At 36.5% G+C, this 144,179-nt stretch overlaps 1 protein-coding gene and 2 long non-coding RNA genes across 5 annotated transcripts; 1 reads left to right on the top strand and 2 right to left on the bottom strand.

Moving 5' to 3' along the window:
- Positions 1 to 36,510: 36,510 nt before the first annotated feature.
- LOC110352250 (uncharacterized) lies at positions 36,511 to 92,374 on the bottom strand. Its single transcript, XR_002400915.4, has 3 exons — positions 92,239 to 92,374; positions 39,544 to 39,755; positions 36,511 to 38,160 (listed from the first exon to the last, which is right to left on the bottom strand). It is a non-coding gene; the product is annotated as an uncharacterized lncRNA (long non-coding RNA).
- Positions 92,375 to 120,018: 27,644 nt separating this feature from the next.
- On the top strand, positions 120,019 to 129,567 carry LOC140002456 (uncharacterized). 2 transcript variants are annotated; one of them, XR_011809091.1, is made up of 3 exons: positions 120,019 to 120,146; positions 126,904 to 127,076; positions 129,430 to 129,567. It is a non-coding gene; the product is annotated as an uncharacterized lncRNA (long non-coding RNA). The 2 variants fall into 2 exon arrangements; XR_011809092.1 differs by lacking the exon at positions 120,019 to 120,146 and adding an exon at positions 122,618 to 122,744.
- Positions 129,568 to 129,597: 30 nt separating this feature from the next.
- PCDH18 (protocadherin 18) lies at positions 129,598 to 139,211 on the bottom strand. 2 transcript variants are annotated; one of them, XM_038178223.2, is made up of 4 exons: positions 136,376 to 139,211; positions 135,358 to 135,446; positions 135,069 to 135,232; positions 129,598 to 130,771 (listed from the first exon to the last, which is right to left on the bottom strand). In XM_038178223.2, the coding sequence occupies exons 1-4, from the start codon at positions 138,875 to 138,877 to the stop codon at positions 130,098 to 130,100; spliced, it is 3,429 nt and encodes a 1,142-aa protein (XP_038034151.1). In that variant the 5' UTR covers positions 138,878 to 139,211; the 3' UTR covers positions 129,598 to 130,097. The 2 variants fall into 2 exon arrangements, with proteins under 2 accessions (XP_038034151.1, XP_005009681.3); XM_005009624.6 differs by having other exon boundaries at positions 135,358 to 135,443; positions 136,376 to 139,209.
- Between the last annotated feature and the right edge of the window lie 4,968 nt (positions 139,212 to 144,179).

Raw genomic sequence — 144,179 nt, 5'->3', positions numbered from 1 at the left:
CCATTCCAATACAGCCTTGACAAAAAAAAAAAAAGTTAAATAAAAAACAAATCCACTAGAAATGCTAAACTCCCACAGACTTTCATATAACCTATTACAGCTTTATTTTTCAGTTATTAAAACATGATCTGAGACTATCGGAGACTGAATTGAAGTACAAAATCAGTACAATTCTGTCTTTTGTTGGTGGTGTTATATTTGGTTGGGGGGGGAGGCAGTTTGTTGGTTGTTTTTTTTTTGTTTGTTTGTGTTGTTTTGTTTGTTTGTTTGTTTTTTCTTCAGCTGTTGCACTGAAGTCTTGTTAATAGTCTGAGGTACTCCAAAGCTGGTAACTGAGTGCAAGTTAACTGTTAGTTCTCCATCTTCAAAATAGTTTCGAATAGGTCAATTATGATGGTAGTTTCGTGCAATAATCAGTTATCCAAAAGTCTCTTTCCAGTTCTTCAGCACAGCAAAGCTTGCGTTTTGCATCGTTTGACCTTAAGCCCACAGGAAAGTGTTCACTGAACTGCATAATCTATTGCAAACACTTTGGGTGTTCGACTGTTTTGTGTTGTAGATCTTCCTGCAGAGCAATGTTGAAGAAAATGGCTATAATTCATTGCAAGTATTGATTACAATTGACTCATTAAGAAGGAAATCAATTCCTCTGAAGTATATAAATTGAAAAGCTGGGAAAAAAACTGCAACTGGACATAAAGGGTGTTTTAGTATTCATGGAACACTTAATATCAGATTCTGAGGAATTAAACTAAAACTTTTTCTACTAGAAAAAAAAAAAAAAAAGAAAAGAAAAGAAAAAAGTTTTTTCCTAATGCTCATGATTCCTATACTGCTAGCATCTGACTCTTCACTATGGATTCTGCATTCTTTTTTAGTAAAAAGCATGATAGTACCTCGTACGCTGTAGTACTATTTCAACAAATTTAGAGTGTTTTAAATTCCCATCTCTTTTCAAAATCATCATCAGCTGGTAGAGTTTCTCACTCTGTCTTTTGCTCACAACATGAAATGCAACACTTCAGGAATGTTTGTGATGTTCAAGTTAATCCATCCAGTGATTTTGCACTCCACATTTAATATTTCGTTTACATGTATGAGGTAATGAAGTGAATATATTTTCAATACACTGAAGATAATTGTAAAACATTGTTAGGAATGATTGCTACGTAGAGAAACCTCTAACAAAAATGAGAACTTATTTTCAAGAGATGTTTTCTATAACATTTCTAAAACAATAAGTTTCACTGCTTTGAGAACTTTGACTGTATCTTTACGTTCCTATGCAGACATATCTTCTTTTTAGTTATATACACAGTAACAAATCAAAGCTCTTCAATGCTAAATAAAATATATAATTAAAATATAGCAAAATGTTTTGTTCTACCCTTAACTTTGATGAAAGTCTGTTTACAGAAAACAAAGAAAGAAAGAAACAAAAGAGCCTCTCACATTTTGACATTTTCAAATGAACTGTGGAATCTTTTTGCTCTGACTTTCTAAAGGAAAAAAATAAATAAATAAATCACCCTGCTCCTCACCATCCTATAACTGGTATGCTGAGCAGAGTTTTCTCTGGTCCAATTAATTAGCCTCTAGTTCAATTAATTAACTTGTTCTAGCAGAGCCAGCATAGGTTCTGCCAGAAGTCACTTGGTCTGTGGAGGGGTGCACAGGGGTTGTTCATTCAGTTCTATCTGGAATCTTAAGGCCTAGTCATCACTGCAAAGAAATGGAAAGAATTAATTCTGAGCAGTGACTAAATGCTCCTGGGTAACTATTGGAAAATTCTGAATAGATTGGACAGAAGCAGGGAGGCCACAAGCAGTAATGCAAAAACAGATTTGTTTTGAGTAGCCATAATTAGGGGGTTAACCTAGTCTTTAAAAGATTCAAATGTCACCAGAGCCACTCAGCAGATACCTGACAGAGATCTCTTTATCCATAGGAAGCCCTTTCCTAAGTTACACAGAAAACCAGTTGGAAGGAACTCAAAGAAAGTGGGAGTCTGGAAAAAGAACTAATGTTAGAGACCAAACTAGGCAATACATTTGGAATTTCAGCTTTACTATTTTTTTTTAATTTATTCCAATCAAATTAAGTTGGTCACTCTCATGACAGAATGAATGATACTTGTCTGTTATAAAAATGTAATCTGCATTTATAGTTTTTAACTTCATCCTACTTTTCTTATTCAATTCCTTTAGGCATTGGTTTTGTTATTTGACATTTTCATTCTCTTCTGTCAAGGCAAGGCCTTCCAGCTTTGTGTCATTAGTACATTTCATTCACACCATCCTTCTTGTGTGGCAAGATAACTAATTAAATAACAGAAGATTTATTCCAGTAGCATTCCTGCAGCCCTTTCAACACAACCAGTCGCTGCACCTGATTCATCCAGTTCCTTACATCCTTACAATTAACACGCCAATCAGTATTTTCTCCACTTCAGTTAATATCTCCCTTGTGACAATTAAATGCTTCTGGGTTACTCCTGCAGAACATTGAAGAACCATGCATGGAAGTGCAGAGCTTTAGCAGCAGCTGCTTTTTCCCCCATCATAAAATGAATGACTGAATAATTTGCATCAACTGTTTTTTTGTCATGAGGAATGGACTTTCAGTAAAACGCAGTACAAGTCCATAGCTACATAATATTATGTGGGCAAGTCCGTTGCACACAATTAAGTTTAATTTCTATTATTTGTTTTTCCAAACAGCAATAAATATCGAACTGCCATGGGAGTAGCAGATTTCCGTAGGCTGAAATTGTTCTTTTGCAACAAAATGAACCAGAATAACCCTTGGAGGATCACTCCATACTTTGTGACATTTATGTCAAAGAGAACCATATAAAAGATTAATCCAGAAAAAAAGGATCCATGCCAGCCTTTTTTTTTGAGAAGCTCTCTCTGGCAACTGTTGCCAGGGCACTTGGGCATTTCACACAGAGCATTTCACCTGGGCAAATCCACTGGAGTATTTCTGCATTGCCACCCATCTAATGTGTCCATTTACATCTTTTCAGATATTTAAAAACTATAGTTTTTCTGAAGACTGGCTTCTACATTCACTTTGCACTACAGTAAACAACACAGATCACCCCTGAAACAGACCTGCAAACAGGAGGAAGTCATACTTCCACCAGCCTTTACACTCTTGTCATACAAGTTTCTGCAAAAGAAACCTGATCATTCTGCAGAAGAAACCTGACCAGCTTTCCCTGTTGCGTGGCACCACAAGCTTTGACAGTCATCTCAGAGGAGGGCCACTGTGAGCATAAGCCTATAGAGAACACAGGAGCAGAAGTACATAGCAGCTGCTTCCAGCGGTTGCAGTATCTTGTACATGCTAAATGTGTGCAACATGAGGCACACAGCCCTGTGTCAGAGGAAAGTATATCAGCTGTGACTGCCCTGCCAATCCACTAGGCCTTGCAGCACTGTCTTGTTCTTGGTACCATTGTTTAATATATGGCAACTCTTTTTAGAGTTGGTTTCCTGTCAGCCCATCCAGCTGAATGGTCACTTTTTGTGTCCAGTGTAGACCAAAAAATTATGGGATGAAACAGAAGTGGAAGAAGAAACACAGACATTACATGGTACTGGGGCAAGCCAAGGTAGCTTGCATTCTGCATTTTAGTCTCTTCAAGTCTAGATTGGGGTTTGGTAGCCACTATAAAGTAGTTTATGTTAAAGAGTTCCAATCTTCTCATCAGTAAGTCTACAACCTATGTTTATAGCTGCTGACGGCTTGCCTCTATACATTTGCTGGTAGGTTAGGATGAATGGCTTAGGACAAATACAAGCACAACAAAGTAGTAGAGCTGAATTAAAAACTATGGTTCTTCTACTATCAGGGTAATTTTGTTTCCTTCAAGTACATTGCAATACAATCAACTTGTTTGCTTGAAAGTTTACTGCAAATATTTAACTTTTTCATTTCAAAATCTTAAGACCTTCTGAAATGAAAACCAACGAATCTGTATCTAAAATATGTTACAAGAGTAATAAAGCTTGTTCAAGTCAGAAATATTTCAACAAAGCATTTCTTGTTTAAAAAGATGGCTTTTTGCTACATACAACTTCATTTTTTAGGCAGTTTCTCAGTTTCAGAACTGTGTCTTATGGTTACTTGAGACATGTGAGATTTTTATTTTTCTCTTCCAAAGTTTTACAGAAATAACATTTATAGAAATAGATATACAGAAAAACAGTTCATAATCACCATCGTGATACTACTGTGATAATGTAAAAACAGAAATATTTTCCCTGAGTCTCCTAGATCTATGGTTAGTCTGCTTAATATGAATATATTCAGGACACAGAAGAACATATTCTATCCTAGCTCAGCAGTTATGTTCATCCCAGAGTTACCAAGAGACTGAAGAAGTGAAAATTTTATGGTCAGTACGTCATCATGTTTGTGAGAACCTACTAAAACCATTTGTTTGACCACTAGCATGGACTACCAAATAACCAATAATGGGAAATTCAATTCCCAAACAAATAAAAAATAAATAAATAAAAATATAATAGTAAACTAAAATTTCAAATTGTGAGGTTCTGGACTGAGAAAAGTAAAATTTCACATTGGTATATGCAGAAAATCTTTTATTTGACTAATGAAAATGTTTCAAAAATACAAACACAGCTAAATCAAATAAGATGCTTTTGTATGGCTTGATGCTTTTGTATGGCTTGACAACAGTTAGGCTTCTATGAATTTACAGAGAATTTTAAAACTTTTTTTTTTTTTTAATTTATTAAAATAAAGCATATCTCATTTAAGGTATGCTTTTGACATTGGACATAGATATTAGTAAGTTTGCATAAGTTGAATAAACTTGTGATTCTACTGACTTTACATTTAGCTATAAAGCCAGAACTAGGGTCATGATCCTCTCACTGCATTACTACAGTGATGTTACACTTTGGTTATATCACCATAATTCTAGTCAAACATACTCTATTTTGGATGCATCAGGAACTGTTTATTTTAATTCTGTTCCTTTATTAAACATACCAAGTTGAATGACCTTTGTTTTGATTTATTTTCAGCAGCTCTCAAAGAGAATTCCTGAAAACCAGCAGTGGTTATCCTTGGTTAATTAACTGAAACTCATCATTCTCAAATAACTGCACAGCCAGTATAGCCAGTCAGTCAATTTTGCTATGGTGAAGTTCCAAATGTGAATGGACTTCATGTATTTTAGGTATTAATCTATAAAACCTCAAACAGTATTTTCTCTTTATCTACAGCTTTTTTACTGAACAATTTCCTGCTGCATAGTGATAGTGTAAGTTTTTACATCCTTACTTCAATAAAATAAGACTTTTTAGTTGAATTCTAAATTAGGTTAAACATGCAGAATACATTGTAAGATACATAGCGAAGTTGACATGGTGGCAAACAAGAATGCTGTGGCTTCACTGGGGAGACACTGATGGTTGACCGTAATGATAGTAGAAATATTTGCCCTTACATAGAAGACTTTGGAATAAAAAAAAATAGTAATACAAGTGGTAGAAGGTTATGTAGAATAGTGATTAGGAACTATTCTAGCTGGAACTATCCAGCTTACAACCTGGATATTAGTCAAACAACCACACCAGATTGTAGATAAACAGCAAATTAAGATTGCCACTTAGTTCTTCCCAACCTACACAGGACTTCCTTGTTAGAAAATCAGAAGTGTAGTAGAGTCTCTTTGCAAAGTGCAGCCAGGACTTTCAATTTCAATACTGTAATTTCAAGAAGGAAGAAAAAGAAAAAAAAGATATCTTAATATACTTTAAAACAGTGACCTGAAAACCTGGAGAAAATAGGACAGGAGAGCTCTTTTACTTTTCTTTTTTCCTCCTTGTTATTGATAGTATTTTTTAATTTTATTTTTTAATCTATTTGGGACATTCATCTGCCAGATGAGATGTTCAGGGCACCAAGCAGGATATCTCCAATTGAATTAAAGTAAAGGGTTGATATAGAGAATAATTGCTCCTGAACTGTGATCTGTCAAAAATTCATTGGGTTCTTTCATTTTAATATTGTGTTTTGTTTTGTTTTTTCTTCAGAATGATGAGTATTCATATTTTTATGTAACATTATAACCACTTTTTGTTGTTGTTGTTGTTTTAACTTAAAAAGAAGACAAAAACCCACAAAAATCTCATCTGTTTTATTTTGACTTGTCATCTGTTATTGGCATTAACTAACTCTGAAGAATCCAATCAAACAAACCAAAAATATCCACAACTACAAATTCTTTGTTTTGAAAAAAGCCATTTAATAACCATACTATACAGTTATTAGATTATTTTTTTTTTTTATCCTTATGCCCTAGTCTTTCGTATTTCATAATAGTTCACTTCAGGATATAAAACTATATCAGTTCAGCACAGACTTTTAAAAATAGTCATTCAAGCCCCAGTGCATCTAATTAAAGTTCATTACAGGTAAAACTGTAGATGAACACAGGAACTGACATGAAGTGACACACCAACTATTAGATCAGTGTTCAGATTAAAACATGTGAGATAATGAGTGCATTTTTCAGTACCTGTAGTTGGAAGCTCAAAGCAAAGCTGAAGTCCTTACGATTAGTCCCTACAAACATGTATCAAATGTGCTAGTTTCTCTCCTGAAGGACGCTGTTTCTGTTCATGAAGGCTGGTAGCATGAAATGAATGTGCTCAGAGAAGTGACCCTGAAAGTCTGGGTGTCAGTACACACACAAATTCTCAAAATGCATTTTGAAAGCCTATGAAAATTACCTCTACCTTTGTAGTGCCTATACACACACATCTCAAGGCAGACGACCTCCAGTAAGTACTTCCAGCCTGCCCTCAGCAGGGCCTAAATCTTTTGGGAGAAAAAGGTCCTCTGAACTCTAACAAACTGTTTTAGACATGGTCCAGAAGATTAGTTTCCCTCCCACACATTGCATTTTATCTTCAGGGTTTATTTGGCAAGTTCATTCTCTAGATAAGTTTCCTTGAGAGAAGTTTCAGAACTGCTGTTCATAGGGGTAATTTGAGGACAGATTAATAAATAGCCCTGCTTCTTATTTCTTCCTTCTCTTTTTGTCTAGAAAAACAGTCTTTTTCACAGAGTGCTAAGTATCAAAAAGTGAAGTTCTGCCTTTGTTATTCATTTTTAAGAGCAAGACCCTTAATTAGCCAATCTCTCTTGGACATTCATTAGACATTCACATTGACTTCTTAAGTGAATGTAGAATCTTTGGCTTAAAAGCCCATGTACTAGCCCAAAAGACAAAATATCGCACAGAATAAACGTGTAAAATGTGTCTTTTTAGGTATAATGGAATCAAATATATTAATACTCAATCTTTAGACCTGAATGATAGCTTCAGTATATAGGGTGAAAATGGCAAAAAAAAGTACCTGTGGTACAAAAAACACTGCAGATCCCAAAAAGAAACTGATTTCCTGAGTTGGAATTGAAGCTTATGCTACTTTGCTTTGACACAGTCACCAGTTTTCCAGGCAATCAAATTTGCTTTGGACAACTATAGCTCCATGAAGTAACATTAGCATAACATGAGCTTATCAAGTATTTTAGACCTAAAAAGCCATGTTTCTGCTTGTTTTGAAGAGAAGTGTTGGTCTGGGTTAGTCAATTCTATTTATTGGCAAGGACTCTAAGAACTGAATGCAGCAACGTTTGGTGTTGAAATAATTAGGATCTCTGAATCTGTATGATGGCTCTTTAGGACAGGTGTGTGTTAACCAGAACTTTCTCTTTGCCCTTTCTCTGGGAAATTAGAGCTCTGAAATGCCCAATATTTGGTGTTAGTGATACATCTACAATCAAGGCCTAAGGGAGAAGCAAAAGAGAGAGAGAGAGAGAGAAAGAAAGGAAAAAAAGGCAATTGCATTGTCCCAATACTGTGAAAGATGAGCCCATGATCATTGCCAGTTATTCTCTAAGTCAAATTCTCTGTGCTTGAAGAGCCATAAGAAAAGCTACCCACTGAAGCAATGAATTCTGTTCAGCACATAGCTGAAATTTTGAGGGAATTGAATAGCACTACAGGATACAGAAGCAGAAACACAGGGGTTAAACTGTAACTATAGTTGCAAGCTTCAGTGTACTTCAAGGTGAGCACATTTTTCCATGGTCAAACATATCAAGAGCTGCTCACTAGGAAAATAAATGAGGTAACACCTTGGTCTGAATTATAAGCATGGCTAATGACAAGCCTGCAAAGGTCTCTTTCAGAGTTGTAATTAGCTCTGAACTCAACCGGAACCTTGTGGCTTCTCTCAGACAATGTTAAGAGATCCAGCCTCTAAACAGACTTCAGGCAAATGAAAAACAAATGCAGTCTTATATTTCAATGAGTCTGCAAATGAATTCCAAATTTCAGGAGCTTGCAGCAGAGTAACTGAAGTCACAGATATTTTAAAGATTCCGTAATTTAGTATCGTATAAAATAAGCATCTGTATTTAGGACGTTTTTCCCTTCCTTCTTATATCATAAAAGGAAAGTGTATTTTACCTTCATTAACTACCTTTGAAGAAAATAAGATAAACTCTATCACTCTCAAGAACATGACTTTTACCACACAGATTAAAACAGTCTGAATGTTACCTTGTTCTCTTTATAGTCTGCTTTACAGCTCCCCAAGTGATCTCATTACTACACACCACTGAACTATATCTGCATGTCATTAGGTGTAGTTTAGCTTTCCAGTCTCTAGAGGTCTCTGCATATCGCTTTTTAGTTCACTGATAACACTGCAGGAATTGCATCTTGAAGGTGAGGCTGAAGAACTGCATGAGAAAGGTCTGCTGGCACCACACCTGACTGACAGTTCTGTCATGCAAATTTAGCTCTCCTACTCATTTATAGAAGCCAAAGAGACGGAGAGAGACTTATTAGAGCATTAGCTAACACCAGTATTGCACAAATAGGAACATTTTATTTTATTTTTTTCCTTACACTTCATAAAATCATAGCCTTAAGAATCAGCTAGAAATAGCTGAATTTGGTGATGTGCAAGCATGGCTGCTAACCTCAGCTGCCAAAAATGCAATTTTATACTCTAACACTGGCCATACCACCTGGGTATTAATTGTTTTCCTTTCATGGCTTACGATTTTTGGGGGAGTTCCTCTTTATGATTTTGCTAACTATAAGGTGTTTCCTATAGTTTCCATGTAGATGCACATGGATATAGCACAAGTGCTATCCTCCACCTGTGCTCTTATAACTTGCCTAGGAGCCTGCATTCTGCATATTGAATATGTACTGATTAACTCTGTGCTGATGTTTGTATCCATAATACAGGATATTAATCAATAATAAAGTCCTCTCAATATCTCACACCAATTTTACATTCAAAAATTAATCAACTCTGTCTGCAGACAGATAAGACAGATAGAAAGACAGATGGAAAGAACACCTGCAACTACTCAAGGACATTTCTGATTGACTCTCAAGACCTTTTTCAGGCATCGTGGCCCTCAGTAACCACTCCACGTTACTGACACAAGTAACTTGGCAAAACAGGTAGTTGCTAAGGCAGCCAAATTCAAAGAATAACAGAGACCAGAGGGGAAAAAAAAAAAAAAAAAAAAAAAAAAAAAAAAAAAGTTGCAGATACAGCTTCTACAAATATAGGAAAGGAAGGTGGTATTTAATTTATTTTTCATGTAGGCTACCAAAAACATTACAAGGAGATCGAAAACTTAGATGAGCCCACTCTTATATTTAAGAAATTTTAATAGACTTATAGAATAATGTATTCTTGATAAAGTAACAGTAGTCCTCTGACTGTCTTGTCCACCCTAGATTGCTGCTTGGCCCCCAGTTCTGCTCAATGCTAACCAATGTGCAGGTGACTGAATTCTTGTGGTAAACTATGTGCCTGTTTTCTTTTGGTTTCTTTTTGCTACTTGGAGACAAAAGAAGGGTACTATAATAGTTTGCAGAGAAGAGAAAGACACATCTTTCAATAGCTGCAGTTTTCTGACATGTAGCAATTATTTACTGTGAGCATTAGTCACATGGTTCCCACTACTAGTTAACAGTAGGCAATAATAATAGGTGTTAAATGACAATTTTCACAGAAGAAACCCAGAGATGGCCTATCATTTTATTCTGAAACTTCCAAATAGAAAAACGGCTATAAGAATATACTAACAAAATCTTGCTTTTAATGCCTTCGTAAATACCTAAAACCTCAAAATATAGTATTAAATGTTGCTGAAAAGAGCTGATGTACCGCAGTTGTCACAGCAGATATCTCTGGCAAAGCATTTGGTCCTACTATGAATACACTTCAATAATGCTGACTACATTCAATAAAGCATATGTGTTTCAGCTGAAGAAATCCAATTCATCTGACAACCCTCCAACAGCTCACTTTCTCACAAACTCTCTCCCTCCCACCTCTTTTTTTTTTTTTTTCCAGAAGGCAATCACAGTTGATCTTGTTTCTACCCTAAGAACTACATTTCCTCCATAATGACCAAGTCTGCCAGTCCTCAATCTTTGAAACTGTCATTTCCCCACTTTCAAAAGAGAAAAAAAAAATAATAATTCATAAGACTCCAATGTCTTCTCAGCCTCTTTCTAATCTAAGACCATTATTCCTCATGAATTCTGCACAAAACTTAAGCCCTGATATTTGCTTCTCACAAGTCTGTTGGTTATTTTTTAGGCAAAAGTACAATAAGCCACAAAAGTATGTATAAATTTTACAAACATTTATTCTACTTGTCTTACTTGTGCATTGTATAAACGTTCCACAGGTTTTTTGTTCTTTAAAATATTAAGATAACCTATACACATTTCTTAAAACACCTTCTGTTTTCCTATCAAATTTAGTTTTCTGTAAGCATGCCTTTAAAAGGTAAAGAATACAAATTTTGAAGCTTTTCACTTTTCAAGCTCAAATTTCAGTAGAAAACACTCTATGTGTTTTATCTTTTAAAACATAATTTGGAGTACATTTTGATAGACTTGATTCTCAATGTCTTTAATGCATGATCACACTTCTCCAAGGAAGTTGGGAGAAGGGCAGAAATTAACCTGGATGTATCTCATCTTTCAATTGTATAGTGTAAGAAGCACAACACCTATTCAGAAAATCATTCTTATTTTCCAAGCTTACCAGGTGGCTCCACAATTTCAGTGATAGAGGAGAATGATTTTAGCAATTTCTATTAACAAGCAACCTCATGTTTGCAAAAGAGAAGATTCGTGCTATTAATACAGTGTGAATTAGTTCACAAATTTATGTCATTTATTGTTAGCAGGAAAACTCTGCCTCTAACATATACACCTCTTATAACAACTTACGGCTATAAGTAGGTTACCCAGTAGATAATCAATAAGAAATTTGCTCATACCACAATGAAAAATGAAGAAATTAAAAATTAAGAAACTGAGCCTATAAAAAAGGAAAGGCTTATGTTCATCTTGTATAAATTCATGAAACTGAAAATAACAAAACCAAGAGCTCTTAATTCTAGGTAGGGACTGATGTTTAATATTATGTGTAGCATTTGCAGCAGTGTCAAAAAGTCATCGACATCACTGCTTTTAGATTGTAGCAGGATTTTTCAGCCACATATGAGTGTTCACATTACACAATATTTATGCAATTTGATTCCCATTAAAGTGGCTGTTCTGGCAAAGATATTGTGAGAAGATCCCAAAAAGTGTTGTACAATAAAAATCATTAGTTGCTATACATGGGAAATCATTTCTTTTCACTGTGATATATTCTGTGAGTATATACAACTCTGTCAAAAATCCTTGCTCAAAGATTTCCAAGGCAAAGAGGCCAATAGCAGTATTGACCCTTAGCTGGCCTTCTGGGAGGAAGTCAGGTGGGATGTACTTATTTTTAATAATGGAGTCACAATAACTGTAAAGCATCTTGAATTACAATTTGACAGCAAAAGAAAGTAACCTTACTTATCACTTTCATGGAATCCCTAAAACAGAAGGCAGCTATGAGGTGCTGTATGAGACATTAGTCAAACTGGAAGCAGAGATGAAACAGAAATCCAGGAAACTACTCTATAAATGTAAGAGAAATGTAGACCCAACATTTTGACATCAACTATTTCAGATCCATTAAGAGCAAAAAGATAACTCATTACTTTTTTTTTTCTTCTTAAACTGATACATTTATTCTAGAATATATGGCATAAATTTTGATGATGTCATGAAGTTCTTTCAGGAAGACCTTGAGTATGAAGGCAATAATACCTAGTAGCTTGAAGAGAACGAGAAGATTGATAAGTTTAATCAGATGTTATCACAGTTCCTATCCTATTGAAGCATTAGATAGTTACAAAAAAAACTTGCACCAAGAAACTACTATCTAGTTGTTGAATGTTTAATATTAAATTATCCCAACTTGGTATACGTCTCTGGAAATTTGTTTGTTATTCTCAGTCTTTGACAACAGATGACATTTAGAGATGAGGAAAATCCTCAGTATTGTCTAGTGTGAAATACATTGAAAAATTGGTCTTAACAAAGAACACTTAAATTTGTTTACAAAACACACTTGGTTTTTGAAAAAGTGATCTAATAATTTGCTTTTCAAATTTTCCTTTACACAGATGTCAGGTAACTGTCCTATCTTAAGTGATAAAAGAAAACAAAAATCTTATCCCTGTGTCTATTCCACAGTAGATCAGTACTACAATTTTGACCTATCAACTAAATATTCTGTAAATTCTTCATCTCTGATAGACTTTTGACTTTTTCCCAATGTATTTCTCCACATACCCAAACAGATATAATTTACAATTAAAAAAAAAAAAAAAGTTCCCCATTCATGACATTTTTACTGGACAAATAATAAATCCCACCATGGTTTTTGTTTGATTTTTTAACAAAGTAAACAATGAAAAAGTAGTATATTTCAAAAGAAACTGATGATGCATTTCCCAGAATTATAACATTATTGTTATAATATTGTTATAAACAGCTGCTTCCATGTTTAACAGCTTTTTCCTTTAAAAAATCATGACCCCAGCAATAGTAACCTCCTACCATCGGAGGGAGCCAACAGCACTTGTTCTGAAATTCTCTTTTATAAGTCTGTGGTTTGAAGAGGTCCATATTTTCGGTTCTCACAGTACTTGAATTTTATACTAAAATGCCACACCACAGCCTGCTTTTCAGAATAAAGAAAAAATCTAAAAAAAATGTCCTGTTCCTTATGATATCGACTTACTACACATATTTTGAAGTATTAAAGGACATGCATTAAGATTAAAGCAAGCCATAATTGATGTTTATTTTATGATAAGCAACAAGTTTGCTTTGTAAAGTTACAACGCATGCCTTTTGTTTTTTGAATACATAAAAAGTGTTAAAAATAAAGTTTTTTGAGTTTTAAATTAAATCAAAATTCTGCCCCACCATCTTATTTAACTTTACAGTTCAAAAGATTAGTACCAAGAATAAAGGTTTTTTTACTGTATTTGGATTTTTTTTTTAATGGTGTTTATTTTTTCACCAAGATCATACATAAAATGGCATTTAATCTTTGGTTATCACAGAGATAGGGAACAAGATACAACAACATTGGCTGTACCTTCAAAAAAATTTACTGTGTTGTGAAATGACACAAATAAGAGCAATTGAGGACTCACATCCACCATTTGGATTTTTTTATTATTTTTTTAAGTCTTACGTTATTATTCCATTTCCTTCTAAATAGCACGCAATTAAAGATGGCCAGGAAAAAGAGAAAGTAAGTTAACATAAGAACACCAAGGCCTTCCTCTAAATATAATTCAATTGTCAGGTTGTGAGACTAATCAGAATCAGAACAGAATAATAAATTTCAGGTTATATTCGCATTTGTAAATATTTAACCTATATAACTTAAAATAACTTTCATAGCTTTGTTTGATTGTTTGTTTTAAATCTTTGAAGTGTTTTCCATTTCCAGAAGGCTATGTTATACCCTAGCCTGTGCTTGCAGAAACAAGGAAGAATAAAACTTCTGTAAGATTCCTGGGCACACTGAAATGGCACAAAAGTATGAGAAATTGGTATAAGCTACTTACCTTCCTTTACTACTGCTCACTGAGGTAACTCTAGATGATATGCCTGTGACAACAGTCATGCTATTGCTACTTTATAATTCCAGTGCAATCTGAAATATCTTAATTTAAAGCGTATTTCCCATGTCAGCAAGTTATAATTACAGCAACATTACAAAGTCTCAAATGACTCATATACTGGGGTTACCTCGGTTCTGGAAGGACCATTTTTTTTCCCTCTTTGCTGAATAAATCCACTGAATTTCTGTGTTGGTTGTACCAGGTTTCCCTAAGACAACAGCCAACTCAGAGCTTATACAATTCCTCACCAGCAAAGTGCATTATGCTCATTTCATTACTCTTGTACTTTTCCTTCTGTCTGAAGAAATCTAGTTATTCAAGTTATTAAATACACATAAAAGGAGTAAACAACTGAATTATGTCCAAAATTGTGGGGATGCCAGTATTCTTCAGGTATTCAGAGAGCTTCACTGCAGTCAAGTGAAAGCTATTGTTTCTAGCATTCCAATATTAATAATGTAAAATGTAAAATATTTTTTCCATTTATATTTTAAGTATATGATATATTCTCAACAGCTAAATTAGACAACTTGTAAAAATTGCCAGAAAAACATTATGTGTCTAGTTACCTAGAAGCCAGTAATAGACTGTTGCTGTCCTTGATGTGCTTTGAGATATGCAGTATACACACTACACATGCAGGAGTGTTTATAATATTGTCTCTGTTTTTCATCAGGCCTCAGTCTTCGAAATATGTCCTCATTTAAAGATGTAGCCTAAATAGGAGTATGAATCAAAGGAAATTTAGGACTGAGAATTTTCAGGTGTCATATTCTTAGCATTCAACCCATTTGACTTTCATTTAAACAAATTCTTAGTATCATAAGATAATTCAAGGTGCAAGGAACCTCAGAAGGGGTCTCTATTCCAACCAAAGGAAGGCTCACAGTAGGTCCTTGGAAGTATGATAAAAGGTAGAAAACATCAGATAATCCACTTATTTTGAAATCTTCTCTATTGTCCTAACAATGTTTCTCATATTTTAGAATTTCAGCAGTACCCCCTGTTAGTAACTAATAGTAGTAGTATCTGTAGTGCTGCATGATTTTTAAGTCTTCAGAATACAAAAACCAAGGCTTTACTGGGATGTGATTAAAAAAAAAAAAAAAGGCATTTGCTGTCATTGACTTCAGCTGTGAGGGAGACACTTTTGAAGGTACCCAGATCCTCTGGAGGCAATCAGTTGTGCATCTTGGAAGAAGAGGTTGCAAGGTCTTGTCAGGAAAAATATGAAGGATTAAGTGGTTAATTTACACCAATGCTGGTCACAAGTTCTTTAATGCTTGCCAGAGGCAAGTCTGTTGGCAGTACTTGCACTTCGTTCTGGCAACTTTCCTTCACAACATTTTCAATGCAATTGTGCAAAACGCTGTACATAGTTTACCACAGCTGCAATTTACCTTTTTGATAAATCTTGTCCTCTAATTCCTCATCCTTGAAACTGACACCAATCTGTGAAAAGCTTACTTTTTTTTTTCCTGATATTATTCCTGATTCCTTTCAGCACACACCTCTTCAGAGTTTCCTGTAGTTAACAACTAAGATAATCATATTAATCAGCTCAGCATGACTTCTAAAGGACTGGTAATCTGTAAAGATGATACAGGAAACAAGTATCACTAGGCTCTGAGTCTTAGCACTAGTGCGTAGTACATAAAGTATGACTGATTTTTAATGCGACCCTTCAGGTTGGTCAACTTGACTATGAACCATTCTGTTTTTATCCATTTTGAATTAGTTTTCCCTTGCCAAATAGGAGGAAAGGATTACATTGCATTAGAGTCTTCCAGAGAAGAGACTTTGCCTTCATAATAAGCATATTTTTTTCCTAATATTTTCTGTGAATGGCATAGACTCACAGAGGTAACAGTATCCTTCCTCAAAAAGCTACAAAACTGTATATACAGACTAGTTATCAACTAGTTATCATAAGAAAGGTTTTTTTTTACCCTATGACCGTATTTAACATTGGGAACAGTAAACACCACAGATGAGTCTGCACCCCACGTATCTGCTACTGAAAGAACTGTGCAGAGCAGAAAAAGCAGTTGGTTTTGAGCTCCCAATTGTGTGAACTCCAGAAAAACGTATCATGAAGATCTTACAGTTTAGGAAAAAGACCAACATTTTTTGTGGTTTCTACAACAGAACCCATGTTCTGATTTAAGCTTTTTATGGTAATACATACCAATATTTTCTTTGAACACAAAGAGTTTGCCAACCAAAGCTGTAAACACAAAGGGTAAAACATCGTTCTCCTGTGATCAGTGATTATTCTCAATGACTAATATGATACTACAGCATCTCTCTGTAGTACCTTGCTCATTGAGTATTTTTATTTATCTCTACATAAGCATTTAATCAAGATTGGAAAGGTTTTCAGTCAAGTAAAGTAGGCAGTGTATATTCATTTGTTTTTTTTGGTTGTATGCATACAGTCATCCTCCCCCCTGCCCCGAGTATCTTTTAGAGCTGTGTAGTGAAGACAAATGCTTGGAAGTCCAGTGTACCTGCTTTACTAACACTACGTGATATTTGAAGACATTTTTAAAAAACTTTAATTAAATCTTAATGTCTGCTATTCTTTTAAAAGCCAATACAACCGTCAATGAAGGCATAGTTAGCAAACCGAAGACCAATTGCTATAATCTATTATTTGAATATTACATGACAACACACTGTGGTTATATAAAGGCATACAAGCTTTGGGCAAATGGTTTATTTAATAATTTAAAGATTTTTCAAATTACTATATCTATGTGGTGCCTCTGAGTCTATAAATTTGAAAAGTAAGATAATGAAAACATGCTTAACTTATAATGGTATTTCTCAGACTGAATCTCTCTTTTGAACCAACCCATTTAAAGAAAAAACAACAAAAAAAAAAGGAAATATAATCAAGGGTGCTTTTTCATCAAATTATTACTTTCCCCCAAGACTTATTTAATTTTAATTAGGTAATAATGTGCTTAATAACAAGAATTGGGTTTTAATGAAAAAATTGTGAGGAAAAAAGGCTCTAAGGGGGATGTTCAAATTTGTTTTAATACTAAATATACATACAACATGTAATGCTGTTTTACTTTGCAGCCCATAGCAAAAAAAAAAAAAAAAGCTCTTACAAAAGTGCTTCTCATTTTCTTCACATAAAAGATTTTTGCATTTGAAACATTCACAGAGATGTATAAGAGAATTCTTACAAGCACAGAAAAAAAAAAAAAGCCATTGTCATATTATACATAATGGAAAAGTTCCAAATGCATTTCACTTGTTACTTCTCATTCTATCTGATACCCGCCCCCCAATACACACATTTGTATGTCACAGTTAATTTCTGTGGAGTGTAGGAATTTCTGTTGCTATATGAGCAAAAAAAAAAAAAAAAAAAGACTCCATTTGAAGGTATTATAGCATTAAGTGGCTTAGGTGTTTGGATTCCATGGCAATGGAGCAGGCTGAAAAACTGAATAGGACGTGGGAGAATACTTAATGATATTACATACAGGGAGAGATGCAAGGGAGAAGACCTGAGATTTACACCAGTTGCAATTTTGAATACTACACAGGAAGAATCTTTCCACACCACCACATTGCTGGAAAAATCAAGCAGCTGGTTCAAGGTTTGGTGGAACTCAAAGAGGCACAGAATGTGTCACTTTACATCATGCTCTGAAACTGGACATAAGAGGAGAGGAGGTGGGGGCCGTGACTTTGGCTGACAGGGAGTTAAGTGCCACGGCTTATGCAAATGCTCTCTCAACTTGCTAGATAAGCGCAACTGAATGATGATACTCTCTGCTACCTTACCAATTCTGTGTACTCAGCTTGGATTTACAATAACTGCCATGAAGACAAAGCACTCGTAACCGAGCAAAGAGACAACAGAGGAGTATTGAAAAACAATAGCAGTGAAGCTGAGAACAAGTCAATTTTCACGTGGCTTTAGGAAACTTGATCAGCGTTGACAGTTCTATCAGTGATGAGATAAAAAGGAGATAAGCCTCAGGCACAAACATGCACCCAAGGAGAAAAAAAATGAAGCAACGGACTGATAAAAACATTATGTTTAGTACTGCAGCACAACTTTAACAAACTAACTCACCATCAGGATTTTTCTTTGTGATGAAGCCTTTAACAAATTTAGTAAAAGCCAAATATATACCTGCTTTTCCCTTCTACCCCTTTCTGCTTTCTACATTCTGAATTCTGTAATATTTAAACAAAATAGAAAAATCTCAAAATCCAGGGGAATAAAAAAATTACTTATTTTTGGGAGCTGGTTCTGTTTTCTATTCCTTCTTCTCACAATGTTAAAATAAACAAACATACAAAAAAACAAACAAACAAAAAAAAAAACAACACGTGTAACCAGTGATATCTGCAGCACAGCTGAAGTACATAACATTTGCATATGGGTTGTTTTTCACATAGATATTTACCTGTAGGCATAGATGGATGATAACATTATAGCTGCCTTACAAATAATTATCTAACAGAGAGTATCTGCAGTGCATCTACACTTTTTTTTTTTTAATACATCCCCTAAAGCTGTAGGGCTAAGAAGTAATTTCAGTGAAAACAATCAGACTTCAATGTACCTATAAAGTAGACGCATTTATATGAATGAAATTACTGGCTCTGCCATTTCTTCTCTCTTCCAATTCTTTCAATTTTCCCTTTTTCAGATGTCCCTTTCATTCTGTCCTGATTCCCAGACTCATGTCACTTACAGCTTTTGCACAGACCTTGCTGGTTTCCCAGCCTGGACTCAATGACAGTTTTAATAATTAATAAAAAAGCTATTCAAACTCACTTTAAATGAATTAGACAAGAGAAATCATTTGCCTGAAAGGAGAACATGGTGCTTCCAAACTTATAACTCTGAAGGACAGACAGAATAGATTTTACTTTTGAGAATAAAGATACATATTATTCAATATTCTATGTTTCTGTTATTTGAGATATAAGCAAGTGACAGCATTGACTGTTTACTTGTCAATAACTTGCCTGTCATAAGCTGTGTTCCTCTCACCTGTGACAATATGACAAACAACTTTCAATAGTCAAATGCCTCAGAAAATATAGTATTCAATAGTACATACAATAAAATCTAGGTAGGTATCTGAAATACCTCAAGAAGTGTTGCTGTCAACCACAAATGCACTGAAATCGGCATGAATTCCTTTTTCTCAATCCCAATGATAATTCTAAGAAACTGGATATGTGAAGTCTGTTGTATCTCAAGTTGTATATGCCAACATATTTCACATATTTAACCTCATGGCTTATTTTGAAAACATGGTATTCGGAAAAAAAAGAAAAAACCACAAACAACATGTGGATGTTTAAAAATATGATGACGTGAAAAAATAGAGTATAGATGTTATTTACAGGAAAAAAACAAACAAACAAACAAAAAACACTGTACAAGTCTTGTGTTGAATTGTTCCATTATATCAGTGCAAGTTTTCTATAGATTTGTTCTGTTTGTCTTCATTCCTTAATGGAAAATCCTTGTCAGTAGATGCTTAAATGTCACACAGTATCTGATTTAAAATGTTATCAGTAAGCACAGTGCAGCTGATGTTGAATTATTGCATCTTTGCTATTCAGATACCAGATGATACTATCATTTACTGTGCACTCATTTTTTTCAGGCCAGTTGAGTATTGTATTTCCCATTTGCAATATACTTGTGACTGTACCACCATCCAGGACTTATTTTCTCTACCTCTGCATATCCTTATGCAGTACATTAAAATGTCACTTGTTGTGTATCCGTCTTCTATACCCTTCTCTGACATCCTGAAATGCCCTATCAAAATAAATCAGACTTCTCTACTGAATTAATAATTCACATATGCATTCTGCAGATTTGGTATCAAACCATAAGGATGAAGAGAATTGCATTCCTCCTTTGTCACAATACCTAAATGCACATTTTTATGCAAACCGTGTCAGATAAGGAGAAAATCTCAAAAATACTTCAGTGAAATACAATTTAAATTATATGCAACTTTCTGATTTTAAAGAACGGAGAGTTATATTCTTATGCAAGTCTGTAACAACTCCTGTAATCATTAACACTACATGCACCAACATAAACATAATTTGTGCTATGTTTAGCACTTACGAGAGCTTTTATCTAGCAATTTTCTGTGGTTTACACACTGACACTAGAAATTTTATTATGGAGTTCTTCAGAAATTTTTCAAATACATTTAGAAAGATTTGATTATAATAAGAGATAGAATTGTGAATACTTAAGGCATTCCAGAGTGGCAAAATCAAAAAATATTCAAACTTCTTAAAAATAAAAATTATAAGGTGAACATTTTTCACATCAAACTACGAATCAAGCTCTATAAAAAAAAAAATCAACCTCACCACAGCTAGTCTCCCCGCATGTGGTTTGGCATGACCATTCTGTCCCACTAGAGCATCCTGTCCTCTAGTCCACTATACACAATATTCAGTTCTACGTCATACTTTTTGGATAGCACTTTTCATAAAAATAGCTTTCTATGAGTTTACCTCAATACCAGTTACAATGCTGCACCCTTCATAGCTATGGCACTAGGCATTAAGAATGTAACAGTTGAGAGAAGGCCCATTCAGAGTGCTTATCACAAAACAGAGATTCATAGAAGGTGTCAAACCTAAAAATGCTGTGCATGAATCTATATATAATCATGTATCCCATATGAGAAATGAATTAATATATAGGTCTTAAAATATTACTTGAGAATATGGATTTATTGAGGAGTGGTAGAAACTTGAACAAGTAATGATGAAAAGACAAAGAATTGAAAACCAATTTCCACTGCATATCCTGTACACTCATAATGCCTCACATTTTCAGAGAGTTTGCAACTACTGCTAGATCATCACTCAGTAAAAGAAGAAAGCAATCAAAAGAAATACCCTACATTGATAAATTTCATTCCAAACTCAAGCACAGTAACAGAATATCACATATGATAACATCTAGTGACATAAGTGATGTCAATACATGACATGATTCTACATGTCATGTACTCCTAAAAAACTGAAGTGCTAATAAGGTGCTACTCAGAACAAAAGACTTGACATAGCATTATAATAATCCATCCCCATAGATCACAATAATTATGTACCAGGGATGACACATCCTACCAGTATAAATAACATCAAAGGTAATGCAAAATACATGAGTCCACTGGACCAGATGGTATGCACCTGAACATGTTGAGAGCTGGCCAATGTCATTGTGAGAATTTTCTCTATAGTTTTTAAAGATCCTTCAATATAATGAAAATGTAACTGTTTCCCCAGGGTAAACATACTCTCTTTCTTTTCTCACACAGTTATTTCCTATTCTGATCATTCCTAAAATTTTCTTAATATAGGGAAATTAATTTCTAAACACAGTTTTATAAAATGTTATCTGTATTCTGATGCTGTATTTTCTGAACATTTCTTAACACATAACACAACTGTTACACAAGAGGTTTCACTCAAGAAATACTTGAGTCTCAATTCATAAATTGTTTTCCTAAATACTTCACTATTGAAATATCAAAGTCTTCAGCTTAAATATACACCTGAATTAACAAGTTACGTAAAATAGCGCCAGTCAAATACTTCAGGATAGCCTCTTTATCAGTTAAATATGCAATGTTGTCAGCAGAGTGAAGTATCTGAAAATTCAGCTCAAGTATCCCATTATTATTTAAAAAACAAACAACAACAAAAACGGAGTCAAAAGCTTAAAAGATAAATCCTTCTGTAAGAATGAAAACCAAGCATTAAACAAATTGAACTAAATCAGTAAAACAGGCTGTAAAGATAAGCCTTATAGCTCTGGTTAGTTAACAGAGCACCCAATCTCACCAACAGGTCACTACACACAAACACTGATTTTGAAAAGTGGTATTGGTGAGCTCAATCAGCAATACGTTGCTCAATCAGCAAGCTGTGCAACTAAATCATAAAGCTATAAGAACAAAAACTGGTTAAATAGAAAGGTGTATGACAGAAATGGAAAAAACCTCCCTTCACTAAAAGCATGTGTACCTAATTCTCCTTTAAAATGACATTTGTTATTTATTTCGAGTTTCAAAATTCCACCAAAAGAAAAGAAAAAATTATGAACAATAGCGTTGATAATTAAAATATATATATATATATATATAAGAAAAGCAAGTGTGTGTTACAACCTTATGTTATGGAGCATGATTTTCTGATGTTCTTTCTTATGCTGTCCTAAATGAAATAGCTGGTTGGCCTTTCAAATGCAATACAAGTGAAAAGGGTGGCTGTAGGCTAAAGAAGCCTCTTTAAAGCTACTCAGCATTCTCAGGTCCCACTGATAGGCTGTAATCAAAGTGATCTGGAAAGACTGTGCATTTTCTTCTTGACCTTCAGAAATGGGATAGTTAAAAAAAAAAAAAAAAGGAAAAAAAAAAAAAAGAAAAAGCACACCTCAGCAACTGAGAGAATTTTAAAAGGTTAGCTTGTAGGAGAGCCAAATGCATACTCATTAAATGTAAAAACTGTAATTTGGCAGACAAACCATGCTCTAAAGTGGTCTAACGTTTCGTTTCTGCAAGTTTGTACTGACTAGCAAGTCAACATTTGCATAGCTGTGAACCAGTCATAGCATGTGCCCGCCCAAACAAATAAATAAGGAACATAAGAAGAGGAACGATGGGTAACTAGGGCCAAAATGATAACAGGATAAAAAATTGTCTTTGCTTTTATTAATCACAGAACTGATTTTCAATCAGTTCACAAGAAAATATTCACAAGACTTTATCACAGAAATGTTTATTTCTCCATATAAAGAAATAAGCATTCCTACTCTTCCCATGCTGTTTTATAGTTTCAAATTCATGAATAATTTACTAGCTATAAGTTGGGTTAATAACCTACAGTGATATTTTTACTGACTGTCAAAATTCTAAGCTTTTCCGGGGTGCTTGCTGTAAGACAAAAAATCCTGTGAAAAGTGTTATGTGATACGTAACAAGACAGTTATTCAATACTATGTAGTTTCCTGTTATTTCATGTATGCTCCATAAATAAAAGGTACACGTATTATTTACTAACACCACTGTTAAATTGCTTTAAGACAAAGGCATTTGGGTAATTGTTAAGATCCAGATATGAACAGGCATGAATGTTAATGACATATTTTTTATGTTTTGGGTAATAGTTGTGCTTTGATAGATAAAAATTAGAAATCCAATTTGATGTCTGACAAGACAGTTTTAATACAGGCTTCCAGTGATCTGAAATCATGTCCTCTTAACATCCATGGATATTCTGCAACAACTGCAATAGACTCCACTACATAATATCCCCAAATATATGGGGAGCCTAGGCTGTAGTAACCTGATGTAAGGTGCCTGCTACTTGCCATTATGAAAGATTACTCTGTTTCCAACAGTGAAGCCTTAAGAACTCCACTGTTGGTAGCAAGTAGCAGTGGCTGGGAATGCCCTCAGGCTACAGAAACTATTTCTAACCATATCCTGAGATTAAAACTTGCTGTACTCCTTTTTTTGTTCATGATCTTCAGCAAAAAAATGTACCTTCATGTCAAAACAATAAGTAAGGGAATCATAAGGCTGGTTACTGCTATAGCAGTTGGTGCTCAGACCTTCAGAAGTAAAACCAGCACCCATGTGGTAAAATGACAATATCAGAGACATGCTTATGATCTCCTAAAGTAAGCAAACTAAAGCATATGACCAGTGATAGAAGATTTAAAATTAATTCTGGCATCTCCTGACTTTCTAGGTTTTCATTTTACAATGCAATTAATCTTTTGACTTCTAGTGGTGATGGTGTCATGTGGGAATAGACAGTTGAAAGAATTCAAATGTCTATACAAACTGAGAGCTGGGACTGTTAGCCTGGAGAAGAGGAGCTCATCAATGAGTACAGATATCTGAAGGGAGGGTGTAGAGAAGACGAAGCCAGTCTGGTTTCAGTAGTACTCAGTGACAGGATATGTCTGAATAACAGGAAACATTTTTTTCCACTGTGCCAGTGACAGCACTGGCACAGGCTGCCCAGAGAGGTTGTGGAGTCTGGTCTCACTTCTCAGAGATCTTCAAGAGCTGTCTGGGCATGGTCCTTGTCACCTGGCTCTGCCTGAGCTGGAGGGTTGCACCAGATGACCTCCAGAGGTCCTTTACAACCTGTACTGTTCAGTTTAAATTACATAAATTATTTCTTCCCTATTCATCTCATAAAGGTGTGAGCTACTTTCATTCATTTTCAGCTAAAGGACTAGTCCTCTAGCAGAAGACTTTCATCTCTGTAAACTTGAACATAATGTTGCTTAAGCTGGAGCCCAATTCTTTCCTTTTGCAAAGGATCTGAAAACCCTTTAAAATACTCTAGAGAGTGAACACATTACAGTTACAAATTCCTGCCGGGTATGCTTAGCTAGAACACTCTTTTCCTTTCCAATTGTGTGCAACATGGACATGTTCATTCAAGCAACACTTATGGTGCAGATAGGCAGGCAAGATATCTTAGAAGGATAAAAAGCCATCTTCTGACTGAGAAGAGTTTCTCAAACCACAGTTGTGTTAGGCAACCCTGATTGTTTAATACCAGGAAAAGTATCTGCCAAAATGTATCCCCATAGATACAGACACTTACAAATAAGTATTTCTTCTCTTTGTTACAACCAGAAGAAAAATGATGTAGCAGAAATTACATGGCCACGTCACACTGCAGAAGTTATGCAGGAATTAGAAAAAGGTGGTAGAATTTCTCAATGAACAGAGAAATGGTGTTCCTTGCACTGTTCCATTCAACCTCGGTTCTGTCTCCCAGAATAACATAGAAATCTGAGGCAAGAGAAGAAGCCAACTAGTACATATTTCAGTTCTCTAACCCCAAGCACACCAAAATTACTAAATTACATTAGACTGAAAAGAAACAAAACCAAATCTTTAGCTCTCCTCTCTAGAGTTACGGCTTCAAAACTTTTGGGATTCAAGGCTTCAAGCTTTTCTCTTCATCTATATACATATGAATTTAAAAACATACAAATCATGTGAAAAAAAAAATTCCTGTAAGCATCTTTCTATAAAAAGTACAGAATTGGAAGAAATTAGAATAAAATAAAATAAAATAAAATAAAATAAAATAAAATAAAATAAAATAAAATAAAATAAAATATTCATTTTTAAAAAGTCCTTAAAATTTTATCTCCAACTAATGGAGAGTAACTTTGACTAACAACGATTTTTTTTTATTATTATTATTTTATTTGAAGTTTCAGGCTTTTTACCTTTTTCAGATTTCCAGTCCCACACTGAGTAGAGATTACACATATCTCTACATATTGTACTATACTTAGTTCACATAGAGAATATACAGTTCACATAACTGTGAATGTTACATATAATACGTCTGTAAGGAGTCTGTAATTTTACATTATTTATATTTTCTTTCAAAATAATAAATCCGTTTATCTATCTCTGCCTTATTATGCTTTTCAATGCTTCTTTGGAACAGCATTTAAGTTTCTTTAGCTGTGCATGTGCATATGTGTGTGCATAAAATAGCAGGAGTGAAAGAATATTTTAGCCCTTGCAATATCTAAGCAGTTTAAAATCAAGTCAAATTACACTTCAAAGTACATTCTGAGGACAATACTTACAGGCTAGAACTCTCAGTTTCTAAATAATAACATTTTACTGGAAAAAGTTATATAGATCTAACTACATAGAAAGAGGAACAATAGCATCATTTCTGACATAAGTAATTTTAGTTCTCCTGTGGTCAGGATTAACTTCAGGGTTCTTTGCCTCACTGTTCTGTATCCATTGGGAATACACTTCTGAAACCAAATACTGTTCAATTATTAGCTGAACAGCGCTAGTATAAATAAGAGTAGAAACCTTTAAGAAGATTTGTTTGCCATCAGCTATTTGGGTTTGAATTCATACACTTGCATGACTTTTAACTTTGCTTTATCTTTAAACCTCAAACTGAAATAATCTATGTCTAGGTTCTGAATATATTACTTTGTTAGATCATTTTTCTAGTAGCTGTTCCCAACTTTCAATGATTTTTACAATGAAAGTACAATTACAAACAGAACCAACTAAAAAAAAAAAAAAAAAAAAAAAAAAAAAGGACAAAAGGACATAAAAAGGAAATATAATGTTTCCTTAAGCGCTCTCTCCTTGTGATTCTTGCAAAGCTCCTTTTTCTTTTTCCTCAATTAATACACAACATTTTCCAGAATGACTCTTTCTTCCCTGTCAATCCTCCTCTTATCATTACATTTAGCTTTTCTGGGATACTATTACTGAGAGAGAGAAAAACAGACAAACCAAAACCAAAAACAAACAAACAAACAACAACAACAACAAAAAATGAACAAACACGTATTACGTTTAAAGTAAGCAGCATAGATAGGTTTAAAAAGTAAGATAGCGATTTTGAAGTTAAAATTAAGATCATACTAGCATGATGCTGACAGAAAAAAAAATCATCTTGTGGGGTTTTATCTAAAAGAATTGATTCTTTTAGGATTAATCAGCACAGTATGAAAACTAAACCTTTTGTGTGTCTTTTTATGTTCAAAAGTAAGAACTTTATTCTTCAGTTCTATTTACTGAAAATAGTATTTTGGCACCAGTAAGAATTCATTATCTTTGAAAATAGGTATCAAACCCTCTTTTACTGCAAAGTTTGTGGAAACCCAGATCTGCAGTACGAGGATCTTCATGAAGTTCTGTAGATAATACCATGTCTAGATATGACAGTACAGATGAAATGAGTTCTTACAACTTAGAGAATAAAGTCAGTCTCACCATCCTAAGTACAGAATGTCATGTGTTTAGAACAATAACCTGTGGAGAAAATTGTGAGTTCAGCAAGAGAAAAAAAAAAAAAAAAAAACGTATATTTTTAATTTGAAAAAAAAAAAAAAGTTAACTTGCAAAATCAATTTAGCTAACTAGGATCAGAATAATGGTTTTGGGTTTTTGGTTGGTTGGTTGGTTTTGTTTATTTGTTTGTTTTCTGATTTGCAATTGTAAAGTTTTGAATGGAAGAGTTAATTTTTTAATATTAAATTAAAAAGATATGTAATTTCACATTAAATTTGATTAAATGTTCTGAAACACCTAATTCCCATTTCAGTATTGCCATCTCTCTCCGCTTCTCATGTACACATGGTCTGTTCTGAAAGTAGTAGGACTGGCTTTTTCCTGGGCGAACGGGCAGACGAGAGGCGGTCTGGGCACACAGGATTGGTGGAGGGTGATATTGGGAACGTTGGGAAAAATCGGCAGCCAGCTGTTGGTTGTTGAAGAGAGCAGGTCGCTTGTACTGTGAACACCTGTCGAAACGCCTCGTCACAAAGAATCATGTAGCATTTACTGGAGCAGTGATACGCGATCAAATTTTGTGCAAAGCTTGGTAAAATGGGCAAAGAGACTCACAACATGATTAAGGAGGCCTACGGTGATGCTGCCATGGGTAGATCGGGTGTTTTTGAGTGGCATAAGCTGTTCTGAGAAGGTAGGGAAAGTGTGGAAGATGACAACCGCTCCAGATGCCCTTTGACCAGCAAGACCAATGAAAATGTGTTGCAAGTGAAAAATTTACTGAACCATGATCACAGGATGAGTATCAGAATGATTGCTGATGACTTGAGCATTCCTCAAACCCAAGTTTTTGAGATGGTGAAAGAAAACCTAGCCATGAGGAAAGTGTGCGCGAAGTTTGTGCCGTGAGTGTTGTCAGAGGAGCAAAAGGCCAACCGGAAAGTGATCTGCCAGGATCTTCATCATGTGAATGATGAGCCCGACTTTTTGGACAATGTAGTGACCAGTGACGAGACATGGGTGTTTGAATACAACCCGGAGAGTAAGCGGCAGAGCACAGAATGGCACACCCCTGCTTCTCCATGCCCCAAGAAAGCACGAATGAGAAATTCCAAGCATAAGTCCATGCTCATTTGCTTTTTTGATTGACATGGAGTCATCCACAAAGAGTTTGTACCACCTGGACAAACAGTTAATGCAGTTTTTTACGTACAAGTCCTCAAAAAAAAATGCATTGCTCGTGGCCACCCAGCCATCGTCAACAATTGGTGGCTGCACCATGACAACGCGCCAAGACACACAGTGTTCCGCGTAGTGGAGTGTCTTGCCCAGCACAAGGTGGCAACACTGCCTCAGCCCCCCTACAGCCCCGACTTGGCCCCGCCAGACTTTTTTCTATTCCCGAGAATAAAATCGACACTCAAGGGGAAGCATCACGCATTGGTAGAGGCGCTTCAAGAGGCCGTGACGAGGGAGCTAAACAGCATTCCGGTCCAGGCGTTCCTAGAGGCATATGAAAACTGGAAAACTCGTTGGCAGCAGTGTGTAGATGCGGAAGGGTGCTACTTTGAAAAATTCTAATCGTTTGTTCTATTCTCATGAATAATTTAAAAAAAAAAAAAAGAGTCCTGCTACTTTCAGAACAGACCAGATAAATACACCGACTCATCCTGTATTCTATGATAATATTTTACAGGTTTCTATAAAGTAGAATAGAATTTGTTATTTTTCATTTGTTGCATGATGTCCTGTGGAACCAACTAGCAAACTCTGTCTCACTGTTTTCCCAGTCCCTATGTAGATGATCTGTCAACAAGCTCAAAAGACAGAGAACTTGTATGGCATATCATTCACTCCAGGATGTGTTATGACAGCCACAACAAACAACTCAACTGCCTGGTCTGAAAATCTATATTACTAATCTATCAATGGCTGTTGCACAAACAATGATTTAGAATTAAATTAATTATTTAGTGTTCTAATTTCAAAATAAATTTAATGCAAACATGTTTTTAATAAGTTATTTAGACTAGGATCCATTTTGAAGACGGAAATATAGATAGCCCTGAAAGATGACAGAGGGTCTTGTAGTGAATTAAAATGTTGCCTGATACACTCCCCCCCCCCCCCCCGAAAAAAAAAAGTATATAATAATAATAATAATAATCGTTATGAGTGATACATTTTTTCCAGAACTTTTCATTTCCTGATCCTGCAATTCAAAATTCAGACAAGAAAAGACAACATGAAAACCTGGAGCTTTTGAAAGCTATAGGTCTGTACCTGTTATACATTCTTAACAATCTGAGGGAATACACATTCAACATTCACAGTGATGGTCATTAAAAGATTGAGAAAGTAAAAAATGGGATTTAGAAGACATTTTAAGAGATATTTCAAAGATAATACATTTTATTATACCACTAGAGCTTTTCTTAAAGCTTTGATGAATGTCCCCTAAAAAAAAAAAAAAACTTTGACAAAAAAAAAAGTATCTCTGTCCTAACAGTAAAAGGAAGAAAATAAAATGTACAACTGATTTAAACAGTTTTTATACTGTCATAGTTACACCCGAGGGAAGAAAATTATTTATATTAATTTAACTGTCAGTTTCTGTATGAGTGAATAACTCAGAATGAAAGCATATTAAGATAAAAATGTTAAAAAATAAGAAACTACTGAAACAATACCCAAAGGTTGAGACATTTTAATCACCATCTTCTATGGTTCTACTTATTATATGGAAACTTTTAGAATGTTATAAGGAAGTATATCATTAACTATTTAATTATTACATTTCACACCTTCCAGAAGCAGGGTAAATGTATTAGTCATAAGCAAATAAACATTCAGTGTTTGGATGTTAGAAAATCTAATTCAAAAAAATGTTCAGCACTTCTGTTTCAAAAACATGAATAGAAAGGTAATTCATGTTGTTATTTTTCCCACTTAGTTATATTTACCCTATTTAGTCTCTTAGCGACATCCAAGAAGGAAGAATTGTTTGTGGTTGAAGAAAAAAGTGTTTGTTTTCCAGCTATGGCATCTAGAGAGAAAGCGTTAGAATAAGAACCATGTGGGGGGACCTTGCGAATGTGAGAAAGAATAAGGAAAATAAAATATATGGAAAATAATTTACCAGGCTACCCTGCAAAACAAGGGTTTTCCTTCTACCTAAGGGAACTAAAATGGCTTATTGTAGCCCCCAAACAAGAACCTGTTGAATGTCAGCTTTTTGAAATGAGATCCAAAATAATTTTCTGCATAATAGAATGTGCACTCAGAATAAAATGTCAAGTATTGAATCCTGAAGATAAGCTGCAATCTTAACTCTACATTCTTTTGCATAGGTATTACAGTGAATGATCAGATATGGAGGTAGTAAGTGAAAAAAAATATAATTCTTGCTCAGTTCAATTTTTCTGAATCAGTTATTCTGCACAGTAGGTATAAGGTGAAGAGATATAATAGAAGCAATAATGATGCTTTGCAGAATGGAACATCTCCATTAAAGTAAAACTATAGAGCTGGTGTCAGCACTTTGCTGGTTGTCTTGCAGCTGAGCAAACCCTAGAAGATCATTTGCTCGATTTTTTAATGACAGAAGCACTCGCTGCTTTCCAAACACGGCACATACAGGATTTGCAGTACGTTACTGTGTATGTTACTTAGTATGTTCTGAAATGAATATGGTAAGCATTTGCAGCAGCAGCTACAAAGAGGCAGAAAGCATTCTTTATGGAAGCTATTTAACATACTCAAAGAATGAGTAAAAAGAAGTAAAAGTGTATTTAAAAATACAGGATTAGCAGGAGCTTTCTATCTCTCAATGAACAGTACCTTATCATCTCAGGCAATGCACCATGTAAACCTTTTCATAATGCATCAACTTTATCTCACAAATTGTAAGTGGAGTTTTTCCCCTAATGACTCCTTTGAAAAATTACATTAAACCTGTTTTTATTGATGGTTAGGAATATTATCATAGTATCTTCTAATTGCCAGACTAAATGTGCTTATAAAATATCCACAGACTTTTCAGAGAACAGCACTCTGTTGGTGTGAGCTCTATGGTGTATACATATGATGAGACAGTCTCTCTTTCAGTTATCATTTTGCTGAACCATGCAACTGGATGTTGGGTTGGTAAAAGTCATGAATATGTTTTCAGAACTAGAGTCAGTGCTAAGAATAATTATTTTTCTACTTCCACATCCTTTAAAATAAAATTTTCTGAGAGAAGAATTGCAACAACTTTTATTCACAAAACAAAACAAAAACTTAAGAGAACAAAAACCCTTCCAAATGATGAAACTTTTTTAGAATGCTTGTACATAAAGTTGAGATGGAGTGTTGAAAATGAGAATAAATCCAATAATAAACACTTTTTTTTTTTTTCATTTTTCATTCATTCCAATTTTCTCTGCTCACCACATTAAAAAATGCTTGAGACTGGAACTTACCTATAAACCAAGCAGACTTTTTCATGCTGAAACCTAAACTCTAAAATACACAAACCCCAATCTTTTTCTACTGAAATAAATTTGAGCCTGAATTTCAACGAGTTACTCCAGGGGAAAAAATATATATATATAATAATAAATATATATATATATATATATTCTTCAGCATCTCTGCTATAGTTTAGTTTACTACAGTGAACTGAGTGAACTGAGTGAGGGAAATTAAAAGAAATGAAACACCTGTGTTTTATAAGCACTCCCTTGAGTTTTGTGATTCCACATTGCAGTGGTTGGATCAAAGAATGGTTTGCTCATTCTTTTAACTAAGGTATCTCACAACTGGCTGAAGCTTTAAAATAAGCAGTTACATGTAGTTCGATCCTTGAAGAGACTTTAGGAATTCTCTACTAAAAGCAAACTGTCCAAAACATTAAACCATATCATCCAACCTATACTTAGAGATCAGCTAAGCTTCAACTTCGATTGAGCATTTTTGTATTTTCTTAAGAATTGTGATTTACAATTCTTGACATTACATGACTGTAAAATAAAAACTACCCAGAGACACAAGGCCAAACTCAGTTCCTGAATGAATGGAATATTCAACATATGATGTTAGGAACTTTCAGTAATTTGGAAGCAAGAGCAATTTTCACTGTCTCATATTCCTGAGATGATTCTAAATGATGAAATTGTCTCCTGTTTTTTTGTTTGTTTGTTGTTGTTGTTTGTTTGTTTTTGCTTGCCTTTTTTTTTTTTTAATGGTCTTTGCTGCAGTTCTCAGGCTCAACTCTTTCTACAGTTGAGTCTAATTGCTCTGTTGGATAATCTGAGACCATGAAATAAATATTTCTGAGAAGTACAGAATTGTCAGTTTCAAGGTAATAAATTCAGAAAATACAGTGAGAAATGACTCTTCCGCAGATGTCTGCTATCCATGAGCTGCCATCCATGAGTTGGCTAAGCTGCCAGCTGAGCAAAAGGCAAGGAAGGTTCAGACAGGCCTTCTTAGCTAATCTTTTAAAGGCTTGTCTTATATATTAATTTCTAACAAAACTTTCCAACACGACATGCGTTAGCATGGACCATTGATACCTCTACTAGTGCTGAGACAGAAAACAAATTCAGGACTGCAGTTTTCAAAAGTCAAGTCAGGAAGACAGGGACAAGGTCACCAAGGTACAAGACTGGGTACAGAAGAAGGTACAAAACAGCTCAGGAAAAGCAGAAGGAGAGTTTATGGTGTAAGCGGAGGGCACACTGTACCAATGAGCACTAGTGCAATCATATTGATGGGAAAATGAAAGATGATGACTCTGTCATATCTGAGCACTTTGGCCGGTGTTTTTGGTGTTGTTTTTTTTGTTTGTTTTGGATACTTATCTGTTCAAGAAATGAAGTTTAAATGTGCTTTTCATGTATTGCTATTACTATTTTTACCATGCAAAGCATTACAGATACGTGTACTTCATTCTACTTCTCTCAAAAGTGCTCCTCTTTGCAGGGAGGTGTCATTGGTTTACAAGTTTTGTAAATGAGGAAATTTGCTTACTTTACAGAATAGATTTTCAGCTCAGAATCACATCAAATATGATAATGCATGAAAACAGCAACATACCCTTGCAAAACATTTGAGGAAACAGACGTTGAAATTGTAAATGTGAAACAGTAAGTATAGAATTTGAGCTTTTACAGGAAAAATAACACATTGTAGCAAACACAACATTTCTGTACATAAATGATTGCAAATAGCATATCTTGTAAAATATTCTAAAATAAATTACTTATTGAATTACTTAAATTACTAAATTTTTGTAATACATTCATGATTTTTTACAATTTGACTTGCAATTTAAAAAGGGGTTGTAACAGAAAGATGATAATTTTTTGTGATGGGATAAAGTCTCATTGTGAGTCACAGTAAGCAACTTTGCATAGTGCTGTAAAATCCTGCAGTTTGTTTAACAATGGCTCTAGCAGGTGGCATATGGCTAATACCAAGTCTGTCACTATCTCCAGGGTGCCAGACATTCCTCAAATTTTCTGTGAGAGGAATTTTTTGGTAGATTTGGATTGTAAAGGCACGTGAGCATCTGCTGCCTTCTCAATCTCATTATCGTTGACAGAGTTAACTCCTACAGTTCTTAATGTGGTAGCCAGGGAAAGAAGCTCAACTTTTCTCTTTCACCATAGACAGTGATTTTGACAAGGTCTTGAACAAATGCTCCATTCAAATACAAAGAGAGATGTAATTGTAGAGTAAATGTAAGTTTTTGAAGGTCTATTAGAAACCATAAAACCAAAAACAAACAAACAAAAAAACACACTAACATGATTTCTTGATCAATGTTATTACTATTTTTAAGATGAATTCTTAGGTCAAGATTAAAAATTTTGCATTGTCTTTCCTTTACCGTTATTTCAAGAGAAAACCAAGACTTGAAGGAAAATATTGAATCCAAGTTTATCCAAAGTTAGAAACATCTGAAATATTTGCCCTTTATATTAGATATTATATTACTATCATTCACCATAATATTTAAATGATTTGCAAGTAAAATCAAGTGCAATAAAATCCATAATAAGCTCAAAAGAGTCTGGAACTTTCTCTCTTCTCTGTTTTAGACAAGCCTTTTGCTTTTATGGACTGTTACTCAGTTCTTTTTCTATTGCTCTTAAATTACTGACAGCTTTAAGAAACATGAAAGACATGGGAGAAATTAAGTTAAAGGAAGCAGTAGTGTCTACTTAGAGTGTCCACTTATTTTTGTGTACTATAATTGCTTTTCTTAGGGCTTGTTTAAACTCAGTATCTCCCCATAAATTTTACCACTGGTGAATTTGAGTGAAGAAAAATTTCCTAATGATGAGCCAGTGGAAAGAAAAAAAAAAAAGAAAAAAAGGTGAAGTTCTGTAGTATATTTCATTGTATAAATTAGGCTCTCAAAGTTGGAATTGGCTGGAATGTTATGCTTTAGGTCTAAGAGAACTCGATTTTTCACTGCTTACAGTTCCCCAGCACCAAAAAGTTTTGAAATGTAGAGCACTGGCAGACAAATGCATTTTCTGTTCAGCCAGTCCATGACCTACTGATGCCTGCCAAGTCACCACACTGAACTAAAAGGTAATCTTCTTGTCCTTTCTTTATTATCACTTTTAAAATTCCACTATTTACACCATAAAAATCACATCAGATTCACACCTTCAAAGAAATATTCTACTTGTGTCCTAAAAATGTACTTGCTTAAAGAGCAAAGACTCAGGAAATGTTCCATCTAAATAACTTTTGAAAAAAGAAAAGTGAAGCATGGTAAAACAGAAATGTTTACCTTATGATGCTAGTAAAACACTTCAATTTTAATGTGGTGTAAAAGCAACAAGGCACGCTTTAATATTTCTAATTCTATCAAAACACAAGGAGCAGAATGGAAATAGCCAACTGGAGAAGACTGTTTTCTCTGCAGCATTTTCTGTTTTGGAGGGTTGGAAATAAATCAGTCCATCTAGTCCATCCAGCCTAAATGTTGTTATCTGTGGGATCCTGTAAGTGAAGCTAGGACGTGTCATCTACAGGACAGCTGCAACTGCTGTCCAGAGATGGTGGCATATAAGCAGGAAAGATGTTGCCAATTTTGAAATAGCCAGAGGGAAAGAGAAATCTCTCTAGGAGCAAGTAATGATCCATTTATTTGTTTTTAATACAAATCAAACCAGTGCTAGTACCCTGCCTATAGGGGGACAAATGCATCTTTTCCATAAAAACATTTAGGGAATAAAAGCTTTCACAGAAAAATAATATATATATTTTTTTGCCTGTTTTATGAAAAAAGTTTTCATACACAATTCCCCTTGCTGGTTTTGACCTGTCACAAAGTACAAGCCAGATACACAGAACATAGTAAGTTGCCATATTTTTCTTTACCATGAAATGTTGATAATGAGAACTATTTTAAACCTTTAAAAAGGAATGCACACATCCTTAAAGGTCCCAATGCTTCGAGTACTATGTGCCCAGCATTAAGCTCAGATGTTGCATTGCCAATCTAATAACTAAAATCAGCACTTCTAATAAGCTTTTTTGTGGGAGGAGCAGTTGAAGGAAAGCAACCCAAATGCTGATTGGCCAGAAGCAGAAATAATAATGTATACTTGATAGCACCTCTCTTTCTATTTTAGAACGTCTCAAAAGATTTGACCGAGGAAAAAGATGGTGGCCCCTGACATGAATCACTGGCCACTCTTTGTGGAAGCCTGACATAGATTAGCATTACAACTCAAGAAAACAGGAAAATCATCACAACAGGAATCATGAAGTACAGAAGTTGTCAAAGGCAATGGTCTCAGAAGACACATAACTGAGTCAACGCCTTTGGAATATTTTGTACAACACGGCTGCCAGAAGCAGACTATTTCCCAGATTCTTTAGATGGCCAGAACAAGAAAAAGTGGCAGCATGTGGAATACAATCTTATCTTCAGGTTTGAATTAAGTAGACGTGCAGTTAGACGTATAGTACTAAGTATGTAAATATCTGCTTAAAACTTTCGTAAGTATTCTCTTTTTACTCCTACAATACATATGAATCATGCTTCTTTTCTGTTAATGAACAGTTCACAAATAAAGTGAGAGACCCTAAGAAGAAAAAAATATAAAGAAATGAAAGAAACGTATAAATTAAATACATTGGAAACAATGCTTATCTTAATAACTAAAGGTTAACTGATACGGAGTACTCCAGTTTTTGAGGTCTTCACTAGCACGTACAGTTCTTTAAATCTCATGTAGAGGAAAATATATTGGTTTTTGCATAATTCTTGCTTTTATTCCAAACAGGAAATAAGTCAGAGGATCGTTGAAGCTTTCAACCAATTGCTGTGGGACAAAACACATTCTTCATGATGTGAATCTGAAGATCAAGCCTGAGCTTGTGGTTTTTCCTAAAGTCATGGATCCTGAGGACCCTCAGGCTCCCTGAGTGTTTTCTGTGTACATCATGGTGTAAAGAAGAATGACACTGAAGGTGGTTTCTCCATAAAGATAGAAAGAATTAAGCAAGTGCCCAAAAAGACATTGAGGTGTGAAGCCAGAAACCTCTTTATTCACTAGCACATTGTGATGTAACCCTGCCTAGCTTTTGCCATTACTTCAATGGAATCACTGTCATAAAAACATCCAATTTTGATGACTGAGCAAAGTTCTAATGGATTTTTTCTAAATGTCTTTCAAAATGTTTAGTACCAGAGGGTGATTTTTCTAACATTGGTCAAGATATATGGTTCTTTGTTTTATATATTTTTTTAATAATCTCTGTGTGGAAGGCAAATAGTGTGCTATTAATCATACGTGTGATAGTTTTATATCTTTAACACCCATGTTAGAAATGAGAAAATGTTAGACAAGGAAATAAATCATAGAACAGATGCTCTGTATGCTTGTCTTACCTTCCTGTTCTACTTCTACCTTTGGTGTCAACATAGTACGTAGTACATCATATGTACAACATGCAGTTCATTGCAGGCACAGAAATCAGTTATTCATGTTTCCCATGCTTAATACTATTGATTAAAAAACATCTTGCAAAACGCATCACAAAAAAATATCGCTACAGATATCTGTTTGAATTGGCTTTTGACAGTTGCTTACACTATGCTACTAACAGTAAGGTTTAGAACTATTTTAGAATTATTTATTCTTGCCATGGAGTTGCAAAAAGGTTTATCTCACCTCATGATGTAGCACTTGCAAGAACTGGTACTAGAGGCAGGGGGCTGCCCTATCCTGGAGTACATAGGTAGGTCTGTAGCACACATCTGAATGACAGTGTATCCCAAACAACAGAATATACAATATACAGAATAAAAACCTCCAAGGATGACATCCTATCCCCCAAATACTTCAAAAGCTGAATATTAGACCCATTTTTTCATTTAAATTTCTTCCTATCCATTTATTTCTCATCTCAGCATTAGTGCTGTAGCTTATCTAAAACTAAAGGCAACTTGAGTCACCATTTGATGCTTTCCAGGATGGGTGGGTCACTATCAAATATGCACATGTGCAATCATATTTTGCAAGTACTGAATACATTATAAAATACTTAACACAGTTCAACTGTTTTCTTATTTCCTGTCTTTGCATCTCACTCATGTCATGCCCACATCAGGGCATGTGACTCAATGTTGTGTCCAGGCAGGTTTGGGATATAACATTACTTCTCCTGGAGGAGCAAGAAATATCATGGTTGGAACAGACTGGTAAGCAGCAGACTGAGAATTGCTTTGAAAGAATGATGTAATACTTGCTTTTAGCGCAAGGCACAGCGTGTTAATTAAAACCTTTTCTGAGTGCTCTAGAAAGGACATATAGTATCAAGCAAAACCACTTGCAGTCCTTGAAATAAAATTTTTCTCGTCTTTGAGGAGAGAAAACCACCAGTTAAGGCTTCAACCCATATTGTCCTGCTACATCAGCAATTATGTCAGTCATGAGAGTTTCAGCAAAAAAACAGTCCAACAATTGTTTTATCTGGAACAACACAGCTTTTACAGTGAAAACCACAAATAACCCAGTACAGTCTAACTTCTTAGAGCTTGTCCTAAACTGGTCACATTGCTGGTATGCCACTTACTTCTGTCCAAGAGAATAAAGATGTCTTCTAAATAAACTAGGTCACATTATGAAGTTGACAGATATTAATCTTCTCCCTTGATTTTGTTTTATAACACTCCCTGAAATTAGATAACAAAACTGAGACAAGGGAGTATGACTGAAACATCTTTGAAATTTGCCAGAACCCACGGTATTAAAGATTTCAGTCTTTGTCAAATACAAAGAGAAAGCCTGATCAAAAGCAGACATGTTATATACTGCTTGGCTCTAGAAATATTCTAGGCAGTGTTAGCATGGGTTCCTATGAGATATCTAACTTCTGAGCACAGTAGATTTTGTTGATTAAACAACTTGTTGTAAAATGTAAAGTTCCATTCTAAACATCATTTCCTTTGTAATTTCAGGAATAAACATAAGTTATTTTCATGTGACCATTAGACAGTATAACATATTGGGTAAAGGTTAAGCAGAAAGCAAAGCTAATTTGTACCTTTAAGGGCTAGAAATACTGGAGTTATCTCAGTCTCACACATGGACTGAGATATGGACATGAACCCACATGGATAATTAGGGAGATTCTTCTTGAAAATGCTGTATTATTTTCTTGAAAATGCTGTATTATTTTGCATGTTTTTATTTTATTATCATAGTAAAAGCTGTTTTTTTTTTTGTTTTGGTTTGGTTTGGTTTTTGAGAAATGTTTTATTTTTAAACTAGGGTGGTATTCTCCTTTTTCATGGAGAATGCTAAAAAGGAAGAATATTCTATATGTAAACATTGAAGTCCTACATTAACTATTTAATATGCAAGAGACCGCATACTTTTAGAGCAGGATACAGTAATAAAAAGTCATACAAATCACGACTATGTTCTTGAATGATTCTCAACTATATAAACATTCAGTAACCTCTCAGCTTATCACATGAACATAACTTTTCCTGGTACAAAAGAAAACCTTTTTCTCCAATTTCAAATCGGCCTTAGTGCATAGGATGCAGATGAACACAAAGAAATTTATGCTCCCCAAATATTGTAAAGTAAGATCTTTTCCTTAAGAAAAAAAAAAAAAAACACACATTCTTTTAGTGATTATTTTTTTTAATGATATTTTGATTTGCCTCCCTCCTCTTTCTTTGACGTTTTTGTAGACTTAAAAAAAAATCCCTTAATTATGCAATTTTACTTAAGGTCTTCTTTTCTTATGCTTTGATGCAACTTCCCTAGAAGTTTATCTTGAGTAATTTTACTTAACAATTCCATCACTGAAATGTCTAATTTTCAAATAATTTCTCAATCCCTGCCTCCAAAAAAGGTATTACTAGTTCCATTAATTTACTGAAAATGATGTACAATTCACAGTAAAAACTTCCAGTGAATATGGACTTATCTGAAATGTCTGCAACTATTAACAAGAAATTAAAGGTGAAAAGAAGACCTCAGACATTTAAAAAGTGCAGATAAATTATTTGCAACCGTATAGTAGAGATAAATAACATACTTACGGATTAATACTAGAATAGGCTGCAATGTGTCTTTTGTAGTCTTGATGCATTCATTATATCTGTCTCTGTTTTGTTATTAGAAATATTTAATTACTGCTTTGTATAGGCAGTAGATAGAAAGAGGTCTTATAATTGTTCATCAGTGAACATCATGTTCACTATTTCAACCCATTGCTGTTGAAGTCTGAAGGAGTTCAATGTCTCTTCATTTCCTAAAGAAAAAAAAAAAAAAGTGACTTTCATTACTTCAGGATGAAAAACTTGTAGCATATGTAATGATTAGAACAATTATAGTTTTATTTTGTGACTTTTCTGTGCTACACTACAAGCTTGATTAGGTCACTTTGCCAAGTTGTTTGATAAATATCTGTTTAGAGTTATGAATTAACACAAATCTCTTTCAGGCCAGACAAATATCTTTGTGGTAGCTTAGACAACGCCACAGGGATGGTGGAAAGACAACTCAGGGCCCTGTGGGCATCAGCAAGCTGTAAGGATGCCCAGCCTCAGCAGGACCTTCACCTCTACCTGGACTCCTTGGTAGAAACTTCCTGGCCCCAGTCCAGTCCCTCACCATGACATGGGCTGCCACAAACCGAGACCAGCCCCCATCTCTACCCACCCTGCCCGGAGGCTGTGGAACAGCCCAGCTTCCTGGCTGGTCCGGTCATGGTGGGGCTGCCAACCTCCAGCTCACTCCCCCTATTCAGCAGCCCTGCAACCCTGAGAGACACAGTAAAATGCTATTAAGGTATCTTTAGTAAAATATGCTGGTTTTACTGTATCTGTGCTATTTCTCCAGTAACCAAAGGTCTGAAGGACTGTGATTTGTAAAGTACAGCCTCCCATTACAGCTTTAAGAGATCTTCTATGGAACAGCCTGGCTTATGTTACATTCAGCATCCCAGAAAGAAAGATAAATCTATACCAAATATTGACAATTTATTATTAGTTGTAATTGCTAGCTTTAATATTTGTTTTTAAGGGAACTATATTGGAGCTAAGCCTATTTAACACCTTCATCAACAGGCCAGACAATGGGAGATAGTGCATCCTCACAACGTTTTCCAGTTACACTAACCTGACAGGACCAGGTGATGTGCAGGCTGGCAAGGCTGAGGTGCACAAGAAAGAAGAGAAGCAAAAAGTCCAAAAATACAAAGAAATATATTCATAAAGACTGGAACAATTTCTCCAGAATGCCTATACTCAGAGATTTTCAAAATATGAATGGGGAAGGACCTGATTAACCTCATTCAAATTTGAAGTTAGCCTTGCTCCGAGCAGGAATTGAGCAAAGAACCTGCAGAACCCCGTTCCTCTTCCATCCTCACGTTAAGATATCACGCTTCAATGACTGTTCCTCTGCATTACAAACCAAAGCACTTAATGCTCAGGTGAACTCTCCTACAGAGAGTATCACTTGTAAAATATTCTCCTATGCCAAATATCAGAACTTCTATTTAATTAGAGATTAATTTATGTCTCTAGGCATTTTGTACTTTTACAATTAACTGACAATTTCATTTATTCATGTCAGTCTTGTAGAAAAGTGGGACCTTTTTAAACTCTGCTGAGTTTTGGTCTTTAACTGGTATCTTGTGCCAACACATTATTCAGAATTTGTATTAAAAGCAATTATTTAATCAATTTTTATTTGCAAGCAAAAAGGACTATATGTTTGCATTAGAGTATAGATGGCAGGCTGAGAGCAACAATGGTGAGATATAAACAGTTATTAAGGCACAGTCCCTCTTAAATGAGAAATGACAGATATGGCATTATATACATTTCAGTGGTTTGCGAAAAGCGAACAAACTTCACGCTTAATGATTTTGATTGGCACAAATAAAATGAGGCAAATAAAATTAGATCCCTTATACAAAGTTTCTGTTAAAATGTGAGAAGAAGGACAAGTCAATAACCCACTTCCAAGCAAAAATAAAACTACACATTCAAGTTTTCCTGTGAGGTTGAAGTTTAGGAAGAATAAGGACCTACATGGACACAGTATTCAAAACAAACAGACAAACAAACAAAAACCACCACATGCAAACCAGCAGTTGGGGAAAGTCAGGAAAGAAAGGGACAAACGTCTCTTTTTCAAAATATAAAAAAATTACATTAAAAAAAAAAAAAAAAACCAAAACCCTGATTTGGCTCACCTCAAAAAATCACACTGATTTTTCAGAATCCTCTGTCTCTTAGAACACCAAGACATACTTGTTGCCAGTGTCCAGCATCTTCACTAATTGTACTAATTTTGTAGTAGAACAGGAGATCAATCAGGAGAATTGTAGGCATTATTTATGTTCATCTGCTATCTTTTAGATAACCATCTCTTGCCTACTGCAGTTTCCCCAAACCACAGAAATAGTAGTAAGAAAGTGGGTGCATCTGTTACAGGTAGTGGGGAGAATGAGGCACAGCAATGACTCTGAAGGTCTGAGAAAATGACATTCTTTCAAGTCTGAGAGTACTTTATACCCTAAAAAGTAGTTATCACATTTTTCCAAAAAGCAGTGTTGGCATTTCCAAGACAGTCACACAGACAACTACTCCGACTTAATATGCCGGTTCTCTGTGGAAGAGTATGGTCATCCCATGAGTTATCTTGGTCTTCATTCCATAAGCAAACCTTCACTGACATTAATGTCCTCCTGAGAAATGTCCATTTCAAACTGGTACTTTTTAGCAGGAGGAAAAAAAAAAGTATTCGGCAAACAATCTTACAGTGCTGCTCTCAAAAGTCAGAAGACAAACAGTCATGTTAAAGTCTTGTGGGTGAGAGTTATTTAATTAATGCTGTTGTGCCCTTTATAAACCAGCCTCTGAATAAAGGGCACAGGGAATGAATTAAGAACTGAGAAGTCAAGACAGACTTCTATTAAAACAGAGAGAGAGAGAGAGAAGAGAGATACTACTGTTACTTTCTGGTAAAGATCTTCAGAGACAGGTTAGTGTACTAATAGATTACTAGTTTTTATGCACTGAGAATAGAGTTCCTTGATTATATTAGTTGAATCCACTTGCATCCAGAATCTAACAATTTTAAGAAAAAAGAGCTATTAGAGTTTCTATCATATTCTTAATCCTGTGCAAAATATCACATTTCTGCTTTCTATTTCAGAAGGGAAAGCAGACAAACAATAAATGCAAACAATATACAAATGATTCGTATACCAGAACAGGTAATTTGCTGTTTCTGGTCTTACTACAGTGGCAAGGCAGAAAACAATGGTGGTATTTTGGTTCCATTACTCAATAAAAGTGGTTATCTTGTGGTAACCAAATATGTTGTTTTTCTATAACCACTACCAGGCAGGAACATAAATGCCATTTACATTTTTTGATCTTTTTTCCCCAAGATCTGAACAGGGTTGCACAAAGGGCTTGCAAAGTGTTTCAAGATTTTAGATGCGGAACATACTGATGTCAATAATGAAGTAAACTAGTTCTAACTTGTAGTACATCATACAAAAACAACAACTTCTCCTGGGAGACAAAAAAGTAAGGTTCTTTCAACTTCAATATAAACTTTTTGCTTAGAATAAAACTACTTAAAAGTTCCACTCTATCAGTTCTGTAACATGAGACTTTCTGCACAAATGAGTAGCAATGCAGGGAGGTATTCTTGATTTGTCCATGAGAATTTCTCTTATTTCAGAACAAAAAGTGATCATTGCTATTTAGAGAAAAAGGAGTATCAAGAAGACAATGTTTCTATAGCAACAAAACTTCCTCATTCCACGTTCCTATTCACACTAATTGTTTCATTCTTAGCCACTTCTGGCATTTTGCAACCAATAAAAAGGCTAACAAAAATTACTTCCTACATTTGTACAGTTAACTCCTCAAATGTGCCTAGCAGGCTGGAACTTGCATTAATGGCAGTTACTCTGTGATCATTAGTTGTATGGCAGAGTAGAAGTGGTGTTATCATAATTTTTGCACTTTTAAAACAGAAATCTTCAGTGTTGCTGGAAAACTGAATGCAGAATAAACTCAAATTCATATGCAGAACAAATTCCAGTGGACTAGATTTGGCAGTAAGAGACATTAGCAAAATGGAAAAAAAAATAAAAATAATAATAAAAAAAAAATATATATACACACACACACACATATCACTTCTCATTTAGATAGCTAATTTTTCAAATCTGTCTCATTATGAATTTCTGTTCATTAAATATCCTCTTTTCTCACTGGGAAAACCTGTTTTTATACCCATTCAAAATAAATGGGTGCTTTATTTTAGCCTTTCCCCGGCAAGTACTCCTAAATATTCACAAAGTTATCCCTTTTGTATTCCTTCTTGTTCTTCTGTGGTATAATGTCCACAATAAATAAATAAAGTTTCTACAGTACATGGTATAGAAGTCTTCACTGGTGCCTGATCTTTTTGCAGGATGAATAGCAACTCATTTTTATAGGCTATTACTTAGTGACATACATTTTGTGATACCAGCACAAAGCTATCCAGCTGTCAACATCAGTTCTGGTAGTATGATGAAGACTATAATTGAAGAACATTTTTAAAATGCTGCTGAGAGTTGCAAGAGAAATCCACAAAGAACTGATTCAGTATTTATGCCTTGCTCTAATGGAAAGAAACGTGTTGGTTTTTTTTTAATTAATTTCTGAATAAAAACATATTCTAGGATTTGTTGCCCAAGTCTGACAAACTCCTTTTTACGAGGGTTATTTGAAATTAGTCACCCAACCTTCCTACTTAATTGCCTTAAATAATGCTGAAAGCATTATTCTCATACTGTAGTGTAGTGAAAATGGGAAGATGGAAAAAGTTCAACTCACACTCCTTGAACTGCTTGACCCTGAACAGGATTTTCCCACATATGCAGCAGGAAGCATGTATCAACAATAAGAATTTTTTAATCGTGGAGAATTAGATTCCCATACTGAAAAGAATGATGTGGAGAATATTTTTTTAATTGGCAAATGGTGCATCTATGAATCTATGGTTTTCTGTATTTTTTAATAAAGCCTTTTAAGAGCCATGCAGTACTGATAAGAGATATATGAAGAGCTCTGGAACTTTGGACAAAGCTTTTTAGCTGCTCCAAAATGCAGCTAAGTCCCCAAAAGTGAATGGATTTATGAAATATCTCTATTCAGCTTAAAAATCCTTGCTTCTTTTAGAAAGTTACTGCATTTTAAATTGTATAAAAAGTCAATAGAAGCTGGTGCAGACCTGTGTACCTTTTAAAGTCTTTCCAGATATCTGTAATCAGCAAAACCTTGCCTGTACATTATGCATACATTACATATTTTAGAAACTCCTACCTTTAAAATGTTGAACAAAATTTAATAAGACAAGCTTTTTCTTGAAACTGTTTTATATATCCCCTGGAGTAATTTTGTCAAAGTTATCATATCTCCTAACATAAAAGGACAAACCCTTTATTGATAAATACACCCTTTACCACATGAAGAAAATTTCCTTCTTCCTTATTCCCTCCCTCACCCATCTCAAACCATTCATAACCACATTCCTTTAGTTCAAAGGTGGGAGAGGAGAAAACATTCATCTCCAATGTTGCAATTCTTCAAAAAAAAAAAAAAAAAAAAAAAAAGATGGTTTAAAATGAAGAACGAGTAAAGACAGGGAATTTGACACAGCTTCTATTATAATGAGCAATTTTATTATATTTGTAATGGTTTGGAATAGTAGTGCTATTTTCATGTTTGAAAAATGGCCTTTCCAGTGAATATATATAATTTGAAGGGAGAGAAATGCGGGGAGAGAAACAAAATTACTTCTAATGGTCCTGCCACCACTTGGAGATCTAAGATATAATTTTATGCTATTGTCATCTTTATTTGGGTTTCCAGTAGTCATGCCTCTTACGATGGGGTTTCCATAATAATTAATGTATACTTTCTTTTTTCTTCTTTCCCCCCCCCCCTCAAAAAGTCATTGGCACTTATTAGCACATCAAGGAAAAAATGAATGTGTGTTAATTAGCTAAGCACTAAATAGGTAAACGGAGAGTTTGCCTGTCACTTAGCTTAGATTTTTCTTTGCCTTATATTCAGGCAAAGTGTTTCAGTTAAGCAGTCATGTGTTTTAGTTAAGCATAAAGGGTTCATTACCAGTGGTAATTTACATTACGTATCAAAACATATTTATAAAGCAATATAGGAGAAAAACTTTATCATTAAAAAATATATAGCACAATGCATCTATTATGTTTATATAATTTCAATTTGGTGATTTTGATAAATCTGCAAAGTAGTTTCATAAATGAAGCTTCATGTACCTCAAACTTATTCTGAAGACTGTGTATAAAAAGAGAACACCTACAGTCTGTTTATACCCTTTTGCCACAGTCTAATTTAAATAATACTCAGTTAGGCTGATTTTTCTACACAGGAACTTTTTCACTAACGTAGTGTGAATGAGTCATAGTGGTGGTGAGAAATTAAAAAAAAAAAAAAAAAGCATTTAAAAGTATTTAAAAGCACTTCATCCACAGACGCTAAATAAACACTAAACCTTTTATCTGGATCTATTTTCCTGACACATCCTAGAAGTGCATAGAAGGCAGGTTTGTCTTTAATGCTCTTTAACTATGCACACCGCTACACAGATATCTCTGTAATGAACCACTTCGTATAATCAAGGAAGGCTAATGCACTTTCTTCAGGTTATATTCTCAAACACAGAACTTGTGTGAGCGCCATTCACAATTTGCAACACATAATTTATCCCAAAGTTATTTCTACTGATACTGCTGAGAAATAATGATACTAATTTTATATTTTATTTAATTTTAATATATCCCTAGATTTCTGTTTAATAGCTCTTGATTAGCATTTTTTTCCCATGAATTTTGCCCAGGCAATGTTTGAATTCATTCATATTTTTGGTGACTACACAGTTTTTTGCCAATGACAACTTAATTACTTCCTTTTTGTTTATATAGAATGTCTCCCCAGCAATTCACTTGCTGCATTCCCTTGTGCAGTCTGTGAGACACCTGCAAGAATTAAATGCTTTGGCCGATCTTTTTAGTTTCCTATTCATAAATATCCTTATTTGATGTAGCTTCTGTTTTTAGTTGGAATCTACTTACAAATGGATGAAGTCACCCCTTATAGAGTAATAATATAGCAACAATTTCCTATATTCTTTCATAGTTTCCAGTACTGTCACCTTCTTCCAAAATTAGTCAGAAAACCCCCAGTACTGTCACCTCCCCACTTCACCACTTTCACTAGGGCATGAAATTCCAATGTGAAGAGAAATTAAAATATGTAGCACTTCAGTGATATAGCAAATTTACTCCTCGGCTTTGAGTCCTTCTTTATTAAAATTATATAGCATCTTTCCTTCTCCAGAGTGATCTACACTGTCATTTTTCACACCTGGTGACTATAATCTCATTGATTTCCCCCCCCCCCCCCCCGAAATTTCATCAGCAATTTTAAATAGTATTTTTATTTGTCTACCTTATGTTCTTGTATTTATCAGTTAGATGTAGAAAGCAAAAGCATACTTATATTATGATTATAATGATATTTTCATAGATTTTGGGTTACCGCTCTAGAATGATTGGGAAGAGTGGGTATGCATTATACAATTTAAAAACAATAAAATCGTTAATGTTGTATAAATAGAAAATGACTCCAAAAAAAAGCTCAATACTTTTCTTAGAAGGCACCAATAGATCACAGAATCGTCTAGGTTGGAAGAGACCTCCAAGATCACCTAGTCCAACCTCTGACCTAACACTAATAAGCCCTCCACTAAACCATATCCCTAAGCTCTACATCTAAACGTCTTTTAAAGACCTCCAGGAATGGTGGCTCCACCACTTCCCTGGGCAGCCCATTCCAATGCCTAATAACCCTTTCAGTAAAGAAATTTTTCCTAATATCCAACCTAAAACACCCCTGGCACAACTTTAGCCCATTCCCCCTAATCCTGTCACCAGGCACGTGGGAGAATAGACCAACCCCCACCTTGCTAATGCCTCCTTTAAGGTACCTATAGAAAGCAATAAGGTCACCCCTGAGCCTCCTCTTCTCCAGGCTGAACAAGCCCAGCTCCCTCAGCTGCTCCTCGTAGGACTTGTTCTCCAGACCCTTCACCAGGGTCTATGCTTCATTGCCCTTCTCTGGACTCTCTCAAGCATCTCCATGTCCTTCTTGTAGCGAGGGACCCAAAACTGAACACAGTACTCAAGGTGCAGCCTCACCAGAGCTGAGTACAGGGGGACAATCACTTCCCTAGACCTGCTGGCCACACTGCTTCTTATACAAGCCAGGATACTGTTGGCTTCTTGGCCACCTGAGCACACTGCTGGCTCATATTCAGCCTACTATCAACCATCACTCCCAGGTCCTTCTCCGCCAGGCAGCTTTCCAACCGTTCCTCTCCCAGCCTGTAGCTCTGCTTGGGGTTGTTGCGGCCCAGGTGCAGGACCTGGCACCTGGCCTTGTTGAACTTCATACAGTTGACCTCAGCCTGTCACTCCAGCCTACCCAGATCCTCCTGCAGAGCCTTCCTACCCTTGAGCAGATCGACACACGCACCTAACTTGGAGTCATCTGCAAACTTACTGAGGGGGCACTTGATCCCCTCATCCTTAAAGGATCCAACAAAAGATCATTGATAAAGATATTAAAGAGGACTGGCCCCAGTACTGAGCTCTGGGGGACACCACTAGTGACCAGCCTCCAGCTGGATTTGACTCCATTCACCACAACTCTTTGGGCCCAGATATTCAGCCAGTTTTTAACCCAATGAAGCGTATGCCAGCCCAAGCCGTTATGATGTTAACATCAGTCTTCAAATTCAGTTACTCATTCTCTGCTGAATCTCTATCACCTGGGGACACATACTGGAAACTTTTTTCTATGATTTTGGACTTGAGCAAATGCTGAACAATTCCTTAATCTTTTTTTTTTTTTTTTTTTTTTTTTAATGGTTTCAGACTGAAGTTTGCTTTTACTTTGTCAAATTAGTCTATTTGAGTTTAAGTTGCCTACACCTTACCACAGCAAGGGAGTCAGGCAAATGATGTTGGGAAGACAACAAATAACATGAAAATTTAAGGGTCTAAGACTACTCTATTAATATTCTTAAGGGCCTGTCCTCCAAATACCCACTATAGATAATTATGTGGTGCAATTACCCTTCAAAAATAGGGAAATAAATAACTGTAATACTGTTGTGTAGATGGATTATGTATGTCTGTTTGGCTAGCAACTTCTTATCAGAACAACTTGATACCTAGAAAAAATAAATAAAGGAAATACACTGTCCATCTGTAACATCCCTCAGTGAAACAAGATAACAATAAAACACTGTTAAACTAACTACACAGCCAGCTGAATTAGAGAACAAAAAATCATTACTGAATGAATTAGATGTTATTAGATCAGGCTTATTAATGCCTGTAATATATCTAATATACCCATTACTTCTGCATAGATGGGCTTGAAATGCTTAGAGAATGGCTGGGTAGACATTGAATACACCTAAGATCACTTACCTCTGTACATTTTACTTATTAATGTAGAGCACTGTAGTGCATAAATAGGTGTTTCCAAACAATTCTGTAAATAATCTATAACAAACTGGAGGAAATGGAGGAAATGTAACCATCTGGAATTAGAGATAAAGTACAAGCTTTGTAGCTCGCTCCCCCCTCCTCAACTTTTGAATATTCTATTTTTTACATTGCATTTAATAAAACGTGTATGCAGCTCTACATTATTTTTATATTTAACACATTTTTCAATCTTCCAGTGATGTGGAATGCTTTAGTGGCTTCTGTTTGTTGTTTTTTTTTTTCCCCTTTCTTTCCTTAAAACCTTAATCTGAATACACGTCAAAATATAAGACCTTATGTACAGTTTTTGATAACTTGATAACCGTTTATCAGAGAATAATACATCACCATTTGTGCTATTTGTAATTATTGATAAATGTACTATCTTCCTCAGGATAACTTTCAACTAAGTATTTTATTTTATTTTTTTTGCTTCAACTGTTAGCATGGTCTTATGACTTTCTACATGCAACACTGCTTAAAACACACATACATGTATGTATACATTTGACCTCACTGTCTGCTGACCCCATTTCAGTTTAACTACCTCTTCCTCTATCATATCATTCAATTTTGTGATTGTATTATATCAAAATGCCAGCGGGTTTGTATCTTTCAAATAAAAATTGCAGACTTTCTCAGAACTCTAGCAACAACAACAACAAAGAATCAGTAATTCATCTTGGAGGAAAGGTGCAACTTGCACTCTAATTTGTGCTACACATCACTTTCCTTACTACACAGCTGTTGTAAATAAGCGATGGGACTGATTATGAACTCCTAATTTTGACTTTGCCATTTGCCTGTCAGTATATGTTCACTCAGCTGTGCATGGGAAGAATCGAGGTATATCCGGCTATGCAGCCAGTAGGTGTCTCCCTTACACCCGTACAGTAATCACATCGGCTTGTGCTGTATATACACATTTAACAAGGTCTATATGCATTTCAGCTTGTGCAGGGTGGGGGTATGGCAGAATGTGCTGTATTCCTGAAAGGGTAGAAATACAGGGAAAGATCAAATGTAATTTAATTTGAACAAAGTTTCCCAAGTCTTTTCAAAATGTTCCATACCACAGCAGAGTTTGAGGAAATCATGTATTTTTCAAGTGTTATTCTTATTCTCCATACATTATATTCATACAATTTTGCTGAGCACATATTGTAATGCTCTAAAATTAACAGCATCTAGAAAGATTGAGATAGCCCCATCCTGTCTTGCACAGCACTAATAACAAGCAGTTTGAACAACTAGATTGAGAAATACTTTAGAACATTTTCCATTAAAAGTTTTAGATTCCCATGAATCTTAGTTTTTTGATTTAAAGAATCTATTCTACTGAACATGTTAGGCAGCTGCAATAACTCATTAGAATTCCAAACTGACTACAGAAAACCCTGTGTTTTAATTAAAAGTAATTTATCATTAACAACTTGAAGGTTTATCTTGTTTCCGAATTATCACTAAAAAATAAAACCGAACACATCTGCAAATATCGTATGACAGAAAATTTAGTTTCACAAGCATCAAAACCTTAATAAACCAACTTCTGATTAATGTTTTCTGCATTACTGCCTTCAGAGTCCTGTCCTACATTTTGCATAAGTATCAAATGTGTCTGGACTTCTGAAAACCCAAGAGAGAAGAATATGAAGGTGCTTTCCAAGAGCCAGTAGCTTTTTTTTTTTTCTTTTTTTCTTTTTTTTTTCTGATAGCCAAGTGAAAAGGAGAATCTGTCAGGCTGCAAAGGCCACGGGAGGAAAGGCAATGAATATCCAAAAAGCAGTGCTCCCAAAAGACTGCAGGAGTAACAGCTACACGTAGCCAGGGAGAACTGGAGGAAGTTCTTTGCTGTAGCAAGCAAAGAACTGTAGCAGGTGTGGAAACCTAAGCTGAGAAAGGATGTGATCAGAGCAGGAAGAAGTATTGGACAAAAATACGGGAAGGAAGTGTTAAAGAGAGAGGAGAACTATAAGACCACACAAGCGGGCTGGGAGAGAAGGAAGTCTGAGAAATTTGTGGGGGAATACTGGAACAAGCTCCTTATTGGGTGTGATGGGGAAATGCCGATGGGATTCAACCTCTGAGATAGAGGGAGAGGGCTGGGATTTGGGACACTAGTGGTATGAGACTAAGACATGGATTTGCAGTTTTACTATTCCAGCACTATCCCTCTATCTCAGAGGTCGAATGCCATCAGCATTTCCCTTCTCTCTCTCTCCGTACTTTTTTTTTGTTGTTGTTTAAAATCAGAAATTTTAAGTGATCATTTTAGACATATGTAAAGCCTTTATACGAGGTGGTTCACATTCTGCAATAGGTTAATTGGAGATAGATTCCTAACAGCAAAACCCTGAGATGTTGGAACTGAAGAACTATAATTGAAATGTGAAATATGGTACACAACCTCCACTGTAAACCTAAAAGCCACGTTCACTGCCAGAATGATCTTGCAAAGACAGTTTATAAAAACACAATGAAAAACAAAAAAAAACCAAACAAACAAAAACTGATATATTTGCTTAGTTGCAGACTGATGATAATGGAAAAAAAAATCTCTTGGCATTTTGTGGTTTCTCTTAAAAGTGGAAAGAATGCTTCCTAACCACACCCAGCACAGCATGAGCAAGACAGCTAAAACCAACAGTAAGCAACAAATTTCTTGAAAAGTTCAGCTTCAGAAGAAACAAAATCCTTGCTGAATTAAGATCAAGTTGGAGAACCACTTCAATTCAAAAATACACATATGCAGAAACAAGAATATTTCCATATTGACAGCTTCAGTAGTTTTTCTTTCAGACTGTTCTTCTCAGTTTTTAATTATTTTATTTTCTTATAAATATGTTTGGTTTTTCCTGAAACCATCATTAAACTTTTCATGTTGAAGAAACCATTTTAGGACAAATACCTTCCCTCAATTCTTCATAAAGCCTGAAGATCTCTCCTTTTGGTTTGGCTGCTGAGCCAATGGCAGTATTAACAAACATAGATGAAGCAGGTGATAGCAAGGCCATCATGATTAGGATTAGTTTAACACACCTTCCCACCCAATGACCCCTAGCCTTCTCAGGCCTCCACAAAACAATACTACAATACTTTCCAAAGTTCTGAACTTATTTAGACCTGCTCCAAGGAAAAAAAAAAAAAAAGCTTGAATTGCTTGAAGGTTGCTGAAGTTACCTGTCAAGGCCTAGCAGGAACATGGCTGCTCTTAGGGAAGGAGGCAGCAGCAGGGTCCTACAGAGCCCAAACAGGACAAGCAGCAGTTGGGGGCTAGTAATGGGGCTCAGACACAACCCCTGACGTGCCAGGGGACAGAGCAAAGCCCTCCTAACTCAAGGAAGGGCTGACAGCCTGGGGCTGAGCTTAAATGGGACCCAGGGGTATGGGCCCAGGTGAGGCTGGTTGGGGCCAGGAAGGCCTATTAGTGCCCTCTGGGCCCTGGCATTATCATGCAAGAGAAGAGTTATTGAACAACAGCAGGCCAACATTTCTTACCACATATTTGGGGAATCCGTAGAGTATGGATTTCATAAGTCTAAAATCACATATTAAAAGGCCATAATATGTCATATTATATAATACGTTATAGGAGGAAATGGATTATTTGAAAATACCATAAGGATATATTAGAGGAGGGATTTTTTTATTATTATTATTATATTGCCATTTTAAAGGCCAGCTTGGCTGCTACATATGTGTGTAGAACAGGATTAATAAAGCTTTGTTTAAGTGTCTGCAAATGAAGATACACCACAAAACAAAAAGAAAAATTCCTAAGCAGTTAATATACTTCAGGATCCAGCTTTATAGATGGTTTTGAAACACTTACCCAGAAACCCCTCTGAATTTGTCAAGGGCTAAATATCATTAAATATTGGCTGTAAGTACAGAAGTTACTTTTGAAAAATAGACTCATTTTCTTTAGACGTTTATGTCCCCCCGTATTTTCACTTACACGCAGGATGATTTTCAAAGTATTGCCAATAAGCAAATATTTCACTACTGCAAACATTTAGAACCTTCCTTGAAATTTGTCAACAAACCCTCACAGAACTGGTGATTTTTTCTTCTATTTCACACTACTGCAGTTCCCAGTTTCAAATTAAACTCATAAAAAACAATCATATATTAGCTCTTGTCAGTGTTTCTGGTCCAAAGATACTTCTTTGTCTTTCTGTTTTATTTCACAGGAGGGTTTTGTTGTTGTTTTGCTTTTTTTTTTTTTTTTCTTTCTTTTTTCAACTCTGTCCTTTCTGTCAGCTTTTTCTTCCAGTTCAGGTCTCTTGACTGGGTTAAATACATGATCCAAATAACAGCTTATTTATCATGCTGTTTGGTGATGGATGCCTTGACGATTGCCTCCTATTCTTTTCTGACTGTAAAACTGAATTAGATTCTACACCGTGCAAATGTACACAATGCACATTGTAATGGCAGCTGGTGGAGTGCTGCTGTAGCCAATTCTGAGTCTTTTTCCAGTCACAACTTCTGTTTCTTGTCTTCTATGCACAGCTCTCCTCCACCTCCCCCCTCCCAACCAGTATCCTAAAGAAAATGTAAAAAGTACCAGGCAATGGCACCAGCTGGTCCTATTTTTTGTCAACAGATATTCATGGTCTCTGATTGGAGTCATGGTCCCTAAAAGCCACATTTACACAGGAGAAGAAAATAACACTGTACCTTTTCTCACACAAAAAAGTTAAACTTTTTAGAAAATCTGCTCATGTATCTCCTGTCCCAAAGATGGCCATCTAAATAATAAAATGACAACTCCTTCAAGACATGTATGCACATGTAAACATGTAAAAGTATAAGTATGTAGAAGTATGACTTCCATATCTTTCCCACTTAAATGAAAGGAATGAGCTGCTACCTGTTTAAAATTAAAAGAGATTTAAACTTAGAAAAAGCTCTTATCTTTTCACACCACATATGTTCTTAGTTGTTCTTAACCTTATAACATTTGCTGTACAATAAGGAATCATAAGATTAGCAGTCCCATGATATTTATGGGTGAAACATAAAGGGATGCAAAAAAATAATTTAAACCCATTCTGCTTTTTTGTTTTATTTAGATTTGCCTCAACTTTAGTAATTCAAAAATTCTGTTTGTTTAATTCAATATATCCATAAAGAAAGGCGTAGAGACACTCAGTTTTAGACCGTTGAATATTTATTTTTTCACATTATAAGGTAGTCAACCAAGCTGATAAAGGCAGTTTTATTGTTTTGATTCCCCAGTTTAATGTAAATGCATTTAAGCCCACTGTTGGTCAATATATGACAATGCTTATCTTGATGTGGCTATGTAAGCAATGAGCCAAAGGCATTTTGCAGATTGCTGCAAGCTGACTGCAACCATGATTGATTAATTTACTGTTCAATGGTGTAGCTGTTAAATAGATCCTCTCTTTTCATCTGCCAATTTCTTACAGTTATTGTGACAACAGCTGAACTACATCTCTTTCCTTTTCTTCCTTGTTAAAGTGAATTACCTCTATTTATACTGCAAGAATGGTGTATATTTCTGAAATTCTGTGATATGTCACGTCTACTTTACTACAGGTATAGGGTAAGTTTTTACTTCACTCCATGTATTTATCAAGGAAGTGCTTCGTGAAAATTTTTAATGGCTAGGAATATCAAACCTTAGTTCATTTGTGTTCTCCTGTTTCACAGATTATTACCTTCCTATGTACTCCTACAATATTTTCACTATATGATCTGCTTTCTCATGTACTTAAGAATACAAAAACTTTTACCTGAATACCCACCCTGATCAACCTGTCATGGAGGCCTTTTTAATTTTGTCTTATGTTTATGTCTTAGAGTTGTAATGAACTTTGTTTTAAAAGTACATTGATTTTAATTAAATATATATATATATATATATATGCACTTTTGGATGTAAACAGTCTCAGCTTGAAAGAAAACCCTCAAAATAGGCAAGAGATTGTTTTGGCTTCCTTAATACAAGAATAAGGAAAAGATAAGGAGTATGAATTTGATTTTGTAACTCGTAGTTTATAAACTCAAGTTTGTAACTTGATTGCTATCTACAGGACTGGATCTTCCATGGAGTACCATGTTCCTCGAGTTTTTTGTTTGCTTGCTTGCTTGGTTAGTTTTTTTGTTTGGTTGTGTGGGTTTTTTTTTGTTTGTTTGTTTTTGTTTTGTTTGTTTGTTTTTGTTTTTTCCCCCTTTTTTCCCTTTTCTGGTCTCTTCCCATCTCTGAGACTCAAGAGGTTCTTCTGTCACAAAAAGTAACAGAGTCACTTTCACTAGCTCTGTGATCATTTCCCTATCCACTGCGAATTTTCCAGTCCTACTGCCCAACTGCTTTGGTTCTATGTTATACCGAGTCTTGCACTAAATGAGTGTTAAACTAAGAATCCAGTCTATACATCTTATTTTCTGAAGTTTCCACCTAATTCCACTTTCTAATACAACATCCTTTAATTTTAGTAGCTCTGTCTGTAACTGTTGCAAGGAACTAAAGTATGTACTCAGTGCATTAAGCATCGTATTTTATCAGTATGTTTCACAAAGGAAAATGTTTAGTAAAAAGTGGTGCAAGATACAGACACAGATATGGATTCAGTCCTAATGATACCTAATGATCACACAGATTTTTGTGTTATCCCACCAGACCTATTTACATTGTCATATTGAGCTGTCCTTATTATCTAGCACTAACCAAGGTGTTAGTCCAATTAGTGTACCAATACTTTTAATTTCCTTCCCTCTCACACACTGATCTTTTCTCTGGTGGTTGCTGTTTGTCAGATTCATTGTTTGGTAACTTCAGTCAGTACTAAGTTTCATAATACCTTATATCACAGTTTCCTTGTAAGCTTCATAATGTCCAGACTTCCTGGCTTTTTGTGAAATAAATAGTGACTAGACCAAGAACAAATCATACTCTGAAAAAAAATAAAATTAAAAAAAAAATTACTGGTCTCGTTTGTCTGGAATACTTCTCTCCCTGATCTCTTTATGATCCTCACAAATATTTGCAAAGTTAAAGCATGAAGTCCAATGAAAGGGTTGGAGAGGATATAAAAAGAACAATTTTGTCAGTTTAAAGCCCCACATCCAACATTGTGTTGTAAGCTGTCTGCACCATGTTTAAAATTGAAAGCAAGGGAGCAAAACATTCAGGACATACAGATAATAAAGAACAAAATAGACTATAAATGGGAGACAGCTGGAGACAGCAGTTCTAAAGCTATAATCTTCCTTGAGTATATCTAAAACAGAGCAATCATTTCTCTTCCTTGACATTAGCAAAGAATAAGTCTGATTCACTGAAAGTTCAGAATTAGTTCTGATCTTCTGTATGTAGGATTTAGTTCTTAGTGACACTGTAACTACCCAGTGCATTAAGAATCAAATAGACATTTATTCTGCACACATTATCAGAGGGTACTGAGAATAAACAAAAGTATTTCTGACCTAGAAAAAAAAAATGAAGGAGAAATAATATCAGAATTACAACAGGAATAATTGGTTTGGAGATGTCATAAAACATCCAGTATTCTCCTGGAGAAGCTGGCAGCCTACGTCTTGGAGAGGTACACTCTTTGCTGAGTTAAAAACTGGCTGGATGGCTGGGCCTAGAGAGTGGTGGTGAATGGAGTTAAAACCAGATCATGACCAGTCATGACCAGTGTTCCCCAGGGGTCCGTGTTGGGGTCCAGCCTCTTTATCCATCCTAAAGAATAGTCAGGCATTGGAATGGGTTGCCCAGGGATGGGGTGGAGTCACTGCCCCTGGGAGTGTTTAAGGAAAGGTTGGACATGGTACTTAGGAGCATGGTTTAGTGGGTAGTATTTGTGGTAGGGGAATGGTTGGATCAGATTATCTTAGAGATCTTGTCCAACCGCAATGATTCTATGATTCCATGAAAAGTAGATCATCCTTGTCAGATACAGGGAAAAAAGCCTTCCAACTTGGCTTTGCCTCGTGTTTTCCTTAGAGAAAAATAAATTTAAAAAAAAAATACTGATCCCCATTCTGATCTTCTTTATATGAATATAAACTGCACTGAGCAGAGTTATCCTGGTGTATTCCAGCATAAAAACATTCAAATGGTTCTATGTGAACCTGAAAATCCTGTGAGAAATGAGCCGGAAAGAAGACAGTAAGAAGCCCCATTTTAGGGAGCACTGTGCTGGAATCCTCAGACTGCAAAACACATAGTGGTTCAGCATCATTGAAAAAGACATGGTAACTGGCCTAAGTTAACAGCAGCAACAGCAACAGCAGCAGGAGGCATATGGGCTGAATACTGAAGAGCAAATGTCTTTCCCATAGATATGAAAGTAGAAAGGAAACATGAAGCTCTGAGGTATGCAAAAGATATAGGCACTTTACTCAGTAACATGAGAGAATCCAATCTTTGGTATGTTAAAGAAATAACATTAAGAGGACTTTCTTTTTTGTTTGTCACCAACGTGTAAATTTCAAGATTATTATTTTATTTTATTTTTACTTTATTCTCCTTTATACCGCCCAGGGTTTATAGGACTTTAACCTAGGGGTCATATGAGGCATTTCATCTGTGTCTGCAGAACATCCTGGAGTACTGAAGACCAGGATGCTTGAGGGTCCTATGAGTGCTCTTGTAAGAAAAGCAATACTTCACAGTCCTCACTCCATAGGTTGAGAAGTTACATCAGTGAAAACAGTTTTCTGATGAAGAGAGCCTGATTCATTTGCCTAAACAGGGGATCCCCAGAATCATTTGAGGTACTTCAAGGTATCTAAGGTATGGTACTGCATGGAGCTGACAGAGATTATACAGTGTGAACAGGTGACTGGTGTCATTTTGGTTTCAAATTTCACCAGATCCCTCTATATGGGCAACTGAAGCCCTGGGCAGCACCCACAGAAGTCTACCTGTACTCAGCTCCCTCTAATCTTCCTCCAAGCATGACATGGCAGCCCTGGAATTTCTTCAGAATATTAAAGGACCCACAGCATTCAGATGTAGCCAAATGCAAAACTAAGTCTAGACCTCAGCATATATCTTGATGGAAGCACTTTATGAGGACAACATTTCTTAAAACACATTGGTTTTGTGCAGTGAGTAACTCTTTGCAGGATTCTGTATAATTTAAATAGACAGATTTGAAAACTTTGTCCCAAACAGATGTTTTCCACAGACATAATAAATAAAGTACACTTAGGGCTATGATTTCTTTCATTTCACTGATAAAATGTCAAATATTTATTTTATTGCAAATTAATTCAAATTTTAAGTACACCTTGGAATCTGACCACTTGGTCATACAGTAAAGTATCTCTGCATCTGAAGAAACTCCACTCATTTAAGGCACGTGCATGAATGTGTATACATAGGCATGTAAGCATACAAAACTACTCATACACACAAGCGTAATTTGATCTACTCAGCAGCTAGTGAACAGAATTATCTAGCAGGGCTTTCCCCTAAAGCTAATATTAATGACTTTTTTTCCCCCCTCCCAACTTACGTTAGAAAACAAAGCAGATGAGGAAAAGCCTAATAGAAATTGTATGATATTTTAATGATTTTACTTTTCAAACTGTTTGTTCTTTTCACTTGCGTAAATGTGTAAATTATACATCCTGCAATTATTGCACTGCCTAACTCCTCACAGGTTGATTTCTTTATCAAGAATTGTATATAAAAATTTATACCTGGGGAATATTATAAAGTCTCCACATCATGACTCTTGAACTGCAGGAAAGCCAGGTGAAGTAGAAGACAAGATTTGGAATCAGTTACATGTAGTATTAACTAACTAAACCTTTCAGAGAAATAAAAGAATCTCTGCCCCCTGATTTATGGACTATTTTCATGTAATTCTAGAAACTAATCTCTGATATGCACATACAAATAAATACATAAGCAGAATCAATGACACTGTTTTTGTGAAATGTTTTAAAGTTAGCACCTGAAAGTGCATTTCAGTACCCCAGATCTGATAGATCCTCACTTATCATAGCAAAACTATTCTTGAATTAAGAATGGGTTTGATTTTGATTTTCATAGCCCTGTATTTTTCTGTTCTATACAAGTACCCCCAAAAATACTTTGGAAAATTGGGTAGGTGTATGACTCATTACTGTTGCTTCTGTTTAATATAAAGATTAAAACCAACAAACTTAAAAAGAAAAATCCTAGTTTGTACAGGGTTAGATTCACTTGAAATGTCTGGAAAGGAACAACAAAAGATAAATCCTAATTTCAATCCAGTAAATTTTTTCGTTGTTTTAAATGAGCAATTATAACACAGATGTGCACATTTTTTTCTAATTAATTTAAAAAATGTTATTAATGAAGGTGGTGAGTAGAACTGTGCCTAAACACCAATACCTCTGCTTGCGTAAAAAGACAGAGTTAAGATGAAGCTTAACCTCCTTTGATACAAGTGTGGAAGAGATGGCAGATACTGGAGTAATCAGAGAATGCATGTGTGCACGTGTGCTACACAGTAGCCAGGAATATGACCAGAGATACAAAAAGTTCAAAGATGGGAGTAAAACAGAAAAGAGGATAACACAGGGAGAGAGAAAAAAACATAAGTTAGGCAAATCAAAAAGGTGTTCTAGATGCTATTGCAATTATACATAGAGTTTGCTTCTTCAACTAAGAGTTCCCCATTTTCCTACATTGGATGTTATCTTTTGAGGATTTGGTGGGTATTCAATATTTATGATGTAAGATTTTACCTAACTCTTCCTTATAATTAGGGCCTTTTCACATCTTTGTAATGCAATCAGGCAGTTTATCAAGAAATTTGTTTTTCCTCTTTTAGTTGTAGATGAGCAGATAAAAAATTATTACTGCTAGTAAGTTAGGTAATTTTATTTAATTACTATAAGGCATAGCTATCGTGTTTTGAAGAGATTTTGGAATTAAAAACAGTGATGAGGAAATAAAAACAATTAAGACTGAGGCAATGGAGAAAAAAATCTCTTTGCTCCTTAAAAGCAGAAACAATACAAGTTGTCTCTAAATAATTCACATGTGGTGCTGGGCAAGCTTCTCAGAAAGCAACATTTCCATTTTCATTTACAAGTTTCCCCAAATGTTTCATTAAAATTCAAAGGCTGTGCTGAAAAACAAACTAAAGTACTTTCAGGTATAGAGGGTTGGGGTTGCTTAGTTTTAAACAGGTTACTTTCTTTCCTTATCTTCTCCAGCAGCTGGCACTTATAAATGAAACAATTTTTTAAAACTGCTGAAATCCGAATTTCTGATCACTAAATAAAGAGTAGTGAGATGTGACATTGGTACTTTCTGTCCTCCCATGGCCTTTCCTCTACTGTTATGCCTCATCTCTGGCTCAGTCTGTGGCATTTCATTGCCGAGACTGATTTTTCTGGTGATGAAGAGATAATGGACCCTCTGAGAAATAAGACACCACATAATAATGGTCTGCTTTACAGAAGTAGTCCATTTTAATTTCATGGTTGTTGCATTATCCTACATGATTTCTCACAAGACATTACAGCAGGATCACAATAATGCCACCACTGGTGTGTACATAAAGCAAAGTTAACTTTAAAAGTGGCGTTCTTTTGAGTAGTTTCTTTCTCTAGGCTGTATAAAGCATTAATTCATAATGATTGAATCTTCCACTTTGTTCCCTTTTTCTGGTACTAAAGCACATTTATCCTATATGTATGCATGTTCAAAACTAAGGTTGAGGGGCTTTGTTTCAGCATAAGGAAGGGACCTGAGACCAAGTATAAAATATTCTGTGACAAAACACTTGGAAAGAAGCACATTGAAAAGAGAGGGATATTCATGTAAGAAAGAAAGAAAAGAAAAAAGTATTTGTTTTTTACCTGCTTCAGGAGCTCTGTAACTATAGATAGTCACTATAGCCTTTTGTTCAAATGATGCAGCTAAAATTGATTATCTGTTATAATATATACTTTTACATCTGTATGCACATCCTTATGCATATGATTATGATAATGGAATGTGCACAAAATGGTATATGCCTTAAAAACACACAGATGCCTACTTCTATTACAGGCTTATGAAAAAATGTCAGAAAACTTTTTTAAACATGTTTTGATATTTGAGGTATGTATGTATGAGGTATGTAGAGTTCTGGTGGCTGTATGTCCACCAGAACTCTAAAACCAAAGCCTCTTTCGACACTGAATGTAGACACCTTGCTGTGCGTGAAACATTTGTCTGTTTCAGTGGTAGGTAAATTCTGAAAGTGGCGATATATAAGCCACCACTTATGTTTATCACAGAATCACAGAATTTCTAGGTTGGAAGAGACCTCAAGATCATCGAGTCCAACCTCTAACCTAACACTAACAGTCCCCACTAAACCATATCCCTAAGCTCTACATCTAAACGTCTTTTGAAGACCTCCAGGGATGGTGACTCCACCACCTCCCTGGGCAGCCTGTTCCAGTGCCTAACAACCCTTTCAGTAAAGAAGTTCTTACTAACATCTAACCTAAAACTCCCCTGGCGCAACTTTAGCCCATTCCCCCTCGTCCTGTCACCAGGCACATGGGAGAACAGGCCAACCCCCACCTCTCTACAGCCTCCTTTAAGGTATCTGTAGAGAGCGATAAGGTCGCCCCTGAGCCTCCTCTTCTCCAGGCTGAACAAGCCCAGCTCCTTCAGCCGCTCCTCGTAGGACTTGTTCTCCAGGCCCCTCACCAGCTTCGTCGCCCTTCTTTGGACCCGCTCAAGCACCTCGATGTCCTTCTTGTAACGAGGGGCCCAAAACTGAACACAGTACTCGAGGTGCGGCCTCACCAGAGCCGAGTACAGGGGGACGATCACCTCCCTAGCCCTGCTGGTCACAGTGTTTCTGATACAAGCCAGGATGCCGTTGGCCTTCTTGGCCACCTGAGCACACTGCTGGCTCATATTCAGCCGACTGTCCACCATCACTCCCAGGTCCTTCTCTGCCTGGCAGCTCTCCAACCACTCATCTCCCAGCCTGTAGCTCTGCTTGGGGTTATTGCACCCCAGGTGCAGGACCCGGCACTTGGCCTTGTTAAACTTCATGCAGTTAAACACTCATGTTTAGTTCTTGAGCTGTATTACAAGTTATTAAAGTCTCAGAAAAAAAAAAATACATATATATATAATATATACATCACAAATACTTGATATTCAGCTGTAAATAAAACATCAAAAGTATCACTTACCCAAAACTTAATATGAATATGGACCTATTTGACTTAGTGCTATGTCTCTTGCAGTATCCAGTAGCAGATGCTTATTAAAATAGAAAAAGATGCTACCCTAAAAAACAATCCCTGTTTCCAGCAATCTAAAGGCTGTGGACTTCTTAAGTCTGATTTATAGTCAGCATTAACAGTTCTTGATAGACTTTCATAATTTTTCTAAATACTATTATCAAAGTTTTTTGAACTCCAAACATTTGAGCACCTACATGACTGAGCTATCAATTTACTCTTCTAATTTCATGAAATTACCAGCAATATTTTTAGTAATATCTCTTACACAGAAAATACAACAAACACGAATATGGTACGAGCTCAGACACATTCTATGAATAGAGGTTAAAAAAAAATATATATATACATATGCCAATAACTTCACATATGAAGGCAAGATATTTCATGGCTAAGGTTTACATATAAATGATGTAAGGATATTATTCTTACTGCAGTTTCCTTGTGCAACCACTAGTTCAGCCGGAATTTCTATTCCTAGCAACTGGCAGAGGGGAGAGAGGAAAAACATACCGAAGCCTACTACTGTCAGCAACAAAGTATGTTGACTTGAACGGTGGAGTCTTTCACCCAATTTTAAGGTTTGATTATTGGTTTATAGGGAGAAAAATTAATTGTGTGACTTTTTTTTTTTTTTTAAAGTATTGAAGCATCTTTACTTCCTGTTATTTTCAAAACCTTCCACTGTGAGGCACAGATCATAAATGGAGGAGTTCTTACATTTTGCCTACTTCTTTTTGATCTTATACCTCCCAGAGGTTTAGCTGGTACAAGATCTATTCCCATCCTCCATTCATTTAAATTTTCCAGGACCATTAAACTTCAGAATTCTCAAAAGACTAAACTTTTAAAGCAGGCTTCTGTTATGACCACAAATCCCCCTGTCAGTGAAGGAGAAAAAGGAGATAAAGTTGAGCCTAATTCAGAAATATGCCCCAAATGATCAGTCCGTTTCTGGCTAATCTTCTGATGTGACAGTTGCATGAGAAGTGAAGGTCAAATCACATTCCTGTTTGCTGATACTGATGGATAACCTGTCAGCAGGCCGGACATGCCACCTCCCCAGACACATCCCCTGTCAAATTCTCAGCCTGTAAGAGGAAAAGTTCAGGAAGTTTTTCTTTCTCTTTCAACCTAAGGAACTTAAGATATTCAAACTGCAAAATATACATTATAATGCACATCTGAATATATAAGCTTCTTCAGAACTAGTCTTTCATAGCACTCTTAGAAATCAATCTAGGGACTCTAGTTTTGCAACATAGAATTCCTATAACTACATCTAAAATGGTGGGCCTTTGCAATTTTTTGGCCATTTGCTTAAGCAACATCGAGACTGTTTTCTCGATGTACCTCTACAGGTACACAGCAATAGATTTCCTGCTAACACCTAGTGAAAATAGTGCAGTGGGTAAACACAAGCAACTACCTTCTAGTGAAAAATACTGCTGTGGCTCCACTAGATCTCCGCTTCCAAAGTGCTTTCTATCTTGACATCATATAAATAAATAAAAATACAAATGATAAAATATAAGAATAATTAATGTAAAGGACAAATAAGGAATGAAGATAAATTGGTCACCCTACATTCAAACTAGTGCAAGAACCATTTATAAACAAATAAATCAATCAAAGCAGTCACCTCTGCTCAGGACATTTCTGGTTCACATTCTCCATCCATGCAGGATCAGACTGAAAGTTTATTCATCTAACTGTGGTGTACTCTCCACATACACACACATACTTTTTTCCTATTACTGTGCACCAGACAGATTTACAATAAACCAGACACAATAATGCCTGGATCCATCTTTCTAAGTCCCAGCTACATGTATTAGGATTTCAAATTTATCCTTCACAGGCACGTTGTCTAACATTTATAAACAATGACTTTATAAGCTAGATCTTGGTTTGTTAGCTCCTTCTGAAACTACTTTGTTTTCCTTGAATGGAATAAGCCTATATACTTCCACATAACCTATACATTTTATCTATTCAGAGATTATCCATACTTTGAGGTCTAGTTTTATTAGAGTACATCTTGAAGTTCCACATCAACCCTTCAACTCACTAAAATTGGCATAAATTATGATGTTCTTAGAAAGGAAAAAGCACATGGATGGAATTGGAATGGTATCTCTCTTTATAGACAGTGGCATTAAATATTTATGCTTGTGTTTGTTTTAAAAACAGGACTTGTTCTCTTTAAAACATCACAGCTAGAAACTGTAGCGGTGGTGTTTTTACTGTTACAACATTTACATCCACTTTTGTTTTATTCATTTGTTAAAGCATTCCAGTGGGGTCAAGAGCTCCATATACGATAGTCTCTTCTCCATAGCAGAACTCAAACTCACACCTCCAAGGAACAGCTATAATTGCATTGAGGAAGCATGCCCAATTCCTCTTGCTGAGACTGTAACACTTTGCATAAAAGAAATAATTAACTGGCGTGTGAATGTCTAGGACACTCTTTTGAGAGCAGGTTTACATAGAGGAGGAAGGGGAAAGTAAGTTATGTGTTTCTGCTGCCGATTAATGCAAAAAACAAGCCAACCAAGCACGATAGTCTGATACCAAAAAAAAAAAAAAAACAAAAACAAAAAACTACACCTCTCCCCTCGTCTAGAATGCTTTAAACAAACAGCCATGATCATGTTATATTTTCTTGCCAGTCCAATGTGTTGATTGTATGTGCCCAATGGAATATTTTGGCTGCTCATCACTTTTGCTTAGTCTAAAATAAATCTGATTGCAGCATTTTTTTCTCCAGATGGGAAGTAAAAGCTTTAATTTACCCCTAAAAATGAATATTTGATTCCAGTCTACATGTGGTCTTTAGATAGGCAGAATATCTTACAATTCACCCTGAATTCCTGAGTTGTGCAAGTCCTCTCAGGAGTCTGAAGAATGAGAGAGCAATGGAACTTGAGGACATTTAACATCTAAAAACAAAGGACCGATAGTGGGAGGGGTTTAGGACTAGGGAACCACGTAAAAGCATTTTGGGAATTGGTTCTAAGGATTAACCACACAAGTAAGTCGTTCATCAGTATTCTACAAATTATTATTTCCATACTATGGATAGTCAGACACGATTCAGTCTGCTCTCTTCTTTCTCCAAAACAGTTGGTGGGACATGATTTCATTCTCTTTACATTCCATTATTGCTTTTATTGTGATATTAAACTGAAGGTTAAACTGAAGACATGAGCTTTACATTTCATTTTGAAAACAGTAAAATCTGTAACCGTATTTAATGGCCACTCATTTATAAGTGAATTCTGCAGTCTGGATGAAGATGCTCAGAAAATTGTCTCCTGGTCTCACGTGATTCACCCTCGAAGATGGCAGCTTTGTTATTCCTGAAGAAAGCTGACAAAATAAAATTTTAATAGAATCAAAACTGGTTGTTTAGTGTATGGTCTTCCCATAAAGAATATCATAAACCTATGCTCAACATTGATTGTGTTGTTTCCTCTTTAATTCCTAAAGGCATAAGAAACATTAAATACAATTTTGTCTGTACTTCTTGTCAATAGTTTTTTTTCTAGTCATTGTTTGTTAACGGTGCATAAAGAATTGTAAATGTTAGTAGTAGTAGCTTATTGTTATGATTAAAACTTGCCATAGCTTTTGTTCTTTTGTTGGGACTCTATTTTTATTTCAATTATTATTTTTATAATAAAAATTATTTTTTATTTCAATTGCTTTCAGATTGGTAACAGAACCTGATGAATACTTATCACAAATAGTTATCAAGGTATGGACTATTCCCTGCTAGTCACCGTATGGCCCTTCTTCAGTGAATGACTAGAGTATTATAAATAACATTATGAAGACTGTATACCTCCTTGAACAGAATCCTGACAGCAAACCTTACAAAACAGACAGATCTTCCTGTACACAATGCAAATCTTTAAAGCTACCTCTTCACTGAATGGCACATTAAAATTAAAGATAGAAAAAAATGAGGAAATAAATTCATTGAAGTTTCATGTTTTTAACCTTTTCCACACTACCATAACAAAGTGGAAGTCACTTAAACCCTGACAGAGCTTATTTATATCAGCAGGGAATGTAAACCTGGTGCGGTAAGAATATCTAGTTTAGCTAATATACAGCATATGCCACATAGCATTTCATCTGAAGAATTTATTTAGTGTTTCATAAAGCATGGACTCACATAAAAATAACCAAAGAATTGACATGGCAAGTTTCTTTTTCTCAAACACATTTTTTTGGTTTGTTTTTAAAGCAATTATATAAAGTGCTCTAATTGCTGCTTACTTTAGGAAAGGTTTAGCTCCACAAAAATGCAGACTACACCAAAGCTATTTTGAGAGATTTCAGAAAAATATACAGTGATGCCAAACAGTTGCACCTATGCAGCACTTGGGGTTTCATGGTTTTTACCTCTCACAGACAACAGGGAAAAATAGAAAAGCTGGCAGCCTTGGCAGTTGTTTCACTTTAGATGATGCATTCCATTTCATATAAATTTGTTACAGTAGTTGCACATAACAATGGTGCTTCTATTTTCAAACCATGTTATTTTTAACATATACCAGGGCTGTCATGCAGGCAGCCTGTTTGCCTGCTCTGCAAGAAGGTTTTATATTCCAAGAGGCTTCCACCCCCTACCCCCAATGGTAAAAATAAATCAATTTCATCTGGTGGTAGTTTCATTTCTCCTCTCCCTTCTTTTTTTCCACTTCCCTCTCCTTCCTTTGTGGGCCCCTTTCCACAATGCCATATGGCAGCTGAGGGAAGGGTAGAGCAATGATCTGCAATTTCAGCTCTTAACAAAAGATGCAAGAGTGTCAAAGAGGCTCATGAATGTAGGAGACACATACATGTATAGAGAAGTGCCTCCAGTCCTGTCATGAAGGACTAAAGAGAAGCCTGATAAACCTGACATCGCTTTAGAGCAAAGAAAGGCAGCAGTGCTTCTCTCAGTAGTTCATCGCACTCCCATCCATCTCCCCTCCCACCCCCTCTCCCCTAACACCCCTTTGGGTCCATGCCAAAATCCCATTAGCTCTATTAATGACATGTGGTTCAAAGAAAAAGCGTGTGGCAGAACAAGAAAGACACAAGATCAACCATCTTATCTATTCGTTTTTTATACGTGTATCACGAGATAGAAGTATTACAGCAGGGGCCGTGTCATCTTGGCTACGTGAACAGCAAAAAGAAAAAATGTAGCTAGACGCTGTAATCAGTTTCTCAGCTGTCCTAATTCATCTCCCTAAGTCTTAACATATGAATAGATGAAACTTAATTTTAAAATGCTGACAAAGTTTTCAGCATTCACGTTTGAAATGCAGCTTGGGCTTTGTCTGCCCCTCGCCCTCCCCAAGACTTTAAGCCATTTAAATACTCTCCTGATGGGCATTGTGTGGCAGAATGAATGCATAGTGTAGGATTGCAACTGCTTACTTGGGACTCCTTTAGTTAAACAAAAAGATGCAGCCACCTTGTTCCATCAAGGTCCAAAACTCTGAAATGCCCTGTTTGTAAGCTGCTCAATTTGCAGAAGGTGCTTCTCCTGGAGTATTTGTAAGGTCTGCCTACCATTAGTATATTACTTAATTTTTTTAGAGCTACAATGCTAGCAACATGATTTGACTATATGTTTCCAACAGCAGGCATTTTAAAAGGAAAAAAAAATACATTTTCAAACTAAAATAAAACCTAACTTTGGGAAATAACCAAAATTGTTTTGCATATTTACATGCAATACCTTATTTCATTACAACATAGTTGTAGAAAAGTAGAGTATTGATAAAGTATATAATGAGCACGCTGTTTTGTCCCTCAGCAGGATACTTCTGCTTTGTCCACTGAAAGTCAAGAAACAGTTAAATCTCTTTTGGAAAGTGAGATTTGCCACAGTCTTAAAGGCATTGCAAATAATAATTTTAATAAGAACATATTTCTAAAAGCACCTGAATCTATTCCAGAGGTATAAATTCAATCTTTCAACATCTGTGCATGCATTCCTGATTAGCCTCAAATAACTCAAAATAACTATCGACCATTAATTGTCTCTAGGGCGAAAGTGTAAAGTTGAGAGTTTCTATTGGATTTAGCTGCACTTAAAAGCCTGGCTGGATTTGCTGGCCATGGCAACCACTCTTTAAACCCATAACTGTCAGTTTGAGCAAAACTGTGACAAAAATAAGTCAGCTATTCAACACTTCCTTTTCTCTTCCAGAACATCTGTTTACATAGCTGATGTCCACTCATCAGGATGTGGACATTTTATCAGCAACACAGCAGTTGAGACTACTTACAGGCTCAGAAATATTTTCTTCTCTCCCCTCTTGAATATTTGTATTGCATATACATTTGGAATACATGTATGTTTAACTATTATACTTGCAGTTATTTTTTTCAAGCTCAGGATTTGGTGAACCTAAGCATGCCTGCTAACACAAGATATAGAAAAAAAAATCAGAACCGTTAATACCAAGGTGTTCAGTATTTCAGTAATGCCAATAATCCCTACAATTTTAAATGTTTAAGGGTTCTAGAATCATGAGGGCTTCTGTGAACACCAGCCACACATTATTGATTTCATCTTGAATTCTGCCATAATCTGAGTTTCTCCCTGAAAACTAGTAAAGTTTCCTTGATTCCTATAGCTTGGCTTTATTCAGGTAAAGATGGTTAATTTCCCTGGGATGTGAAATTACTTGTTCCTAGTGATATGACATGTAAGGTACAACACTAGATGAATCACAGGAGAGGGATAAGTAGACCCCTTCTGAGCACACATAGTGACAGTATTGGACAGACTGCTTACAAATTAAAAAATACAAGCACTCTGGGATACATGGTTATGGGCACATCTCCAACCCTAAACTGATTTCACATTGTTCCTCATCAGTGCTTCTATAGTCTTAACATGTTAGTCTTCGCTCATCTGTGCCAACACCTGGATTTTGTCCTAAGGCAGTACTTGGCACTGTGCAGGCCTCAGTCTGTACCCCTCAACTGTATCAGAAGGAAAGGTCCTGCCAAGTTTATTAATATCGCTTAGTCGATACTGCATCTGGTATGCACAGACTAGGATAGCACATACAGTCTGGCACAAGGACTTGAGACGATCCTCTTAGCTTTACATTTTCATGTCTTTGTGGGCACATCAGTCATAGTGACTCACAGGCTGCTGACTAGAAATTTCTATACTCATCACAGTGAACTCACCTGTGGTTTGGGATTTAGCCCACACCTTCCTTCATTGCCTGCTTTGTTCTATATAGAGCCAATAAACTGGCGCATTTGTGGAAACATCTTTTTGAGAGCACAGAGGATAACTTGTATTTCCCTTTTACCATACAGCATAATTGAGGCCCATTATTTGAAAACAAGTAGCATTGTGGTTTGAGGGATTATATGCAGAAAAAAATATTTAACAAGCACTAGTCTGAAACTGAAAACATTTTGATGGATAGACAATTTCTCGACCTTCTGTAGGCATACTAATAGATCCTGTCATCACAGCAAAGGTCTCTTTTAGGTCAGTGGCAAATTTTAACAAGCAAAATGCCACATCCACCAGTGCAAAACTTGAAGGTACTGTATATTCTGATATAAATTACTTTTTTCTTTGCTGATCAAAACAGAAAACAATCATATCTGTCTAACCAATACAGAATAACATTTGTTTTGGTAACAAAGTTTGGGACAACAGTCTTCTTTGATCCAAAGACAGCTAAAAGATACTAAGGTCAAGAATCAAGCAATTTCAATGTTTATATGATAATCTTGAGGGTGATGAACCCAAGCAATTATACTGCTGGAGCTTTATTTTATCTTTCACAGTGTCTCATTTTTCAGGCCTGGTCCCAGAAGGTAAAATGATTTCTGCAAAGCTGTAGCAGAGAAGCATGAAATATCTGACTTCTATCTCATTGCTTGGATTAGTTGAGGTAGAGTGAGGCCTGAACATGAAGTGACTTGAAAGAGAGGTTCATTGCCTGGTCTAATAACCACTTGATGGGAACTATCTGCAGAAGAGTAAGATGGGGTAAATCACAGGGAGTTTAAGTTTTGGATTAGAAGAACTTTCTTTCAATGTATTTTCCCTCTTCTTACTCATAATTTCATATACCATGCTTGAAATTGCAAGCATGGCACCTCAGGTCTATCTGACTGTAGCAATTTTTTCCCGGCTAGTAACAGATTCATTTCTGTTAAAATTCTATTACTCCCAGCTATTTCTCTCAAGGATTGTAACAATTCTTCTGAAAACAGATCAGCAGCTTTGGTATAATCTTACTCCATATAACTGGAACAAGGTCTGCTTCTAGTAAATCCTGCAACTAGATGTGACAAGAATAGAAAACTTCTTTTCATTTCCTCCTTGCCACCCAGACAGGTAGTAATGAAAGACATGTTGAAGTTTTCTGATTCCAGACACAACATTAATTGCCAGCCCCCAGTGAAAGAATGCAGCTAATGTTATAAACATTTTTCCCTACAGCTTTGACATTAAGCAGAAACAGCACAGGAGGGGTCATTTCTCATGTGTTAGGTTGACAAATAAAGGAAGTTCGTGTGGAATAAACATGTATATCCTAACACACTAATTAAAAAGGCATTTTCATTACCTTTGATGTTTGTGAAACTGAACTTTTGTTTAGGTAAATTAAAACCAGAACATATAGCATAAGTTATATCGGTAGACTTGAAACGTTATGCATATAAAATTGAAATAATTCACCTATGAACAAACTGGGACATTATGTGCAGAATTTAGTTTTCTGTGATGACATTCACACAAAGTAGCTGCCTAAGCATGCACTGTCCTGGATGTGATAGGTATTTTCAGATTCTTGCCAGTTTTTATTTTTTTTCCCCCCTGCTTGTGGCTCTGATAAACAGCTGTTGGAAACAATACTGCATTTCCAGTTACATTGCGGTAGGAACATTTTAGCTGATGAGTCTTAAAATTCTCCAGCTTGAGCAGATGAATGTCAACAAAACAGTTCCTGGACATTTAAATGTTCAGAAAATTAATACCAATAGAAGAAAATTAAAAACAAGTCAGCACCAAATTATTTTTCAAGTGTGCATGAATTTATTTTTGCTAAAACAGGTTGTATTCAGTAGGGACTAGCTTATAAATCTGGAAAACTTCCAAAACTCAATCTATACAGACCGAAGTCAGGTAACTCACTGGGTACTCTAGAAATATATCAAAGCTTTAACAGTAGCTATTTTCAATTAAACTTGCCTGTTGTTAGAATGCGTCAGGCAAGTGCAGGGCAAAGTAAGCTTTTCATTTAAAAAGGAAGGCGGAACAATTCTAGATAATGGGCAGCTGAAGAATTCTTAATGAATATACAACTCTCATCAGCCAGATTCATCCAAAAAGAGACAAGGATTTCTGAAGAGAAAAAATGCCACAGGACAATAGTTTTTGGGAACATTCAGGACCCTGAAACAAGAACCTTATAGGAGCAGACTTATCCAAGGTAGTAGAAATAAAGAACTTCATGGCAACATCTATACAGAAAGGCATGCTTTCTCTGCTCTCAACTAAGGCTCCCTGCTTCTTCCTCCAAACCAAGCCCAAGCATACACCTGAGACACACAGGGTGTGCATCTAGGTGCAAAGCAATGTCACCTCCCGGGGTGCTGCGGGATGTTTGGAAGGTGGAAGGACTCAGTGAAACTGTGTATTGTATCTTCAACACAACTCACTGACTGAGAGTCGTTCTCACTCAATCTAAGAGAAGTTTGTTACTCCAGACTGATATGACCAATGAATCTTCAAGTGTTCTATCTTGAAATAATACAGCCAGAAAAAAAAATAAAAAATCTCAGAAGGGCAATGTTACTACACAATTAACAGTAGAGCTGAAGGAATCCAGATTATTATCATTTATTATTTTTTTTAGCCCTGAGAATCTTCATTTTTATCCTTCTCTCAAATCAATTATCCATCCCTGCAACACTATCTAATTATTCACAAGTAGCTTACATTCAGTTAGTAATAAAACAGGAATTTTCTACCGTGTCAGATCTGTTTTCTCAGCAAGCATCTTGAATACAAGACTAACAAGTTTCGAATGATGCAGCATAGGAAGAAGTATCAGAAAGTGTATTTAAAATTTTATCCTGATGAACTGGAAAAACAAAAACAATCTGATGTGTTGAACATTGTTAGAATTGCTGCATAGGATAGATTATATATACATACACGGACATGTAAATAAAGATGCATATTCTTAGTAAAAGGTCATAACTACATTGAGGATAAGGAAATTTGGGGAGTTTATAGACAGAAGAATGACTGAAGTATAAAGCTGCTTTGCCAAAGCTATGTTTTGGGACAAGCACGCATTTTGGAAGAAAGCAGATAATCTCATATTTGTATATTTAGTGGAATTTACATAGAAAATGCACTGTGCAGTCTTGTTTGCATGATGTTCCTGAGATATGAAGCCATTTGCTGCAGAAGTATTAGTGCTGACAAATATCACTAATTAATCAGGAATAAACTCATGACATTTTTGAACCTAGTGCACTAATCATCTCCTTAGAAACCAAAATGCTGCTAGTATAATGACAAGACTTAATTTACTTTTTCTTCTCACAAAATAACACAACTCTACCTGAAAATTATGTGGGGATGCAAGTTTTTTCCTATCATCTAGGCTAATGAAATGTGTGGCAAATTTGTTACAATGGTTTTTGAAAATAGGTATGATATAGTGTATGATAAAGTATACTGTGTGCAAGCCTTTAACATCTTAGCAATCATTTCTGTAGATTCCTGTCACCTTTTTACAAGACCACCCAGACATGTAATAAAACATTTAATTTTAGCACATCATATACAGAGTCGCCAAGCTCTACAGTTCAGAGAAGATGCAAAGGAAGGGCCTCAGCAAAAAAAAAAAAAAAGGAGTAGGTGTAAGACCTGTCTGGGTGAAAAGCAAATCAGAAGATGGAGGGATTGGAATGGAGGTATATTATCACCCCACTACACACATAACAAATCCAAGAAATTGCTAGTAATCAGCTACAGACACCTTCACTATATGAGCTTCAAAAAACACCTCCTTTGTTACAGGATGGTAACAAAGTTAATAGAGCGACAAGTCCAAAACAGAGTTCCAAATACCAGTATTTCTGAGCTTTGGCAATACTTGGATTTGGATACAGTACCACATTTTAATCATTACTTTTCATTATTCCTAGATGAGAGTGTTGTGAAAATGAATTTGGAGGACATCAGAAAATTGCACGTGGGAGATGGAAATTCCAATTTGGGATTATTTTATGTCTCTGGATCTTACCAGACTTGTTTTCTAATTAAATGCCTTTTGGCAGAAAACCAAACTATGGTAAGAGATGAGGCTCCAAGGCGTTTAAGCCCATGAATGGGAAGAGCAGGCCAGTTATAGCATTATATTTTGACTTGGAAGAGAATTAAAATACCTGATTTGTCTTGGGTTGCTATTGTGATTTTGGAAACATTTCCTCAAGTTAAGATTGCAGGAGGACAAAGTCACTTATGTATTTCATAGCAGATTTAGAGACACTATGGCTGCAGACTTTGCTATGAAATTATATGCCTAAATGTAAAAAAGCGGCGCATTAAAAAAAAAAAAAACACATAAGAACCACTTATATCCTTAAACATAGGTGTTTAAGGTCAGTTGAAATGGCTCTAGTCATCTAGTGGGAAAAAATAATAAAGAATCAGGAGGAGACCCATGAACTCCTGGAACACTGACAGCCAGCTGACATAGCCTAAGACATTTAAACAAATGCTAGAAACCTTTATTAATGACCTTATGCATTTAAGATGCCAGTGTCAGGAGGTGCAACTCCTGGAAAGTTTTGCCTCCCCCCCCCTTCAGTGGTAAAGGCTGTTCTGTTTAAAAAGAAAAAAGAAAGAAAGAAACAAGCAACAACTTTCTGCACAATATACTTTATTTAAAACTTGTAGTTGGCTAGAACTTTTTATCCATTACTGCACTCATAGCAGAAACACCATCTCTGAATGACCTAGTCTAATTCACTTAATATCCTGATGCTTAAATCATCAGTTAGTACCTGTAACACAAGAAGGAAAAGTAGAAATTACTATAGTATGGTGTTGCATCTAAAATAAACCCTGTTCGGTGTATATAAACTATTTTGCTAACCCCTTGATTCAGTCTATTTGATTACTTCAGTGAGGTAAGTGAGGTTCTGTCTTTATACGTAACAGGCATGGGACACCAGAAGAGATCCAGAACAGATATATTGAAACAATTTCAGAAGTAATAAGAAAATGATAATAGGAAATTATGATCTTCCAAAAGCACCAACATTAATAATGTCAAGATACTGTTGCAAGCCATGGATTTCATGGAGTTCTGAAGGTAAAAAAATTAAACCATATTCATGGAATCTGTGATACGGTTTTGGTATTGTACCCTCCCATACTTCAGATAAGGGAAGTCACACACACTAGAGAATTATGAAAGGAATAATACTGAAAGACTTTCTGAGTAGAAAATGGTCAGAGGGCATAGCCAAATCACAAGCTGCATACTTTAGTGTATACTGAGTACATATATGGTAGATGCATCTTCCTAGTCCCTGAAATAACTTGTCTGATTTGAATGGAAAACTTAAGACTAGGCCTTGTATTTCAGATTTAGTTTTAAAAAGGGTTCAAGATTTTCTATGTTATTTCACAAGATCAATTGAAGCAACAATTGAGTTAGAATTGAAATAAAACACAGATCAAAAACTAAGGTTTAAGTCACTTTATGTTTATAATATAAACACAAAGAACAATTAGAAGGATGAAAAAATCAAATATAGAAAAATGAAGCATTTAATTCCAGAAGTGTTAACATGGTATAAAAAAATCTTAAGAATGCAAAGGTAATTTAATGAAAGCCAGCAAGTTCCAACAGTATTTCCAAGCAGATAAGGTATTTTCCCTTTAGGGTGATGAGTTTGTATTTTTAGGGAAGAGCAGAATTCCAAAATTATTACCAGTAATCAAAATGTATGAAAATATGCCCCAAATCTGTCTTGTCTGTTTGTCTTTCATCAGATGTTTGAACAAGTTTTGTGAGTTGTGAAGAAAAATTCATCTATTTTCTGTGCCACATTTTTCTTTACCTCCAGAAGTAAAGACATAGTTTTAACCTTGGTAGTGAGCAAGAATGTTTTATCTGCAAAAAATCTAAACAGAAAATACAAATCAAAACATCCCAGTCAGATCCGGCTGAAAAATAAAATTAAGGGTACCCATGTGCATGTATAGCTCCAGTTAGAATTCATGGATACCAAAGACAGAAATAAGCTGCCTATGTGCACAAGCCTATTTGCACTTCTCTCATCTTGAATCCCTTTGGGCAACTCGCATGGTACCAGCCATGTACTTTTAGGCCATTATGGTATGAACAAACATTTCTAAACAAAGTACAAAACTTGGAAAATAATCAAGCTTATCCTAAAGCAAATACATACTGTGAATTGAATCCTACCTCAATTATTTAAAGAACTTGGATTTTTCATTTAACTATCTGACTCAATATTTAATATGCCGAAGTCAAATCCAATCTTTATTAAGCCAATTCCTATTGACTTTTTAAAGTCATCTTACTTTTCGAAGTCATTAGGGAAATAAGTCTATCAGTTGCTCAACAGCCATACAGTGAAATAATTTCAGTTTCTCAGGTATCTTTTACTAGATAGTAAAGTCTTAATTTATCAAAGATTTGTCCTTATGTTTTTACATGTATTGCAATATTAAGGTTTCCCAGGTTGTTTTCAATTGCATGAGCAACTTTAGCTAGCAAGTTACAAATCATTACTTTGAAGTACTAAAACCCACTAACACGACTACGAAGTTATAACTCACTAACATAACTAGTTTTGATCCAGTTCTGTGTAATATATCCCAGTGTGCACTTATACACGTCAGCAACTTAAAATCAACAGCTACTGCTATGCAGTATTTGTTCTACGCTGTAAAAATCCCCATTATTGCAAATTATTACACATCTTTACAGTCTAAGTTGCTTTAATAGCATTTTTTCTAATAATAACATCCTTGCAGCCTAATTTGGTTTCTTCCCATGGAAATTGGCCGTGTAGGATTGAATTACAGTGATAACAACTGAATTTAAGCTGCTTATCTGGATAATCATGATTAGATCACCTTGTGTTCATGGGTATATTACATGAAATTTCATCAGTTTTTTCTTACAGTCAGCATTATTTAATATTTAAGCAAGAGCTAGTAAAACTGAAAAGAGGGCATTCTATATAAGATAACTTTTATGCTTATTGTAAATCCAAGGGAGAGTATTTGTGTCTTAGTAAAATATTTAGATTCTCTGAACAATTTTTGAGCTGTACTGTGGACAATATAACCCCCTTTGAAGTCAGTGGCAAGTCTCCCAATTAGAATTGCATTAAAAAAAAATGACTTTTCCATTGAGGTAGAACCCACATGTTCCAAATAATCCTCTGTTCCGTACTAAAAGGAAACAGTTGCTTTAAAAATTTGTCTTCCTTTCTTTGAAATGTTTGTTCCCAAGCAAAGAATGTTTTGAGCTCATAATCATGTTGTTTTAATTTATTGTTTATAAAATCTCTAAAGGCATTTTTCTGATATGACTTCTAAATAGGCTTTACTTTTACCCCAAATGAAATATAGCCTCACCAATAGCATTCATTGGTTGCAGTTCAGGTTTCTTTCTAGGGCCAGTTATTCTGATGCAAAACCATTTTTACCTATTTCACAATTTTTGTGCCTTTAACTTGTGTCAGTGTTTACACAAGAAGGGGGTCAACAGAGAATCAGTTCTTGCATTAGTTTAAGTGCCTTGATAAATCTCATTTACATGGATACTGTTATAAATCAGACATTTTCTATACTAATCTTTGGTGATAACATTATTATGATGGAAACAGTGGAAGGGAAAACGTACATTCTTATCCAGTGAGGTGCACTGAGAAAGCTGAAAAACAGATCTCATGAGCTTCCTATGTAATGAAAAGCAAAGTCATGAGCTTTCAGTTGCTGGCATGTCATCATGTTACTCACTTTCTGATAGACTTTACATTCAGCCAGTAATTGTTGCAGTCTTTATGGACAACATTTGAAAATAATTTCCTTCAAGAAGAGCTTTACCTCAGGTTAAAGAAAAGTCCACTGCCAATTCTGAGCACTTGCATACTGAATGTGGTTATTTCTGTAACTCAAGCAATTGCATTACAGCCCATAATTCCTTTTTAACCCTGCCAAATACCTGCTGCTATGGTAACATGAGGTATCTGACAATCAGTTCTCTTTGCATTTTCTGCTGTTTCTTTTAACAAGCTTTGCACACCTTTGCACACATCAAGCTTGCTATAAGAACTCAAAACCTACTTGAAAATATAGATTTAAATCACATCTAGATTTAAAACATTTAAAAAGCTCAAACATGACACGAGTTAGAACAAAACATTCCAAAAAGCAACATAACTTTCAGATAATGAGAATAGTTATTTCCACTGATAAGCAGAATAACTATTTCCTCTCAGCTGAGCAATAAAGGAAGTTGAAAAGAATTAGATATAAACTGCATATGTTTATATATATGGCATTTATTGACATGACTGGAAAATAACAACATTACCTTAAGTCTTATGAGAATTCTTGCTCATTTTTACTGCTAGCTAAGCACTGTTTATTATTATGGAGTTATATTTAAAGAATGTTCTTTCCTTATATTTCCTTTAGAGAAACAGATACTCTGTTTCTGATTAAATAATTTTCTTACTTGTTGCAACCCCTTCTCAGTTATTTTTGGAAAGTAATGTGCTCTATCAGTCAGTTGGCTGTTGAACTTTGTGTTTCTGATTTATAATTTGCATTTGATCATGTTTTCACATTGCAGAGCATTTTGCCTCTTACATTTCTAAAAGCCAAATTCAAGTTTAATTCCATTGATTTTTGTGCATTTCAACACAGGATCTACATATCTCAAAGCAATGAAAATATCATACTATTTAAATACTAAATATCATACTATTTAAACATTTCATCTGCAAAATCTCTTTGATTCAGGCTAATTTCAGTAATCTCACAGGCCAGGTCCCTAGCCAGTAAACCTGTTTAGGCCAGCTTTACCCACTTCATGATACAGAGAAACCCACCCCTTGTCCCAGACTTACTTCACAGAACACTGAGTACATAAAGACACATCCAGTTTTCAGTTCCCTTAAGACCTTTCATAATTTGCAACTATTTACAGAGACCCACTACAGTCACCCTCAAAGTAATTTTTTTTTTATTACAGCACAGCAGGAATGTGAATTAGCTGCTTTTTGTGCTACTGAGGCATTTTGAAAAAAAAAACTCTTCAAAATAATTTCTCTTCCTAAGTTGCATCATTCAACCCCTGCTCACCCACACCAGTCAGCTGGAATTCAGTCTTGCACCATAAATTATGGTGTTTTGGTTGCTTGGTAACCCCAACCTCTTGGTAATTTATTAAGGTCCTGGTGTTGATAGGGAAGAGGTGAATTTTCTAGTTTGTAACATATTTGGGACCATTTCTTTGCAGGTTTTTGCTGTGTGCTTATAGTATGTGTTTCTCACTTGTGCAAACATCAGTACTTCTTTATCCCATTGCGACAGTTGTTCATCTTCCTGTATGGCTTGCATGAGTGAACTCTTATCTATATTCCTAGTTAGATTTCTGTAGACCACATACAAGCATATGAAAATATATCATTTGATGTGAACATGTAAGGGTCAGTAGAGTATGGGTACTTCTTTCAGACCACGAGAGTTGCCAAAAAGTGATAATTTTTTCCCATTCCTAGCTGTAACTCATGTAAATAGAGAAACCTGTTTATCAAATGATGAACTTCCAACTTTTAGGCCTTCTGAGGTAAAGAAAATCTACTTGCTATGTGCTGCCAAAATATTTAATTTTCTCATGTAAATAAATCACAATAGCAGTCAACAATCACGGCAAGACTGTATGAACACTGTTCCAGAGATAAGATTAAACAGAAGCAAATGGCTAAACACAACACTAGCATTCCTGTCCAATTATTAAATAACTAATTCATTAAACCACAGAGCCAAATTAGAAAAGCTGGCCATTTGTGTATGTAGACACACTGTAGTTAGGATAATTGGGACCAGCTGTTGTACTGTTTTGCTTCTGGAAGGGATCCAATATTATTTGAAGGCAACACTACAACATGGAGGCAGACTGCTAAGTGATTATAGTGCTTCTGCTTCCACCCCTCAAGCCCTTTTTCCTCTAGCAGTTTTTCCAACAGCTATGACGACTCTAACACTGTCCAGCTCATCTAGCAATCTTAAAACAGATGGAGTGACCGGACTCAGAATTAGTTGGTGAAAAACAAATAATTGAAACCTCTCCCAGTAATCCATTAGGGATAGAGTTACAATCCTAAAACTTTTCCCCCATTTTCTTAAGCTATTACATCAAGACAAAAAAAAAAAAAGGCACCTAGAGTAAAAAGGCAAAATAAGATGAAAACAACTTTAGTCACATATGTTCCAATTTCTAGTCCCAAATTTTTTCCACAGGGAAGAACAAGCTCTTGCAAAATCTCATTTTTAAATTTGGCAATTTAGATATTATTGCAGAGCACGCTATGAGAGCTTACATAAATGCAAGCTACAAAGGGTACCATAAGAATGTCTGAAATACTGCACATTAAGTAATCTTTTAATCCATTACATATATTTGTATCAAAAAAGAAAACTTTAAAGAGTCTACAGTAATAGACATACTTTTATGAATTAAGTTCTCATTTCCAAACAAAGTGACAGTGAAAGCGTTATTTTAAGTTGCTTGTATGCTCAATGTTGATTTAAAAGATGTACAATTTTCTGTCTTTTAATAACAATGTTCCTGAGGGGGTGGAAGTCTAGTTTATTTAAAATGGCACAGATCTGCTGTATTGCTGAGATTCAAAGGCATAAAGAGCCTCAAGCATCTCAAGTCTTAGAATTCTTTGTTAATATGCTGTAGAAAGAGTGGACAGTAAGCACCTGGCTCACTGCCTCAAGCAACAAATTATGATAATATCGTTGACATTTCTCTACTTTTTAACTCTACTTTTTAAAAGACTCAAAGTGAATAAAAACAAAAAGCCAATTCTTTTGAGGGGAAAAAATGTCTTGAAACTAAGGTTATTCTTAAATTTTAGACAAAGAATTTCAATCAAAAATTACTTGTTCATTTCCCGCTCCCTCCCCCAACTGAGATTTTATTTTCCAGCTTAATTTTTTTTTTTTTTTTTTTTAAATCATCCCTGTCTGTTCTTTTGGTTGACTTTCATCTTGGATAAATGCTTGCAAGAGACTTGGAGGAGATGGATATACTAGCTCTAAACTAACATGCAGTAGTATCAGACTTTGCTCTGCAAAGGCTGATGCTCTATCCCTAAAACAAAATCATGGCACATTAATGCAGACCTGCATAGCACCTAAGCTGATTACTCCCATTTCAAGTCTGGAACTTAATTCAGGCTTTAAACAGCTTTCAAAAAAACTAGTAACTTGGCACAGTGCTGTGGCATCAGCTCAAGTTAATGTTAGCTTGGGGATCGCTGCTGGAAAGGTAGCAAGAGTATTCACATGTGCATACATAGGGAAAGCTCATTGCCACAGAACATAGCATTCTGATATACAAATATTTCATAGCTTATCTAGGGAAGTGCCATAAACTTTGCTGTAAGTTATATTCCTTTGGTCTTCTAAAGGTAATTCCTCAGGACAGCTAACAAATTTTTCCCTTGGTTAAGGAGCCCATACCCACCCATCTCTTATAACTTAAAACATTCTCCTCTGAATAGATTTTAAAAAGCCCAAAATAGGCAATATTAATACCACTACATCTTCAGAAACAGTCTATTGTCAGGAATATATTGAGTAATGTGTGAGGGTTATCACCCCAGGCATATAGATGCTTTAAAGAAAATGAATGTAAATGATCATAATTATATTTTCATCCATATAACTAAACACCTAGTCACTGTCAAAGACATTTTCCTCACCACAGGATGTCTCAGGATAATCTGAAGTATATACCAGGAATCAAGACAAATTCCAATGCTACAATAAAACATGCAACTCAGCAATTCAGAGCAGACACCTCACTAACATTTCAATTAATCTTCCAATTTCCTTACTTCCTATTTTCTGAGAAGTAGGAAAATAACATGGTTGAATACCTGTAGCTTTTAAATATTCCCATCAAAACAAGGCATCTTTTCTTGTAAATGTAAACAAGATACAGGAGCCAGACTGGAAAGGTAATATTAAAGAGTTTCAAGCCATATAAAATTAAAAGACAAAATACCAGCTAAGTAGATACATTTAATCCATTTTAGAAAGTAGAATTAAGCATGACAAAGGGATCAAATCATTGAAATTCTGTATCAATATCACCTTCCTAATTATGAAGAGCAGCACTGCTACGCTCTAAGAGCAAGACAAGAAACATTCCAATTCAGTGATCACAAAGTAAGACTGACACCTTCCCCCTTGGAAGAATGAAAGTACTAGTCATTTAATAAGTCCTGAATATGCTCATTCTGTTCTGACTCAGCTACAGCAGTCATACTTTTGGGAAAAAAAAAAAAAAAAAAAAAAGCAATTGTGTTCTCCACCCTGTTCTGCATATATTTCAGAGATAGGGAAGAATCATCCCACTTGTTGCATGTTGCCACAGCCACAGCCCAGGAGTCCAGCACAGAGAGCAATCATTTTCCACCACTGCTGCAAGCACTGCAGCTGGGGATTGTCTTTTCCACCACTGCATTCTTTATTCAAGTGTATAAAACAAACTTTCTGAACACTCTATTTCTCATAGAAAGAACTGACTCATATGTTAGGCATCTGAGTTTGAAGGGTTTTCAAACTCTTGGAGAGGTAGGCAATAATTAAAAAGTGTTTAAATCACTGTAGTTACGTACTACAGACATTTCATGCTACTTTTTCCAGTTATCTTAAAATGATGACACATTTGTATTCTCCCAGGGTGGAGAACTTGCATTTCATTTTAAGATTTTAAGTTAAGCAACATAATATATATCATTGGTCTAAACTGAAGAGCACACATCAGATTATTCTAAAAACAAATCTGGGTGAGAAAAAAAAAACAACTATTTAAATTAATATTTCTGACAAGCAAATAAATATATTTTGAAATTAATTGAAAATAAAGATTCTACTGAACCAGCATGCAAAAGGAAAAAAGCAATGTAGAATGAAACTAAGTTTTCACTAAGTTTTCTGTGAAATCTTTGAGCAAAGGAAAGAAAAGACTTGGAGATGCTAAAAAGATGATTGTACTAAGTTCTTCTACTGTTTGTTGTCCATAGCCAATGCAATTTTTCATACTAAATAAGTCAAAATGTTTTAGTGAGAACTGCCATGTAGGAAAAATACCTCAAAATTCAGAGGATCCTCTAGCCCAGGCTCTTGCTGCTGAAAATCTAGTGATTTAAGATAAAATTATGGAACTCCCTTCTACAAAGATCATGCAACTGGAAGCTGTACTTTGAAAATCTTGGATTATATACCTTTATACATTATATAAACCTAGCATTATTCTTATAAAACTATCTATAAACTTCAATAAATACTCTATCAATACTTTAGAGATTGGATGAAATATAGACATGTACACTGAGTCTGAAGATGTTTATCTTACCCCAATTGTTTGTCTTCTGGGAAGGAGAAGGTAAGTAGATACTAGATCCATTTTTTTTTCTGTACTGCTGACTTTCAAATATATGATGATCTGCAGAGGATCTTACATACATGTATTACAAAACTGGATCATTTTTCACATGTGAACAAAGATTGTGATCTCAAGTGAGAGCATTTACTTGAAGTTTCTCTACTTTCAGACACATAAATCCCTGTCTTTACTTTCAGGTTTTGATTAAATTAATTTTTATTTTTTAATTAATATTATTTATTTATTTTAGATCTAAACACAACTACTTTCATACTGAAAACTGGTTTGGCTAAACAGAAAAGATTCAACCTGCTTATCATCCTGGTTTTGGCCAGGATAGAGTTAATTTTCCTCCTAGTAGCTGGTATGGTGCTGTGTTTTGGATTTAGTATGAGAATAATGTCGATAACACACTGATGTTTTAATTATTGCAGAGCTGTGCTTACACTAAACCAAGGACTTCTCAGCTTCTCACTTTGTCCTGCCAGCAGGCAGGCTGGGGGTGCAGCAGGAGCTAGGAGGGGCAGAACCAGGACAACTGACCCAAATTGGCTGAAGTGGCTATCATATGGCTATTCTATGCCATATGATATCATGCTGATCAATTAATATAGGGTGGCTGGCCATGGTGGGGGGGACCACTTCTCAAGGCAGGCATTTGTCAGCAGGTAGTGAGCAAATGCATTGTGCATCACTTATTTTATACACATTAGTAGTAGCACTATTATCATTACAATTATTTTCCTTTCTTTGCTGTCTTAATAAACTATATCTCAGCTCACAAACTTCCCCCCCTCAATTTTTTCCCCCATCCTACTGGGCAGGGAGGGTGAGTTGTGTTGTGCTTAGCTGCCAGCCAGGTTAAACCACAGGAGTTATATTTAATAGAGGAAAAGGAAATGCTTTTCTAAATTTCTCATCGTGCTGAATAAAGCTTTTTTCCTATGAACTGCAAAGTTACTCAGACTGAAAACCTGATTTACATAGCTTGTACACAAATGTATTGAGTTGATGTAAGTAGGAATCTTTTATAAGATTTCAGAGCCTGTTTTTGTGTTTGCCATGTTGCAGAAAAATAATTTAAATAATCTTTGGTAATGACCATTTATTTCTTATTTCATTTCAGAAGCTTTTTTAAATTCATGTTACCTGCTTACAGCATGGATTTATTCTTTATTAGTTTAAAATTGCAAGGTTTTCATATCTCAATTTGTTAAGAACAAGTATGCAATCACTGATGATTGAATCAGCCCATCACATTACATGTTTACCTGATACTAAATTGCCAGACACAGAAAACTTACTCCAAAGTATACAGTGCTAATTCAGTTAAGTAGGCATGTTGTTACAGTGAAAGCAAACAGTAAGAAGCAGTGTACACAACTTCACTAGGTAACCCCCAGAACTTGCATTTGTCATTTGAAAACTTTAGCAAAGGCCATGACCAACAGGGTGCCTAGAAAAGAGAATGTCAGGGTTGTGACATTTTCTGATGCTTAAAGGGAAGAAAGCTCCCAGAAGGTCTCCTGTAGCAGGAAGAGACTAGAAGTTCCCTTTAACCCTGTAAATGAGGCAGCTGATTTGGGCATGTGTTTGAGATTAGAGTAGCCTGTAGTAAATTCCTACCTCAGCAAGAAAGAGTGAATACAACTGCTTTCCCCTGTTTCTGGAAGAGGATTTCTGAATGATCTCTCTCTACAACAATCTTTGTGTTTTTCAAGATTTAGGAGCTGCCAATTTAAGATTTCCACATGCAAATCTCAAAACAAGTGTAAACAGCTTGTAAATACTTTCCCCTCCCCTCTTAACCATCCTTTGCATTAGTTCTGTAACCTGAGCTCAGGTTTGTCTAATGTTATTCAAGTATATGGTGAGATGTCTCAAAGCAGCTAGTTGGTTTCCCTAGTTTTGTGAGGGATTTTTCTTTGCATAAGAGTAACTTAGGAGCTTCTGTATCTTCGGAGACAAGACTGCAGCCTAGAACATCAATGCTTTTTCCATTCAGCAATACTACTGTCAGAACAAACAGCAATTTATCCCTCAATCTTGAGAAACAGGAAGAAAATGATTGAAAGAAGGTGTAGAAGAAGTAGGTATACGTATTTAGAGTGACTCCCCAAGTTGTACAGCAGGTCATCTAGTAAACTGGATATACATGTACAAGCTCAGATTTGACACCTAAACTAGTTCTCTATTCACCAAATAGGCACAACTTTCCTGTATCTAATGTATTCTTTCCAAATGACCACCTAATGGAGCTTAAGAACATAGTGTGAAGTTTATACAGCAGCCTTTTACACTTTCAGATACAAGAAATGAAATGTGGTAATCACTGGAGCTTCTGAATGCACTAGCTTCATAGACGTAAGGCTGCTGCTGTTCCAGTCAGTAACGAGGCTGAGCATGTGTTCCCAGTAAGTACATACACAAACATGTTTACAACACACGCATATACACACAGCCAACTGCACATATCAACAAAAAGTCAGCACTCACACAAGCACAAACAGCACCAATGGCCTCATCCTGTTCCCCTCTCTGAGGCATTCAGGTTGAAGGTCACACATGTGGTTCCCTACAGCAGCTGGGTTTAGTCTACTTCATCCATCCAGTAGCTGTCTCTGAATCCCCCAGTCTCTCAGCTAATGGCCATCAGGACTAGGAAAGTGATTGTCCCCTTGTATGTGGCACCGGTGAGACCACACCTCAAATACAGTGTTCAGTTTTGGGCCCCTCACTATGAGAAGGATAGTGAGGTGCTCAGGTATGCACATAGAAAGCAGTAAAGCTGGTGAAGAGACATTATTATGAGCAATTAAGGCAACTGGGTTTGTTTAGTCTGGAAAAGAGGAGGCTGATAGGAAATCTCATTTCTCAGCAACTATCTGAAGGGAGGTTGTCAGCCTTTTCTCAGGTAAAAAATGATAGGACACAAGGAAATGGTCTCAAGTTGTGCCAGGGGAGATTTATAGAGTGGACATTAGGAAGAACTTCACAGAGGAGTTGGTCAAACATTGGAATGGGCTGTCCAGGGAAGTAGCAGAGCCCCCATCCCTGGAGGTATTTGAAACATGTAGATATGTCACTTAGGGACATGGTTTAATGAAGAGACTCAGTAGGCCTGTTCTATTGCTTAGTCAGCCACAGAGTAAAAAGGCTCATCAGACACCTGTGACTCATGATCTCACCCCAATATTTTCCTCTTGAATTTCATGATGAGTCCCATACCCCCTTCAGGCAGCATCCCCTCATCCTGAAAGTAGCTTTAGAAAGCCTTTCCTTCAATGATGGACACCACACTCAGATCATGTAGCTGATAACACTCCTAGGACAGCTGCAGGAGGAGGCAAGCCAGGGTGCCTCTGTCTGCCATGGTTATTGGGGTTCCCCCACCTACCTTTGTTTTTCTGCACTCCTTTATGCATAGAAGCTGGCCTTTAGTCACATGATCCAACAGTAATTGCTTGTGAAGGAAACAATTTGCAAGAGAAATCCAATTACCAAGCTATGATTAGAGTTTTAAGATGGGCTCATTAGTGGACTGAGAGACCATAAAGTTACTCCACATGGAAGTCAAATAATGCATCAGTAAAGCCATCCGTACCACAGATTCACTTCAAGCTAATCCTGAGCATACCAAAATAAAGTGAGTTTGTGACACTGAATACTCTCTGAACCATGGAAGTAATCACATTGCAAAGCATTTGTAATCATTTTTGGACACTTAAATTTTGTAGAAAGCAAATTAGTTACAGTTGTAGAGAAAAATTGAAATGTCAACAATGCAAGCTTTTTGTTGATTGCAAAAGACATTTTCCATCTGGTCATAACCATGAAAATATCCTGAAGTGACCTGTGTACACCAGGGCTCAGCTGAAATGAATGATAATGTAATCCTGCAAAAAGTCTCCGAAGAGGAAGAACGGCCTTTCCATTTAGTAAATAACAAAACTTCCAATGACTCATTTGGCAGGACTGGTCTAAGTGATCCAGCATAACCACTTTTGATAGGTAAACAAAGACATGCACACAAAAACTATAGACTTGGGGTGCAATTAAGTGGCATTGATTGGCATTCTATCCATAAATATTTAAAATTTATAGACTACAGCTAAGATAAAACAGTGCACTAAAACAGTTAATGAAAAGGATATTCCCCAACTGCAAGGAGAATGAAGAAGAGAATCAGAGTGCAGTTGTTGCAATATTACCAATATGCATTTTTCTCCTCATTATCACTCAAATTACATGAAATCACAACACATTGCCTCCTACAACATACACGCAGTAAAAGCCAATTACAATAAGTCTTTATAAAAATGCTCATAAACACACTTGCAACTCTCTAAATGGATCTTGTAATGTATACCAAAAAATGGGTATGAAAATCATGCTATCAGCTATTGCACAAATGGACTGTAATATGGGCTAAATTAACCATAATATAACAGGTATTTAGATATTAAAATGAGGAAAAGGATTATTAATTACTGTAAATAATAAGGCTGTAAATCTCACTAATAACAATGTAGTCAGCTACACTCTTTTTTTTATTCATCTCATGCAACAGCTTGAATAAGATTTTACATTATTCAGATCCAGATTGTTCATTCCCTTGCCCATACCTAATTCGTCCAATTTGCTAAGTTATTTTCTAAGAAGTGCTTTGTAGTTGTGTATAATGAACACAGCATATGGTTTAGGAGAACACACTGCTTCAGAACAGGAAGAAACAGTAGATTTCTTTGCACCATCAGCAATGCATGGTTACTTTCCAAGTATAAAATATACAGATGTGTTTCTGATGTTCACTTGAATCCAGTATTTTCTCTCAAGTTATTTTCCACTAAATTTGAAGTATTGAGTTACATGCTTTTAAATGTAGTTCTTTTCCACAGTTACTTTAGAAAATGCATGTTCAGAGGCTTAAAATACCCATAATTTCATGGGCTAACTCCACAGTGTTGAAGGCTAAATCATACCAGAGACATTAGCTCATGCACATTGCTTGTTTACATACACTTAACTGAAGAAACAGGAGTCAAGAAAAAAAATCTGTCCCTCCAGTGAGATAGATTGTGTCATCCAGGAAAAGGGGAAAAAAATTTACTATCAAAATTTTTATATCAACTATTATAGCATTATTTTAATGAATTGCTAATTACTAAGTAATAGATCAGCCCTCCAGGCCTAGTCTTTGTGTGTAGGACATGTGCACTGAATCTTAGAGAAAAAGGAAAGAGCATGCAGTGGCCAAGTCAGTCAAGCAATGTATCTCTGGGGACTCCCCTGTTTCAGAAGGATCAGAAGAAACATAGCAACACTTTCTGCAGTAGTGCTTTTTGGAATCCAATATATTTCCATCTACATGAGCTGATGTACAAAGGTGAAATATTTCCTGCTTTTTCTCCTGCCTTTTCTTTAGAAGAATCCAAGAATTTGACATTACCAATACTCATGTCAGGTCCCAGAGCTTAAGGTCTGGATAATTCTGCTATGGCTGCATGGAGGGAGATTTTCTCCTCCCTTTTTTCCCTTCAGAGTCACAGTAAAGTTCTAAATTCATAACTAGAACATAATTCACCCAGCAATTTACATGCAACAAGAGATTATGTGGCCTCACTCTGGAATGCTGTACTACAAAGGAAGCTTCTATAGTTATTTAAAGCAAGCAAGCCTTTCCCCAGCTATTAAAGAAATTTAATCTTCTTATCCCTATATGGAAGCAGTCTTTGTTTATATAGAAATCCCCTTGCTGTGTTCTATCCCCCCACCCTTTAAGTTTTTGTTCTTTTTGCTTTGGCAAAGAAATTGTGAAGGAATGTGAAAAACTTATTAGGTGTTTATTATCAATTACCAGATAATGAAAACCAGTGAAGTTAATGCTAAAAGCTTTCCCTAGATTTTAGGTTAGATTTTCATTTTCCCATGGGAAACCCAGTAAGAGTAGGACAAAGAGGAAGCAATCTGCAGTATTTCTCAGATTTTTGCAGTAATGCTGACAGGGAGTGAGTTATTTTTCACTCCCCACCCTCACAGGACAATCAGGGAACATGACCTCTGCATCCTGCAACCTGTACCACCATCACAGAGAATCAGGTGTTCTCTTCAGGCCAAGTTCAAGCTTATAGGGCTTCCTCCACTAGCTGGTACCAAATATTCATATACGCCACAGTCACTACTAGTCCAAAGTGCTTGTGAACAGCCATATAGATACAGACATATTATGAAGTTAAATTTAAAAGGCTGACACAAAATATCTCTTGCATTTGAAAATTTCACCTTTGGCCTATTTTTTTTTTTTAATATTAAATAGTTATAATCCATGAATCCCATTTAAGATATGAGCCTGTTTTGGAGTTTTATGTCATTATTTATGTAGAAAGAGCAGCAGAGAAACCAAGTTCAAGCTTGACTCACATGGACACCTTAGTATCAGATTTCCACTTCAGTGTATATTAACTATTAGGCATGCCGAGTGGTAGATTGGCAACATTAAACTGTTATTACATTGTGTGGACATTTTATTTCACAAGCCAAGGTTTTTTGAACACAGCTGAGTTTCCTGATGGGAAAGTGTCTGGAAGGCATATTTTTACTTTCTAGAAGTTTTAGTGTTTGCAACAATAAACATTTTAGCTTGCTATCCAAACAGTATGTTAGTTGTAGAAGTAGTAATAAGTCAAAATGTGTTCCTTCTGTAGCCCCAACTAGGACAAGATGATTTCAACAAGGAAGAAACAGCGGAACAGAAATTTAATTTCAGTTTAGTTCTACGATGCTCACTAATGTCCTGTAGCCATATCTTTTACATTCAGTGAGACTAAAAGAAAACTACTTGAGATCCAGACCTTGCGATGCAAAACAGACTTTATGGAGATCTAGCTTAGGAGGGATATGTTGCCAGCTCAATTTCAGAGCATTCCCATTCAGCTTGGAAGAACAAGGGAACAGAGAGAATTTGGATACCCTGAAAAGATCAGAGCGGCTTATGAATCTGAAGTTTAACAATTTTGTCTGCAAGTCTGCTTAGACAGAAAAAGCAGTCAAGATCATAAGTTGAAAAGAACAGGTGAATAGCAAAATCCGACCACACACTAACAGACACCTCTGCAACAGCTCAGAGTGAATGCATTTACTTCAAAGTCAGAGCACTGAAACAAGAGTTGCCATAATAATTATTTCAACACAAGCTCATCCATCTGTTAACTTGTCTTTTTACTTTGGCCACAAATCTGAGAGGGAAGAAAGCAAATTTTGTTCAGCCCGTGGATCGGCCTTGGTCCCTACTACTTCAGACACAGTTTCTGCATCAGAGATTTTTCTTTTCTCTAGAGTATATGAACCAGAAGAAGAAATATCCCATTTATCACTATCTCTTCCACCTCTATTCCCTTTCATAACTAAGGATAGCAAGAACAAGGTGAATCTTCCACAGTGGTTCCTGGACTTTAACTGTAAAAGAAATAAGACAACACTTATAAATGGTCAAAAAAAAAAAAGAAATGGCCAACAAAAAGGTGGGTAACAAGATATTTCAGGAAACACTTTTAATAGATTCAACCCACAAGTGAGCAGGGACTGAGAGGAGACAGTGACATAGTTGTAATCAAATTCAGTGAAAGTATGCAATTGTATGAATAGAACTAACCATTAGTCCATATCCACATCCAGTATTATTGCCTTGGAGGTAAAACGTCACAAGCCATCATTAAAAATAAAAAGCTACCCCAAATTTTCCAGGTCTGCAAGTCATTAAGTGATCTTTCATCATGTTTCCTCAGTGTGTTGACATTACCTACACTTTTTTTTGGCCCCTTATTCCAGTTTCTGCAATTCAGAAAACACCTCTGCTCTGCTTCATAGCCTGATCAACCATTAATCAAGGTAATTAATATCAGAAATAAATCAGGAAACCATCTGTGTGCTAGACTTCTTAAGAAATGCATGATTTCAATTTGATAAAGAAGGGAAAAAGTCTGACTGATCTCCTTGGTCTAAACATTCCTCCTCCCATCCCTCATAACAAGGGTATCCCTTAGCCTGTCTTCGTCAGCTGTGATTGACTACCTTTTCATCGCCCACTTGGATTGGAAGAAAGATTGCTTAATTACCGTCTAAACAGAGCTGAATGATAACAAGAAAGAAAAGAAAAGCAGATATCTAGGGGAAAGCTTAAGGCAATTAAGTGACTGTAGGTGGGGGCTTTCTGCAAGTTTGGTTAACTTAAAAGACTACAATATCAGACTTCTGAGGAAGTGGGAGAAATCACATCCCTTGTGGGCAGCACAGGGAAACTGGAAATATTAGGAACCAGAGCTGCAGTAGGAGGCCAACACGTGGGTTGGTGTGATCAAAGGCACTGGGTTCCCACTGCAAGCACCCTGACAGGAAGCAGCTGGGGCTGGGAACACTGCTAGAGGAAGGCTGCTCGCAATAAGGAGACCAAGGGACTTGTTTCATAGACTCTGGGGAGCCTTCTGTGCTTACTAGGGAAGAGGAAGCATAACAGACACTCCACCACTATCAGTGGTTCGTTACATTTGTTATCAGTGGCTTTATTTCCAGTTCTAATTGTGTGGTTTTCTGCAAGACAGCTAATTTAAACTTTGACCTTCTTTTTTTCCCCCCTCAATTTTTGCACAAGGCAAAGTCATCCATCACTAAATTTCTTAAGGAGATATTTGTTCATTCACCTGTAAAATCTCCTTAGTTCTTACACATTAAGCTTTATGCTTTACAAGTGACAATACTGTCTCTCTTCCTTCTTTGACTCAAGTTTTATAGTCACTAATAACAACATTTTTGATGCATTTGGTACCTGTAGACACTGGCACAGGGACAAGTGGAGGGTAGCAAGTTTGACCACTTCCAGTGCTTTAAGGCACCTACTTTTTTTTTTTTTTAATCTATTTCTTTTTTTTTTTTTCTTCTCTTTTTTAAGACCACAGCCTCAATGCTCCACTTCTGAAGCCTGTTCTTACTCTCCAAGGAAATTCCACAGTTTCTGAGCATCTTTCCCACCTTCCAAGAGACAAGACATTTTATGTAGGTAGACAGTAGCAACCAAGTCCCTGCAATTCCCACATGTGTGATGAAAGATCAGGGGAAAAACCTACCTGCTTTCAGGGGTTCACAAGCACAGGGCTTTTCCCCAGGTGCAGCTAGGGCATCTCAGCATCTGTGGCAAGTCCCAAAAAACTTCCGGCAAGTATCAAGTAAAGGAAAAGGCTGGATATCAACACAGCACCAGCACAACCCAGGAAAAGAGTAAATGCCCAGGAGTTGAGTTTAAATAGGTCCCAAGGCCTGTGGGCAGGGGTGTGGGTGGGGGCTCAGGTGAGAAATATTAGTGTGTTTGGGGCCCTAGTACTGTAAATTTAAAAGGAAATTTGGTGTTGGAATTCATAGTTCATGCTGTGTCTGGAAAAATGTACTCTGAGTAAACTAGCAGCATTGGTGTGAACTTTTAACCAGAAACAAACACTGGGAAAGTGACCTGTAAATCTTCTGAGAAACTGCAGGTTCAATACCCAAAGTGAAGAAGCACCAAGTCAGAAGATTAGATTAAAATGAAAATGAAACAACAAAAAAAAACTACCAGATCATATCATGCCTTACATATCATCCACGATTTGACTCTTCCCAAACACACAATCAATGCTATTTTCTTAATAGCTTGTATACGTGTAAAGTCCTAAGATAGACATGAGGTAGATGAAGTCCCACATTTTTATTAGGATTTTTTTTTCCCCAGATTTTATACACAGTGATCATATGAATGTTGAAGATTTTGAGGTGATGTAATCAAATATGGACTATTGTAAATTCTGAAATTACTTGCATTCCTGACTGTGTTCTTAATGAACGGCTTTGGTTTTGGTTCTTAAATCACGAGGGAATTCAAAAAATGCAATGAGACATTGAAATGTCAGATATGGATAACCCCATTGGGTTCAGTTTGGGTGAATCAGTCTTTAAAATTTTATTTCCATATACTTGAAAATGTTTGCACTACAACTCAGAATAAACTACGTCATTTGGGGATTTAAAACAAATTCCTTTTTCCATGTGTGTCTGTAAAGGCAATGGTTCAGCTAGATAATATGGTATACCTTTTTTGGATTAACAAGGTACTCTACTGATTTTTGTCCATGCAGTGTCACAGTGTTCCAACAGCATTTCAGGCATTTCAAATACAACTTCTTGCTCCAAAATACTAGTACACCTCTATATTCTAGATTTTTTATTAAAAGTAGTATTCATAAAGAGTGACAAGGTATAAAATATGAGCCTCCTCAGTTTTGGAAAACTTAAAAAGATTACATAGTTTTATTTTTATTTAAAAACAATAAAAAATATTCATCTAAGTCTTGATTTAATTTTAATTTATTTCAAACCTGAGGTAAAATAAGGATTTAATTTCAAAGGAATGCTTTTTATATAAACTTTTGTAGTTGTCAGACACATTTAATTAATTAAAAACAATTATATGAAAGAAATTAAGTTCTCTAGCAGCTTTGGGGGCTAGTTTAGATCTCAAGATGAGCAAATAATAGCTGAAAATCGAAAGGAATGTTGACTCTCTTTTTCCATCCTTCATTGTCAAATTAACAGGAGTACTGATTTTTGCATAGTTTAGGGATCTTTATTAACAAAAGAGTGTTATTGTAAACACCTGTATTAAAATTTAGAGTTGCAATTACAAATATGAACTAAATTAAAACTGTGCATCCTGTAGCCTGAAGTTACTGATGAATTCTGCCTAGGTGCAACTTTAACTCTTCATGTCAGCTACACCTAGAAGACATAATTCTTATCTGAAGTCATCCAGGATATACATCACCAAAAAGATCTTTCCAAACAGAAGAGTTCCTTCCGAAATCCTGATCTCCCTAGAGGAGCATGCCTATAGCTGCAGGCAAGCTGCATGCGTGTTGCTGTTGTAAACCCTTTTATTTGACACGATCTCTTCATGTGTTTGTCAAACCTATATTTATTGTCTTAAATGCTTGGGAACTACAACACCATGACAATTTCAAGGCAGCTATAACAATCCTTTATCTAGGGAGAAAAAAAAAAAAAAAAAAAAATATATATATATATATATATATATATATATATACTATGAGACAAATTCACAGAGCATAAAAATATGTGGCATAATGTAAAATGAGCATGTTTCCCAGAATTGTAGTGCAGCATGTGTTTATGTTTTTGGATGCCTGTCCAGTTTTATGCCTCACACTATTTATTGCTTTTATTTCTTTTATTTTTCCCAGTTAGACAAGGAAAAAAAAAAAAAGAGAGAGAGAGAGATGGTATCATGTAACCGACTGGTTCCTTGTGGACTGTAAGCAAACATCCCACAGATGGTTTACAGACCACTACATTTTATATTCTTTCCACTCCACAAATGAGAGTCACAGTGTGCCTCTGCACATATAGGAGGTAGAAAGTTCCCAGAGAGCTTTGGAGAGTGCTGTTCTCACATTGCATGCTTATCATGCCATGAACATGAACTTGAACAGGACATGTTCACTGTGTCACTAGCTGCTCCGTTCCCTCACAAGAGATGCAAAATGACACATGCCAGCAAAGTACCAATCTGGATTCAAGGCCAGGAACCAAGCACTGTGGATCATTGACACACGACTTGCAGTTTTCTGACAGACCAGGGCCTTGTTGATGTGCCATATACACAATCTCCTACACATATACAGTCTCCTATGACTCCTCTATACATATTATATTAAACTTAGTCCTATGGTTCCATTTTATTTTAGTTACAGGGTCATCAATATAGAAATAGTATGTTTTCTTTGAGGATATATTGCTAAGAAAAAGCACCATGCTAATTTTTCATCTCTCAGCAGCCTTGTGCCCCTTGCACTACATGAAGCACTACCAGGAGGTGTTAGCACTTACGTCCATTTCTTCACTTTCCAGCAATTTATAGTGAGAGGACAAAAGAGGCAACGTCAGACAAGGCATCTTTTTACCAAATCAAACATAAATCTATTAACGGTGGGAAAAATCCTGTGGCATCAATCAAAACATGCAAATGAGCAAGGAAGAAGAATTTCTGGCCAATTCTGAAGAGGCCTTCAGGCTTCAGTGTAGCAGGCTTTCCATAGAGCCCTTCAAAAAGAGATGGCAGAAAAAGAGGCTCAAAGATGTGCTAGCACTGTCATTGGAGCAGTCTCCTGTTCTAGCAGATTCCAATGTACTCAGGGTAGAAGCCAGCACTTCAGAACCATCAAGTTTTCTCATTGATTGATTTTGCTAAGGTGTGAAGTTGTCTTAAGAAAAAATAAATGTCAGTTAATTTCCACATATGACTTGTGTTTTGTTTTTGTTTTTTAAATATCGTTGACCTACCTTTCCCTATTATAAATAAAAATAACCTGAAAAATATCTGCAGCCTCACTGCAAGAGATGTTGTTTTAACTCTCAGATGTCTAATCAGTATTCCTAAAAGTGCCGACACATTGTGCATAGACTTATTATAAAATGAACCAACCTTTCAAGGGAAAGATGTCAGGGTTTGACATGTATAAACATGGGAATTTTCAAAGTTGTGTGCTGTTGGAGGGTTTGGGTTTTTTTCTTTTGGTTTAAGCTGGTTTCTGTCAGCAATTCATCCCACATGTGGTTCTTGGGTAAGCCACCTTTTTGTTTTTGTTTTAGTTCCTCAGAAAGAAAATCTATGTACCTATCAATCTATGTGTGGCATCCATTTAATCTATGGCAGTAATTCAACTTTTTTGCACACAGCTTTCAGTTATTCACTGCTTGCTGTCAAGACTAATGCATGCCTATCAGTTTCTATCAATGCATAGTGGATGAATATGACATTGCATTTTTTCCCAATGTCACTAGGTTCAGTATGTAAGAAAAGCTCTGAGTTTAAGCTAGATCATAGCTCCTTGTGCCCAAATTCACATGAAGCTGCTTGGAAGGGAGATTCAGTGGCTCCTTGATCATGCTGCCAGGCAGACAGCAGCATGGTGCACGTACTTTATTTCTTAGCCACAAAGAAAAGTTTTGGTATGTTTATTGGGGGTACATAGGACCCAGGTAGTGTCTTGGTAAAAGGGGTGAGAAACCTGAATTCTCTCTCTCAAAACAGTCCAGGGCAGAGGACCAAGTGCCATGTGCTTTGTTCTAGCTCTGCCACAGAGGCAACATTTTGCTTAAACTTGCCTTGTTCTGATGACTAAGACACTTCTTATAGGTTACTTGACAGCATTTTGCCTCTCTACTGTGTACTCATTATACTGAGTTCCAGTAAGCAATGCCCTTTTTGTTAGTTGCAGAGATCACAATTAAATTAATGGGGAAAATTCTTCATCATAACTATTTTAGGAAGTTCTTCCAGTGTTATAAAGGGCCAGGGTACCCCGAGTATACTTATGCTGCAGAGTTTATCACTGATGACTATGTTGATAATTTCATTAATGAAAGATGTAAGTTCAGTAATGTCAGTGCAAAAGGAAGTTATTCCTATATTATTATGATAAGCAAGAATTATATCTCAGCTTGACCTTATTTATTCATTTATTTATCTGTTGTTTTTGTGTCTTTATTTTTTTTCCACAAAAAGCAGTAGTCATTTAATTAATTAGGGAGAACCATTTGGGGAAATACTGCAGATAGCAAATTTAATTACATATAATTAAAATAAAGAGTGTATAACTCATTTAGTTGTAGCTCGTGTAGCATTTAAACTATAGCAAGCATAAGGAGGAACACTTCCTTTTACTGTACTTCTAACCAATCTCCATGGGACTCAGTGTTCAGCAAATAATGCAGGTCAGATAGAAGCAAGAAGGAAAAATAGTAAGAACTATGGCCACCCATAATTTGAAAATGGCATGTATGAACTTGATGCGGTACAGAAAGGGCCTTCTAACACTGAATCTCAACTTACAACTCATACCACTTTTGTTCTAACCAAGGAGGATGTTGGAAATTATTTAAAATGGCTTAATATATAATATAGGGAAAAGCTGATGGCAGGTTTTCCTGCTTCTGGGCATCCTTGGTTAGTCGGTAGTAAGCCTTGTGGCTAGTTTGCATTGGCAGAGGTGTGCAATGAGCTTTGTAGCAAAGGCAAACAGTTCTGGAGCATACAGTAGTTATTGCTATATTATTTGGTAATGGAGAAATTAAATGAGTAGGAATTCATCCATTGTCATGAATGTCATACTTTGAAAACATTCCTGAAGCCAAAAATATTTTGTGATGTAAATAAAGATACTTGTATAATGTAGCATGATGTGGCATGGATTCATTCAAGACTTGACACAAAGCTTAGTCTTCATGAATACAAACACTGTGAATGTACTGTGGTTTATAATAAGGGGGCCCTGTATGCTATAGATTTGAAAGTGTGCTTTGAAATATACAGTGAATTTGAATTATACAGTCTGAGACAGATAATGATTAAAGCAATAATGAGAACAAGAGCAAAAATGAGAAAATGGGATCTTGTAGGATTCAGAAGCAATTAGTTTGTCTTCTCAGCCAACAGTTTATCAAGATCCTGTTTTTAAGACCAACCTTCCCTAATCTGCATTCTTGAGTATTATTTTATTTTATTTCTCTTACACAGCTTGTTTTTTTTTCTCTACAGACTGTTTTTCAATGGGGATCTCTTTCACAGTATGAACTTTCCTTGTCAATGTTCCATAACTCATTTTTGGAATTCTATGCCTATCTCACACGCATCCCATAAAGGAGATGTTCCCAGGATACTTAAACAATATACAGGATTCAAAGTTGCCTTGAGACTGAATCTAATCTAATGCAAATTTCATGGAAAAATTACTACTACTGTTCACAGACTATGAAGCTATAATGACTATTAGGGTCTCAAAATCAGAATATAAGCAGAAATTCCTCATCTCCAGTGTCAAAAAGAGAAACAAAAGAAGCTATGAAAACAAAGATAAAGATAAATAAATGAAAAAGCATGCATATTTTAATATGTTTCTAGCTTAAGAAATGAAAGAAAAAAATATGTGGAGTATGTATCATAAAAATTTTTCCTTTATTTCAGCAAACTTATTTTTATTTGTCAAAGTGACTCACCCTTGGAAAATGGAAAAATAGTTTTAACTGACAAGGAAGAATAACAGTCAACATTTATAATATTGGGTGTACAGACCAGAATTAGTCTGAGACTTACAAAACTGAGAGTTTCCAATCTTTTTGATGTGCTCTTAACAATTACAACTTCGATACAACCAAGCATTCAAGTACAAACGTTACTGTGCCTATTAGAAGTTGGATCAAATGTTTGTGTGTTTTAAATGCCTGAAGTTAGAACACAGTTGATCCTCATTCTTAATTAAAAGTCAAGCTACTTTAATGAAATTTCTGTGCTATTTTCTCATAACAGGCTTAATTTAGTATCTATTTTTTTTTCTAACATGAAAGCATAAATTTTGTAATTAAGTTTCCACTACATAATTATCGTTTTCATGAAATTGTCTGTGAAATTAGTAGGCATAAAATAATGTTTTCTACAGTGTGTGAGGGGCTCTGAAGAGTAAGTCTCATTTCCAGAAGAGACTGAAATGCTCAGATCACACTGACTTTCTGTAGGATAGAGGCTTTGCAGCCCCTCAGGCATTTTTGTCGATAGCAGTTGATTTAGTGTAGAAAACATCATGAAATCCAGAAAGCTCCCTGTTCTACAGCTTTGTGTGTTGAAGAAGTTACTTTATATCATTGAGCTTTAAATTAGGCTCATTCACATATTGAAACAACACACCTGTAAGTGATTTGATCTTTTTTCTATTTAACAGCTGAAAACAAGCACTGCTCTTTTAACAATAAATGTTAATCAGTGACATGCATTACTATTATAAAATTACATTACTTGCTGTTTAAATGTATGCATATATTTAAAAAAGCTCAAGAAAAGGTGTAAAATCAACCACTTTATGAATATATGTAAGTAATACTATATTGCAGTAACAAGGTAGTAACTACAGCAATGTGACTGAGTAACCAAGAGATTAATTCATATCAGAGGAACATCACCATAATTGCCTCTTTTGGCCACTTCCGAGCTGATCGTGACCCAGATTTATCTGGCTGCTAACATCCCCTAATGCAGTTATTATAGTTGTGACTTTATCATTGTATCCTAGCAAGGCAGATAAAGATCATGAAACTTAAAGGTAGAACTGGAGCTCATATTACTCTTCTGCAGTGAATGCCTTGTGCCTTCAATGATTTAAATTGGACTGAACCTATTTGTGTTCAGATTAGGTTGCTTTTAGTTCCATTTTAACTTAATTCACACAAACTGCTTTTGTGTATCGATGTTTGCATTTTGCCATTCTTTGCCATTGCCCCATTTACTCTCAGACTAAGAGAACAAGTAAATACTTGTAAAAATCAAGTTGTAAAACTTTACAATGGTTATAACGAAAGAATATATGAATTGGAAATATAATTGGCGATAGACTGCATTTTTGTTTACAGTGATATTACTTGTGTTGAGAGAAAAGCTGATTTTTCTATATTAGGAGTGATGATACTCAACTTGAAATAATTGTAGGTTAGTTCTTAAAATTTAATCAACAACTGAAATCAAATAAGTCTTTAATTATTCAACTCTTTGGCATGTTGCTAAAGTAAAAACATTCAAATGATTGATATAAAGACTTTAAATGTGATTATATTATTTTCTAAATAGTATTTTCATAAAATGGCTATTGACTTGTGTGAAGTAAATATTAATACATACTAATAAAGATGATGGATGAATCAAAACTTCAGAGTTAATTAATTTTTTCCACGGTGCAGAGTTGACTGGCAAATGTTCATTAGATCTTGCTAAGAAATATATTTTCATGTACAGCTGTGTGGAATTAGAGAGTTCATATCAGAACTCTAAACATCTCAATGAAGTGGGTCATTTATAAATCTAATAGTGTAATTATTCTATCTAGATCCTTTTTTTTTTTTTCCATAAAAAAATAGGTTTTGATTAAACATCTTTCACAGAATATATTTGCTTTTCTTATCAACTTGAAGTTTCTCATTGAAAAATTGGATTCATCTACACAGGTACAATCACTCACCTGCACAAGATTATTCGTTTTGTCAGAAAAATATTTCTTATACTTTGGCTCAAAGTATAGACATTATATAAATCTAAGTTATTTTTCATGGTAGATGCCTCCATACTGCATTCTTGTAATTGTGATGCAGCCCTCCCTGTAGATATGTATTAGTGGTGGAAATGCTGGCACTTCATTAATGATAATGTCCCCTCTCCTCCCATTCTCAAGATCATAAAAATGCATTTCTTTCTTACTCCCATGTAGGGAGCTCATCAAACCTCAGGAGACTTGAGTTGGAGAAATTCACTAAACGGATTCCAGGCTTGTTTTTTTAAAGCCCCATATCAAGGTTCCTGAATAGTTTGAGTATGGTCTTGAATAATTCATTTCCAAACCTTTGTTGTTTCATCAGATAGTAGATTGCCAAAGAAGCCTGTCTCTGTTCCTCAGCTGGCTAACATTATGTCTTGTACATTCTCATCCCAGAAGTATGTTTCTAATTAAGCCACATAATAAGAGTTTCCTGTGCAGAGGAAGAGATGGGGAGAACAAATAGCCTTGAAAGTGGAAATTTTATTCCATTTAGGCCTGTTAAACTCAAGTCTTATTCTGTTTAAAATAATGAATACTGGAAAATATATACATATATATATATATAATTATAAACTTATATTTGTCCTGCAGCATGATTTATACACTCATTTGTGGCCAAAAATATTCCTTCCTGCAGTAGAGGACATTCTACCAGTGAAATTTATTTTTCACCTCTGGTGGATAGGAAAAAGACCAAAAATGTTTCACAAAGGGAGCTTCCTAGCCTGCAAGCTATGTAAGTTTATACTTGAGCTTAAAGTTAGAGAATAGATTTCAGATTCATTATTCCATGCTTACAGCATCCCTTAGGGGCAGAAGCAGACTGAGTCTGCTGAGTATGAATTCCCACCCCCTGAGAATTTTGAAAAGATCTTGGCTCTAAAACAGCTTTTTACTATCTTTCTGGTTTTGCCACCTTCTAGTCACCTACTAACTGTTAAGATATTCTTTATTTTCCTCATGTTTTGAAATGTACTTCTTAAGAAAAACAACAGATCCCAGCCCTATTGAAAGAGAGAAAGCAAGAGGAAGAAGAAAGATATCCTGGTGCCTCAGGATTCCTCTCACCCACCCTCCCCCCAAAAACAAAACAAAACAAAACAAAAAAAACCAGCATTATCACTTCTACCATTTCACCTTCTTTTTGATTTCCTCAATAACAGTGTTTGTTAACTAAAAATATTTAAACCACGTCAGGTTGGTTTGGGATTTACCAGACACAGAAAGTTCATTCAAATCTGTGGTTAGTCAGCCAGTGTTTGGAATAGGAAGTTAAAGGAGAACATAAGTTGTTGCAGTTGTTTTCTCAATCAAAAGCAATACTAACAGAATTTGCTCAGTGCTCATGTGTTCATGAATAACTTATTCAGAACACTGTGTTACTGGAAAAATATCCTCTGGGCTGACAAATATCCACACGTCACTGTTGAGCCAGAAGCTGACAATGTCAAAATGAAAATACCACTCTTTTGCTTTATTTTTAAAGGAGGAATATTTTTATTTTCATAAGTGGTGTACAATTCTAATAAAAATGGCACAAAAATATTCCCTGCCCGTCACCCCCTCCCTCCCCCCCACCCCCCGTCATCCACTCCCCGCCATCCCCCCTCCCCCTTTTTTTATTTGTATCCCTGTTCCTTGGATCCAGTATTTCAGGTACATATTTCATAGTGTCACAAGTTGATTCAAAATGTTTGCACAGGATAACTCAGAGCCCTGCCAAATTCATGTCACTTATTTCATATTCCAGGTAAATTGTAGACTGTCTTTCATGAACTGTTCATCAAAATATTCTGACATGCAAGAAGTTGTGCCAGTGAACTCTGTGCCTTGCCATTAAATGATTTCATTGAGTTATGATGAATACATTAACTGTTGCTAGATATAGCCAAGTACAAAGAGAAATTTAATGTTAAAGCCCAGAAATTTGGATGGAAGTTCCAATAAATATTATCATTAGAAATTATGACAACAAGGAGAGTGGATTTCTTGCTGGTGTGATGAAACCTTACTATTATGCAGTAGATAACATCACTTATTAGGCTAAATAACAAATTTAAAAGAAAAAAAATAAAAATAAAACAGGCTCTCAAGCAAGCTAACTTCTTTTCAGGTCAGAAATAGTAACAGCATTATTTAGGGAGTTCTGCCTTTGATATGGGCAGCATAAAAACCTTTCCACAGGTTTTACTTTAGGTCAGTTATTGCCTGAGATATGCTCTCACTTTCCATTTTTTTCAAAGTTCCTACTTTAAATTTGAGGTGCTTTGCAAATATATAACAATATGAAAGAATTCTGAAGGGCAGGAAAATAATTTTTAAAATATTGTATACTCAGAGGTAGTTTTACCTATGTTAAGGTTACCATTCTGAGCATGAAAGAACAGAAAAAGGCTTTGAACTATATTCTGTAATGAATCCTGTCCCTTGCCTTCCTTCATAGAAACTAATTAATCTTGCACCTATTTCTCTACCAGGCAGAAATTATTTTTTTTTTTTTCTTTTGATAAAACAGCTTTTGAACAAATCCAAAGAAACTGTTAAGTATTCCAATAATTTGTTATGTTATGCCAAAGCTTCTATTTTGTCTCTATAGTATTATAAGCTTTATGTGGTCTCTGATCATTATCTTTTTACTTACACAACTAGTGTGACTGCAAGCCAAATGTGTAGACAAAAATACTGATCTAAGCAGTGGGGCTCTTTCAGAAAGCTGAAATATATTCCCAGATATCCCCACAAACCATCTTTCTTTCTTATTACTATAGTGCTATTAGATTGATCTTGGGTAAAAATTAGTTTGACAACCTTTGGAGGGAACAGGACACTCAATTTGCAAATGCAGCTATAACACACAATTCTATGTACACCATTTTGATTGTAAGGGCATATCAACAGTCAATGCATAGTACATACAGCTGTCATATTTTTGCAGTAGCTCAGTTTTCATTACAGCACTCCTCCAACAACCTGTATTTTCCTCATTTTGGAAGGAACTAGGTTTTCCTTCTCTTTTAAGCCAGTCTTCACAAGGGGCAGACAATTGACTCATATCTAATCAATGATGCAATTATAAGCAGTCCTCAGGCGTTCTTCATCTCAATGAACAAGCCTGATTGTGTTTATGAGTCTGGACTGGTGTTCAGTAAAGAAAAACTCACTGCAGACAATGAGATGAGACGAGATAGATGCACTAGCCTGAAGTATTAATAGGTAGATTATATGGATTATATCTGGATTTCAAAAGCAGATGTATGTAAGAAAGGAGATAAAAAGCAGATTTAGATACCTGCTTAAAAGTAGCCAAAGGTCTGGTTTCCTTGCAATATGCTTTCAAACATCATTTGACTCATCAAAATTCATTCAAACTACATTTCTAGCCTAGTTAGCAGAAGATCAGCTATTTTCAGGCAGTGAGAATGTGGAGTATCTGTTTCCTAGAAATATGTAACTTAGGATATGTGCATACAAAGTCAGATTTTGGTGGCAAGTATCCCAAGATCATGAACAGACCATCAAAGAAATTGATGAGACCTGTGCTGAACCCATAGTCATGTTCTGAACCAACAGAGAAAGCAAACAAGACTGCAGCAACTACTGTTCTTTTCTGACAATTTGTTGTTATGGAAAACATTAAGGACACACTTCTGTTTAAGATAAAATTCATCTAGCTATAATCATCAGTGTTTCATTAGAGAACATGTATTATTGAATATGTGCTGCTGTTCTCTTCAGGCTTTAAAACTAGAGCCTTGGCCCCCCAAAAAAAAAAAAAAAGGTGTTGCTCTGCATCATTTTCTAATGTTCTTTTTCTCCATCTGGCTTCAACCTTTTCAGGAGTAAATTCAAGTAAACAAACTAAAAGCAAAAATATTAGAAGTGAATCTCCTTGTACATGTACAGGGAAGATGTTTTAAACAAACCAAAGATAAACAGTAAACCCTTATCAAATCAGGCTCTTCCAGTCAGTGTAATTTTCACCAGTTCCTCTCCTCATGACTACAGTGTCTGTCTGATCCCAGAAACTCTTTGTTGGTTTTAGTCCTTGTGCTCACTTGTAGCTACCATGAGGTAGCTTCCGTACATATGTTTTTTCTCTCTGCTGATGTCTATCCTAGGAAAGATCTTGTCAAGAGAGGACTTACTGAGCCCAGTCAGGCACTGCCTGAAGTGACTTTGACTTGCATCTATCCGAGTCCCTGGGAGGTAAGTAGCCTACTCTGGCTGTACATGAGAAACTTTTTATAAACTCTCGGATATAGTTGCACACATTATGTGGTATAGTTGTTAGAAGAGTATTTCAAATAAGAAGAGAGAAAATAAGTATTGTCAGGCCTTTCGTTTTTCTGATTTTGTTTATAAAACAATCCTCTTTGGCTATTTTAGGTACTCCTTCCTTAGTAGAATTTGTCATATGAAGTGAAGTCATATGAATATGTTACTGGTCTCTCTGTTTTTTCCCTGTTTTTTGACCACTGCATATTTAATAAACTCAGTTTTCTCTGGATATGCTGTACTCCCAAGGCTGCCTTCCAAATGGGTATAGTATTCCAAAAGGCTTATATTTACCCACCAGTTTTGAATCTATCCCAGTAAAGATTAGTTCTCATGAGTGCGTTACAAGAAATCCCATTGTAGTCATGACTCCACTAGACCCCATTGCAGATCTGGAGTTTTATCAGCTGTACAAGTAAGAAGACACCAGGTAGGCACGAAAGCCCTGTACCCCTGAAGTCAGCAGCAAAACTTCAGAGCCAGGGTGGTATCCAGAGTCAGTTTTAGAATATTTATGACCTATATGAGATTTTTATGTAAAGTTCTTTAGTTTGTTGCAGTTTTAACAGATGGAAAATGCTACATTCATGTGAGGTCAAGTTTATATTTTTTAATGACAGAAAGCTGCTCTTGTCCTTTTTTATATAAGTCTATGTTGCATATAGTAGTAAATAGAAGCATTCAGTAATAAGACTAAAATTAAATTTTTACAGTATGAAAAATACATGATATAGAAAACAGTGAAATTATATAAAATAAAATGAGCAGGCTCTCAGTGAACAAACAGATTGCATCTGAACTAAACTACCCTTGGCAAAATCAATTACAAGAGAGTATCTGGAAAGAAATACTCACTCTATTAATTTTGCATTTTGATGAACATGCTTAGAATGTTTTTAGACTAAGTAACATTTTAAAGACCAGAAAGAGAAGCAAATATTTTATTCAAACCAGTTGTGTCGAACATCCAAAGTTTATTATATGTGTTATGGGTGAGTGATTTAAAATTCATAAAGTTGCTCTGGTATGTATAAGAAAGCAATTTTGCTTCATATAGAAAAACTTACTTTAAAAAATAAAACTAAGCGTTCTGTCATAAAAAGACCTTAAAACTAATATATCATCTGTAATAACAGGTATGGGTTTCTCTTCTATTTTCTTTTGCATTTTTTTCAATCACAGTTAAGCTTTGGATATTTGCCAGAATATCACTGAGAGCTTTCTTCTGTACTTACCTCAAGCTAAGGAGATTTGGCTACACATCTGCTTCAGGGTTGCCAAGCCTTTTCTGGGACATTTACATCTGAAGCTTTTTTCTGTATTTTGTTTTAAAAAGTTTACCAAGTCCTATATGTATTTTTGTTATATAGTTAGTAACAATGATTAATATTTTTTCACAAAGAGCACCATTGTGTGAGACTGCAAGATATATGTATGAGTAAAAAAACAACTTTGAAGTACTCTGAATATAGTCTTGATAAAACATACTAAAGAAGTAATAAGGAATCATTGGTCCTGTACCTACACATCACCCACTGTGCTCCCTTCTACTCAACACAATGAAATTCAAATGTTTTTGTTTTTTTCATAATTTTGCAATATCTCTTACAAGGTAGCTTGGAATCTATTATGTTACACAGTATTTAGAGTATTGTACAGTCAGATTCTGATTGTTCCCTTCTTTTAGGTACAGCAGGTAGCAAGCAATGCTCAAATCCTCACTGGAGAAACTGGATAGAAAGATTAGGATTGTTATGAGGCTGGTCCCTTTGATAAATGGTAATTTGCCAAAGTGGAAAGATAAATCTAGACCTGAAACATGTATGAGGGGTACAGGGGATGTTCTTTGGGGTTAGCAGTAGATTTTGACCAGAAAGAGGACATGTCAACAAAAACATGAACAGAGTAACATGCCAATGCCTTAGAAGCCATTCATGCCCCTTCTTTTTAGAATTTCTCCTTGACTTCTCTATTTGCCTGCCCCTCAACTCTCGATCAGGACATGCCATTATATGTCAGTACTATTGCAGAAGCAACATAAGGCTGGTGGGCATAGGTTTTAACCTATATAAATTATCTTAATTCCCATGCACAACACTAATGGGATTCAATGCTATTTTCTAGTGTGCACCACAAGTTGATATATATGAGGAACAAAGGAGGAGCGCATGTTCTCACAGACTTGTTTTAGCAACAATTTAAGTATCTGTGAAATCCTTAAAGTGACTTGTTCATAAATGATTTTGAATTTTACAATATTTTTAAGATGTTTTCAAGGTATCTGGGAAACTGGCAGAAAGTTGGTAAGGTTTTATTCATATTTCAATAAATTAAACTTCAGGGAAGTATATGGTTGAATGAAGATAAGAGTAAGCTGGAACAATGCAGATAATAAAGAAACAGGGATGAAAAGGGTTGGAGAAAGAAGGTAGGTGAAGATGGAAGTTTAGGAGGGAAAGAGCACTCAATTCTCATTTACAGTTTCATGGACAGTTAAGAAAAATGTAGCTTGTAGGAAATATAAGCAAAGAAATAGCAATGAGAAGGATCCTTCAAGGTGAAGAAATCTATGGATGAGGGAAAGAGACCTGAAAAAAAATTAAATGCTCTGTATAAGTGAAAAAGAATGGTGGCATTTGTAATAGGTGAGCGAAAATGTAATGAGCTTAAATCTGCAGTAGCTAGTCATAGCTGACTGCAAGTTTTCCCTCCCTGCAAACAACAACTTGACAAATAGACAAACCAATCCCTTCTTAGAACCCATGCTCCACCAACACCAGACTTTTTACTGTTACATACAGCCTCAGTTAATATAACTATACAAGTGTACCTGACTGATGGATTTAGTCTTCTGTGCTCCATTCAGCAGTGTAAAAATTCAAGTTCACAAACAGTATTCAGATTAGTTCACAAAACTTTGCCCTGCTTCTTATTGGAACCAACAAACTGAACACATGAACACTTACTAAGTCCCCTGGGGGTTTGGGGCTACCTCTACATCATGAAGCAGGTGCCTATTGTAGGAGCTGGGAAACTGTACCTTTAAACATCCGGTGAGGCTGGTTGGGTCCTGTGCACTGACTTGCTGTGCACTGACTTCCTTCTTGTACAAAAATCTCACCCACATAAGGAGATGCACCGTGAAGGGAGGAAGCAGCCAGGTGTTCTCCAATTCTGCCATTTCACCATAACCTACATGGTCTATCAAAGACTGTTGCACCATGTCAAGTTCTGCTGAACTTTATCATTTGGAAAGCCCAGACTGGAAACAAGTTTAGAAAGCCCTGACTGAAGATCACCTCGAAATTTAAACTAGGTTTTTACTTCACACTCTGCACAATGTTCACTCTGTAGACTTACTGCAAAAGTAAATTTTGCATACAGTCTTTTTCTGTGATTTAAAGAACTCATAGTAAAGCTATTTTTAAATCACACTTTAAGTCCCAGTTCCCAAAAATGCAACAATTTCTCCAATAAATAAACAACATTTTTAATAGGAAATTGTTACTATGGATTTTGCTGAATTTCAAAGAACTTTTTCTATCCCTCAAGATTTTTTTTTTTAATGTTGCACCTGGCCAAATGAAAGATTGCTTTTATCAAAATGAAACAGCATGTTATATTTTTGCTGTTTGATCGTGCATTAATTCCTATTTATTTCCATTTTATTTATAAATAATAATACACAGACATTGTTCTTAGATTGTTTTAGTCTCAGTGAAAAGATGTTTTCCAATTAAAAGTCTCACTTCTGGAAATTCTTGAACATTGATCCACAAGGAATGACTTGCTCAGCCTTCTTTTACACCATGTTATGGTTCTATAACAGCTTAGCGGTTTAATGGATCGATGATAGTGCATAGGTCAAATGTACTCACAAGACAATTTTGCCAGAATATCCTGAAGTCTTTAGGGACTATACATGCAGCATACAGGCTGGGTTTACTTAAAAACAAAACATGTTCACTGACTTCATACACCCAGAAACCACTAATATATTTTTTTTTCCTAATGTTGAAAAGCAGAGCCAGTTCAACCTTCCAGCACATTTAAAAATACCTAGTTTTGCAGTTACAGCAATAAAGCTTTGAAGCTTCTACACACACACAAGTGATTACAAGGAGGCTTGCTCCCACTTGCTATGCTGCTTTTGAGCCTCGAGAGGCTGTGCATGGTGGGTAGCCAAGTCAGGGCAACCCCTGCAACGAAGGTTTCAGCATAGCACGAAACTTCACCATAAAAAAAAGGAAGAAAGGGTTCCCACATGACATAAGCCTTACATGTCGAGTGTCAATGTTTCAGCGATGGGAAAACGCTGGGGGGAAGCAATAATATTCTTTTCCATCTGGTACAGCAGCTCCCCAGAGGCCACAATGGGAGCAGAGAGGGCTCCTCAGAAACGCGCGGCCGTGTGCTGGGGAGCCTCCCAAATTAGCTTGGTAATTTACTGTCACTTAATAACAGGAGCCGAGAAACTCAAACTGATATTGATGAAAAAGCCCGACCTCCAGCTGGGGTGGGTGTTCTCAGAGTTGGCCGAACTTTCCAGCAGGTACAAAAGAGGCCCACAGCTGAACCTCGGGGACACAGAAAGGAGACCTTCAGCCTCCCATGAATTACACACCAGCGCGAGGCCCCCACAACAGCAGATCAGCTCTCCCTTGGAAGGATAAATCAAAGCTTTAATCGGGCCTGTCAGCAAAGCAGGTGTTTTGACTGCCTTTATGGTTCATTTTTATGCAAAAGGGTTGTGGGGATACAGAAATCACGGGGGATTGAAAATAAATGGCACTGACAGCACTGATCCCACCAGGCGAGGGGGCCAAACTCAGTCTGTCTTTTCATATTATGAAATATACCTAATGGCCGGCTCTTTAAACCCCGGTTACACAATGCACTGTCTGTGCGCCCAGGACTTTTTTTTCCTCCCTCTCCCCCCATGCCTTTTTTTTTTTTCCCTTCTTCTTCCATGTGATATGCCAGGGGCTCTTTTCTATTCTTTGGTGATGAACTGCCCCAGCAGCCATAGCAGGTTCAGAATGTTAAAGAGCCGCCGCTCGCCCGAGCTGACAAAAGGATCCTGTTTTAGAGGGCTTAAAGGACACCATAGGCACTATCCACAGCCCCACTTTAGGATAATGTCTTTTTCTTGGTCTTCATCTTTCAACAACAGCCACAAATAAAACATCATAAAAATGTGTCAATGCAAATTTTCTCACGTGTCTTGGATGGGGGGAGCATCACTAGGAAAAATGTTCACAATACTGTGCTATGGGGTCTGTGCTGCTCAGGCTCTTCAGTGCTTTGTGGGCTGCTAGGTGGCACCCACAGCAACCCAGATTTATACTTTAACACTGAGATTTAGCCTCATTTAATTTCTAAGTCTAAATGTTAATAGCAGGCATAATTTTTTTTAAAGTTATTTAAATAAAATGTTTGAACACACTGAAGTTGAATCATTGTAGCATCCTGTAATTTTTAAATTGTCATTGATGAATGTTCTAATATAACACGCTTTACCAGAAAGAAAAAAATGAGTGCCTTTTTCTTTGATTCTACTATAACTCAATACTTTTTAGAGTATATTCTGTAACATAATTTGAAATATTACTGCAGAGCATTGCTAGTAACTTTCATTTATCATTTACAAGCCATAAAGCAGGCAATAAAAAAAAAAAAAGGCAAGTGCTTCCCCTCTTGTAGTTTCACACAGAGTTATTCATGTCTAGTGCCTCACTGTTCACAAATGACAGTTTTTCACCAGCTTTACTAAGGAATTTATTTTTTTCTGTTTCCATATAAACTAAAAAGTATATTTAAGAAAACAAAAATACTGGCACTTCCTTAGGACAGATTAGCTGAGGATAATTTTAAAATAAAAATTTACAGATTAGACATACAAAAAATAAAATAAATTCATAGAATCATTCAGGTTGGAAAAGACTAATCATCTAGTTCAACTTTCAACCTAATACTAAAATCCACCACTAAACCATGTTACTAAATTCTAAATCTACACATTTCTTGAAGACCTCCAGGAATAGTGACTCAACCACTTCCCTGGGCAGCCTGTTCCAACATGAATTAATTAATTACACTAATGAACAAATTCATTACACTTGATTCTGGTCATTCATACTGCTGTATCTATACAGTAATCATCGCATCTTAGGAAAAAAATAAATGTTACATTTAATGACTAATTTAATGACTAATAATTTAGTTGCTTAGGAAATGAGAAAATGAGACCAGGATCCACTTTTTCAAGGTATGGAGATGCCTTCACTCTTCATAAATGCTTATGCAACTTTATCATTAGACCCACTAAACTACTGCGTGAACTCCAATGGAAATTTAACTAATATATAAAGTCACCACAATTTCACACATGCACAAAAAAAAAAAAAAAAAAAAAAAAAGGGGGGTTCTATGCTAGTAATTTAAACCCTGATCTCCAAACACAATATTTTTTTTTTTTTTAATCTTTACCTATACAATCATTCCATTTAAAATAGGAAAATTATTTACACTTATATAAGTATTTTCTAATCGAGGGCCTAGTTGTGCATTACCACTGGCCACCTATGTTGACTTTCTACCAAACTTAATTTCAGTATAATTTCTCACGCCAATGAAGCTATTCCATGCCAATAAAAATTCCATACATTTGCAGTATTGAGCCTTGAAACCCCAATTTTTTCAAATATTTCGGGGTCACAGTCTGCATAAGCTTTGAAAATGAACTTCTTCGAATAATTTGCTTGAAGAAAGATGATACAAGTCATTAATCATGGCAAATATAGCTAGGTAATGCATACATTAGCTGAAAATTTGTTTACTTTTCCTCTCTGAAAGTTGCTATCCTCAATAATATTATGGATGTTTAGATCATAAGATAGTTCTAACATTTTGAGGTCTAACCATCTCTTCAGAAAACTCAACAAAATTTAACATGTATTTAACAAATTAAAAATTTAAATGTGACAATCCCCTGTTCTTGAGCACGTGTTTATCACTCTTGTTGCAAGACCACTAGTTGTTAGTCTAAGCATAATACAATAAATAATAATAAATAATACAATATTTGTGTAATATTCATCTTCCGCAGAGATGCAATAATTTTTCAAATGAAGTGCATTACTAAGATCTGGTTTACAGGAAAACATACAAGCAGCTGCACTATACCAGGTAGAGGGTTTTTTTTTTTCTGCTCATGTGAGCAGAATCAAACCACCACCACCAAAAAACAAACAAAAAACGGCTCATCCAAAACCAGATCAAATCACAAAAGTAAATACTGTCAGATGGAGAGAGGTTGAAAAAAATTTACTTACTGAATAAAAAGGATTGATTTGGGTGATTGGATGGATGATTGGCTAAGGAGCCAGTAGACATCTAAGTTGTGTTTAAGGCTTTTTTTTTTTTTTTTAAATATATATGAGGCCATCCCTGTTACTTCAAGCTTGTTAAATATCTAGATATAAGACCAGCTTTTCCTTTTAAATCTAAAATTAGAAGGAAGTTTAGCAACAATAGTTTAAAATGGACCTGGTGAAGGCAGATTAATTATAGTTTATGTTCATCTAGTGTCATTCACTTGATCCTTTCACATGTTGATGAATATGCAAAGGTTACCATATTCAGGAGACATAACTGTTTTTGGTAACTCAAGAACTTTAAACTAGCACTATTAAGATTACACGAGATAAAAGAACAATCGTATTCAGTAATTAAATTAGTAATGATTAATTATTTTCACATTAAGTTTATTTTATTTATATCCACACTTTCCTAAAGAATGTTGGCTTTTAATTTAAACAATATTGAAACAGAATGTAGATCAAGTATTTGCATAGTCTTTCATAAAATATGCCTCTCAAAACTGATAACAATTATTCCTCTTAATATATAATTATGCAGAACTTACTGCCATAAAATATAATTATGTCTGAAAGCTTAAATATTTTTTAATATGAAAAGTATGTAGATAAGATAGTCAACACAGTAAGTATACTTGAAAAAAAAAATATGGAAGTATAATTTAGATTATTGTGTAATAAAGCATTATATGATCTATTTAATTATGAAATGAAAGCATATTTTATTTGCCAGAAAAATGAAGTATTTCAGGGATACATATTAAGTATCAGTAAAATAAATAAATAAATAAATAAACCCTTTAGTTATATCACTTGAATTTCTTTATTTGTTTAGAAAGATGACAATAATATATGTGTGTAAATTTATAGTCTTTAAACCAAAACAAACAAACAAAAAAAAGTCAAAATGTAAAGCTAAACTTCTTATTTGCTACATGTAAAAGAAAATAGAGGAAAGTTCCAAGGATTTTTGTAAATCAAAGAAGTTTTGAAATTTTTTAATTGGAAAAAAAAATATTTTGCATGTCACTGAATTTTATTACATGTTTTTTTGTTTCTGAACACACATACTAATTGACAAAAATGTACATGCAGGTCACAATAATTCTCTCTTACCTTTTATTCTCAGCTCTGTCAGAACATATTCTCAGTAAGAGAGACTGATCCGGAGTGTCAATATCTATGAAAATATATATAAAAATTACACGATTCATATTTTATATAGTGTTTTCCAGTTTCTACTAATACTTCTTTTACTTAAAATTTTATACAATTTATATTACTGTAATATAAATATAAATAATATAAATATTATTTATATTTATAAACACTAAATATCAGTGTTTCTAGCAGTACAACACCGTTATTGCCCGATTCATTTCCATACCTTTCTCAACCACATAGTACATCTTAACTGCTTGGTGTGTTTGTTTGTTTGTTTTTGTTTTTGTTTTTTTTTTTTGTTTGTTTGTTTTTTGTTTGTTTTTGTTTGTTTGCTTGCTTGTTTGTTTTGTTAATCTATTTCTATGTAATAAACAAGTTGGCAAGCCTTTGGGGAGAAAAATCAACAGGTATTTAAACCTTTCATGATTTGGCAGTACATAATTAAATCAGTATTCAATGACTCACAATTGAATGCTTGTGAAGCATTTAACTAGAATGAAACCACAATACCTATTTGGTTGAGTTTCTAAGTTAACAGTTTACATGAATTTCAATTCATGATTTACAGGCTAAAGAAATGTCTCCTTATTTACCATTTTAAGTGAAAATATAAACTAGGAACAACATCTAGAAAAACTGGTAGCTGATAAATGCTAATTTTTAATGGCCTTTCACATGTGATCATTAGTCCCATCCCCTATTTTCCCAAGACATTGTCTCTCCTCATTATGAGGGTCCTAAAGCAGCCCCAAGTGGAACTGGAGTAAAAACAAGAAAGAATAACACACAACACTAATTTTATTTTTCACAGCATTCTGATCTGAGTATTAAAATATCTATTTCCATTCGGCAGTTCATACGACTTTTAACAATAATTGTATTCTATGGATATCTAGTTTTGCTAGCTTGTTTTTCACCCCCAGGAGGTAGTACAATCTTATTTATCTGATTTAGCAGGAGTCTTGTGTGTCTGAGCTTGCTCAGGAAGCAGCCCTTAATTTTTTGGGAGCCACTGGAAGCCTCATAGCCCTGCACAGCTCGCAGACACCAGATGGATTTATTCTTTCCCCTCTGCTGGTCACTGCTCAAGGGAAAGGCTAATAGTAGTTACCCTCCTCCCATGGTTAAGAAGGTGACCAGGAACTTTCCTGGACTCCTCCAAAAGGTGTTTTGTCACTGTTGTTTTTGAAACAAATTACTTATCACTGGTCTTCCCCTTCTGCTGAAAGAGCAACAAGGTAATTGGGGATCTTCTGCAGGTCCATACACTAAAGCACTGACAGAGTATAAAACTTTTGGTAATGTACTGTCCACTAGGCTCTCCTTTCATTCAAAAAGTACCTGAGATCAAAGGCAAGTCTTCCCAAAACCAGAGTAATAATCAGTTAATCAGTTTGGCCAGACACTGTAGCTGCTATAAATCTGCTTAGCCATAACTTCAAAGGACACATCCGTTCTGACACCACAAAGATCAGACCCACTATACCTCATAAACTGATTACTCCCAGATCTGGCCAATATTGTATGGTAACAATTGCAAAAACATTTGCTGTCCAGAGTCTCAGAAAAGGGTAGAAAATCTTTGCAATAAAATTAGATCCCACTAGATTTTGGTATACCCCACCATGTCACCATTCAAGATGCAAGAACAGTTATTTCACCAAAACAAACAAACAAACAAAACTTTCATTAATCATTAAAACTCATAACTTGGACACTTTGGACCTTTCACATGCTAAGATAAGTAATTTGTTTATATATATATATATAAAATAGATAAAACTCCAGACATAAAACACCATTTTAAAATGGGGAGTCCATGTTAAAAAGGCAAACAGCCTCAGCAATCAGTAGGAAGGGATTGTAACTAAAAATGTGCTGAAAAGTTCTAAAAACCTTAACAAAGCGAAGACCTTGTCAGGTGCCTTCAGAATAATCTGCCATCATATTTAAAATATACAAAAATTAAAAAAAAAAAAATCGAACCCAGACAAAATAATTGAATAAAATTCCACTGAAAAGCAAAACAAAACAAAACAAAGATCACACTTAGATTCTTTTTTGGCAGCTGTAGTTATGCCTGTGGCTGGGTGATTGAAAAAGGCTCACAAAATTACTCAGTCTTGAATTGCTGCCTCACGTGATCTGGCTTTGGTAGTAGTGGTTACAGGAATTTAACTTCAAAAACAGAATAAAAAAGCACCCAGAGCTGAACAGGAAACAAAGAGACAGACAGACCGACCTCATTCAGTTAAAATTCAGTTATTTTTAGCCAGAAGCAGTTTAAGGCCAACCAAATAGATTTTTATTTTATTTTATTTTTTTTTACAGTGAAACTTTGATATTACTTTTAGAACTTTCTGTCTTCTGGGTCAAAAGAGAGCTTGAATGCCATTATTCTTCTTATTTGCAAAATTTCCAAGTTGCTGTCAAGTATCCTCTTTGGCACATCACCTCCTGCCCACCAAAAACGAACTTCTACCATGGAAGCCCGAGAGAAGGCAGGCAGAGGGAAGGCACTTGGTGTATGGACACAGAGAGAACAGATCTGACAGCTAACCAGATTACCCTTGCAGAGTCTGTTCACTTCCAATGCCAATAAATTGAACACACCCAGGTCACAAAGGAAAGGGTTTTCCCTCCTCCATGAGCAGCCCCTGAATTTTCCCTCTTCATCACCATTTCATGTCCACTAAGCTCCCCCTGGCCAGAAGTGCCAGGGTGTGGCTCCCACCAGAGAGTATTCCTGTCATTTCTGAGTACAGCCAGAGGGGACACGTGGGTGACATGAGATGTACTTTCCACTTCTTCCCTCCTCTGCCAGCACTGGGAAATGGCCTGCATAACCTAATAAGTACTTTATGTCTCTAATTTCCATGCCATAACGCTTTGCTGAATGAAATGCTTACACAGAGCTTCTTCCAGCCTCTGAACTAGATTACACATTCTGCTCCTTCACTTGGGTCTCCAAGTCTTGTTTTTTTTTTGGTTTGGTTTGTTTGGTTTTGTTGCTTTTTTCCTCATTTTCAATCACCATATTATTCATTTTTACTAGCTTTTGCAGTCCTGCAATTTCTATAAGTTTTTTCTTACGTTGTTTCTTAATTCCTATAAGTTGTTTTATTTCTTAAAAGTCCTAAAAATATAAAACAAACTGGAAACCTACATTTAAATTTAAACATTTTATTGGCAAACACCTCTGTTGTTCATCACTGTAGTACCCAATAGCCTCCAGCTAAATAAACACACTCAGTGCTACGAGTACACCAAATTACCATAACACAGAACAGCACAGGAGATCCCACAGGGACAGATGGTAGTGAGAAAAGAAGAAAAACTGTCTCCAGAACTTTGTCACTTATACAAGATGCACAGCTGCAAATGTTAGGGTCTTGCAACTCCTCTTCTTAAGAGCATGGGAAGCAAACCACATAGGGTTGGGATGTGTGGAATGCCCTGGTAGAAAGACTGTTCCAGGCGCCTCCAGCCCGGCCTAGTGTCTCCACTTCTCTGCTACAAGCAGATGCTAATACTCCAGTCTTTTCTCTTGATCATGTTCTGTGTTAAGGAGTCACTTTAAAAACAAACTCAGATGTAGGAGGAGGATGAAGACATCCATTTTCCATTTGTAAAGTTTTGGAGATCAGCTTTCATGTTCAGTAAACCAGGTGCCATTTCCTTTGCTAATGTCCTCTTTGAATAAGTTCCAGGACACCTCACCCTCATTGTGTCTCAACTTTTGCTTTTACTGTTACAGATGGGAAATGGGTCTTTTAACATGTCAGTTTTCTCAGTTAGGGAACCAAATAACTTCTTTATAAACTGCATCTCAAAAGAGAACAGAGAAAAGGAGGGAAATAAGGCCTATGTATATTCAGAGTTATATTAAGATCATTTCCAATGATTAAGCATTTTCACTATCCAGCAGAAAACTTAACTCCTCTATCAACACATCAGTTAAGATCCAGCCTCCCAGCATTAAACTCCAGTAGATATAGAAGTGTGGTTTTCTTTTAATTTTAGTGGGATCTGTCTTGTTTCAGAAGACTTTTTTTTTTTTTTTTTAAAGAGATATTTGTCCACCCTGGATTTCTAACTTCTAATATATACTGCACCTGCTAGAAAGCAGCATATTTTTATATGCCAGTTTGAAAATTTTAAATTGCTTTATTTATATGAATAAGTTTGAGCAAAAAAGTAATTGTGATTTTCCAGAATGCAGTAAGAGAACATTTGCTGCAGCTTTCATTATCAGCAATGCAGTTTAACTTGGCTTCAACTGCCTTTCTGCAAATTTTGTTGTGCCTTGGTACAGCAAAAGTTTGCATCAATATAGCAGTACTGGTTAATTTGTCTGAAACAACTCTATTGAAAATGCTTCACCTTCTGTTTTGAGTTTTGCAGCATAAGGCCGCCTGTTCATACATTAATTCCTGCTTACGGTTTTCAGTTGGTCTTTGATCTTGCCTATGTCTGTATCACTTTTCTCATCTGTAAAAACTGGAATAATTCTTACTAACTTTCTAGCAAGCTGTGAATCTTATTCATTGTTTGTGCAATGAATACTACAGATACAGTTGTTATATCTTTTCCGCTTGGTCTGTTATTTTTCCACCTGTCACTTGAAGAGTCTGTTTTTCACTTGGGCTATGGTTCAAGTCACTGAACTACTTATACTTGCCCCTTCAATCAGGCTTAGAAGAAAAGTGTTTATTTTATAATATAGGATCATTGTGACCAAAGAACCTATTGCACTTGTTTGATGTACTTAGCTATGGCTGATTACAAAGGCCTTCTACAAAAAGCTTTTGTCAGTGGTCTAATTATGTTGGTGTTTTGTTTTAAGCTGGAGCAGCACTATTCTCTATGCACTCATAATTAAACAACCATGGCCTAATTGAACACCTTTCAAAATAAGTGCATTTGGAAAAAAAAAAAAATCTATTCTTTTGTAAAGTTAAGAACATCCATACTAACTCAGAGTATTGATGTTCAGTTTATGAAAAGCTCTTTAAGTACTTTATGTGTTCAGTCATATTTTTTTTGTCCTCAGGCCAATTCAATTCACTTGGGATGTAAGTCTTTCTGCTTTCATTTTTAATATATAATGTGCTCTGAACTGATGTGCTCAAAATGCAATGAAAACAAACAAAACAAAAAACAATCCCATACCAAGACAACACATCCAAAATATTTTAGCAAATAGTGCTCTTGGTCAAACAGATTGGATCAATGTATTTTGCTGATTTGCACATTGTGTTATAAAATACATTTGGGTCCAAGTGATACATATTCTATGTTATTATTTGCCCAGTATATTAAACAACCATAAATATTCAGTGATTCAATTGAGCAACCAGTGCTGGCTGAAGTGAACAGCATGTTAACAGATACTGGAGCTCTAGGAGACACCAGAAAATTGTGCCTAAGTAAGCTTACTAAATTAAGCTTACTAAATGCTACTTTTCTAAATAGTTTATTAGAGTACTAAATTACTTATTTTCCTAAGGGCTCATCTGAGAGTTTTCCAATATGATTAAAATCTCATGTGACACAGAATAGCTCACTAAAGCTATGGAGAAGACCAGCAGGGGCAAGAAGCCTTTCTGGGGAGCCAGAGCTAGGCAGACATCCCCAGGTAGGTTGGGATAAAACAGCAAACTCAATTCCTATAGTACTGCAACTGGAATTTCTCTCTCATTGATAATCTCTTCTGAAATAAGTATTCTAAGTTATGAGGTAAGTAAGAAAGGACAATTATGTTGTCTCCACTACTCCGCAAAACTGATGTTTTTAAGAACTTTGAAACACACTTCAGCATACTCTCCCTTATTTCTGCTTTCAGATATTTCTTCTAAGAATGTTTTGTGGGAAGATAACATTTAACTGAGTAATGCTACTAAACATATAACATTGCTGCTAATGTTCTTTAGAAGAAATCTATCATATCTTATTTAATTTCAATGGTCTCATACAGTGTGTCCCAGGCTCAATATTTAACTAAGTTGCCCGAAGACACTCTTCCAACCCTCTGCAGTGTACAGTAAGTAACTCTTCTTTAAATTGCCTGGGAACATACTGCAGAACTCTCAAGAGAAAAATTAAGGCTGAAATGTTTTCTCATGCACCTTCCATCCGGGTGACGTTCCTCTCTCATTCTGGATTTGCCCCCAGAGTGACCGAACGGACACTACCCTTTTGCACCCACATTTGTTTGTGTTTGCTTGCTGTTGATATTTATGAGCATTGCATCCGATATTCTTGTAGCAGCATCTTAATTTTGGCACAAGTTTCTGTGTGTTCAGGTTCCAAGGGGGATGGAGAGAACACAAGCTGTCTCCAAATTGAAGGAATCAATTTTCATTTCTGAAGTCAGACAGGCTTTCATTTATTGCCTATTGACTCCATGGAGAGATAATAATAATGTTGCTGCTTTCAGTGAAAAAGACCATTACTGACGACAATACACTCAATAAAGAAAGATGCCAGATCTCCTCTTCCCTAGAACACTCTTCACTCCCTGTGTTACAAGCTGGGCTCTCTCCAGAAGCTCCCTTTGCTACCTGGCCAGCTCAGTCAGACCTCCGGGGTGTAAACAAATCTTTTTGGCCATGGATCCCACAAGCAAGGTGAGAAAGAGCCTTCTGCAGATGCCACTGTGGCAGTTGGCAGATGGGCTGGCAGAATAAGCCTCCCTGGTCCTGCCAGCCAGAGGATCCTTGCCCACCATGCACTCACCTTGTGCTTGGCTGCCACCCATGCAACCAGCAGCCCAGGTAACAACACACTGAATTCACGCAGACTCCTTGCACTAAAACATATGGATTTCCAGCACTTTCGGTCCCTAGCCAAGCTTTGAGCAGACACAGTGTTGGAGCTGCCAGGCTTGATGAATCAGCTCTTGCATTGGCAACACCCCCCTTCCAGTCCTCACCGGCCTCAGCTGAATTGCAAACAGCAAGGCAGCAGACACCTCATGAGATCTACCAGTCCCAAATTACAAGATCCAACTCAGAAGACTTATCCAGAAAGGCAAGTTTAGCTAAAAGCCTCCAAACAAGCTCTGTACCTTCTCTGAGGTATTTAAGTCCTGGAACTCAATTACAGCACAGTACTATCATTCTCTAAGCCCTTCCTCTGCCCACCCTTTTCCTTCAAAGTTTGGGAAAAGAAGCAGGATAGGAATTCAAAGAGAATGCATATTTTCTACTTGCTTTTTTTAAATCAAGTTCTCATAACAGCAGTGTCTTTTGGGAGGGTTCCTTTGAGTTTAAGGGAAATAGTATCTATTCTTACTCTTTCACACATTATTTAAAGTTGGTACTGATGATACATGGTTTCCCATTCTATTTCAGATGCATTTTCAATGAAATAATACCATAAATTATTTTTAGTAAGACTAAACCCACACTGGGTTGTGCCCAACCCAGAAAGAATAGTATCACCAATACTTCTGCATTTTCTCTTTCAGTATCTGTTTATACTTTAATCTAAAGTAAAAGAAAAAAAAAATTCAAAACAGTAACATTTTCCAAATATAGAATCTCATATCACTTTATATTTAAATATATGTATTTCTCAGAAATTGCATCAAGAATACTGCTTATTGCAACACCATAGTGTGTGCAGTCACTTACAAGAAGATGATCTAAATGATAAGCTTTATTTCTTTTTTTTTTTTTATTTTGCAGTTGGCTGTTAGTCAAGTCTAAATGAATACAAGTAACTAAGCTTTATATATATATATATATATTTTAAAGATTCATTCTAGTTTAATTGCCAAATAATCATGGTGGCTTTTTTCATACACATTTTTAATATATGACTTTTTTGCCTAAATCGTGTATGTTAACATTGTGGTTAATAACCTGTATGCACCTTTTCTATATAGCAGTCTTTTCTTCCAGTATGAGGGAGTGAAGTAATTTACTCTAATACATACAAAAATGCAAAATTACATAGGCTGACAAGTCTTCACTGTTGCTCTGCACAGTTCACCTGAACTGATGTTTATTATCTATGACTGTTTTGTTGAAGACTGTTGTAAATGATGTTGAAGAAATACGTGCTGAATAATGCAGAGCATCAGAATGTTCTGTTCACCCCTGTTGGCGGAAAGCCATTCAGTTTTTAGCTATTTACAAATCAGTTTTCAATGATAAATTTCTTTTGCTTTTTTTTTTTTTCCATATAAAGTTACAGATTCAAACATCTACGGCACATACTTTGCTGTCCTATGCACTACAGTGAGACAAAAATCAATGAAGAGACCTGAATTTTGGTTGCCCTTCAACATACATCTTTACAGTTGTTTTTGTTTAACGGGTTTTAAAGGTCAGAAGGCATGATTGTGACAGTATAGCTTGGTTTCTTAAAACAGTACAAATGCCATTCAACTATTTCACCACTGAGACTATAATGCCTGAATTACATTAGCTTTCTGATTTCTAGCAAAAGTTTAAGTTATAGCACTTACCAGGTCAGATTTAAACTTCCACAAGAACAACAAAATCCAAACCTGAGGATGAAGAAGGATTTTAATATTAATATTAATATTACCCACTGATATTTTGAAAAAATGACAAACAGATTTTGCCACTAGCATTTTTCTAGACTGGATACAAATCAGCATGGTCTTTTTTATGAGGTGACCTAATTATTCTAAGAATTTAAGAAAGCCAGATGGGTCAAAATAAGTTCAGGTGGTTTCAAGTCTGCCAATTTACCAAGCTTATGTTTCCATTTTATTTGAATAAAAAGTACCCATCATTCTTTGTCAGAGATGCACTAAGCTGCTGTGGTTGTTTGTCATCATTTGTAAGAAAGCCAGGCAGGTTACCTGCCAGTTTGCAAATATTAGGGATAATAAGCATTACTTGTTGTAGCATAGGCCTGATTAACATGGGAAGAAAAAAAAAAAAAAAAAAGAAAAGATTTTTTTTAACCTATTCCTTTCCTATTCTTGTACAATTTGGAAGTGGATTTTTGCACATACTCTCACACAAAGGCAGTACTTTCAGCTAATTAAGAGTATAAAATTCTTACAATTAGCTTTTTCCAGGACATCAGCAATTAGCCTTTCTTACGAACCCCATCCAGGATAAAATTGAGTCTGACCATGATCACATAAAAATAAAAAAAACATCACAAAAACATAAAAATTGAGTCCCAGGCTCACATGTGCCCCCCATCCCATTTCAGCCATGATTATGGCAATGCACTTTTAAACATGTAACACATCTGTTTATGTGCAGAGAGAGCAACCATTTTATTTCAAAACCAGCTGGAGCCTGTGGAAAGGCAACACAAACGCAATCCTCTCTTATATGGACTTTGCTTATTTTCCTTGTCATAGCTATTTTTTCTGTACATAATAATTGGATAGCTGAATACTCTGAGATCTAAATATAATCACTGCTGAATTCTTATCTTTTTAAAAGATAAAGAAACTAAGTTATGCCAAGTTATTATAGCCAGCCGCCACAGCGCCATATGTGAGAGGCTGTTTTATTTTCTGTACACAGCAGAAGAACGCTTCCTTTTAAGGAATAATTCATGGTTTCCACTTAACATTGCCATGGGGACCCCGGGACACTGGCTTACCAGCTGGAAACAAGTCTTGCCAAGCGGGTAAATATTGCAATTTAAAAATACCATTTTGCACTGAATAATTCAACGGAAAAAAAAATGCAAAATTGTCACTTCCACAATTTGTTGTAAAAACTGTGCAAATTGCACAGAGCTCTAGACCACCAAGGAGAGCACTGGCTTCTCAGTCCCCCTTTACTTCCTGCTACTAGTCCAAAAAAAAAAAAAAAAAAAAAAGGGGGGGGGGGGTGGGCATGTGTTTTTTCTTCATATGTATATTTCCTACCCAAAACTCATTCAGGGTTTCAGTGAGATGAAGGGTATTAGTCCCCACAACAAGAAGGGACAAAAGAAGAAGGAATTATTTGAATGAAACAAAGGAGTTAGGACTCACCTCTTCCTAATCTTTACAGCAATTTTAGGCCAAATGCACAAGAAAATGCCTGTACCTCTTAACACAGTGGGATCTACAGTGTTTACACGCTTTCTGTGCAATATAATGGGGCACTCCCCTTGACAGGGAACATTACACCTGAACCAGTCAGTAAGCAAACCAGATGATAGCAGCATGGATTAAGCCTCCACTGTACAAGGAAAGATCACCCTCCACGGACACATGAACCATTTTCAGCTGTGTGTTACTAGCAGAGCAGCCCTAAAGTGCTGGATTAGGAGTCTGTCACCCAAACACTTAGCATTTAAAAGAGATTTTGCAGCCTGCCCTGTACTCCATGCTCCCATAGCTACCTTCTTAGCAATACTCAAACTAGAATAGCTGCATGTTCAGCAGGGATCGAGAGCATAATTCTGTAGCAGCCAATGCCAACCAAAGCCCAGGCTGCTGTATACTCCCAACACATTGCTGCAGTAGCACTTGTGAAATCATGAACAAGCCACTGGCTTTCAGCCAGATCAGCTCCTTCAACTGGATCACCATATCCTTGTTTGAGCAACACTGGCAGCAAAGAGTACAGGCAGGAATGCTCAGGGACCACAGAGGGAGAAGATGGGATTGCAGCACATATGGGACTTGGGTTAATGCTCAAAGTTCAACAAATAAAAGCTAAAAGTTAAAAATAAAAGATAAGAAAAATCCACTATGATCAATCCTAACTTCAGAGCAAGAGCATATGACAATTTTTTCCTCACAAAATATAAGCAATTTTAATGGGGGCTTTTAATGTTACTGGAGCTATAAGAAATTTCAGCTTCAAACCATTTTCTCTACTCAGGAATCTTAAACTTTTTGTACAAACTACTAGCCTACCATATGATTTCAATTCTTACCACTGACGCTGCTGTCTCTGTTAAATGTTTAAAACACATACTATCCAGCCACAGAGAGAAAACATGCCCATGAGGAGAATTCAGGGGTGGCCACCTGGAAGGGAAGACAACTGACTTCCAGTGCCTATTTCATTGTGCAGTCCTCTTTTCCCTGTTCCTGTAATTTTCTCCAGAGCCCAGTTTTGTGTGAGTGTGCTCAGACAGCAAACCTCCAATATACCAAGCCTGTAAAAAGAGTTAGGCAAAGGATCACTTGCCCTACTGTGCTCAGTCAGTGACAAACCTTGGTGTGGCCAGCCACAGATACGTTAACATCTAGAGAACTTGATGTTGTATTTACATGGGAACGTATGTAGTTAGTGACCTCTATTCTCAGGGTGATTGGCATTTGTCTAAGTAATAGAAATAGACTCAACCAACAAGATGACATCCGTATTTTGAGATTCTATATATTGGATTTACATGATAAAAACTGTTAGGTAAACTTAGGGTTACTCAAGAGATTTTCTAGCTCTGTCCTTTAGGACACTTGCTTAAAAACATTTTTCTTCATAAATGGGTGAAGATAAATCTAAATTGGGTAAGATTTTCTTCTGTGACTTTGTAAACTTCTGAAGGTTACTTGGCATTCATTGTGTGTGGTCATTACAATGATAAAAGTCCTTCGAGGAGCATCTAGGTAGTGCTTTCTTCTCTGGAATCAGTACTAAACAAAAGCCATATTAAGAAACTGGAGACATGGAGATGCTAGTTTTAGGATAACGTGTACTTTGGTCAAATGTCAGCTTTGGTTATTAGACATTTCTGATGAGCGTCCCTTGAGTTTTAATTAACAAGGTATTATTTACCAACTCTGTTGTAAATAGGTTTTACAGTATAGATTAAACTGTTCCTGAGTGCCTCTTCAGAGAGGCCCCTTTTTTCAATGATAGGTTAAATGATCCCAGAATACTTTTTTTTTTCTCTTTTCATTTTCTTTTTGTCATTTCTTTTTATTTTTTAAACACTTAGTCATTTATGGTTCTACAGCTCCAAGGTTGTAAAGTGCAACGGAATTGTTAATTACAATGATTTATTGATTCAAGTTAAAGTATTATTACTTCCTTACTTATGTAAACTATGTTACAGAATATGCTGCAGGGTAAGTTTTATATAAGGACAGAGTCTGATCCAGGGATACCATTTAAGGCACAATTTCTCTCCTTCCTGTAACCACCTGCATTGCTGGGGAAAAAAAAAAAAAAAAAAAAAAAAAAGCATATTATGCAATAGTCTCCTAGGGATCTCAGTTTAGATAACGTTAGCCTTCTAATGCTCATTAAACAAGAGACAGTTCAGTGTTTGTTCTTTAAAACAACTTGAACTAATCTTCAAGTGTGTGTCCTTCCTGACAAAGTTTAAATATAAGATTTTCTTCATAAATCCAGCCTTTTCACAGCTTGCAGACAACCTTTTCCCAGTCTAGCTGCTGCAGTTGGGAAGGTTTCTTTCATATATGCATCTGACAACTGAGGTTTTCAATTCTTCTAATCTTTGGAAACATCTGACATTCTCCACAGGTTGCAGAGAAGAGGAGGAAATTAAGTTTCCTGGCATTTTCTATGAATGTCTTTTTTTTTTTTTTTTTTTTAAATAAAATAATATAGGAAATGGTGAAGGTTAAATATTTTGTGGTAGCTCTTGTTTGCTTTCAATTGCTGTTCTAAAACCAAGTAACTATAAACATGATCAGGGTGCATAATGCAACAAAGACATTATTTGCAGCCACATCCTCCACATCCTCTCAATGTGTTTATGCTAATGGACCTCGAATAGTCAAGTGTGATGCAGTGGTCAGAGAATTACTTCAAATACAAATTAAGTAAGTGGTGAAACAACCTACTCTCTCTAGTCATTATTTCAGTATATTTTTGAGTGTATCAAACTCAGAGAAAACTGAAAAAGAAAGCATGCTGGGAGTCTGGAGAAAAAGAATGGTCAATTATGTATTAATTAAGCTTTTTATTTCTTCAGAAGTCTTATGAATTTCACCTATGGCACCAATAACAGAGCCACCAGCACACGGTACTTACCATTATTTTGGTAATTAATGTTTGATGACTTTCAAGACCATTTTATCATTATGATACCAAGGCGGAAAACTTTTTGGCTTCAAGAATAAAATTACAGCTGTTTATAGCAGTTTTAGCAACCCAGTGTTCTGGACAGTATAATCATGCTCAGATTTGGTGCTTAAAATACATCATCAATCCATAATCCTCTATTACTTGTTAACATGTAGCAAATCAAGATTTTATATATTTTATGTTTTTTGATCTGTGGAATATCAGTTTGAACTATTTCTGTCATAGAAGATATTTGGCACTAGGATTCACCTATACATGTGTATATATATGTGTGCATGTGTCTTCACACTAACACATATATAAAGTATTTTTCCATGTTTATTGGGGAAGCCTGAAAAAAAAGAGGAAAACTAAACTGAGAGTAGAATTAAGACAGATTTTTCTCCGAGTATCACAACCTCCAGAACTTTTAGCAAGCTTCCTATTGATAATAAGCACAGCTCAGACTGCTGTATTAATCTAAATAACATAACATACATATAATCTAAATAACTATTTTTGTTGCTGGAGTCTGCACTGGTCTTATAGGTGGTCCCTTTACATGATAATATTCTTGCAGCAATGCACATACCAAATACTATTACTGTGTGATGTTATAGAAATCCCCTCTAGGAAAACCTTAGGTATTTTATGATACTTGGATGCCTAGCAATACTAGAGAAATTAATTTGTCATATTTTTGCTGGAAAGCTCTCTCCACAAACAATGGCTCTTTAAATCATTGAGTCTATCCATGTGACATGGGCCAGTGGGTATAAACTGATTTAAGGATTTTAAATTTAAAACAGGTTGATAATCCCTGGTGGATGGTGGGACTGTGAAAATGGAGCTTATCAGGCTGCCCTGCAAGTCATCAGACAGCGCAAACCAGTCTGCGCCCGAAGGTCTAATATTTTCTCCTCTGGAAACAGGAAGTAATATCTGCATTTATTTATGAAGGAGGGATCTGCACTACTTGAAGGCAAGTTTTGTTTTCTGCTGTTGATTTCATGACAGACAGCAACATTTTATCCATGTCAATAGAAAACTTAAAATAACTTCCACATTTATTAGCTATTGCCAAACTCCCTTGGCGTACATTTTTAACATAACTTCCAGTCCCTGGTGCTACCTCACACTTCATGTGTTTCCAGGCTAGAATCAAATAACCATTGATTTCCTGAGCAGGCATGAATTTTGTCTCAGGAGCTGTTGCTCTGCCTGAGCCTCCCTTTCTTGTTCTACATCTGTGCAAAGACAACATCAAGTAGGTGTGGTGGGAACATTACCTCCTGCTACCCTGTCCAGTGGCCCATTAAAAGGTGTGGGGGAACTTGGGAATCCAGCAGAGTTTACAGCTATATATGAAAAGTTAGGGCAAGAAAGGATTTGAGGAATGTATGTTAACTAGATCCAGCTGAAGAAGTAGAAACTAGGAATTTCAGTCGTGGCTGATGTTAGCAGTACCCATGAAGTACTTCATAAGCACAGGAATACAGCCACAAGCCATACAGGATTAGCACGCAGGCAAGATGAGTCAGTGAAGATCAGTCAGAGATGCAGTGAAAGGAGACTGAAGTAGGGGTGAAGGAACTTGGCGGGCAGGACCAAAACTATACTAATAGAAAGATGAGGGAAACTGAAAGAGGGAACCGAGTTAGTAAGACAGAAACCACCTCTCTAAGAAAAAATGCTACACCCTTGTGATCTTCAGGGTTAGTGGGACTACTACAGCACCTAGACTGGTCTCAGAGTCAACTTGACCTTGCTTGTAAGTAGACAGGGCTCTGGACAAACACAAGACATGAGAGAACTGTCAGGGAGTGCCAGGAACGGGGCTGTCCCACGGGGGTACAGGCCAACTCCAGCACAGGCAGTACCCTCATTGCCATGGGATCATCCTACAGTACCTGAATGCTGATGGTTGAGCCAGGTGCTGGTAACAAGGTCCATCAGCTGCCCCCAGTGTAGCGAGGGGAAAGCACAAAGCCTTCTTTGAGGGCTCCAGTCAGCAGTAACTGGAGATGGGTTTGGAGACATCGCTCTAAAGTAAATCCCAGCTCCATTCAGGAATTATAGCTAGAAAGAACCAACATACAACCAACTGGAGGCCCTGGGCTGAGCTTAAATGAAATCTGGAGGCTTTGGGCAGACAGAGGGTGTGGGGGAGGCCCAGCTGAGGCTGGTTGTGGCCTGTAAGGCCTATTAGAGCCCTCAAGGCCCAGGCAAGCACAAAGAATAAAAGTAGCCTGTGTGTCAGGCATTGGGAAGGAGATGGATGGAAACAATTAGAAGCTGGATTGGGAGTGAGAAAAGTGTGATCCAAGAGAATTTGCTGGCTCTGGCTGGGCACTGGCAACAGGCCTGGGAAAGGACTTTTTTGGTTACTGGATGTAGTTGAATGAGACTGAAGTCTTGTTGGCATATCAAAGGTGCTATAAGAACTTTCCAAGATGGAAATGGCCTCCACTGTTAATCTTTAAGCAATGATGATAAGCCAGTTCTCTTAAATGTGTAAATAATATTGACAAAATCACATGCTGGTGATATCATCCTCATTACGATTTTTGCTAATAGGGATACTTGGTTAGAAGTCTGAGATCCTGGTATTTCTAACTGGCATAGCTATACTCGTAAACTCTTGAGGGGTGGAGGTGTGAATTTCTCCATTAGGTGCCAACAAATACCTGTACATCTACAGATGTCACAGCTACAGCACTATGAAACCAATAAGAGATTAACATTATCTTATGCACAGATCAAACAAACAAACTTATGCAGACAAATCAAATTTTGGCAAGTGTTCAGATTAATATTAAAAAGAATTTTCTGTTTCTATAATTAAAAAGTATTCTATAGTGTACTTGTGAGGTTTACAAGTGCAGGTCTCCAGAATAAAGTGTAAAGTCATATAAAGTCATGCCAGACTTTACACACACTTCTGGTATAAAATATATCCTATAAATATGCATCTGCAACCTGGAATGAAAGGCCAAACTACTAGTTTTCTGTCTGGCTCTTTATAAAGTAAAACTCTCCCAAAACAAGATTCAGGAATCCAGAACCCACTCATGTTTCTCAAATGAGAAAAAAAATAGCTGCTATGTAAAATAATATAGTTTTCCTGAGAGATGCAACATCCATTTTATTTTGGTGTCATTTACAAGCATAAAGCAGTCACCTGCAATTTGTTATTTACATAGGGTGAGAATTCAGCCTGAGGTCTGAAATTCTGCTTTTATTGCTGTTTTTCAGGTATACAACACTCACTTCAGCTGGCTTTGCGCAGTAACAATGGCTGAACAAATTTACCTTTTTTCTTTTTTTTTTTTAAGGCAAAGATAGTGTTAGAAGCTCCATCACTGAATTCCATGATTTGTCCACTTGAGAAAACATTTACTTGTAAAACAGAGGAAGACCCAAGACTACAATAACCCATTAATTAAATGGAAGAATGACTCTATTGACCAAACATCAAAATAAAAAGGACATTTTAGGCTTCATGGGAGTTGACAACTCTTTATTACAAGAATGAAACATTGCAACAAGGTGTGGATCAGTTATTGAAACTAATGTTTGGATAATGTTTCAGTGGTTTGGATTTGTATTCATAACATTTGTGACTTAAAAGAAACAATGGAAAGCAGTATTATTTTTTTTTAAACTACATGCCTGTGTGGCAAGAATGACGGGTGTTTGACAGGGATGGTACCATCTATATACATTTAGGAAAACATGCTTGCTGTGGGTGTACAAAAATAAAATTTATTTGTTAAATTACACATAAATATAAGGTACAAATGTATTTTTAAAATACAGATAAAGATAATCACACTTGCATTGTGTACATATGAAAATACAGTATTTTAATATTCAACATACACAGACACATTTATGATAAATGCAACTAATTGGCAATGCCAGTTCTCGTCAGTCTGGTTTTTGTTCTTTTTTTTTTCCTTCCAGTTTTCCATAAATATGGAAAAATAGGCTTTTGAAACACTTAGTTCTGCCGGACATCTTGCAGCAGCTTGTTAATTTCTGCCACCAGCTCACTGGCATCCATGAGTTCGTGTTTGCCATCACTGAGGTGGTTGAGCACATTGTCAAAATCATCTTCTTCGTAATTCTCTGGGATTTCCTCCATGGCTGGCAGCCATTTAGAGGAAGGCTGCGCACTTGAGTGAGTCCCTAGAGTGGGCCCATTGTTGGCAGGATTTTGGAAATGTGTGCTGGCTGCCCAGGCAGCCACCCCCTGTGGGTAATTTAGAGTTTTGGCTGGCAAATGTCCCTTCCTGCGCTCCAACGAATTTGAGCGATCCATCTCACTGCACTCTGTGTAGGCATCTAGTGAGGGAGGCAGCAGGCGCTGGAAGACACTACTCATTTCAGAGAGGAGAGAGGAGGTGCAGGTGTCCCCCGATTCCTCCTCACCCTGACAGTCTTTGCCAAATGTTGAAAAGCTCTTCTTCTTTTCACTTGTGTCAGCAGGCTGCGGATCTTCCTCAAGGCTCTGCTGCTGCTGCTGCTGCTGTAGTTGCTGCTGCGGTGACTGAAACTCCTCCCCAGGGATGAACATGTTACTTCTGTAATCAGTCGAGGGAGAGGGCAGTGGTGGCATCCAGCACTGGTCTGAGTGGCCCAGAACCCTGCATTCCTCTGTGCACAGTCGCATTGCTGCAAGAGAGAGGAGATAAGAGTGAACATCCCGCTTTGTTTGCAGGTATCATACTAACAGCATCTAACACCCAAGGCAGACAAGAGCTGAACTTCTCTAAAGATCAGAGCCATTCAAACCTGGTGTTTGGATTCATTTTCTGTGTGCACGACAGTAGTAAATGCAAATGTTCTGGATCCTAATGTACTTTTATTTTTAAATATTCTCAAAAAATGAGAAAGCAAAATGCAGAACATGTAGGAAAGTGATGTCATACCTTAACCATGGAGAAAATTAGCACTCATGACTTAAAGCCACTCAATCCCTTTCTGCAGTACTGTTTCATAAACAAATAAAATGAAGGTGTTTCTACCTTCCAGCTTACAATTGTTTTAGTGAAGTCTTCTGCATGCAAGTGCAGAAACATAGGAGAGTAAAAAATAAGAATAAACGGACAGAGGAAAGACAGAAGAAAGAACAAAAATGTGCAGAGGGATCTCCATTAACTTATCTCCTTTTGATCTGACAATGAGTTGTGTGTTGAAATACCAGGGTGATCCACTAACATCTGACCCTATTAACCAAATCATTTAAATTTTAATCCAGTAACAGAATACTTAATTTATATCCAGTGTGACCCCAGGGTTTATAGGGGAGTCACCCTGAACTGCATCTGCAGCTCTGCAGTTCAGGTTAACTGGGCTGTGCTGGCTCAGGTGTAGGCACAAGGGGAGCACCAATCCAGCAAGAAAGGGCCTCCAAAGGCATCCAAGCCAGCAAGAAGGGCCAAAGGGTGGAAAATTCCCTCTTTCACTGCTTAGTTTTCCTGCTGTGTCTCAGGCCAAAGCCATACAATGAGGCCAGTGACTGACCTGCCCACTAAGGGGCACTGCAAGAGTAGCCCACAAACACCTCTCCCATTGCAGAGGTCTGGGAAAGACCCTTTGAAGCAGAGACAGGCAAAGACCTATTTGACAGATGGACAGACCTGCAAAGAGGCATGTCTCTCTTGCATTTTTCCTCTTTTTCTTGCAATTTTCCTCTCCAACAAGAAGTGCCTCTTAGGACATGAAGCCTTGGACATGAGGCTGGGCACTGCATAGGTACCTGGCAGACCTGCTGGAAAGGATCGAGGCATTGCAGGGGGCACTAACTTGAATATGAGCCACATACTTCCAAAGAAAGTTTTCAGCAATGCCAAGCTTTGCGTTATACGTATTTTAACCATAGGAAAATTTTCTCCTAATCCCCATCAACTAATAGTTAGCTTATCCCATGCAAAACAGAATTTCTTTTTTTTTAATCCTTTATGTATTAAATACCAAAGAAATATCACTTCTGAAACTAAATGTTTGCAGTCATGCCCTGTAGATTTTCCTTATTTTCTCATCACATTTCCCATCCGGCTCTGGATCCACTCAGTTTATCAAAAGTTTTTGGATTTTTTTTTGCAGTGGTGTAAGTAGAACTGAATAGTGTATTTCAGCTTCAAAGGTACCCATGATTGATAAAGTGCTACCCTAAAACTGTCAGTGTTATTTATCTCTATGCTTTACACAATCTATCATAGTGTTTGCTTTTCTAATGCCTTTTTCATTCTTCCGAGTATAAACTTCCTCCGTTTCTTATACAAGTAGGAATTTCTTCAAGAACATAGGTTCAGGCTGCAGACTGTACAAGGTATTGCAAATGGCCTACTGATTAAAACACACACACACAAAACCAAACCAAACCAAACCAAAACAAAAAAAACACACACTTAGAAAATATCAGTGGCTGATACTTTGGTATGACTGAGTGGAATGCCTTAGAGTGATTTATTCCCATGCCTGAAAAGCACACATGTGCTATTCTACAGGAAATGCCTAAGAGTTAGAAAGGAAAAAAGATATCTCAGTGATCCTTTGTGCCTGGACCAGCTCTCAACTTATCCCAGAAGGTAAGGATTACTCTTTAAATTAAGAAGACTCGTGTAAATTAACGGGAGACTTTCAGTGGTCTAGCATTTCATTAGCAGCGAGGATTGCCTCATTGTGAGCTTTGCTACTGATGTTATCAGGATTAGTTTAGGTATAAAATAATAAATACTGGCATTCTCGAGCGTAAGATCAAGAGATACTCTAAGGAAATTGAACGGTGTCACAGTCTGCCCTTGAATCAGCAATAGAATAAAAAAGAGAAATGCACAACTGTTTCCCCCGGAACTTAAAACTTATTGGTGAAGATTTAAAAAGTGAGAGAAAGAAACAAGTCTTTCATGGGCAGTTATCAAACTTTCTAATCATGCCATTTTTGAAAGTTTCAAAGACTTTATTCCTCTCCAGTTCCACCTTAAAGGGACAGATTGCAAGGGCTTTCTCACAGCATTTAGGCTGTGTCCAGACTAACAATGCAGAAACCTTTCAAAATGGAGAACAGGAAACCTTCAGGAAGATTTTTTTTTTCTTTTGGATTGTACTGGGGATTTGGAACAGCTCATGTCTCATCTGAATGAGCTCAGCATACTTGTCTGATGGACTAATACCACACATTGTGGCAAATGGGCATCTGGGTGAGATTAAATGCACTTCTTTATAGCTAAACTGAGTTGCATCTGTACTCAGCAGGAGTTTTCCTTACTCTGAATTCAATTAGCATTAGGCGGAGGCCAGGCACTTTTGGAAACCCTACCCTTAGGCTTCCTGTTTAGAGAGCGAATTGCAAGAGCTGAAAATGAGTAACAGGCATTTCAGTTAGCCCAGCGCGTAACCACTCCTGCCTGCTGGCAGCCCCCAGCCGCCCAGCGGGAAGGGGACAGCTATTCCTTGGCAGCGGCAGGGCCGGACGCCAGTGCAAACGCCATTGCACTTGAAGTTCCCCTGGCAACTGAGATCTGCAGCAGATCCCTCCCTGCTTTGCTAACCACAGGAGAGAAAGAGGCATGCCTCGTGCTAGATGGCAGAAGAATAAGCAATAGGAACTGAGGGAAATGAGGATGGAAAAAGAAAAAAAGTATTAGGACTCCAGATTTCAGTTAAAGATTATGGAAAAAAAAATATAAAAATAAAACAGTAAATTTTCAAGGCCTCTGGTTCAAGACTAGGTTGAGGAGACAGCTGAACATCTGGATACGTGACACAAGACCTGGTCTGGAGCACAAAATGCAAAGGGATTTTTATTGTCTAAATTTAAAACGGTTAAGAAGAATAAATTTCACTTTTTTTTTTCTTTTTTTTTCTTTTCCTGCTTAGCATGTTTCTTCGTGTAAAATGTTCCAATGTCAGGTACAATTACCCCACTGATGTTTAATGTGGCAGCAGAGGGAAGGAGCAACTCTGCAGCTCTGGGTGACTTGAGGGGGCCACTGCAGGAAGGAACATATGCTGCACCACACTATAAAGCAGCATTCCCCTGTAGAGAGTTACTTTATTAATCAGTCTTGATGTAAACTTAAACCATACTGAAGTTATTTAGTCCCTGTTGGTTATACAGGGAGAATTAAATATTATATGATATGGGTATGAGATCTAGGGTGTAACCAGTGGCTGTAGAATTATTAAACTCATGTTAAAGTTCTTATGTCTATATGCAGTGTGATTTCCCACGCTATCCTCTAATATTCAACATATAACATTCAAAAATGATACTTCAAACACATGAATCTGTACAGGTGTGTGTTTATGTTGCTTTCATTCAACCTCTTCTACCTTTTCTCTGCTTTGCCCTCTACCCCTGAATTGTTTCTCTTAAGCTCCTTCTTGTAAAAATTAGGGTTGCACTATTTGAAATCTGGCACATATTTAGATTCTTCCTTTGCCACTTCATTTTTAAGTGTGAAAAATACTTTTGTATCTTCTGCCATCCATATTTCTCAACCACCTTCACAATCCATTTCTGAACTCTGGAAGTTTATATCCTATGGATGAAACCCACTGTGGAAAATGCATCTCCTAAATTATAGCTTAGTGTATTTTTAACAAACCACAACTGCCTGGCTTTAAACAAAAACATCCACCCAGTCATTAAAAATCTAAGGACACAGAGCAAATCATGCTTGGGGGGGAGGGGGGAGCTGAGGAAAGGGGGAGGATTGGAACTAGCTCATGATGATGTGAATAACAGTAAAATGTAGGCATTGCTGTGGGCAGATTTTTCAGTTGCATCTGCATTTTTATTTGGCTAGATATGGGAAGGCTTCAGCTCAATATTTAACGAAGAAACAGAAGGAAACACAAGACTTGAAAGCTAAAGAATTTTTGCTTCCTCAGTAGTAGCTTTATCAGAGTGACAGCTAGGCAGTACTGTAAATAACCTGTTCAGCTTCCATTGTGCTCTTACCTGCAGGAATTCTCCCATCAGTAAGGAAAAGGTCACTGAATCCTTCCCCAAGAAGTCTGTCAATTGGAGACTCTCTACCCAAATCATAATCGCTGTCTCCAGCTTCACTATCACCCCGGCCACTGTCTTTCAAGCTGAATTTATCCATATCTTGTAGGGCATATCTGTAAAGAGAATTGTAGTGATTGTGGAATATAATTATCCCATGTATCACTTGGATTAAAAAACACATTAATGTATTTTCTGATACATATAAAAGCACACTTGGGGGAACAGTTCAGATCCTTACCTGTAGCTTCTGGAATATTTGTTTCCTCGAAAACTTGGCCTTGGTTGATACTGGCCTTGGTGAAGCATCGAAAGAAGTTGGGAAACCTGCTAAAGAAAAGATGAAGAGACTGATTCCTTCAAATAAAAGCTCATAATCCTAGTTGTAAAACCACTAATTAGCCTCTCAGTTCTTGTTTTGTTTTTGTTCTTTTTTCTTCTTTTCCCTTTTTAAAGTTTAATTAAATCAAATTCCTGCACATACATAATGCAGTACAACAGACTACTTATTAGTGTACAGTCTGCCACAGAAAACATCTGAAGACATTGAACAATGAGGAAGCGCACTGCTGTTCGTTAGCCTCGGAACCCATAACAATTAGGTTATTAACAAGTAAAACAAGTAATTAAATTGGAGTTTTGTTTTGATTTCATAGATTAGAACATTCCTTTGACATTCCAGGATCCTAATTCAAAATAAAATTTCATTGAACTACATATAGGGAGTTACCAGGACTCAGCACTCATTTAAACCACTACACAGAAATTGAAATGGGAGGTGTCAAACTTTAGGGTACTGTATGCATGTATCAGAAATGCATTGGAACGCCTGTACTTAAACTGTTTCAATATTTAACCTTTTGGTTTTCCATCCCCATTAATCAATGTCCTTTATTGTCCCTATATATAAATCCTCTGTGACTCCTTCTTAAATAGAGCTATGCAGAGGAAAAGGGAAGGCAAGGAAGAAGGAGAAAGCTCAGTAAACCAGAGCAGACTACTCTGTATGTTACACTCCATTGTTTCGGCCTTACAGGGGAGAACCAAGAACTAATGCTACCAATAACAGATTTAATCCTGTTCCCGAAGGTAATGGATTCAGATGCACTGGAGTAAAACTGCAAAGCTGTGATAGCTAAAGATAAATCTGTAATGCATTGGGCATCAATTTATCTGCCCATTGCTCTCACAGGTTGTGTGAAGAACAGCTCCACACTCCCAAGCGAATGTGTGAGTGCTAAACAAGGTATGGACCTTACCTCAACAGCTGGAGTGGCATGGGTGAGTTCCAGCGAGAAGTTTTCAGGCACGTGGTTAGAGGAGATTGTCACCAGGCTGTTAAGCGATTGGTGGCTGTGGTGGCTCTGCCGGCTGCTCATTTGTCCCCTTTCCAGGGTTGGAGATGATGATGGAGACGCTCTGTGGTGAGATCTGATGGGTAAAGTGCCATTGACCGTTGGCACTAATGTAATGTCCCCTTTGTGGATCTGTCGTGAGGGTCGCTTTGGGTGGTGCTGGTAGGTTGATTCTGCCACACGGCAGTTGTAGGACCTGGTGTCCTTTTTCTCTCGATTACATCTCGTGGCAAAGATAACCATAATGACCAACAACACGGCACATATTGATCCTAAGGATATAATTGTTATCATTGAGACATCCAAAGAGGGTTGGCTTACCAAAGTAGCTTCTGTGCTTGAAAATGAATAAACATACTCAAAAACTGTACATTTCAGAAGTGCTTTAGTACTAAGCTGAGGACTGCCTTTATCCTGGACTATCACAAAAAACTCCCATTGTTTTGCTGGAACTGACTCGACACTCACATTGATGGAAATGTCACAAGTTTTGGGATCCATCACAAAGATGTTTTCCTTGTCAGCTGCTATGGAGCAGCTGAGTTCAGAGTTCATACCAGAGTCTCTATCTGTAGCCCTTATCCTGGTGACAAGAAAGCCAATTCCAGCATCTTTAGGGATTGAGATTTCTGCCGTGCTGTTGCGTAGTGCTGGACCGACAATGACAGGTGCATTATCATTTTCATCAATGATGGTTAGTACAACTGTGGTATTACTAACAAGCTGCTGGCTCCCTCCATCCCTCGCTTGAACCATAAATGCAATTTGATTTACTTCTTCATGGTCAAAAGTTCTCAGGGCATAGATCGCCCCATTGGAGGGATCAATGGTCACGTAGGTGGTTATAGAACTTCCCAAAATATAGCTCTCCAAAATAGTGTAGGTCACCTGCCCATTGTCCCCTAGGTCTGGGTCTGTGGCTGTCACAGATGTGATATACGCTCCTGGAGAGTTATTTTCTAAGATAACAACTTCATATCTGTTTGTCTGGAAGCGGGGTGGGTTGTCATTTTCATCACTGATTTGGACAGTAAAGTGTTTTACCGTGGAGAGACTTGGCGTTCCCTTGTCCTCTGCTATTACAGTCAAGCTGTATTCAGATCTCTTTTCCCTATCTAGACTGGCATTAGTCAAGATTAAATAGTTATTTTCATAAGTCTTTTGGAGTTTAAAGTGGCCGTGTCCATGGAGCTTGCAAACTATCTCTCCATTCACGCCAGAGTCCTTGTCTTGCACTCTGACTAGGGCAACGAAAGTGTCCAGGGGTGACCCTTCAGAAATGTAGGCTGTCTCTTCTTTTTCTGGGGACATCAAGTTTAAGTTAATTTCAGGTCTGTTGTCATTCACATCCACAATTTTAATTATAATTTTGCAGTGAGCTGGAATGGAATTTGGCCCCATATCTTGAGCCTGAGCATCAATTTCATAGGATTTGGTTATTTCATAGTCCACTTGCTTCAGGAGGGTCAGATGTCCCTTTTCTGAATCTATCCTAAAAGTCTCTGTAATTTTGGAAGACACATGACTGCTAAAAGAGTACACGACTTTACCATTAGCGCCCTCATCTGGATCAGTAGCATTGAGGTCTATGAGCAAAGTCCCAATCGGTGAGTTTTCCAAGAGTTGAATTATATACGACTGCTGTTCAAAAACAGGACTGTTGTCGTTGGAATCAGAAATGCTTATTTTCAGGATGGACGAGCCAGACCTCTGCGGCACCCCCTTATCTGAAGCAGTGAGCTGGAGTTCATAACTTGACTTCAACTCCCTGTCCAGTTCTCTGACCACGATGAGCTCTGCATACTTAGCACCGTCAGTCCTTGTCCTCACTTCAATACTAAAAAAATCATTTGCAGAAAGGGAGTAAGTGTGAAGGGAGTTGTCCCCCACATCTGGGTCAAAAGCGCTGTCCAGAGGGATCCGGGTTCCTACAGCTGCGCTCTCGGATATCTCAATCGGGATGAGAGCCCGGGAAAACTGCGGGGAGTTGTCATTAATATCCAGCACTTCAACTTCCACATGGAAAAGCTGCAGATGTTCAGTGGGCAGAGTGATCACATCAAACTCTATGGAGCAGTTTAAGTTTTTCTGGCAGAGTTGTTCCCGGTCAATTTTAGCTCCTATGCTGATTTCCCCGTTATCCTCACGGACTACAAGCAAGGGAGAGTTCCCCCTCTGCATGGCTCGAAAGCGAACCGAGGAAGGGTTCGGAATTTTTAATAAAACATCCGCTACGTCCTCCGATAGCCTTGCGATTACCGATCCCACTCTCTGCTCCTCGTAAATCCTGTATTTCAAATTCTTGCCCAGCGCAGCCTTATCGAAAGACACCGCCACCAGTGCAAAAACGAACACAAAGTGCATCTTACTGCCGCTGTGCTGCATCTCTAAGTTTTTGCGGTTCATCCCTCCGAGCGAAGTAAAGCGCAATTATAGCAAAGCTTCCTTCGGCGCCCTAACCCCCGCGCACATCTGGTCCCTGTGCAAGGAGCCGCGTACCGGTACCTTAGCGGATCACCAAACTTTTCCGCACGCACCGTGCCGGGACACCCATCCACGCGTCCTCGCCGCTCTGCCGGCTCCTCAGCCTCGCCCGCAGCCGCCCTCCATTCGCCGCGGCGCCTCCCGGAGCGCTCCTCCTTCTCTTCCTCTTCCTCCTCCTCCTCCTCCTCCCCAGTGCCCTCTCGGCGGCAGACTGAGCGCCCGGCAGCCCGCAGCCCCCCGCGCAACTTCACTTGGGCTCGGACAAAGCCGCGGCGCAGCCAATGAGCCCCGACGGGCGGGGGCAGCGCCGCCCAGAGCCGGCCCCACACCCGGCCCCGGCCCCACAGCCAGCCCCACACCCGGCGCCGTGCCTGTAGGAGCCGCGTTTAACCAGCCGGCGTCTTTTCGGGGCGTCCGCCTGGTAAACGAGCCGGGGGTGGCGGATGGCTCAGCCGCGCCCCCGCCATCTCATTCCCCCCGTTAGCTGCCTTGCTTCCCTCGACATCCACGCGGAGCTGCCCCCCATTCCCGGGGAGCTCTCCCTCCTGCTTGTCAAGGCAATAGCCTTCCGCACGCTTCTGGCCATGCCCTGCCTTCCTCCTACACGATTTGTGCAGCGGCGTGTGCCTGAGCGTGGTTCTCCCGCATGTGCCTGTGTGTGTGTGTGTGTGTGTGTGTGTGTGTTCCCCTGCTTTTCTCTTGGCTGGCCCCGTGCTGCTGCTTCAGATCTTTTTCACCCTGGTTGAAAAAGCTCTTCGTGCTTCACCATGACAATTTGTGCTAAGTACACCTTATCCACGCCAAGGGTTTTAAAGAAGCAGCCGCCACAAAACAGATTAAGTGTTCTGGACAATTTCCTTAACGCACCTCTCTTCTGTAGCTGCAAACTATTTACACTGCAACACGTTTGCGCACACACACAGACACACAATACCTTATGGCTGAGTTGGTCGTGTATTTTATGTACTCCAGAAATGCTACAGTTCGCTAAGTTAAGAGAGCTTCATCCTGCAGCCAGGTCACAGAAGCCAATACCACCTCCTATCTAATGTATCTATTTATGGTGTGATTTCTATTTCCCCTCTTTCGCACTTCCTTTAAAGTTTATCACTTGAGCCACAACCTTACCATGCTTTTTTTTTTTTTTTTTTTTTTTTTTTCCTGCTAACTTTACTCACTACCCACTTGGTTACCGGTGTTTTACATTTTACCATCACTCTTCTATGCTTTTTTCCCCCCATATATTTCCGTCCCCTCCCCACCCTATCCTGAAATGTGAAAAGTGAATCTCTGATTCTTCCAATTTACCCTCAGCAGAGCCCAGTCAAAGTCACTAAGAAGGTTCTTGTTGGAAAAAAAAAAAAAAAAGAAAAAAAAAAAAAAGCAGAGGAGGCTCAGCGTGAACTCTCTGTCTTTTTAAGCATTCAAAAGCATTTTATAAGCCATTGTCTCTTTTTTCACAAACCAGCGCCGTGTGGCAAATTGCGCAGAATAGAAATGCCTATAATGAATGTATTTAGTACTGGGTCACGCCGATGAACATTCTGCCCCCATGAATAATACTGTTTTACAAGTTTGCAGCCCTTTCAAATTGCTGATCCCCAAACCCTATAGGCAAACTAGAAAAGCTAACACAAGCAACTGGGACTTTAGAAACCCATAGCCATCTGGCCTAAATCTCTAACAATCCAAGCCAATAATTATATCAATTCAGGCTTTAGTGAACTCCTTTGCAAACACCAAAAGAGCAAAGAAAGGAATTAGTGGCCATTCTAAGTTCTGGTGGAGCAAATTCAAAGATAATCTAATTCCATTAGTCCAGGGACAGCTTTTTTTGCAGCTCTGATAAATATTCCTAAAACATTTTTCCAAAATGCCAATGTAAACTCTTTTCTGACAATAATTGGGGAAATGGGTGCAATTAAATGCTGTTCTTAATGTCAATAAAAAGTATTTTGCTGATAAAAGAAGTCACTACCCCTTTACATGAGTACAGAAGATGAATAATTCATAGTAAAAAATAATTTCCCTTCTGAAATGCTAAAATTATATATATATATTTAAATGATAACATGTTCTTACAAGTAACTGTTGAGTACATTTAGATATGCAGAATTTGCTTCATGCAAATTTTATCACTTTCCAAATAGTAATTTCAATTTATCACCTTAGTCTTCTTCAGAGACGTACTCTGAGATACTCTCATGTCAATATCTATATTAATAGATAGCAGAATACCTATTGCAGTCTCTTTCCCTCTTTTTTTCCCCCTCCCCCCCCAAGTTCACCAGTCAGGTTATTTGTAACATTATCACTTAAGTCCACGTTGTCATGCCACTACCCATTTACACTTACAAAGAAGATAAAGATGTCATTGACACAACAGTTGTTATCTGGATTCTGAACTAAAGTAATGAAAAAGCATTAATCTTCTTTTTTTTTTTTTTTTTTCATCTGACAGACATTTGAACCTATAAGTGAGGAGGAACTGCCTTTGTTTGTTTAAAGGCAGCAACGTTTAAGCGCGTGGTGCCACCAGAAGTGATACTTCTGTGGGGTGCATGGGAACAATCACAGCACTTCCAAGGCTGATTCCTCACATAGCCAGTGAAAGAGTTTTGTCTGAAAGTCTCTTAAACTCCAGCCCACCTTTGACATGGCAGACTTCCCTTACAAAGGAAAGGGAGAGTCCCACGTGCAGCCAGCAGACACTTCTTGCGGAGCGTGGTATTGTGAATGCTGTTAGGCACGTGAGCGGAGTGCTGCTAGCCTCCTGGAGAGTAATCTTGGTTATTCCCACCCAGTATGTATCTATTCACCACAACCTTCTCAAAAGCTGCATTCAAAATTCCCTGGTAGTGCACCTGAGGAAGAAAAACAAAGTGTCTCCAAACAGCACTTCAACTTGCCTACACTACTGCTTCAGAAACCACAGCTACACAGCAGATTAATTAATTTTTCACTTAGCTGAAAATAGGCTTACTTCTGTGGTCAAGATACTTGAAAGTCTGACTTGTTTCTCCAAGGAGTTTTATTGAGCTCTCAAGCATAGATTTCCTTCTAAAAGTTACTGATGCCCTAGATGCATGGTATATATTCAAAACTTAGGTGACAGAATTTGACTTTGAAGAGTTACTTTGAGAAATAGTCCCTCGCCAGGGACAGGAGAGAAAGAAAATGATTTTCTTAATAATGATAGTAGCACAGTGAAATTAGCACAGTGACATTTGGCTCATCCACCCCACCCCCCAAAAAAGAAATGAGGTTTTATTCACTTTCGGTATGATTTATTGCCTTATGTTGCATCATGTTACAAAATGTCAGACACACTATGCTCCAGTGCACAAGACATAGCAAGATAAAATTTGATTTGACACCTGTGTAATGAATGTGAAAGACAAGTCTTCCTAAGTCAGAAGTGTATTTTAAGAGAACATTTCCATTACAATGAATGACAAAGTTGGGGGGCTTTTTCTCTGTCTCTTCTCTTTCTTCCTGCTCTCCTTCTCTGTCTGTCCCTGTCTGTCTGTCCCTCCCTTCCTCCTACACAAGCTTGTTTCCCAAAGTAATACTAATGACAGAGCTCTCCCTCGTCTTTGTACTTTACAATTCCATCTGTTGCAGTGACAGTGCAAAATGGGAAAAGGATATCCATGTAGGTAAACAGGTATTTTACACTCACTCTTGGAGCCACCGCTAAATTGTTAGAAGGTCCATATACTATTCAGTGGGATGGGGGAAAGAAAGCTGACATTTCACTCTGATTTTTTGCATGGACAACTATATTATAAGCTCATCATGAATTAATGCTGTATTTGTCCGATCCATTAGCTATCTCATCAGTCATGTTTACACCTGATACTTTAAAAAAAAAAATAATGAGATGCATTAGAGGCTGGGTTACTTCAAGAGACACTAGAGGGTGAATGGGCCACTGGATTATCAAATATGGCCTTCTGTACATTACAGTCTTCTTAATTAAGCCCAATTACATTAGCTAGAGCATTTATTTTAATCTGTAAAATACAAAGCGCATACCTCAATCAGGCATCAGTTACATGGTTCACCTGAAAAGGCAGAGCACCAGCCATCCCTAATGGGGTCAGAGGTTGCTGACAGGCAGATCAGAAAGGCCAGAAATCCCAATAATATAAATCCCAACTTCCCCCAAAATCTGCACCTTACTTTAACACAACCCTGCCAAGCTGTTCTCAGTCAGAGCACTGTCCCTTCTGTGCATTATCCAGCATTCTCAAAGACAGCTGACACCTCTGAGACACATGTAAAAACAGGTATCTGTTTTTTCCTGTATCAGGAAAAAATACCTTCCTGACCCCGACAAAAGCCCATATAAAGCCCCTCAAGCAAAATTCTAGGTACCCAGAAAGAGGAATAAAGAGAGAAACTTAGTTCATACTCATTCATTAAAATATATCAAATCACTAAATTTTATACATTTGCTGATGGTTGAGAACTTTTTTTTTCTTGATAAGTGAGTTTGAAATTAGATTTTACATTATCATCAATCATTGTGGCAAAGGGCAGGGGAGCAGATTTTCTGCTACATGAGTAAATTTTCATGGCAGTTTTGCAATGCACTGCTGTGCATCAAAATAGCAAGTTAAACTTGTACATGTTTCATGCATGGCAAGTGCTGTACCGTGGTATTTAGTCTCTTTCTGTACCAATAAGACATTTATCTCTCAAAGTTTTACCAAGTGCAAGAGAGAAAAATGCTTGAGACTTACAGTTTACTGAATCTCTGTTACAAACAAACATCTGCAACGTGTCACCAGACACTTTGGAATTATTTTGAGTAGTCATTAATGTGGCAGAGTATATAATGAAAATTCCATTGTCTCATTACTCAAAATGCATTTGTTGTTATGTTTATCCTTTTGTTTAGTTATTTCCTTGTAAAGCATGAAGTAGAATATCTCTGATAGCCTTTTACCCCAAATTTTCTTTAAGAGTAATAAATGCATTGCAGTAAAATGAGATTTTCAGCATTATTTATGCCTGGGATATTACTAAAAACTACGGCATGCTTCTTTCCCCTCACACCTAAGGAAACAAAGGTGCAGCCCTATGCAGCCCTGTTCCACTTTTTCACAAGCCACATAAACTCAGCTATGGGTACAGTTGTGCATAACTGCCCAGATCCTAATGCATCTTTATTTCTCTTTCCTTCTTTCTTTCTCTTTTTCTTCCTTTCTTTTCTTTT

Source organism: Anas platyrhynchos, chromosome 4 (genome assembly GCF_047663525.1).
Source record: "Anas platyrhynchos isolate ZD024472 breed Pekin duck chromosome 4, IASCAAS_PekinDuck_T2T, whole genome shotgun sequence".
NCBI lineage: Eukaryota > Metazoa > Chordata > Aves > Anseriformes > Anatidae > Anas > Anas platyrhynchos.
Note: the sequence above shows the minus strand (reverse complement) of the source record. Positions and strands in the feature narration are given on the sequence as shown.

Excerpts from the sequence above, each read along its gene's own strand:
- PCDH18 (XM_038178223.2), bottom strand. The coding sequence starts at position 138,877 with ATGAACCGCAAAAACTTAGAGATGCAGCACAGCGGCAGTAAGATGCAC. Across the intron at positions 135,233-135,357 it reads AAATATTCCAGAAGCTACAG|ATATGCCCTACAAGATATGG; the intron begins GTAAGGATCTGA and ends TTCTCTTTACAG. Across the intron at positions 130,772-135,068 it reads TGATGGGAGAATTCCTGCAG|CAATGCGACTGTGCACAGAG; the intron begins GTAAGAGCACAA and ends TCTCTCTTGCAG.